Genomic DNA, 144,179 nt, shown 5'->3' with positions numbered 1-144,179 from the left:
TCACATGGAGAGACCCATGGCTCCAGATGCATATGCAGCAAAGAATAGCATTCTTTGGCATCAATGGGAAAGGCCTTTGGTCCATGAAGGCTCATTTTCCCAGTGTAGGGGAAATGCCAAGGTGCTGGGGTGGGAGGAGGTGGTCGGGAGAGGGATTGCCTTCATGGAGGCAATGGGAGGGGGAAGGGGATGGGATTGAGGGAAGAGGTTAACATCTGAAATGTAAACGCAGAGAATATCTAATAAAAAAAAAGAGTAATGGTATCAGTAATGCCACCATTTCAGTTATGGCACTGGGGCCATAATGTAAGAAACAGGCATGTACGTACCAGGCATGCTGTCATAAGCTGGCAATAATCAGAGGCTTTCTGCCATCACCTATGGTTTACTGATATCAAAGGGGGACAAACACAGCAAGAAACATTTGTGACTCATAGGAATGAAATGATCTCAGCTCCACTCATTCCTAATCATGGATAAGGACATCCCAATCACAATTCTAAACCTTTACCGCCCCAGCTACAAGCAGTCAGTCAAGAAGAACCCAGCAAAGACAGAAGATAAGGTGTCTGCAAAGATAAGCTGCCAATGAAAGGGCATCTGTGTAAGGAAAAGCTGGGGTTGGCATGACGGTGAACATTGATGTTCACTCTCGGTGGAGACTTGAAGAAGTTGAGAGGTGCAGCTCGAAGTTTTTCATTGATTTCCGGCAGAAGGATTACGAAAGTGACAGTTGGTGCCTGACAATCTAGAGTTTAAAAAGGATGACTTCATTATGTTCTTGGAAACTACATAGAAAATAGGAAACAACAGGACTAAAAGGAGTCTGAAAAGTACTGATCTAGAGTAAGGATGGCAGTGTGTGTGTATGTGTGTGTGTGTGTGTGTGTGTATGTGTGTGTGTGTGTGTGTGTGTGTGTGTGTGTGTGTGTGTGTGTGTGTGTGTGTCTGCTCTTGGGAGTCCAGAGCAGACAGTAAAGTTGGCAAACAAGGAGATCCACATAGAGTTAAATGTAACTGTCCATGCCTGTCTTCATAAATATTTCTAATAGAATCAACTTAGCCTCATTATGTTTCATCACCTTGAGTATATTGTGTAGTGTACTCCCCATTCTGAGATGAACACAGACAGTTCAAAGAGAATGACAATTGGTCTAGTTTCCAAATGTTTAAGAAACTCTCTAGCATTCCCTCTCCCCATTAAGTCAATAGCTCAGTTTTAAAAGGGCTCCTCCCACACATAGAGGAAAGAGTTGTGTCACACAGGACTCAGAAATCTTGACTCCTTGGCACTGTGCTGCACCAGGCTTCAGGGTAGATAATGAAAAGGCTAATTGAAAGTTGCCTCTTATTAACGTTACTGTTGGGTAGTAAGCAATAGATTCACCCATCTACCTTTACCCAGGTTACTCCATTCTTTCTTAACACATTTTCTGCATCCTATTGAGAATCCAATGTTTATATTTTGCCTATTCTTTTCTCTCATTTAAAAAAAATTCTTTGTTGTAGATAGAGTCTCCCATAACTCAGTCTGACCTCAAGTTCACTAAGGAGCTTAGGAGAACATTTCAGTCCTGATTTCCCTGCTTCCACCTATGTGCTGGGGCCACAAGCATGTCCTACTATATGTGCTTTATGTGGTATTGAGGGTCAGACTCAAGGCTTCATGGATGGTGAGCAAGTGCTCTAAGTATTGATCTGTACACGCCAATTGATCTCAATTTAGAATCTCTTACTGGGTTGTTGTGCACTGTGCAGTATACTTGCTGATTTTGTAAGAACTGCTTCTTCCTTACCCTCTGGTCAACCATTTGCATTGGGATTAGAAGCAGGAAGCACTTATTGAAGCTAATAATTTGAAGTTGACTCTTATTCTAAGTGAAACCTCACTGTAGGAAAATGGAACAACCACTACAAAAATCTTAAAGGTCACTCACAACTCTAACCCATCCCTGCAAACTGTGACTGGGAGAAGTATTAGTGATAAGCCTAAGATTATCATGGTCTCAGAAGGAGTGTGGTCACCATGCTATATCAAAAACATCTTTCAAAAATGCCATAACTTATTGAATAACAATAAATCCACAAGATATAATGGTTGAATTGGAAGCAATTTGCCAACTATTACTGCTTGCCTTGATATCCCAATCCTTACTCAGCCCAGTATATCTGATAAGTTATTGGGTCTGAATTTTCTGACATTATATAATATCCTAATGTGCTCTGATAGTCCCAATTTTACATGGATAAATGTATAGAGTGGCTCCCTTTTTACTTTTAGGAATATATTGCTTTTTAGTCTGAACCAAAGGGATATTGCTGGACAGAAGTTATTCATGTGTCCATCAGGGTTCAGAGTTATCACCCACCCTCGAAATGAAGTCAAATGCTACTTGCAAATCTCAGGACAAAGTAGAGCCTCAAAACTGCTGTTTTCTAACATACAAAGTAACTTGTAGCAGAGCAGGGGCTGGTGGCTGTCCTAAGAAAAATTCAGAAGCACCGTGTCTTTACCATCTGACATTCTTGTACCAGGTTGCTCTTTATGGACAGGAGAAGGTCTTTTCCAGCAACCTAGCCAACTATCAAGGCATAGTGAAGACATCCATCTTGGAGAAGAACCTAAAGCCGTACAATCCATAACTGTATTCTAAATATTTATCCTCACACCCACAGATAAGTGTAGTCATCACCCTTCATCGAGGAAACTTCTTTCTTTCTACAAATGGAAACCACTAAATAAAATGACAACCAATCAAAAAATGCAGAGGTTTAGAGCACAGTAGATACATCTACAACATACTGCCATACACAAGGCTAAGGGATCATTGAAGAAGTGGGAAAAGTGTGATAAGAGACAAAGGATTGGGGGGCTTGCTATGAGCCTGGGTCTCATAGTAATTCAACAAGCAACACCAAGATGATTGTGTAAACATAGGCTGAACAAGGACCATAGACATGTCATAGAAGAGATGGGAATGACCTCAAGCCCGCTGAAAATAGGAGAAATAGTCTTCCCCAAAGAAATGCAGAGGTTTTGCTTATTAAGCACATACATACAATTACATGATCAAAACTGAGCAAACTGTATTTAGGAAACACACTCACATGCATGCACACACACATGCATGCACACACACACATGCATGCACATATACATGTATTCACACACATTTTTTTATCAACAGTTAATGAAACAAACCATACATTTTAAACAGACCAAGAAGTGTGTGTATGGAAGGGTTTGCAGAGAGGAAATGTAAGAAAGAAATGCTGTAATTGGGTTATAACCTAAAAAATAAAATCTGGAACTGGAATCATACCTGGTTCTAAGCAGCCATGAAGGTGCTGGGAATGCAGGGCATCCAGCGTTCTCAGCTACAGAGCCATCTCTCAGTGCACTGAGTTTCTGGAGCTTTTACAGGGGATGAAAAACAGAAGTAAATGTGACTTGGATCATTCTTGCATACAATAGAACAGCCTCATGGTGACAAATTAGCACTCTTTTCCAAAAAAAAAAAAAAAAATGTGGAGAAATTTCCCAAGGGACTGTGGGTAATAGGAAAAAGATGAACTACTACTTAAACAAATGCAACCTTCTAAGCAATACTTCACAATGGGCTAACAGTGCTCAGAATTGGAGGAAAACTGAATAAGTCAATTTATAGGGCGAAAAAAAAAAAAAAAAAAAATCACACACAGTAATTCCCAGAGAACACCGAACCTACTCTACAATGTTGTATTTTCATTCTCACCCCTATTATTTATAGGACTTGCAGTTGTTTAAGAGTAAAAGAGCTCTCCCTACCGAAATCTAATTCCTTTAGTGCAGTTGAAAATGATTTGCATGTTGCAATTTAATCAAACCCTGCGGGGGTCCTCGGTGGCCAAGCAATCAATGGGTTAAGTTAGATCACTGACATGTGTTCCCTGACCCCAGGATGCTTCATCAAATGTACTCATTACTGACGGAACGAGAGAATGAACAGTTCTGAGTTCCAGCTCAAGCACTGATGGGATTGTGTATAAGCACGAATGTGGTAGAGGTATTTAAATTTTGATTTTTGTAATGGGCTTTGACATGTTTCATTTCCTCTGAGGGAACACTTGAGACCTCTGAAAGTAAATGTTGCTAAAAAGTCATCAAGGCAGAATATTAAAATGCCATCAAAGGGAATTTCACTAATGCAATCCAGCTTCAGCACCAGGTAGTGAAGCGAAAAGGGGAGGGTCAAAGGTCCCGGTTCTTTTAGCGAAACATGATTTGTTCCTCTTCACTGGATGTTTCTCCAAATAAATTATTTAAAGTCTTATTTCTTCTCTCTCCTGAGCCTCTTAAAGTTCAAATGTACTGAGAGGTGGTGGAAAAGTGAGAAGAGGGAGGGACAGGAGGCAGGGCAGTAGGAAAACAGTGGGTAGCATGCAAGGGGACTTCACCTTGGCAGCTGCTTTCTGTCATTCTCCAGGACCTGTCCAGTTGTGTGGTCAGGGGAGAGGTTCAGTTATCACCCAGGGGCTGAAATCATGCTGAAGGGACAGATATCTGGCTGGCGTAGCAGCCTTAGATGTGCAAGGCTGGCACTGAACACTCAGCTGCTAATGTGCGAAGAGCATCAGGATTTGAGAGAAGACACCGTTACAGCATCGAGACGTTTTTCTCATTTGCTATAATAATTTGAGATTTGAGTAACCTTTATACCAATGCAGTTGGAGAAAAAGGAAATCAAAATAGAACTCTTCAAATCTGTTCGTTATGTAATGTAAGTTGTAGGTGAGCAGGCTTGTCAAATGGACAATTCACCAGGGAATTTATCTGCTCATATTTTCTTGATGAGCATTGTATGAACAATGAATTTCTTGCAATTAAGGATTATTTTAAATATGCATTTGTTTAAAAAAATTCTTCTAATAGAGAAAGGTAGATGTCTCTGTACTTCATCACTGACAGTGATTCTTCCTGGTTTATGGAACTCTATATACTTATGACTGAGCAAAGATTCTACTGAGTTCAATGTCTTAATTTCTCCAGTGTCTCTCAACTTTTGGAACTGTCGTTTTTAGTTTTGAATTTTGTATGGACTCATCTTGACATGTATAGTTATTTCTAGCTCTCTCTCTCTCTCTCTCTCTCTCTCTCTCGATATAGATATAGATATAGATATAGATATAGATATAGATATAGATATAGATATAGATATAGATATAGATATAGATATAGATATAGATATAGATATAGATATAGATATAGATAAAACTATTGTATGAGATAGCAAGTATCCCACTAGGAATGACATATATTGGGATAATGAGACTAATCTAATTTTATTTAAAGTTTCTATGATTAGAACACAGAGCTACAGCCTTGAGTAGCATCACAAGATGCAGGAATGGTTTGAAAGATGTCCTCCACTCTCTCAAGCAGTTGAATACTTTTGAATAGTTGGTCCCTGCTGGTGGTGCAGTTTAGGAGGTGTGACCTTGCTAAAGGAAGCAATCATTGTGTTCAGGCTTTTAGAGATCAAATCTCAGGCCATGCACAGTTTGCTCTACTTTCCTTTTAAAAATGGATATGTTCTTTACTTACATTTCAAAATTTCTGTGTTCTCCTTTGGAATTCCCCTAACCCGTTCCCCTGCCCTAGCCTCTATGAGAGGTTTTTCCAACCCACCCACTCCCTCCCATCTGCCTGCCCTGGAATTCAGGTACACTGGGGTATTGAGCCTTCACGGGGCAACTAACCTTTCTTCTCCTTGATGCCTGATAAAGCCTTCCTCTACTACATATGTTTCTGGAGCCATGGGTCCCTCCATGTGTACTCTTTGGTTAGTGGTTTAGTCTCTGGGAGCTCTGGGGTGTCTGATTGGTTGATATTGTTTTGTTTTGTTTTTTTTCCTGTGGGGTTGCAAATGCCTTCAGCTCCTTCAGTATTTTTTCTTACTCCTCCATTGGGGACCCCATTCTCAGACCAATGTTTGGTTGAGAGCATCTGACTCAGTGTTTCTCAGACTCTGGCAGTGCCTCTCAGGACACAGCCATACCAGGTACCTGTCAGAATGTACTTCTTGGCATCCAAGATATTGTCTGTGTTTGGTGACTCTCATCTATGAGAGGGTACTTGCCTTCCCTACCCTGGGTATTCCTCTACCCTAGGGCATCACATCTTTACAGGATACAGTTGATTTTTAAACAACTCTGGCATTAGTGACATATATCTTCCATATAATTAGAAATCCATTTAAAACATGAGATTTTTCAAAATAAATAAAAGATAGAAATGAAATAATTACAATTATAATGAACATTCTACAGGTGAATAATTTTATGCACTAAGACTAATTATAACTTTTCATGTTTTTACATTTATCTCATCTGCAAATGATGACATGTATGGTCTATATATATATAAGTTTTAACAAATCTGAATTTTTGTTGTAGTTTCTTTATATGGTATTCAATTTTAAAATATACTATCAACTGCATAATTTTATAATTTGTCACATATTCAACATTATGAATTTTATTTGCATTAATCTTAAATTGGTATAGTTTGCAAAACAAAGCACATATCATTAGACCTGTGCAGCTCAAATTTGAATAATACAAAAGGTAAAGGCAATTTTTCATATAAAATCTTCAAGGCCACCTTTCAATAAGCCTTCGAATAAGGACTAAGGTAATTTATGCCATGTCTGAAAGACAGCCTACTACAAGGAAAGTTCCCAAAATCTCAGAGTTCTAGGTCAGGACCTCAACTTGGGGCCAGAGGAATTACTTAGCAGTACAGGCACTGGAGTTCAATCCTCAGGACTCACAGGGTGAAAGAAGACAATATATTGCTACAAATTGTTCTCTGATCTGCACATGCTTGTCATGTCATGAGTACACCACTGTATACACACATGCACATGAAAACAAACAAATTAAGTAAGTAAATAATTAATTGATAGATGAATGAAAAATGTTTTTTTTTTTTTTTTAAATTGTGGGTCAAACACTGGCATCAGGCTTGAGGCTCTTTTCTGCCTTCACTGTATGTTGACACAGTATAACTAAGATGTCCATGGAGGCCTTGAACTCACAGTTTAACGAAGACTGGCCTTTACCTGGTGATCCTCTTGCCTCAGCCTCTTGGGAAGCTGGGACTACAGCCCGAGCTTCAACTAAACTTTTAAGAATCCCATACTGTCTTTTGTAGAAAAAAAAAAGAAAGAAAGAAAGCTATTTCCAAGAAAATCTTTGGATATTCAAAATATATTGAAAATATCATCAGATGTACTGTGAGAATAAAGAAGTTGTGAGGTGCTGTTTTCATTATTATGCAGATGGCTCATCACCACACTCAACTTTTTATTTGTTTCTATATATTGAGAGATAATAGGTCACCTGATTGGCACCTTTCTGGCTCTTTAGATAATGAAATTTTATCTTTACGAAAATTCTGACGCAATGTAGGCTACAAAGGGTAAGTTATATTAAACAGAAAACACGGTCTTTTAAACTTGCTTAAACTTTCTCTACTCATTATTTATTGCATATACAGACCATGAGGATGTGTTACCTGTATATATTATCCTAGTACATATTGCAACAACATGTCTAAGACATACTACATAAATGTTTAACTTATTCTAATCTTATGGCAGAACGTAAGATTTTTTATTTTATTTTTTATTAATTTATTTATTTTATAAAATATTATTATAGCACACAAAATTTGTTACATAATAATGTGTGATGAATACACAATTTTTCCCCTTTTTTTTTTCCTAAGAAGGACTGAGGTTTCCACATTTTGGCCTTCTTTTTGAGCTTATTATGGTCTGTGAGTTGTTTCTTGGGTATTCAGAACTTTCTGGGGTTAGCATCCCACTATCAGTGACTGCATATTATGTGTGTTCTTTTGTGACTGGGTAACCTCACTCAGGATGATATTCTCTAGTTACATCCACATGCCTAGGAATTTTGTAAACTCTTTGTTTCTAATAGCAGAATATTACTCCATTATCTAAATGTACCACAATTTCTGTATCCAACCCTCTACTGAAGGGCACCTGGATTCTTTCCAGCTTCTAGCTATTATAAATAAGGCTGCTATGAACATGATGGAGCATGTGTCCTTATTATATGTTTGAGCATTTTTGGGGTATATGCCCAGAAGTGGAATAACTGGGTCTTCAGGTAGAACTATGTCCAATTTTCTGAGGAACCACCAGACTTATTTCCAGAGTGGTTGTACCAGCTTGCAACGTCACCAACAGTGGAGGGGTAGAACATAAAGATTTTAAGTTATTTAATTTTTATGGCATTGTGCATAACTCTATATTATCTTAATTCAAGATAATTCCTTGTTCAAAATGAATGAGGCATAAGAATGGACTAAAGCAGCAGGTATGAATTTTCTAGTCTCTTCTATGACATGGTCAGACACTATCTGAGACAATGAATGCTTTCTTACCACTTACTATTAATTCTCTGGTGTTAAATAAGGTACTTTGCAAGGATAGGCAATAGTAAGTAAGTTCTAACTGAAGACTCTGAACATATTCAGCTCTCCATGAGGGCTGAACTGTTAGTTAGAATTAGCTTACCTGAAGAAAAACTCCTATAAAGGTTTCTGGTAGGCCCAAAGACAAGCTGGAGAAGTAATCACTAGATATATCCTGCAGGTAAATAGTGAGGGGGTGTCCAGACTCTGCAGACAAAGTCAACACAGTGAAATTAGAATGAAAATCACATCACAAGAAACCACCGAATATTACCAGATAACTACCCTAGTTTTAACAAATATCTGCATGGTTACAAACGTTCTGTGTACATATGCTTATTAATATAAAATGTTTCAATCAGGTATAGTATTTATGAGAATTTAACAAGTTGACAACCAATTTGACTGATTGCCGTCCACATGTTATACATTTATTTGACATGGTTTAATGTCTTGGAATATATTTACCTCTCAGTCAGCTAAGAAAATTGAATTACATGTTAATCTAGGTAGCCATTAAAATACTAGGACTCCTTATAAACTGTTATGTATCTCAAACGATATTTTTTTTATCATTTGAAGTGCACAATACGAGCACTCCCAAACACCATCTGCATATTGAAAATCTTCTGTAAAGGTTAAAAGTAACTTTACTGTTTTGTTAATTTTATTGGCCATGAGAAGTTGAGCGGCTAATCACATTGCATAATTATATATAATGTGATATATCTATACATTATTGCATGAATTGAATGACCTAAGAATTCACCCAGATTTATGATATTTTGGTTGCTTTTGAAAACCAAAGGCAAACTGTTTTTAGAACAATATCTTGGATGAATGTAGCCTATGAATATTGGCTAAGCTGGGTATGAGCAATGCTTTACTTACACCAAGAAGAAAGTTCACAGAAACCCCAAAAGAAATGAGAAAAGATTATTTTAGCTTGCATTAAACCTTGTTTTCTTTGACAGAGAGTCTGCTATGCTGGCTCTTGATAGCTCCCTAAGACTCCACCAGGTTTCTTAGAACTGAAGTGCATGCTGACTTATTTATTTAGTGTGCAGTTTTGGTCTTCAGTGGTTTCCCTAACAAGTAGAACTGGGGCTGTCTAGGTTTCTATTTCCTGACATTGGATCCCCTTCCTGTTACTTGGACTGCCTAGTTAGGACTCAATGAAATAAGATTTTTGCCTAGACCGGCTGAGACTAGATGTCCCATGGTAGGGTGGTACCCTGGGGGCTTCCTTTCTCTGAGGAGGAGGGGAGGGGAAAATAGGAGGAGAGATTTGCAGGGGTGTGACTGGGAGGGGAGGAAGCAAGCAGGCTAGGATCCTGTGATCTGGACATAAAGTAATGTAAAGAAAAAAAGACATTTAAGTATCTGATCATGGAGGTATCTGTTTTACTGGTAGAAAGAACATGGTCCTGAATCAGCATTGACAAAGTAGATGACTAGTTAAAAAATGGAAACTGAAGAGGCAGATGAACTGCAGTTCATAGGTCTGGTTTTCCCTCCAAAGTTCAAATTATTATCAGAATGACTCCAGCGTGACTTTTGGTATGGGAAATAGTGGGTTCTCTGTCTTGCTTTATTCTGGGAAGTGTTCCTGTTGTGTTCTGACACCACAATCTAGCTGTATTCAGACTAAGCAAGTGTGATCTCAAATTAGAGCTGGAGAATATTTTTTTCAGATTACTATGCATATTGAATAAAGACAGGCTTAGATTTTAACAAACCAGCTCATCTTCCTTTAATGCCAAGCATCTCATTCCCAAATACAACAAATATACTTTTCCCCCATACTTTGCCTCATACTTAATCTATAACTTTCCCAGATGCTTATAAATATTTGCATTTTCCAAATATTTTAGAGGCTCTTAAAATTCTGTAGTACATACATTTACGATTTATCTATTATTGACATATATATATATGTATAATAAAAGTTTGTTCACTGAAATACAATTTTGCACAATTTATGCACATTGCACAAAGCAATATTCTAGATAAAGTTTGAACTGGAAGCAAGTGGCCTCCAAAACCTTATCAATCTATCTAAATGATGTCAAGAAAATCTTAAATAGCACAACACCGTCATTCTTAGGAATAGTGCATTTTGGTGTATTACATGAGTTCATTAGTCTACCATACCTGCCTTTCCTATAATCTTACAAAAAATATGTGGCCAGACAGATCTCTAAATTGTCAATTGATTGGTATGGTCAGCATGAGTTAAGCCACTGCTTCTCAAGTCTGTTCTGTCTTCTTGTCTTTAGACAGGAGTCTTCTACCTAACAGACAGGAGTAAGCACTTGGGCTATTTCTCAGGCTCCTACGTGGCTCTATGGAAGCATGGGATTACAGTTTGTAACAATTTTGTTAAGGGTCTCTTGATGTTCCTTTTACCATTTTGTAGGATTGTATTAATGGAGTGTAATCTACATATAAAATATTTGTTCTTATAAAGCGAATGGTTCTGTGAACGATGAAATCACATTGCATTGTGGAGCTGCGGAAACACTGAGAATCCATCATGCCGAAAACCCTCCTATTACCCTCTTTAGGCAAACTTTTCCCTTCATCCCTGGCTTCCAGAAACCAGTGATTTCCTTTCCACTGGAGCTTAGATGCCATGCAGGTGGATGTGCACTATAAAGTCAAGATAGCAGGGTAATTCCGAAGGACCTGAGTGCATCCTTTGCTTTGTGGATCAGCCCACCATGTTACTATGCCTCATTTTTTTTATGCATTTTGATCTTCAGATTTACTTTAGAGATTTCCACTTTGAAGATATTGAGAATAAAGATTCTTCGTACCTAAACTTTCATGTAGACCTATATCTCATTGTCCTTGAAGAATTATCATCATGTCATAATGTTGCGACTGTCAGAGGTACATATTTAACTTTCACGAATCTCTAAATTTGCTTTTCAAAGAGCCTGTACCACTTCACACCCACATAATGATGCCGTTCCAGGTTTGTCGCATCACAATCTTACTAATTATTTTCAGAGTCATTTAAAGACATTCTATTATGTATAAGTGAAGAAATCGTAGTGTTGTTATTTTAAATTGTATTTTATTAATGTTTAATGATGCTGAGAGTTGTGCATGTGTAATTATTTGCCTTGTGTTTGCTAAAAGCTCAGTTCTAATCCATCTGTCTTCACCTCCCTTTCTTCCACTTCTGCGTTTTTCCTGCAAATGTAGCACTCAGTAATTTCCTGAGAAATTTTATTTTACCATCTGAAAGAAAATATTTTCTATGATATGAAAGTGACAAAATTGTGCTCTCATATATTAGTAAGATTGGTGGATCCAATCCATGGACATGGTTTATCTCTTTTTCATCTTATATTTCTATTATTTGGCTCATTAACAATTAGTGGTAATCATCAAGTAAATATTAAATACATTTTAGATATGTGTGTATTTGATAATTTTGATGCTATTTAAAATCATTGAAATAGTATTCATTGATAACAAAAAGAAATATTACTAATTTTTAAATATTATAATTCCTATAGCCTTGCAAAATCTCAAAGTTTAACTTTGTTGTTTTTCCTATAGCTTCTTTAGGTTTTTCTATATTAGTGATAGTGATAACATAAAAAATCAATAGTTTTCCCTTTTTTTCTAATCTAAAGGCTTCTATTTTCCATCCTTATTGTGTTTCACTGTCTATTACCTCCAACATGATTCTGAATACCAGCAAGAAGTACTGACAAGAAACTGCAAGAATTTCTGCCCTTTAGCTTAATAATAGCACTTTATAATTTGTGGTAATAACTTTATATGCCCAATATAAAGTTGAGGAAACTTCCTAACTACTAATAATTTTTATACTGGTCTACTTAATCTTATTTTCTAATTTTTAAAACTTAAATGACTGTACTGTTTTTCTTTTTTATCATATGTTTTGGTCATTTTGTTATGTTGAAATATTTGATTTACAAGAATTTTATATACACACATACACAACCACACACACTACACACACACACACACACACACACACACACACACACATATATCAGTGACTTGGAATGGTTCAGCTTTCTGGTAGAATCTCTATGGTTTAGGTTTAAAATAATTCTCATCTTATATATGGATTTGAAAAAAACCTTTCTCCTAATTCTATAAAACTATTCACATAGAACAAGGTATGTCTGAAAATATTCAAATTAAAATTGTTCTTCAACATTATTGGACATATATAAAATACTCTTTCACCATCTCTCTGTCTCTCTGTTTCTGTCTCTCTCTATGTCTTTCTCTGTATGTGTCTGTCTGTCTCTCTCATGCTTGCAGACGTGTGCATGTGTGTTGTCTTCTGACCCACTGCTATTAACCAGAGCTGTTTGTATGAATAAGTGTATGAACAATCAATCCTCTGGAGCCTAGTAAGTTCAGTAGTAAATATACACACATACAACTAAAGAAGGTGAGTCCCTTTTCCTGAGTCTATCACCATCCAGTAATTCAGAAGGAAGTATTGGATCTTAAAAGCCCTTCTTACTTCCTTGGTTGTTGTTATATCTCATACTCATTTTTGATCCTGCTGAACTGCATGCTCTGAAAGTTTGGGGATACCCCCATTTCATAAAACAAAATACCCAAGGCACATTGGTTTGCAATAATGCTCCTCATTCATTTCATGTGGCAATTTGTTAATTCAATGTCTTATCAGGGACATTTCTCTGATTTCTGTCATGTTGATACTTTGTGTCTTTCATGGAATTGTCCATTTCTTCCATTTTTACTTTTTTCTTTGTTGTTGTTGCTGTTGCTCTTTGTGTTTGAAGATAGTTCTCATCATATAGCTTAGGCTATCCTAAAACTCAGGTGGAATTTAGACATTTTCTATGGAATAAAACATGTTTTTATTGCTATTTAAATATTGCCTTATGAAAATTTAAATATCCATATGTCTCTAATGTCTTTAATATTAACTCTGATATTAGCATTTACAACCTTTTTGTTTGTCTTACAAACCTTGGATAGAAATTTTTATTTAATTCAGTTAATTTTTACTTTAGCTTTTCATTTGTTATTTTTAATTGATTTTTTAAGGAAGGATTACATATTGCTAATTGAGAATCATTTAACATTTTCTATTATAGGTATTTAATGACATAATTTTTCCTCAGAAACTTAGTATAGTGTGTTTTTGTTTCATAATATTTTCTGAATTTATTGTAATATTATTTGCGATTCCTGATCAAGTGACCAATGTCTTAATTGCCACCTTTGTGAAGCCTAGTGGGGCCCTTTTATGGTTTTAGTTTCTAACATTCTCCCACTGAAGTCACAGGATACACTTGAATTTCATTCTATTCTTAGGTGGTACAGTTTGCTCTCTGGCTAGGATATGACCTCAGTCTTCCAGTATAGTGCACATGTCCTTGAAATAACATTTGTTAGGTGATTGGAGAGGGGTATGTTCTATGAGAGGGTAGAAGGTCATGATGGGAAGAGTGATCTTAGTTCCTTTACTCTGTGGCTTTCTTCCTACTGCTCTGTCAATTACTAAGACAATCCTATGTTTTATAATTATAAATTATAATTGTCGATTTCTCTCTTTGTGTTCCATCCACTTGTTCTTCAGATTTTTTTGATATTTTTATGAAGTGTATAAGAAATTAGAGTCATGGTGTATATTATACGGACTGCATGCTTTATCATTTTTACAAATCTTTCTATGAGTTTTGATGAAAAATGATTTTCACATACATTTCTCTGCTCTGAAATGACCTAAGGAATTTAAGTTCAATGTAGGAGCATCAAATCAAACTAACCTATCATCACACCAGATATTCAACATTATTTTTGTGAACAGAATGTTAGCATCTAAACTTTGCTCTCTAACCCCTCATCTTCTATCATCTGGTATTAATATAGCTACTTGAGTTTTCTTTTGATTAGTGTTTGAATGACAAATCTTTTCATCGTATGATTTTAACCTATCTATTCTTTTATGACTAGGGTGGCCACTTTGGTATTGAATTAGGATAAAAGGTTTTGTTTTTCGGCGGGGGTGTCTTCGCTCTTTATCTTCAGTAGAGATCCCGATACAGTTTTTCTGACTTGCTAACTGTTTTAGAGTTTACCTGTGTGCTCTTTGTTTCTGACTTCCTCAGCTTCCTCTGGGGTGGCATATTCTGTTGTTATTTGCTTGGTCTCAATCAAGATGCTATACAGTTTTACAAATCTCTTGATAATTTTTCTATTTTTAAGAAAATAAAATGAAAATATATTACTATTGCTTTTACACTAAATAGAACAATGTCTTTTAGAAAAACTTTGAAGCAAATAGGTAAATAAACAAACACCTCACCCTTTTTTTCAGAAAACCTAATTTACAGTGGTCTGACATGTGGTCTTCCAAATTTATGGTGATATAAAACTATTCAATATTAATATTTTTTGGTTTTTGTTTGGCTTGTTTTAGTTTATTTTCTCTCAAAAAATTTTTATTGTGTATTGTTTGCATTTATATTTCAGATGTTATCCCTTTCCACAATCCCATCCCCCTTCTTCCTCACATTGCTTCCATGAAGGTGCTCCCTCAACCAAACACCCTCTCCCACCTCAGCATTTTGGCATTCCCCTACACTGGGAAAACTACCCTTCACTAGACCAAAGGCCTCACCTTCAATTGATGCCAGAAAATGATATCCTCTGCTGCATATGCATCTGGGGCTATGGGTCTTCCCATGCAAACACTGTGGTTGGTGCTTTAGTCCCTGGCAGTTGTGGTGGGTTTGGTTCCTTGATAATTTTGTTCTTCCATAGGGTTGCAGACCCTGCCAGCTCCTTTAGTCCTTTTTCTAGCTCCTTAATTGGGGTCCTTGTGTTCAATCTGATGGGTAGCTGCAAGCATCCTCCTCTGTAGCCTCCGGCAGAGTCTCTGAGGAAGCATCCACACCAAGTTCTAGCCTGTCAGCACTACATGGCATCAGCAATAATGCTTGGGTTTATTGGATGCATATGGGGACATATTCACAAGTGAGGCAGTTTCTGGATATTGTTTCTGCAAGCCCTGCTCCTCTATTTGTTCCTTTCTTTTCTCCTATGAACATTTTGTTCTTCCTTCTATCAAAAACCAAGGTATCTACTTTCTGGCCTTTCTTCTCTTTGAGTTTCCTGAGTTCTGTGGATGGTTTCTTGGGTATTCCATGTTTTTTGGGTTAATATCCACTTATAAGTGAGTACATACCATGAGTGTTTTTTTGTGACTGAGTTACCTCACTCAGGATGATAGCTTCATGTTCCATCCATTTACTTAAGAATTTCATGAAGTCACTGTTTTTGATATAACTCCATTATATATATATATATATATATATATATATATATATATATATATATATATATACCAAAATTTCTGTATCCATTTCTCTGTTGAAGGAAATCTTGGTTATGTCCACCTTCTGGCTATTGTAAACAAGGCTGCTATGAACATGGTTGAGCATGTGTCCTTGTTAAATGTAGGGGCTTTCTTTGCTTATATGACCAGGAGTGGTATAGCTGGGTCCTTAGGTAGTACTCTGTCCAATTTTCTGAGGAACCACCAGTCTGATTATCAGAGTGATTGTACCAGCTTACAATCCCACCAACAGTAGAGGAGTGTTTCTCTTTCTCCACATCATTGCCAGCATGTGCTGTCACCTGAGTTTTTGATCTCAGCCATTCTGACTGGTGTAAGGTAGAATGTTAGAGTTGTTTTGATTTGCATTTCCCTGATGATTAGGGATTTTGAGCATTCTTTTAGTTGCTTCTCAGTCAATCAATATTCATCAGATGAAAATTCTTTGTTTAGCTCTGTACCCCATCTTTAAAATAGGATTATTTGATTCTCTAGAGTCTAACTTCTTGAGTTCTTACTATATATTGGATACTAACCCAATATCAGATGCAGAACTGGTAAAGATCTTTTCACAATCTGTTGTTTGATGTTTTGTTCTTTTGACAGTGTTCTTTGCCTTATAGAAGATTTGCAGTTTTATTAGGTCCCATTTGTTGATTCTTATTCTTTGAGCAGAAGTCATTGGTGTTCTGTTCAGGAAAATTTCCCCTGTGCTTATGTGTTCTAAGATCTTCCTCACATTCTGTTCTATTAGTTTCAGTGTACCTGGTTTTACATTCACTTGGACTTGAGCTTTGTACAAAGAAATAAGAAAGGATTGATTTGCATTCTGCATGCTGACTGCCAGTTTAATCAGCACCATTTGTTGAAGAGGCTGTCCTTTTACTATTGAATGTTTTTAGCTGCTTTGTCTAAGTTCAAGTGACCATAGGTCTGTGTGTTCATTTCTAGGTCTTCGATTTTATTTCATTGATCCACTTGCCTGTCTCTGTACGAATATCATGCAGTTTTTATCACAATTGATCTGTAATACAGCTTGAGGTCAGAGATAGTAATTTCTCTGGAACTTTTTTATTGTTGAGAATGGTTTTTGTTATCCAAATGAATTTGCACATTGCTCTTTCTAACTCTATAAAGAATTGAGTTGAAATTTTGATGGAGATTGCATTGAATTTTTAGATAGCCTTAGGCAAATAGGCCATTTTTACTATGTTGATCCTTCCAATCCGTGAGCATGAGAGATCTTTCCATCTTCTGAAGTCTTCTTTAGTTTTCTTCTTTGGAAGCTTGAAGTTCTTATCATACAGATCCTTCTCTTGCTTGGTTAGGGTCACATCAAGGTGTTTTATATTCTTTGTGTGTGTTGTGAAGAATGTCCATTCTCTAATTTTTCTCAGTCTGTTTGTCCTTAGAGTAGAGAAAGGCTACTGATATGTTTGAATTAATTTTTTATACAGACACATGGCTGAAGTTGTTTATCAGCTATGGAAGTTCTCTGGTGGAATTTTTGGGGTGATTTAAGTATACTATTATATCATCTGCAAATAGTGATATTTTGAATTCTTCCCTTCCAAGTTGTATTCCATTGACCTCTTTTTTGCTGTCTGATTGCTCTGGCTAGTACTATATTAAATAGGTAAGGAGAGAGTGGGCAGCCTTGTCTAGTCACTGATTTTAGTAAGATTGCTTCAAGTTTTTCACCATTTGGTTTGATGTTGGATACTGGTTAGCTGTATACTGCTTTTACTATGTTTAAGTATGACCCTTGAATTTATGACCTTTCTAATTTTAACAGGAAGAGAAGGAGTGTTGGATGTTTTCAAATGATTTCTTAGCATGTAGAGGAATGACCATGTATTTTTTTATTTAGTTTGTTTATATAGTGGATGACACTGAAAGATTTTCATATATTGAACCATTTTGCATCACTGGAATGAAGCCTGCTTGATCATGGTGAATGGTTGTTTTGATGTGTTCTTGAATTCTGTTTGCAAGAATTTTATTGAGTATTTTTGTATCAATGTTCATGAGAGAAATTGGTCTAAAGTTCCCTTTCTGTGTAGAGTTTTGGTATGATTTAGGAATAAGAATAATTTTGGCTTCGAAGAATGATTTGGGTAGTATTTCTTTCTTCTGTTTCTACTTTGTGGAATAGTTAGGAAAGTGTTGGTATTAGATCTTCTATGAAGGTCTAACAGAATTCTGGACTAAACCCACCAGATCCTCAGCTTTTTTTTGGGGGGGGGGCTTTTGATGACTGCTTCTATTTCTTTAGGAGTTATGGGAAGGTTTAGATGGTTTATCTGATCCTGATTTAATTTTGGTACCTGATATCTGTCTAAAAAATTGTCCATTTCCTCTAGATTTTCCAGTTTTTTTGAGTATAAGCTTTTGTAGTGGGATCTGATGATCTCTTTAATTTCCTCAGCTTCTGTTGCTATGTCTCCACTTTCATTTCTGATTTTGCTAATTTGGATACTCTCTCTGTGCCATCTAATTAGTTTGGCTACATGATTATAAATCTTGTTGATTTTCTCAGAGAACGTGATCTTGATTTTTTTTTATTTTTTATATATTTCTTTTTGTCTCTATTTGGTTGATTTCAACTCTAAGTTTGATTATTTCCTGCTGTCTTCTCCACTTGGGTGTATCTGCTTCTTTTTGTTCTAGAGCTTTCAGGTGTGCTGTCAAGCTGTTAGTGTATGCTCTCTCTAGTTTCTTTTTGGAAGCACTCAGAGCTATGAGTTTTTCTCTTAACAGTGTTTTCAATGTATTCCATAAGTTTGGGTAAGTTGTACCTTTCTTTTTTAAAATTCTACAAAATCTTTGATTTCTTTTCTTATTTCTTTCTTGACCAAGCTATCATTGACTAGAGCATTGTTTAGCTTCCATGTGTATGAGGGCTTTTTGTTGTATTTGTTGTTATTGAATATCAGCCTTAACCATGGTGATTTAATAGGATGCAAGAGATCATTTCAGTGTTCTTGTATCTGTTGGGGCTTGTTTTGTGACTTACTCTATGATCAATTTTGGAGAAGGTGCAGTGAGGTGCTAAAAAAAGGTATATTCTTTGATTTTAGGATGAAATATTCTATAGATGTTTGTTAAATTCATTTGGTTCATAACTTCTGTTAGTTTTGCAGTGTCTCTTTTCATTTTCTGCTTCCACAATCCATCTATTGATTAGAGTGGGGTGTTGAAGTCTCTCATTATTATTGTGTGTGGTGCAATATATGCTTTCAGTTTAAGTAGAGTTTCATTTATAAATGTGGGCGTTCTTTAATTTGGAACATAGATATTCAGGAATGAGAGTTCATCTTGGTAGATATTTTCTTTTGATGAGCAAAAAGTGACTTTTCTTGTCTTTTTTGATGACTTTTGGTTGAAAATCTATTTTATTCGATATTAAAATGGCTATTCTAGCTTGTTTCTTAGAACCATTTGCTTGAAGAGTTTTTTTTTTCCAACTATTTACTCTGAGGTAGTGCCTGTCTTTGTTGCTGAGATGATTTTGTGGTATGCAACAAAATGCTGCATCCTGTTTACTTATGATAGTCTATGTCTTTTTATTGGGGGAATCGAGTCCATTGATGTTAAGAGATATTAAAAATAGTGATTGTTGTTTTCTGTTGTTTTTGTTGTTAGAGGTGGAATTATGTTTGTATGCTCTTCTTCTTTGATGTTTGTTGCAAGAAGATTAGTTTCTAGATTTTTCTAGGGTGAAGTTTACCTTTCTATGGTAGAATTTTTCCTCTATCATTCTTTGCAGTGCTGGATTTATGGACAGGTGTATGTGTAAATTTGCTTTTATCCTGGAATAACTTGGTTTCTACAACTATGTTAATTATGAGTTTTGCTGGATATATTAACCTGGGCTGGCATTTGTTTTCTCTTAGGGTTTGTATTACATCGGTCCAGGATGCTCTAGCTTTTAGAAGCTCTGTTGAAAAGTCTGATATAATTCTGATTGGTCTGCTGTTATATGTTACCTGTCTTTTTTAAAATCCTTACAACTTTTAGTCTTCTTTCTTTGTTTTAAGCGTTTGTTGTTCTTACTATTATGCCCAATCTCTTTGGGGGTTCTGTAGGCTTCTTGTATGTTCATGGTTATCTTTTTCTTTAGGTTAGGGAAGTTTTCTTCTATAATTTTGTTGATGATATTTACTGGATCTTTTATATGGGAGTCTCTGCTCTCTTCTACTATTATCCTCAAGTTTGTTCTTCTCATTGTATCCTAAATTTTCTAGATATTTTGGGTTAGAAGCTTTTGGATTATTGCATTTTCTCTGACAGTTGTGTCAATGATTTTCTATGTTATCTTCTGCTCTAGAGATTCTCTCTTACATCTCTTGTATTCTGCTGGTCATGATTTCATGTATGACTCCTGATATCTTGCCTATATTTTTAGCTTTAGGGTTGTCTCCTTTTGTGATTTCTCCATTGTTTATATTTCTATTTTCAGTTCCTTCACCTGTTTCTTTGTGCTTTTCTTTAGCTCTTTAAGTGATTTGTGTTTTTTGTGTTTCCTCTTTAAGGGCTTTAACTTAAAAAGTGTGTTCTACTGGGTTTTCTGTACTTCTTTACCTACGTTATTTATGTGCTTCTCGAGGATCTCCATCATCATTGTGAAGTACAATTTTAAGTCTAAATCTTCTTTTTTTGTGGTGAGTTGGAATATCCACTATTTGCTGTATTGGGAGAACTGGTTTCTGGTGTTGCCAGGTTTTCTTCATTTCCGTTTCTTAGAGTCTTGAGCTTGCCTCTTGCCATCTTGTTATAGATGATGCTAGGTGATCTTGTTGTCTCTTACTAGAGATTGTCTCTCCTGTGGATCTGTGGGTCCATGGTCTTCAGAGGGAGACTGTTCCTGGGTGTTCAGCTCTCTGGTTAGGCTGTGAGTTGAATGGTAGTGCCCAGTCCTGATGCAACTGGGCTAGGTCTGGCCTCTGGCTGGAAGTGCCTGTTCCAAGGCAGCAACTCCACCTGCGCCCTGAGATTTTTCAGGAGGCCTCTTCCAGGATAATCGGTGGGGAGAGAACATGGATACACTCCCGTGCTCAGGAGTGAGGACTGTCCTGTTGCTCTTCTGAGAGACCAGTAACCTGAGGGCAGGCCTCCAGTCTTGATGAAACTGTGAAGAAATTTTAAAAGCCTAATATTTGTGGATAAAATTACCTATTAAGACACACTCCCTTGATGTTAGGCACTAGCAGTGAGCTGAACACACACTCAGCCACACAGTTACCAGGGAGAGCAAGAGCATGCTTGAGTATTCTGGGTACATGTAATATCCACACTAACATTTGGAGAATTTGATTACTGTAAACCTTAACTTGGGCTAAAGGAAAATTTGTGCTCCCTGGTGATTTCTGGAGGCTGTGTCTTTTTATGTTGTTCTGAGGTTTGTGTTGTTATTGTTGTTTTGTTTTGTTTATTCCTTTTGGCATTCCCTTTACTCCTTTCTTCAGAGTAGCCTTAAAGTTCACTGTACCATGAAAAATAGAAAAGAAAAAATTCTGTTTCTTCATTCTGTTACAAGTTATTATTACTAAGTGTATTGTTTTGAGTTGACAGATTTTTTTCTCTTTCTAGTCTTCTAGCTGATCTCTACTAAATATTGATCATGAGGATGGAGAAACAGGTTAGTTGGTTTGGATCCCAGTACCTACATAGCAGCCGATTTCAATTATAACTCTTAATTTCTGGGTATCTGAAAGCCCTTTCTGGTTTCCATGGGTAGCAGGCACATACCTGGTACACAGCCATACATATAGACAAAACCAGATAAATATAATTTTAAAAATTAAAATTACTTCTAATTTCCCATTTCCAACCCAATATACAAAGAACTTCCCAATCATTTTTTTAGTGTTAAAAGAAAATGTTGGCCTAAATTACAACATATGACTTTTCTTAAACTCATGTCTCAAAGAACCCATGTTACAAAGTAATCCATCATTGTAATATCTAGAGAGATTGGTTAAAAAAAAAAAAAAAAAAAGACTCTAACCTCCACCAACATCACTATAGGTATAGATAGGAAGTCAAAGTTAGATGTTTGTTTTCATAAACTGTTGGAGGCTAAGTGGGAAGTAAATAAGAAACTCCTGGGGTATAGCCTTAGGGTAAGACTGGGATCTTAAACTTTCATGGAGCTTTGTTTCAAGCATATCTACAGACTTTGCAACATGAAGAATCAGAAAAGATTTACCTTTACTCCCTACATTTAAAACAGAGTCATTACAAATATATTCTCAGGAAATTTTCAAAAAATTAAAAATGTGAGAAGCTTTGCCAGATTCTGGCAAAAGACTGGTAAAAAGAAATTTCTCCCCTCCCACCTTACAAATAAAGCCAACGATGAGAAAATTGAGGCATCTTTAATAGCCACAGTGGAATTTGAGGAGTTGTATTTATATTGAAGCTGCTATTATAATTGCAATTGTTCCGGTTTCTAACTTGAAATGTGTAGGTTTTATGTAGCATTCCAGCTGCCACTCATTTACACTTTTGTCTGTAGCAGAAACAGGATTGAATATACAACTCAGTTAAGTGGTCAGAGCATTGCTTGGAAATTTGGTTACTTAAAATTATTGATAATTTTGAAAGCCATAACATCTATCCTTTCTACAGGAGAAGGGATTATAGAAGCTAGTGAATCTGAGGCCTGTAGTTGGCAAGTTAAAGCTGAGAATTGCCTGAATGAAGTGCTAAGTGTCTGTCATTACTAACCAGAACTATTGGCATAGATCTCAGCCTCAACTCAGTCCTGGGACCAAAACGGAGATGATTTTATCATTTGGCATAGGAATCAGAAAAATATCAACACCCTTGCTTAAATCAGTCTAGGATGTAGATTTCTGTCTTGCCCAGTCTTTATGTAGGACACAGGTGATGAATGGATGTGAGAAAGCCAGGTCATGTTGAGCAGGAAGACAATCTTCGAAGTCAGTATCAGTTGACCCAGAAATTCCTTCTTAGATACACCCAGAATAAAATCCCACCAAAAGTCACGACACTTCCTGTTCTAGTCAGGTTAACAGAATTTATCAGCAGAGGCAGGCAACTTGTCTATATGATCTCTTTTTATTTTCAGAGACCCTAAATGGGTTGCATTCAAATCCAACTAATTATTTCGATTATTCTTTTAAACTATCACAAATTGCTTATTAAACTCTAGTCACTTGAAACACTCAATAAAATAAAACTTCTGATAATTTTGAAACCTAAAATCATTTTAAAGAACATAAGACTGTTCTCTTTTTTGTTATTTCCTGTAAAGTTTGTTAACTTTTACATATACTGTCCTTTTCCCTTATCTATTTGGAAATTGTAAATTATTAAGTTCATGTTTTACTGGATACAACTTATAAGTTTTTAATAGACACAATTAAAACCTTGCTCTTCTCTCTCTCTAGGAACCTGTTCTCCCAACCCCCACACAGCTAGCGGGCATGTTACTACTTCATAATTGTTACAGCCATTTTTTGGCCTCCAGGCTCTGGAAACATGGGTGAAATAAAGCACACAGATTGTGAATGTTTCTAGAACAATCCTTGTGCTTAGACAGTCTCTGAGAAAACCATCTCAGTCTTCACCTGCCTCAGTTTCAATGCAGTAACCACTGTTCCTCTGTATAAATCAGTCTCTGACTCAAAAAGTTCTCTACTTGCACACTGCCCTCGTCTGCTATTTCATGGAGTAGTAAACATAAGTAGAGAAAGTTGGGGAGGTATGTGTTTGTTATCACATTACACCATATCATCATGAAAGGAAGTCAAGGCAGGAACTAAATCAAGAATATGAGTTGAAACAGAAAACAATGCTCCCTGACTTACTCTTTGTTATTTTCACAGCTTGATGTCTTATACAACTGAGGACAATTTTAACAAAACTTCGTGCTTGAAATGAAGATGGCTTGGACCACGGTAGAGTAATGGAGAGAGAGAATGAAGGAAGGATAAAGGGTAAGCTTTGACATAGGTTCTGCAAGGATGTGGTGATAGATTAAATAAATGCTAGAAGGGAGAAGAGGGCTCAAAAATAAAGTGAGTGTTTTCTTTGAGTAAAAATTGTTGGTGGAGATTTAGGTTCTTTGAATTATAAGATCATGTTGTCTACAAATAAGAACAAGTTAACTTCTTCCTGGGCTCTTTGTATAATTTAAATATCATTCTCTACTCTGATGTTCTAGCTATGATGTTAAGCACTATACTGAATATGAGTAGAGAAAGAGGTCCCCAGATTTCTAAGAATCTGGTTAACATTGTCTCCATTTAGTACAATGTTGGTAAAATAAGTTGTAGATAATTATATCCCTTCTGTTCCTAGTCTCTTTAGTGTTTTCTTAAGTCAATTAACAATGTTGGTCTGTGTTAAGGACCACAATCAATGGAAGTGATCACGTGATACATATATAAAATCTATTTTCTGATGCATGATATTCATTAATCTGCTATCAATAATGAACCAATTATATAATCCCTGAAGTGAAACCAACCTTGTTTCAATATGTGATTTCTTAAAGTGTTACTTAATTTAGTTAGCAAAATATTAATTGAGAAGTTTTCAGCTTATATTCAACAGCAAAATTGTGCCATATTTCCTTTCTGGTACTGGCCTTGTCAAGCTTACTATCAGGGTAATTTTGACATTGTTTAAAAGTTTGAGGAACATTACAGTTAGCTCTTCTCTAAGGGTCTGGTAGCATTTGAGTCTGAACCTTTCCTAGCCTGGGCTTGGAGATCTGAGTCATACTTTATTTTCTTTTTATTTTTGTTTGAATGTATCATTTCACCAACTTTTTCCTCCATTCTTGATATTCTCTCTTCTGGTTGGTCAAATAAGTTATAGATAATTTCTAGTATGTTGTTATTTGATTCAGTAATTATTTTCATTTCTGATATTTTTAGTTTTTGAAATCTCTATTTTGTTGCTGAATTTTTTATTCTATAGCATTTGTTATTCATCAACACTGATGACTTTTTTATTTACTATCTTCTGGGTTTTTCTTCTAGGTTGCTGATTTTTCTACACAGGATCTGGATTAAATTAATTTTCTTGTTTGTGTCATCTTAGGTAAGTGATCATGATTACTAGTAAACATCACGAATCTTTATCTGACTGTAATTATCTCTGTACCTTTCAGGTTGGTAGTTGAGAAATATTTTAGGTAGTATTTCACTTGCTGTGATATGTTGTTCTGACCAATAGCAACTTGGGGGAAAAAAGATGTGTTTCTTTTTATAGCTCTCAGACTACACTCTATCACTGAGGGAAATCAGAGTAAGAATTCAAGACAGAATCCAAAAAACAAAAACCAAAGTAGAAGCCATGGAGAAGACATTGCTTATTTTCTCTTTTCCCATGGTTTGAGGAACTAGATTTATTTTAGCATTCAGGATCACGGGTCCAGAAATGATATAACCAATGGTTTTCTGGGCCCACTTTTATGAGTTATCTATCAAGACAATATACCACAGGCTTGCCCACAGAGTATTCTAGTGAAGAAATTTTCTCAGTCCAGTTATGCTCTTCCAAAAGTGACTCTGGCTAGTGTCAAATTGACATAAAAATAGGCAACATCTAGCGTTATGATGTTTTGGGAAATTCATGCATCCTTATTTTTATGCCTCTTATATCTCTGAATCCCTATCTGCCTACCTGTTGCTTTATATGTCTGTGATAGTTTATTTGAGGCCCTTCTTTCCCAGCAACCTACTATTCAAACTCAACTACAGTACAGTAAGTAAAATAGAACAATAATGACATCAAAAGTTCATGAAATAAATAATGCTGAGGGGAAATTGGTTCTCTGAAGAGTACTTGTAGTAACTCCTTCAACAAAAAAGAAGCATTTTGTATAGTACTACAAGATTTTGTGTAATCAAGAAGTTCTTTGTTTTAGTACCCTCTTGAAAGCAGGTGGATTTTACATTGCTAGGATAGAAACTTCAAGAGGACTGGTAACTCAAGCACCTGGTCTGCAATTGAACATTCTCTATAGTTCTGCAGGAGAGCTTCTAAGTCTGCAGGAGATGTAAGGGGCCCCTTGGCTATTTTAGACTCACCTCTGTTTTTAATGAATTATTTTTGAATGGTCATATATATAAGCTTATAAGAGGCAATACAATATTTTGATTGTATACACATTTATAAACTGATAGTTCTGTTAGTATATTTGTAAACAGAAAAATTTAAACATCACTTTATGATTTATGTGCTGAAACGCATCTCTTTTGATTATTTTAGATTATTTTGCCTGTACCCTTCTACAATAAATTTATTCATAAGGGATATTTGGAGTTGAACAACAGGAACATTTAAAATATTCCCACTAAGTTAAAATATTAAGAGCCCTTTGAGAGAAATACATTACTTAATATTGACTGAATAACCAGGATGTCTCTATAGTTTGACCAGTGCTATGCTTAATTATTTGGCAGCTGGGAAAAATATTTGGTGAACACCTAGTACATGTTAGACATTTAGCTTTTATTGGATACTCAGAACTGTAAGAACCTACCTACTGTGTGACATAAAAACAGTCTTTTCCATTCTCTCTGACTGGACAAATGATTAGATAAACCATTAAAATGCATGGTTTGAACCATGTATTCAGGGTCGTGCTTAGACAAGTGAGATGTATTGAGGGCATAGATTGTGACAGAACAATTGGAAAGGAAATAGAAGAGTGAAAGTGTTTCCTTGTAGATGTCGAACTTCTCTTGATTTAGTAATTAAAACAGGTCTGAAGAAGGGGAAATGGAAATTGTGTCAGATTTACTTCTCTATAATAAATAATAGGCCCAAGCAAGCAACTCAAGGGAAGAACTTATTTTGCTTAATTTGTCCGAGGTATTAATCTACAGTCATTTGGCTGTTTATGTCATAGGGGAAGAAAAGAGGGAAAGAGACAGAAGACATACACATAGACAGACAGACAGACAGACAGGCAGACAAACAGAGAGAGAGAGAGAGAGAGAGAGAGAGAGAGAGACCCCAGGGACACACCCTCATAACTGATTCCTTCAGCTGGATATGGATTGCATAAAATCTTTAGAACATCTCTGGAGAGTCTCATCAGCTAGGGATAACCATTTGCCTATTGGTGGAAGGAGTGTCATATCAAAAAGATGATTCAGTGTGAAGGTTCTGGCTTCTCTTCATTCATAGAAATTACAGGTGGAAGTAGTGGGAATAAGGAGAATGATATTAGAACCTTGAGCTGAGGTTGAGATACATGACATTGGAGGCACTATCTAGCATGCAGTTGTATATAGCTTGATGGTTTTTCTAAGTTAAATAAAGGCATTATAGTGTCAATACATATTGAGAACTTCAACAACTCTGCTATCCTTTTATTTTATTAAGGTAATACAGAGACAATAGGTATTCCCAGGAAACTTCTTTAATAATTGTGGTTTCGGTAGTTTTATTTTGTCAAATGAGAAATGGATCTAGAGTACTAACAATGAATTCAAACAAATCATTGGCTTCAGGGAGTGTTGCTTTAGGAAATAGATTTCTTAAAGACTTAGATGTTGTTGTTGTTGTTGCTACTGCTGTTATTGCTGTTGGACAAATAGGATGATTATCCTCAAAGTTCTTTTATGAATCTTATCTTGTTCAAAAATAAAACTATTTTTGAAATTTGCCTAAATATTTACCTATCGATACACCCATAGTTTGTAATAATGACTTATTTGAATTTCTACAGAAATTTTGTCTATTTTGAAATTATCACATAAATCAATATTATTAATTAAGGATTTTATTTTTATTTTGTAATTATGTGCAGGAATATGTGTACATTTGAGTGAAGTATCTGCAGAAACTAGACAAGAGCATTGGATATCCTGGAACTAAAGTTGCAAGTAATTATGAGCCACCTGGTATGGGTGATAGGAACAAAACTTCAGGTACACTATGGGCTCTTAACTACTGAGCCATCTTTCCAGCCCTTTCTATCACCGTCTATAAGTTTGAAGTCACTCTGGACTCTGATTACTTCTGTTGGTTGGAGTTGTCTAACTCTACTTGCATCCCTTACATTCTCCAGAATGTCACCAAAATGTTTTCTGTGTCTTTTATTTTTCTAAGGTCTGAAGGGCCATCTTTCAAAGAAACAAGAGAGAAAACCAGGTTCTAGATCTCAGGAAGTTCAGTCTTTCCCAATTTAGGAACCAACCAGCAATGGGCAATTTACCAGTGAAAAGTTTCCATGTAAATCAGACCTCCTAAAACATCTGGAAGTACAATTCATTTGGTAATTGACATAGCTGAATGATCAGAAGTCAGACAAAAGAAGGAAAGCTGCATGGACCATCTGCCTCAAAGTCTGCTGGGAAATTTTTGAGAAATTAAACATAATCACAGATTATATTTGAGACAGGATTAAGCAGAGAACATTAATTTTAGGTCATAACATACCTTGCAGGCATGTATAACACAACTTTATCATAGTGATTATTACAGAATAATAGAAAAAATGAAATATTTCTTTAAGATTAAAACACAGAAAAATACTAATGTAAGCTAGTATGATCATTTCCTGTTATAAATATGCTGAGTATTCATGCAGTATAGATTCTTTCAATTAAAGGACTTAATTATGTATAAGGTGGTGATCTACAACTGGTGTGTTTCACAATCATGTGACAGACACCAGAGGTCTAATAAATGTGAACAGAATTGCCCAAAGTATCTTCATCTCCCTGGCTGCATTTGCTCTAAACAGTCCAGGGATATTTGTAGTGCTGTTATTGTTGTTGTTTACCTAATTACTCATAGAGTGAATACTCCCATTTCTGAAATTTGAGAGAACAATACACAGTTACTTTAATGAATGAAAATACTGTATTATCAGAGGTTCACTCATCTGTACATTGCTGTATTGACAAACATAGGAATAAAACTAAATATTAGCTATTTTTCTGAGGATATAATATTTATTTTTCTCCATATAATTTGCAAATTGGAATAGACTTTCTTGAAAATAAATTAAAGTAGTTAAGCATATTAACAGCCAACAAAGTAACTTGATGGGTGGACCAGAATTTTCAAGACATGCAAACCAAAATATACAATCATCTCTGGGGGAAAGTGGAGAGATGGAGAAGGACCTTGGGAACTATGTTTAATTTTCATAGTTGAAAGCTCTGCACTGCACTCAGGTGTGATCTTTATTAATTGTAATGTTTTGTTTTAAACTTGAATTTATAATTGGGTCTTAAAAACAAATGAGATGTCTGTCATTACAGACCCATCAGCTGATTTCAAAATAAAAGGCATATCCAGATGCTGTCAAAAGCCACTTGAATGAGATGAGTCCTTCTCAGGCCCCATAGATGTTTTCAAAGGCTGTTGAATCATATTTTCTATTTTAGTAGAAAAAATTTACAAAAGTTACTAAGAAAAATTCTCCAAAGCTTTCCATCTCCTCTCTAGAGTAAATCACTTGAAAGATGTGTGTTCAACTCAAATTTTCCTCCACTGTTCATAACACAAATTTGGTATTTGCCTGGACTGCCAAGGATCAGTAGTAACATTTGTGGCAGGGGACAGTGAAGAGACTCAGTTCCTGTCTATAACATACACTGTGTGAGGTGTTTAAGAATAGTTTGGGGAATCTTAATTTTCAGTTTAATGTCTGGATATGACTACCAAAAGTAAAGGTGAGGATATCCTCAGAATTGATGTTGATTGTGCTTAATACAGAGCATCTCATTTTATAGAAATCATTTTATTTTGTCCTCTGAATTACATTGTTACTTCTGAGCTATTCAGCAAATTATACATGCACATGTGCTCATACACACACACACACACACACACACACACACACACACACACACACTTATTTCAATCCTGCTTTCCTCTGTTTGTTATAAATACTGTTGCATTACTTACTACTTACTACTATGTTTCTGTGTATGGTGAGTTGAAAAAAAAAATAGCTTCCATTAGCTCCTATACTGGAATGTTTAGTCCAAACTTGGTGGAATCCTTTAGAGAGAATTTGAAGGCATGGTCTGATCACAGATTTGTCACTAGAGTGGGCCTTGAGATTTCAGAAACCTACTCCATTCTCAGTTAACTCTCTCTTGTTCTACATTATGCTTTTGAATCAAATATAATCGTCTAGCTAAAGATCCAATGCCATACCTGTCTATACGCAATCATGTGCTCAAACATAGTGGTCAGGGACTCTCTAACGCTCTGAAACTTTGAGCCCTAGTGTATACTTTTTCTGATAAATTGCCTTGGTATCCCTTTACAACAATATAAAAGAAACTAAGACGATACACAAACACATATATACATGCAGACACAAAACCTATTCGGTTTCCTGAGAGAAATAACGCCCAAAGCAAACATATTCCTGGACCATGTGATAATTGATAATTTGTCTTTATTTCATTTTAATTCAAATTTAATACAGTGGTTTTAGACCATCAGTCTTGGTAGAGGGCTATCACATCTATGTTTCTGAGACCAGTGGGGTTTGCAGTGGGGCCATCTGAAACGAGGTTTCTGAAACAAGAGGCTTAGGAGAAGAGCCTGTTTATCTTCCGGGGTGGGCTGGGCATTGCCTTGACTCTTTTGACCTGCAGGCTTTGTGTACCTATTAGAAGACATGGATTCTAACAGCTTAAATCCATCGCAGGCACGGAGCTTTCCAATCCTTAAATCTCGCCCATTCCTGACTCACACTGTAAAATTCAGAAATGATTCCCTCGAAGAGATTTCTGTTTCAGGGGATGGACTTTCTGCATATCACACGAAATATAAAGGGGACCATTTTCCCCTTGTCTGTGCCATTTTCTACACTCTTTGGTCCACTTGTCGTGTGTGTGGTGATGCGTCATTCTAAGACTAGATGTCTAAACAAAGAATGTGGGGGATTTCTTTTATATTTTTTAGAAATAAATCTATGGCTAACAATTTTAGCCCTTTTTACTGGGACTCTAATGGTGTATCTGAAGAAAAAGTAATAAATGGGCTATAGTCCATTAGGCAAGAATAAATTTCCCTCCGTAATTTTATCTTTGTTTAATTGAATATTTAATTGGTATAAATATAAAACTAATTTTTGAGTGTGTTCAGTACATTTAGCAGGGAGGTTTGATGCAGGCCTATCTGGAGAGGGGTGTCTGTAGATAGGGACAGCCACCATGCCCTATGTGTCCCCTTCATGGTGCTGACAGACATGAGTGGGTCACTTGGCATTAGCAAAGGAGTAAGTTAGCATTTGCGCTGAGCTGCCTCTTGCCAGGCTGTGCATATTGGAACCTGCAGACAGAGCCTGCTTTCACGGTGATGAATGGGTTTTTTCAAGCGTTCTGCTCCCTAGTTATGAGAAGGGTGACCCGGTCAGGAGACGACTTTATGAAGCTATAAAAAATGTATGTCACTTCGGACTCTCTAATGTCACGGGGAAGGGAGAAAAAAAAAAAGCTTCGCAAAAATGGCAGGGTAATAAGGCTGTTTTCAATGCTTGAAATAGCTTTCTGTCTACAGTCATATGTAGCCCTGAAACCAGGGCCAGAGAAGGTGCTCGCCATTCATTGTTGTTGGATGGATTAGAAAAAAAGTCTGGGGAGGGGGCTTTGTCTGACTTTGCTTGCCATCACAGAAATGCTTATGGGGACAACGACAATAAGACATTTCAAAATGCAGGGCTGGTAGCTCTGGGTTGAAATTGCAGAGGGTGCAATGTCTTTTTAAAAGCAAGCAACCTGCTCAAGGTGGTGACTTTTCAGTATGCAAAAAGCCAGGAAGGGAGTCAGCACAAAGCAAGCACTCTATGAAAGCCATCTTTTCATCTAATATTTTATAAAGTCTTCCCTCTGTATCACAAAGAATTTTTTTTTTATGATAGAAAAGAAAAGGAAGGCTTCCTGGATACACCTGCCCCCGTGAATACCCTGGAGTTTACAGATAGGGACATGCGTTTCTCACAAAGGCAGCCCTCTGCAGACTGATAATTTAACATTCATTGAATTCTCACATTCCTCTCATCAATATGCAGATTCCACCACGCCAAGTGCTTTCCTTTTTGATATGTCGGACATTTCATAACTCATGTTTAAATGTTCATTTACATAAGATAGGAGACCCAGAGGACCAAGGTCAGGGGTTGTGCCTTTATTAGGGCTTCAATTAGTCACAGGTGAGCTTCAAAAATGCCTTGGCTGGATTCAAACATTCACGGTCATGATTGATTGCATGTGCATGGAACAGCCCAGTCCGAACTCAAGATTCTTTTGGCATTTCTGTTCTAAGACTTGTAAACCTCTTCCATCAACACTTTCAAAGGGAAAAAAAATAATGACATGAAAGGTCATGGTCTTAATACCCTAATTACAGCTACTATTAGTAGGCTCATGGCTAATACTGAAAAGAGAGGAAGAGACTTGAGTTTCTACCCCTAGAAATCTCCCATGATGATATGCCCCTTTTCATCATGAAGGTGTCCAGATACATGATATAATTCCTTGGAGAGATAGGAAAAAACAATCAAAGCCATCGTGGAGAACAGACACAACTACTATTATTGCCGTGGACCAAAGCACCATAACATGGTAACATTTTTTTTTTCACAAGTCCAGAGACCTAGTTCACTGGCTGCCGCTCCCACATCCCATGAAGTATAAACTCTAATTCTCTCTGATGTCTGCTGTTTCCCTTGGATGGCCTGAGCAGAAATCCATATGCTGAAAATAGGCCTTATTATTCTAAAATGAATGTTTAAATATTACTTTTAGAAAGCATTGCAAATCAAGGTAATAGGCAAATATTTGTGTTTTGATCATTTAAAAGATTATAGTGAATTCATGCTCCCTGGAGGTTTCTGATATAGCATTTTGTGAACATGGGTCATTTCCTTTTAGAACCTGGAAAATGAAAACCATGCAAAGGAGTTGACTTTTCTAAGTATAAATTTAATCCTTGTGCTGCTGCTGTTCTTAGTTTCAGGAGTTCTTCACTGATAAGAGAATCTTTCTTTATCTGCAGAAGGGACTTTGACTAAAGAAAGCCTTGTAAGATAATAAATACATTGCAACCCAGGATGTTCAAGATGACAGGAGACAAGAGCTGGCCTATGAGAACAGCAATGACTATAGTGTTGGAGGAAGGGCCAGGTATTGTTTCAGCCTCTGATCTTGCTTTATTGTCATATTCCTAGGTTGTACCTTCTAAGGGCAGAGAAATTGCTCTAAAATAGACTAAAAAGGAAGTATAAATGCTGGTCAGTGAACAATTTTAAAACAATAATCACACTGATTAAATAATTGGCATTTAATATTCACCTCCCCTTCATTGTTATCTACACTAAGGAGTGCATGTCTTAATAACAAAGAACCAGAAAGTCCAGAAAAAGAAAACATGCTATTTCCCAGGTTTAACAATCACAGCACATAACCCCCAGAGGCTTCCCTCCTGAGACAGATATTAAGGTCTGTCATAATTTCTCAGAGTTCCCATGTTCTCTAAGTGTTAGACCTTATTGGCTTAAAACAGATATTTTTCTCAAGAAAAATTTCACATCACTTAAGAATTTATTAACAATTTACATAATTGCTTAAGTAATCTATGTAATTGACAGAAAGTTGAATTTGACCCCAGTTCAACTGAAACACTTATGGTTTTAAATTGAAAGTGGTATAATTCATTTATGAGAGTAATTAAGCCCCACTGTCTAACAAATACATAGGCTGCCTGGGGCCTCCAAGGCTAGAACATGCTATTAGAATGTTTTATTTAAATATGTCAGATCAGTTCTTCATGACACTCACCTCTGTTTAACCAGAGCAAATGGCTCCTGTGACCTTGACCTCCATGCTTCTGAAATGAAGGCAATTTGAAGCACACAGTTCAACTCTTGCTAGAAGAAACCATAACTTTAATGATGAGTGAAACCACACATACATTTTTTTCTTCTGGAAAATATACATAGTTTATTACATGATCATCCCAGAAATTCTTCAACATATTTTTGAAAGAAGGGGAAAAATGTAATGCCTTGTAATAAATTTTCAGGTTATGTTTAAATGGCTGATACCTAAAGAAGTGTGGGAAGTGGAGAATTTGCCCAGCATCTAATAAATACATATTTACCTGCTTAAGTACATAAGGAATCCCTACCCCCACTGAAGGAAGGTTTGTCCACACAGTAAACAATTGCACTAGAAAGCCCCCAAGTAGAAGTGAGGCAGGGTAGAGATAAATATGTCCAGGGTCTGGCAGGCATCTCTTGGGTTGGAAAACACAGGATCTCCTCCAGTCTTCACTTTGTCATTGCCACCTGTTCAAACTTAGCAACTAGAAAGCACACATGTAGGTCACTTTCAAGTGGCATGGTGATGGAGACAAAGTCTCTCCTGGGCACATTCAAGATCCAGCCTTTGGCAGGATTCTCATGAGTACTCTAAAGGGCACTATGTATAAGTGACCACCAGTTGGCATTAAGAGTAGGTCCTTAACTAGGGGTAGAATTTCATGAGCACCAGCCTACCTATGTTGTAACTTTGACTGGCTTGATCTTAATGTAGGCAACCACAGGAGCTGAAGGTTCATAAGGACAGTGCCCATGTCACGTTCTAATTTCTCAGTACTCCTCTTCATACTCTAACACTTATCACATTTCTATACTTGATTCTATAATGTACACTGAAGCCTTGGGGGCAAAGGTAGTCAATATAGATGTCCCCTTTAGGACCAACCATTCATAATCACTTCCTTGCCTCAATTTGATAAGCTAGGAATCTATACACTAACCACTACATAGTACAAAAAATAAATAAGTAAGTAAATAAATAAATAAATAATAAATAAATAAATAAATAAATAAATAAATAAATAAATAAGAAGAAGCTTCTCTGGACAAGATGAGAGTAGCCCAGGTCTACATATATAAACGAATATTTAGACAGGAGTTTGACAGTGTGATTACTTAGCAAAAGAATAGGTTTGCTCAGGGTCTGGGACCTTCCTATCTGTGGGTTTTGACCAGGTTAGCAGAACCAGGCATGGATTTTCAGCTGTGGAGCTGGCCTCAATGCCATGAGAAAGTTGTTGGCTACTGAATGACAGTAGCATGCTATTTCATGAGCGTGGGTATATCTTTCTTTAAAAATTGGAAGTATAGCTGGGTAAGACCGCTGATGTCTCTCCCGCATCCCCCAGCAACCTTCAGAGCACCTTCTAGAACTATGAAACTCAGCCAGAAAAGAGAAAGCTTCATCTCAGTTCCAGCTTGATTTTTTCCTGCCCTGCATCCAGTACATGGTGTGTCTTCAGCAGTAGAAACTCATCTACCCGTTATGAAGGAACACCAACCTAGAAAGAGCTTGTTTTTACTTTTCATGGACCTCTAGTTTCTCCCTCACTGATAACTCATAGGGAGGTATCTCATGCTTGACTCTGCCATTTTTATTAAATAACCATGTAGTCTAGAAGCACCTTCATTCAAACTCCTTTGAAAATCTGTAAGTTTCTATTAATGTTGAGTATTTTATAGATGAACTTATATAGGGATGTATGTTGATGATAGTCAGCCCCCAATCTCTCTCCTGACTCCTCCTGGGCTCACCTCCTGTTTTCCCACCTGCTCCCAACTTCATACATTCAAATATATCCCTCTGAATGTGGTTTGTGATGCACTTATTCTCATGGGTGTGTTGCCATCCACTGAAGCATAGTTGACCCACCAAAGACCCCACCTTTAAGGAGCACAGGGATCTCACTCTACCAGAAACCATCAACTGCAAGTGGTTCAAATTTCACAGTAGGTGGAGTTTGTTAAGATTTAATTGTGTTTTTTAAATGTTAGTGGTATGTAATAGTCATCCACAGCTTCTAGATTAGTTGGTATTACAGAATCTTTATGACTTATATTTTATGCTTCTTGCTCCAAATCTGGATCCAGGCAACTCTTTTCTCAGTGGGTGTTATAAACTGAGCAGTGTCCACACAATGTTCATAAGTAAGCTTTAGTCTCAGTGTGACACTGTTAATGAGCAGGATGCTTGAAAAGCAGCTAAGTTCAAATAAGGTCTTTAGGGTGGGGTCCCTGACATAACACATAATAAATTCAATAGGAAGGGCATCCTTAACATAAAAGGGGTCAGACACAAGAGGTCTCTTTTTCTGGAAGCCCCTGTGAGGGTAGAGTGTGAATGTTGACTGTTAGCAAGCAAGAAGAGGCTCTCCCCAGAAAACAATTCTGCTGCTACTTTATCCTAGCCCGTCTAGTTCACAGATCTCTGATAGAATACATTTCTATTTTTAAATCCCCAGTTTGTGATTATTTGACTTAGGAAACTAAGCAGAAAAGCATAGTGAAAATAGATGTACCCATGCACTAGAAAGAAATACCAAGTAAAGAATGGTCAACTCTTTTCAGTCGATAGAAGTAGGCAAGCTGGATGCATGAGGATGGGGCAGGTATTGGGTTAACTTTACACAAAGTGACTTCTTAGTTCCTATTGATAATATCAAGCAGTATTCAACACTGCAAAGCTTTCCCTTTTTGCATTTATACTATCCCATTTCCCTTTCTCTGCATTTACATAACTGAAGCAGTCAAGCCTCAAAAGTGTGATCTTCCTGCCTCAGCTTCTCAAGTACTGGAATTATGGGCTTGCATACTTAGCTTCTCTTTTAACCTATTCTCAATTACATCTTGCTTGTCTTTGTTTCATGCCACAAACTTTGGATCTCAAGGGCACACACCAAGCTGGAATTGGAATATCTCATACCAGCTCACTGGTTTTATCCTGTACTGTACAAACAGTTCTCTCAGAACAATAACACTAAATTTGCCAGCATGCATACCCCCCCAACCTACACACACATTATTCTTTACATATGATTCCCATAGGGGTAACATTCTTAGAACAGACAGTCATGGCATAGCACACTTCCTGCCTTTACATTCAACCCCTTCTGGCCAAGAGTTTCTAAGTTCAATCCACCTCATGATGGATTTTCAATCCTCTCAACTTGATAACTCTAACCTTAATAACTATTAATTGACACAATTCTAGTATCAAATAATATCATTGCTGTATGTTGGGAGTACTAATTTTTGGTGTAGCAATATAAGTCCCATGTCATCACACCCCCTGTGGCCATAGTGACCCACATGAAGCCAATGGAAATGTTCTTTATTTCGCATACCCTCCCATTCCCTCTCACCGGACAGACCTACTCAGTAGTGTTTGTTGTCTCTGATCTCCTTAATTAAGAACTAGTTTGACACCTTGTAATTTTCAAATGTGAAAAACATCCTCTAATCTAAGGTTTGAGAACTATTTCTTCAGAAATCAATGTGGTTGTTTAGACATTGGGTGTGAGCATCAGTCTCCCTTTCATTCCACAGCTTGAGTGATCTCACAGCAAACTGTTGACAGGAAGATGATCACAGTTGTTCCATCTTCACATAGATTTCTCTTTTTTTCAACTGCTGATCAAGAGCTATGGTTTTTTTCCATAAAGACAGGGTGCAATTTGACCTTTATTTTCTCTAGTCATCGCAGGCATTTTGACTTAAAGTTTTGGGTTATGAGGAGTCATCAAACCAATTCTTTCTTTTTGGGGCCCACTTGCAATTCTCCTGTCAGCCTCTACTTTACCAGTCTGTATGGCACATTGATGTCTTACAACAGAAACTGATACATTTCTACCCAGGTATTCACTTAACTACTTACTAGCTACTTTGCTGTATTTAATACTGGGTCATTATTTGCTGCAGAAAATTCATCTGGGAAAATTTAACTTCTCTCTAGAATGGCACTCTGTCTACACATGGTTCCATCTAAGATGAAAAGACAAGTTCACACATCCTTTCCCTTCATGGATGTATGTATATCAAATTCTCAAATAGATATACTCTTCCCTCTTCAACCAGTGAATAATACTATATTGTTTATGTTTTCTACTTAAGATTTATTCTGTTCATTTACATATATAAACCATTATGTTGCACTCCAAACTTACAAACTTCAAAAAATGACAGTGGTAATGTTTGTGGTAGCTGAAGGGGGCAGGTGGCTTTAAATCAGGCTTTATACACATTGTTCCCAAATCCTGATTCAGAGCCTTACTTTTTGTCTCAGAATTTGGGCATGGTGGGTCTTGCTATTTGGAAAAGGGGGCTCAGAATAAGCTGAGACATAAATAATCCTGTCTGAGTACCCCTTACATACCATATATGAAAGAGAAGTGCTTGGCAAAGCTGATTATCACTGGAAACCTGGATATGCACAACTTTAATTAGCTATTGATCATTTAGCAAAAGGTGAAGTAAGATTAGAAAAGTCACATTGGATCAAAAGAGACAGTCACAGGCTCTATTGCACAGTGGAGATGTTGCTGTTAGGTAAAGAGCATTTTGAGAAACAATGAGGAGCAATTTGCCTCATTGGAGATTCACCATGAAAGGTCCTGTGCAGGTCTCCTATTGGAGATTTTGAGGTGAATCTCTCTTTTATAAGCAATAATTTGTATTGATTATTTGAGAATCTTATACATGAAATTTTTATATATTCTTTCCATCCCTGCTGCTCCTACAAATTGCCTCTCCTTGCTCCCACTGCTTCCCATAAAACTAAGAAATGTTTCCAAAGCTAGCCAGTAGAGATGAAATCTCCAAGTCACTACCAGATGGATATATTTATGTCCTGTGACCAAAATATATGGTATCTTTAGCAATAAGTTCTTGTCATCCAGTTCTGGATGAAATTCTAGTGTATTGTTAGTAGCTTTTAAAGTTTGGATGGCTATGTGACCCCCATTAACAACAAACTCAAATGCAGTTAACTCATGTATGGTGGTTAGAATAGGAAAAACTCCCACAGATTTATGTGTTTGAATATTTGGTCATAGAAAGTGGCAATATTAGGAGGCATGGCTTTGTTTAAGTAGGTGCGGCCTTGATGGAGCAAATATGTCACTGTGGAGGTAGACTCTAAAATCTTATAAGCTCATGTCTGGCCAGTGTGTTACAATCTTCTTCTGATGCCTGAAGATTAAGATATAGAACTCTCAGCTATTCCAACCCCATATATTACTATACACTTTCATACTTGCTGCCTTGATGATAATGGACTAAACATTTGAAACTCTAAGAAAACCCAGTGAAATATTTTTCTTTACAAGAGTTGCTGTAGTCATGGTAGCTCTTCATAGCAATAAAACCCAAGCTATGATAGAAGTTCCTGCCAGGAATGGGATATTTTGTGACAGGCCTGAGTATGCTTTTGTTGGGAAAAATGTACATTTGTGGATTTTGGATTAGGAACTCAATGAAATGCTTTAAGTAGGACTTAATGGTCTATCTTAGTAGAAACATGGAAGACATTAGTGTTGAAGGTCATTTAAAATTGGATAAAATTTCAATATGTGTTATAGAAGCTATTCTTGTAATATTTTGTCAAAGAATGTGTCTACTTTTTGCTTTTGTCTGATTTTACTTTGAAGAGTTTTGAATTAACCGCATTGGCAAAGAAATCTCAAAGCAGCCTAGTATAGACTCTATTGTGTGATTACTACTGTTTACTCTTATGAAGAACATTTGATAAAAAGGGACAAACAAGCAAGGGAAATTTTAAAAAAATGTATAATTAAAAGAGAAAGAGGGCACCAATAAGTAGAACTGTCTTCAAGGAGATAAACAGATTAAAGATATTAAATAGAATAAAGGAAGTGGTGACTTCAGGACAAGACCCCACTCAGTTAAGAATCCATTTTTTGAAAAAGAATTAAAGGATTAAAGAAAAGCTCAGAGCTGGGTGTGTTGGCATATATTTTTAATCTTCACTCTGTAAGCAGAGGCAGAAGGATCCCTGAGTTCAAGGTAAGCCTGATCTACAAAGTAAGTTCCTGGACAACCCTAGACAGTGAAGAAAATATTGAAAAACAGAAGGCTGTTGAAGATATAACTAAAAAAAAGAGACCATGTTCCATCTCAGCAAGCTGTAGAACTTGGCAGTTTTGTCCACCATGTTTCTGGCTTTAGAGTTAATTATAGAATTTCCACAACTAAGGAAATCTGGTAAGACCAGGTATATATATATATATATATATTCCAGAGGTGTCGTCCATCCTTGCAGGCCTAACAAGGCCATTAAGTTAAGCTGAGAAGGTAAAGCCTGGATTACCTTGGAGTCTTCAAGATGTTTTAGTTGAGATATTGTCCTACTACACAGTAACTCTACCAAGTCTTTTTTTATATATGTATATGTGTTTTGGTAAGCTAAGAAGCTTCTGTTTTGGTAGGTTTCTATTTGACTTTCTCAAAAAAAAATTAGTATTAGTTATACATCTCCATATTTCATCCTTTCCCCCTCCTAAACCCCTGCAATTTAATCTTTCCTATGCTGCTCTTTTTCTTTAATTCTTTAGAACACTGGACCTTACTAAATTCGTGACATGTATAGGTATTCAAAATAGAACACACATATTTAAAAATTCAATAAAAACATTCAAAAACAAGATAAAACATACAATTTGTATCTCATTGTGATTGAGTTGCTCATTTTAGTTTTGTTGACTGCAATACCATTCTTTCTTTGGAACTAGTTCCACTCCCTGCTAGCATCTTTTCTTGGCAGGTATCCCATGCCTCTGGCATCTCTTACATGTTGTGGTCTCTAAGCCAATCCTCAAAAAGCCACCATGAGTGAGCTATACTATTCCTGAACATACCCCAATGGACTGTTCATTTTCTTATAGAGATACCTACTCATCATTTTATTATAGAGATACCTACTAATCCACATTGACTGCTATCCTATTCTGTGCACAGCTAGCCAGAAGATAGGAACAACTTAAGTATATGATGTCACCTGATAGAGAGTGATAATGTACTATATTTATAAAATGTAACAATATTTAAGTAATGAGAAAACACTCTAAAACTAAAAACACACATTCAGATATGTAGTGGAGGACTGTAAACAATTATTCTGAACCTATTTTTTAGCCATTTTGAAAAAAAAAAAAAAGAGTATGTTAATGAAGCCAATAACCAGCTTTCCATGGAAACAAACAAATCCATGTACATACATGAAATGTTTTCTCCTAGTCTTATTAACTGAGAAATATATAAAAACTACTTTTTAATGACATTTTTAATATGAGAAAGGACTTGTGATTTTTAAAAATTGTGCGTTCATATGATATGATTTTATTATCTTGAATAGCCTAAACCTAATTATAAAATACATATATGATTGTTAATTTTGAGATATATTAGTTAGAGTCTTTGAAGAAAATATGACATTCTTCATTTTAAATAGATTGTACCAATGATGTATTAATTGGGGCATTAGAAGAAAATAGTGTTAAGTTTTGTACCTCACACAAAAATGTATATTCTAGAGATATATGCAGCCAATAAAATATTAAAAGTCCAACACAAAGTCTGAAGAATGACTCAATTGATAGAGAGCTTGCCACCCAAGCCTTGGATCCCAATTTCAGATTCCATGAACCAAGGCAAAAGACAGGCCTATTAATATGGGAGTATAATACCAGCATAGGGAGGCAGAGAGACTGGGTCCCTTGAGGCTGGCTGACCAGTCATTCAAGTCCAACTAACCAAAAAGAATAGAGGAAAACATTCAATGTTGACCTCTAGTCTCCAAATTCATTTGCATATATGTACACATGTACACACATACACGCATGCATATATGCATGCATATGTGTGTGTACACACAGAGATGGAGGTAAAGACAGACAGACAGACACATACACATCTACTCAGAGACAGAGAGAGGCAGAGAGAGAGAGAGAGAGAGAGAGAGAGAGAGAGAGAGAGAACTACCACAATACCTTCTTTTTATATTTGAACATCATGTGCTGAAGTCTTCCATAAGAAATATCCTTCTGATTCAGTGTGTGTAAGAAACTAGAGTATCTGGAACTGACAGATGTAGTGAAGGCTACAGATATTCTGAGAGTCCATAGGTATGACAATGTATCTTTTAATTCTGGAGAAAGATTAAAACGGAAGGGCAAAGCAATGAGCCAAGGAGGCGAGAGTGGAGCAAGCAACATTGAATAAATGAAAATCTTCTGTAACTGTAAGTCACGCCTTACATCCAAGGTAAGTCCTACATACGGAATTTTATTTAGCATATACATTATTATACATTTTATTTTAGATAGCTGTCTTGGGTTTGTAGTCCTCATTGTCAGTTGCGTCTTTGTTTACAAGAGCATCTTTCTGGCACATCAGCTGCACCATTCCATCCTCTCTTCCTTCAGACCTCCTTCAACAAGAGGCAGGAAGACTCCATCCCTTCTACCAGAGAGCACTCATACATTTTATCTCCCATCTTTTGAAAAGCCCGTGTCATAAACAGTATGTACATACAGTTGTTTAGGTAACAAGATGGAGATGTTGAGACAAGTGTGATGGTAATGCGCAGTGTGATCTCAGCCACTGGTAGTCTAAGTCGGGAAGATTTCTGAAGGTTGGAGAACAGCTCGAACTACATAGTGCAGGACTAAAAGCAACAAGTCATTTTTGATATTACCCAGCTACCAACCCTGAGACCTAGAACAGCCACCTGCCTGCAATATATGTTGGCTCAGTATTGGCACTAATTCTATGGGAGTAAACAAGAACTATTTGACTTGATTGAAGACCTGCTCTGTAAGATGAAACCCATAGCTGGTACTGCTAAAGCATCCAGGAACTTAAAACTAGAGACTTTATGGGCCCGGGAATAAAACCTATCATTCTTATAAAATGAATAGCAATCAAATGGCTCCTAATAATATATTGCTATGGCCATATGTTAGTGTTTTATCTAATCTTCATCCAATAATCTTCTTGCAATAGATGATCATTAGCATAGAGACCCAAAACTGGACAATATGCAGAGAGTGAGAGAATCTGGAACACTCAGACGTAAGTATGATGATATCATCAAATCTCTTTCTCTAAGACTCAGGGATCTAATTAAAGAAAAGGCAGAAAGGCTGTAAAAGCCAGAAGTAATAGATAACTTCAAAAAAATAGCATCTTCAGGATACAACAGAGTTGACGAACATGACTTTATAAGGATTTTAATGGCATTCATTAGACACTCACAAATCCACACACACAAAAAAATGGAGCACAGGAGAGTGATTCTCAGTTTCTAGGTTGATCACAGTAGTAAAGAATTCAGAAGTAACCTGCGTGAAAGAACACAGGAATCAGTCTCTGGAATTTTCTATCAAGTTTTAGTGCACGTGCACTATGATGAGAAAAAGAGTTGAAATAATCAGAAGTTCTAATCTGAGCTGGAAATGTGAAAATCTGACATATTTGTAGACATAGTTCAAGAAACTAAATGGAATAAAAGTAAAATATGTGGGCTTGGGGTAGTAAAGAAGTAGTCGGGTAGCTGGGAATCCATGACAAGACTGTGTTCTCATCTGGAAACTTGTGTTCTGTTCACAGGCATCCTATAAAGTCATGGAGAGAGTATGCTCCTGATGACTTAACTTAATGGAGTTACCATTCCCAACTACCCCATATGACTTCCAAAGCATACCTACACAAATCATCATTTTGAGTGAATTGAGTACAGGAAAGCTGGCCCTGGAGTGAAAACATTTCAGAATTGCTTTATTTTGTTCTAAACAGAAATCACAAATGTGGTATTGGAGACATACCAATGCAGCAATTTGTTATTGATGTGACCTTTTTTTTAAATCTCTAAATGCTGAATAGAAATTTAAACATGGAAGTCAATGTATTCTGTATATTTATGAATACTGAAAAATGCTTTTAAACTCTTTAAACTGTATAATAAAGTACTGTACAATTACATAAATACTTTGAATGTAAAAAGCAGAGGAGATCATGAGGTAATATAATAGTCTCTTGATACATTTGTATTAAATTAGTTTTGAGCAAAATTGATAACCATCACATATCACAAATATCTCTAACTGCAGGGAAGGCCACTAAGGGGAAAAAGTAGTCTCTAACATGATTCTTTTAGGATATTTTCTTATTTTCTAAGTCCATAAAGTTTGCAAAGTGCTGATAACATTATCTAAACAAGAACATTAAAAGAAAGGCACACTGCTACATAATGATAAAAAATAAACAAATATTAGAACACTAGAAATTTCTTCTGTGTTCAAAATTTTTATACCAAGTAATACTTTCTATCAAGTCTCCACCAAAACTTGTAATTTAAGGTAGACATTTTCTTTACTGAGTGACCCAAAAGGCCTACTTGATATCAGTTCAACAGAGGGTAAAGTTAGAAAATATTTGCAAAAACTCTCTGGATTCTGCTGCAGTGTGGTTTTCCTCAGCCAAGTAAGAGCCTTTGCAATCAAAAGCAACAAGCATGGAGTGGAATTAAGAATGGCTTTCTGGACACACCCTTTGTGCACTGAAGTGGTACAAGTTAATCCTTGTTGCTTTCTCTCCTAGTGGCTCCTTGTGAAACAAACTCATTTCACTTGGACATTCTGAGACTAGAAAAAAAACAAGAGAAATCATATGCGAGATCCAGGCTATGTGGATGTCTCTAGAATTTTCTGTAAAACCTTATTTTTAAACTGTTATAATGGTACAGGAAACCAGGAGTGAAGGAGTGGCTGCCTCTGGTTGACCAAAAGATTATTCTCATAACCAACCTTGATTCTGTGGCTGAAATCTAATAAGTTGTAAGTATCAGATTTCCCTTTAGAATTTCAATCTATCCATAACAACATATTGCTCAGATTTTTAAAATTATATATATATATATATATATATATATAGTCTTTGTATGGAATTCTCATTACTGATCTGGGTATTTGTTCTGCTCAATGCTAGGGCACCTAGTGGGGGGATGACAATCCATAATATTATGGAATATAAAAATTTGAGTCAGTGGTCAGGGTTGTGGCTCCATGTATCAAGTGCTGGTCTAGCCAGGGGTCAGCTTTTCTTGCTAGTATGTCATTCCTATCACCAAAAAAAAAAAAAGTTGCATTACTACACATCGCTTATTTTAGCACTAGGAAGGTGGAGCAGTGAGATTAAGAGTTCAAGGACATTCTCTGTTACTTAGCAAGGTTGGAGCTAGCCCAGGCTCCATGAGACCCTGGCTGAAAAATAACATCAGTTTAAGGGAAAAGTACACTAATGTATTTGGATTACCCAAATATATGTCAGAACAGGTGTACAACTCAAAGGCTCTACAGAGTTGCCATTGTCTTCAAGGAAGCACTACCTATCACTAAAGCTGAAAACAATACAATGGCTGTTAGTCTACCAAGAAAGAGAAAGATTCAGCAGCTCATCTCACATCAGGAGCTTAAGTGCAACTGAATCCTTCTCAGCTTCTTCCAGTAGCTCCAACCAGGGAATAAATTTGCATCTCGGCACCATTTGATGGCCTGGAGTTCTTAATTATGGAACAAATGGAAAGTTGTTGCCTCATGCTGATGGCTCCTTTGTGTATCATTCTTCTCAGAACATGAATGATTAATGGAATTTTCCCAAATACAGACAAACTTGTTTACTGATGAAATTAGAGCTGAGGTTGGCATGGTGTTAGTGGAAAGACTTCTGCTATCAAGGCACAGACCTGCCAAGCTCTCTGATGAAGAATAGGAACAGTTTGTGATCGTTTAAAGTGGTTTCGGATACTCTCAGGGATTGGTCCCCAGTGGAAATTATTTTCATTTAGATGCTGTGTTAGGAGCAAGGACTTCCATTCAGTTCCTGGTTGAGAACATTGGTGTCAGGTTCTTTGTCCTCATACAAGCCATTTGGGAAGGTGTATGGCCTCAATGCCTTTTGGCATCTGCCCAAAGCCTGAGTCAGCAAGAATGACAGAAATATGGACCTTTTCCAAGCAAGCTACTTCTCTGGAAGTCCCCAACAAGTCTCAGCAGAAGCTCAAGGCTGGCTGTCATACCATCAGGAAGGGGAGTATTAGTGCTGTTTCCTGAAGACTGTGATTCTGGTGATAGAATGTTTTTGGAGACTTAAAACATAAATAATTAAAATAAGAAAGAGTTAGGCTCCATCCGCAAGCAAAAGAAGCCAGGCATAATCTAGACCAGAAAGTCTGTAACTTTCCTTTGTGTACATGCCTTCCATTCTGCACTGCATGACACTGTTCCACATCCCTGCAAGCTAATGCTGACCCATTTCTCCCATGACCTTCCCATGTTTCTCTGTCTTACCTTCATAAGGAAAACCATGGTTGGCTTTTATTTATACTACCTGAGCTTGCAAGCATTCTTCCATCTTTAACTAATTTCCAAATTGACAGCAACCTTTGTAGCATGGTGGGAAATAACAAATTAAAAGGCCAGTATTGGCTGTAGTTATGCAGATGGTAGGGGTGGGTAGCCAGCAGAGCCAGAAATCTACCTCATTATTTGGAAATGGCAGGTGAATTTATGGCAACTATTTTCGAGATATAGAACTCATCCCACCAATATACCTAGAGTTGACATCACTTTTGGTCATTAATCAGTGCTGCTATTTCACAGTAAAGGAAGCAAGTGCTGGCAGTATGTGCAGCCTCTTAATCACCATGCAGATGATAGTTGCTGATGCCTGTTATTGGTTTTAATTGGGTGTTATTGGCTGTCCAAATTGCAAGTTTTGGCATCTCTCTTCCAAATCAATGTGTAGTGTTATATGTGAGGTTTGTAAGTTGTCATTTCCTCCGCATATAATTTGATCTAATGATATAATTAGTTTTCGTCATTCTTTTCTAGAAACATAGTCTTACATATCCTAGGCTATCCTCAAACTCAAAAAAGTTTGCATAGAATGGCCATGAACTTCTCACCCTCTTGCCTCTACAGCTTATGATCTGGTATTATAGATGAATATTCATCACTATGCCAGACATATGTAGGACAAGGTATAAAGTCAATTGGTCAAGCTTGACCAATATGCATTCTCCCAACTGAGTTACATTTAAGCAATTATAGCTTCTTAATGATGAGTTCCCATATTGTCTGTCTAGGCATTAAGATGGACCACCATGTAAAAGGCTGAAGCTGTATATTCAGTGAATTAGTTACAGTCAATCTCTTTAGGTTTCCCCAAGAAGGGTTACTGAATGAACAGATCTCTGAAGGACTTACACTGCAGTGACTTCCCTGCTAACATAAATAATAAGTCTCCATTCGCTGATAAAATGCTCTGTCATTGTGGTGTGAAGCCTTGGACAAGAAAGTAAAAAGATGCATGGAAGATAATAGCTAATTTGAATATAATAACAGCCACCAGTGTCAGGTAAGACTCACGCTAGGTGCAGGTTACTGATGGGGGTGGCGATGCAAATTACAGGATATCTGAGTTGCTTTCCTTCTGGTTGGCACTAACTCCTGACAAGCACAGTGAATCCTGTTCTGTGCTGTTTCCTGTTCTGTGATCATTCCAGTCATAAAGAAGCAAATAAAGCACAAAAAGACTTTTGATTTTATTCTATGAGCGCTCTCTGAGAGTTCTACAGTCCATTCTTTGGAGGCATCCCCATCTTCTTGCAACATGATACATTTTCACAACTTCACTTATTCCACCCAAAGTGATGCACAGATGCACATAAGTCAGGGTCATAGCCACAAAGCCATGCAAATTAGTAGAGGCTGTTCAAAGCCTGGAGAAGGAGGGATGAGCTTTTCCTATCTATTTCCAAATCTTTTGGAGATTTACCGCCTTCCCTTGGGAAAGCAACAAGAAAATAGACTGATTGCCCAGAGACTCAAATCACCTGCTGGGGGCCATTTGATAACCCTCATGGGCTTCTTTTTCTGTGTTCTATTATTAATGGTTTAGGCACATCACAAGGCACTCCAAAATTTCAGAGAGGACAGGCTTTACATTGCCTGATTCTAATAAGCGGATGATTCTCTTTAGCCTTTTAAACATGGCTCCTGCCTGGAATGAGGTGAGTCCTCTCAAAATACCGAGCATAAACGGAGGCACCATGGAACATGACTTCTTTTTCCCCTTGATTTCTAAATGTGTGTGTGTGAGCATTTGCAGGAAAGAGGGTAAGAATGGGAAGGCAGCCAACAGTGCAAAGAATGCTCACACAGTCATTATTTAATTAGATATTTTCTTTATTTACATTTCAAATTTTATCTTCTCCCCTAGTTTCCCCTCTGGAATCCCCCTATCAAATCCCCCTGTTTTACTGCCTCTATAAGGGTGCTCCCCGACCCACCCACTCACCCACTCTCTTTCGCCTTCTGCCTGGCATTCTACCACACTGGGGCATAGAGCCTTCACAGGACCAAAGGCCTCTCCTCTCATGGATGCCCAATAAGGCCATTCTCTGCTACATAAACAGCTGGAACCATGGGTTGCTCCATGTGTATGCTTTGGTTGGTGGTTTTCATCTCTGGGAGCTCTGGGATGTCTAGTTGGTTGATATTGTTGTTCTTCCTATGGGGTTGGAAACCACTTTAGCTCCTTCAGTCCTTTCTCTAACTCCCCACAGTCATTCTTAAGGTAAGTTCCACAGACAACATTCTGACCTTTGCTCTGAATTAAACCAGAATCTCGAGATAGCATATGAGAATCCAGGAGAACTGAATGTAGCCTGGGCATTCCCTGTGAGATGTGGAGATGACATTTGGCTCTTTGGTACTCTACTTGGTCAAATGAAATCACAATAGTTGGTACACATCTGTGATAGGAATTTAAGGAGATATTCTCTGTAGAGCAAAGCAAAGTGGACGCTAGGGAATTACTCAACTATCTGCAAGTGTTGTCAGTGCTCCCAAACCTCAGTGTTACTGTGGCATGCAAACGTTGAGTTGTTAATAAATATTCCGTAGTGAATGTCCCGGGATTCCTTTTGGATATAAGTGACCAAATTGACTTGACTTTGTGCTACAAGAGTCTGTCTGTGTGTGTGTGTGTGTGTGTGTGTGTGTGTGTGTGAGAGAGAGAGAGAGAGAGAGAGAGAGAGAGAGAGAGAGAGAGAGAAAGAGAGAGAGAGAAAGAGAGAGAGAGGTGGGAAGAGAAGTCTAATATATATACTTCTATGCAGAATTGAGCACTAATTATGGTTCAGTAAACTTGATGATAGAAATGTGAGTCTCTAGAATTAAAAGCCATGTGTTTCTTGTACCTAGAGATTCTGTAATTTCATAAGTCAAAGAGAAGGGGACCTGGGACATCCTTGCTATTCCCTGAGATAATTAGCTACCACAACTCCTCTATCTTACTCTTTCCACCAAACCAGGTCCTCTCTGATGTTCTTACAATGTGCTTTTTCTGTCTTGGATATACATTTGCCCATTTATTAGCAAATCTTAAAATATATGAGAATAACAACAAGGAGAAAGAGAACATGTGATTACCAATTCTGAAAACTCACATCAAAGTTTAGCAATCTGTCAAGCATCTGCAAACTAGTGTGTTTCTGTAAGGAAATGGGAAAGAGACTTGCAGAAACACACACTCTATGAAGCCTGGTGATAAGACAATGAAGAGATTGTCTCAACATGTTGGAAAAGAGTTTATGCCTGAAGTTTGTCCTATGACAGAACCCTACATGTCATAAAACTCATGTATGTGTACCTTCCAACATGCAAACACATCAGTTACTTACACACACACACACACACACACACACACACACACACACATCAAAATTTGTACTCATGTTTTTGTAGACACACACACATACGTACATATACAAAATACAAATGCAGCTATGTGCACACACCTATAAAAACTTTCCAAAATTTTCTCTGGAGGTATAAGAACCTCCAGAGAAAAGAAATTTTAGGGATAAGTGTTTTTACCTTTGCGTCTCTGAACTCCAAACTTCAGGTCAAAGAGCTAGTCTTGTGGTGGGAACACTTGCTAATCTTGCAGAGAACCTGGCTTCAGTTCATGCACCTACCTAATAGTTTACAACCAGTTCCTAGAGAAATAATACTCTGTCCTGGTCTTCATGAGTATGCACATAGTATGGTGATATACATTCAGGCACTCATACCAGTAAAATTAGATAGATAGATAGATAGATAGATAGATAGATAGATAGATAGATAGATAGATTAATAAATAAAGGAATTCCAAGAGTCTTTTATGGTAGCTTCAGCCCTGGAGTGCTTACTTAACCTGTTTGTACTCTTGTATTCTTGGGAAGTAGTTAATTGAGATTTATGTTCAGTCATTGCCCATGAGACTCAGCTCTGTTTTGATTCTGGCTTCTTTAGAGGTTAGACTTGTGGAGTTTCCCAAGCACAGCATGATGTGCCAGATTTTCATTTTATAAGTTATAAAGAAACTGATTAAGAAACTAAAGCAGTTAATCAAGGCTAATGTCTCTTTTTGGCTTCACTTCCTTAGACAATCCCGTTCTAAACTCCCAGACTTGGTTCACAGGCCTACTAATGGTCATACTGTGATAGATAACAGCACCGACAAGATAAGAAGCCCAGAACAATCTCAATACAACAAAAGTACCAACATCTTGGTTGGTAAAAGTCAAAAAGTAGGTTCAAAGTGGAGGAAAGAAAAATTAGAGGCAGAGAACAAATTCAGTGCCTACCAGAATATCTTTGTTTGTAATACCAGAAAGTTGATCCTGACTCCCAGAACATTTTCTTCTTACATTAAACATGTAGGAAAAACTGCATAAACACACATGACTGAGAACCTAAACACACATTACTTCCAAACAGTCACCATTGTGAACCTGACTGCTCTGTTATGTTTACATTTGATAAAAGTCTGAGTGAAAGGAGAAAAAAATAGACTAAGGAGAAAAATGACAAGTGAACTAATACCTACTGCAACCCTAGCAGCCTCAGGATAGGAAACCCTTGCCACCTCATAACAATGCCTATTTTTGACTCCCAAATGGTGACAGTTAAATGCAATCTTATATGAGCTGATAACCTTAAAAAATGAAATTATTGGTATATATTGCTTTTGCATAGTATTGGGTTTCAGAAAGACTATTTTTTTTTGATTGATTGTGTGTTTTGAAAAAACTACTCATACCTTCTTGTTTTTCCTGATTGCATGGTGGATGGTGGACTCCCTTTTCTATGGAGTCACTGTGTTGCTTTCCTATTTCATATAAACATACATACATATGTATGTTTGTGTGTGTGTGTGTGTGTGTGTGTGTGTGTGTGTGATGTTAAGAAGTCTACTAAAAAAGTAAGGTCCAAGGGCCTAGAGGTGGATTGGTAGGTAAAGTTCTGGCTACATGCAAGTATGAGGGCACAAGATTGGATCTCAAGCTCCCACAGAAAAAGCCAACTCTGGTTCTACTCCCTTGTAATCCCACTGTATATATCAATATATAAAAACATAAAGACATAGACACACACACACACACACACACACACACAAACACACATTGAATATAGCCCAGAGTGTGACACTATTAGGAAGTGTGGCTTTATTGGAGTAGGTGTGGTTGTTAGAGGAAGCCTGTCACTGTGGAGGTGAGCTTTGAGATCTTCCTCCTGGCTGCTTGGAAGAGACAGTCTTATTTTGTTTGCCTTCAGAACAAGATGTGAGAGACCCTAAAGGCTTTTAGTCCTATGTCCTCTTTATAGCTTCCCCTTCTCACTGAAGTTCTTACATCTCCTTTCTCCTACTCCATCAAGGAATGCTTCAACCTTATCTTGGCAGCCCCTGAAATGTAGAGCAAGGTCCTTGATATATGACCCATGCATTAAGCACCACTTCTTCCCAGGGAATAGTGTCTTATCTGGGTGGCCCCTGGAATTTAGGGCACAGGTCCTGAGATGCAACCTATGTTTGCAGCAGCCAATTGACTTAAAAGTTAACCAAACCTACCAATGGTTTCATGCCTAATCACCATCAATGTAGCCCACCTGTTACTAAGTGTATAACAACTATACTGACAGGGGGCTCAGGTTACCTCTCCTCTGAATGTAGGCCACTCCAGTGGACTAGACTAATGAACCTCCTGCTTTTGTATCAATCTCCATTCTCTTGTTTTATTCATGGGAATCTCCAAACACATAAGACTCAATGTGGGGCCTTACAGATGTAGAAATCTCAACTTCTCCAATACTATGCCTTCTTGGACATGCCACAATAATAATGGACTGAACCTCAAAACCTGTAAGCCAGACCCAATTGAATGTTTTCCTTTGTAAGAATTGCCTTGGTCATGGTGACTCTTCACAGCAATAGAAACCTTAACAAAGACAGAAGTTGTTACCAGGGACTGGGGTATTGCTGTGATAGGCCTGACTATGCTTTTGTTTGGAGGAATGTGGATCTTGGGACTTTGCAAAGTAGAATAGTACTTTAAGTGGGGCTTAATGGGCCATCATAGTAGGAATATGGAAGACATTGGGGTTAAAGGTCATTTGAACTCTGGGAGCCAGGGTAAACAGGTTTCAGGACCAAAAAAAAATGTTACTATGTGGCCTAAAGACAGTTTTGTGATATTTTGGTGAATAATGTGGTTGGTTCTTACTCTTATCTGACGAGTGTTTCAGAGGCTAAGTCTAAGGTAAAGCGAATCAGATTAATTGCAATGACAAACAACATCTCAGAAAAGCCAAGCATAGACATTGTCCTCTGGCTTACAGTCATGAAGAACATGTTGAGGAAGCAAAGCAAGCTTAGGAAGAAAAACCATAAAATACATGTTTCAAAGACTAAAGGATCACCAGGAAGTGAATGGAGCTGAATCCTATGTTCAAGGAGATCAACAGATTAAGGAGGTGACGACCTCAAGGCAAGATTTCATCCTACTGAACTTGTTGTTACAGCTTTGGCAGTTGAATAAGGCCTTAGTTATTGTTTTCATTTGTAATTTTAATCTGAAATGAACTACAATCCAGAAATGGAGATGACAACTCTGACCAGATCTTGAGGCAGGAAGACACAGGATTTTGATAATGATTTTGAGAAATGGTGGAGCTGAAATGCTGAGGCCCAGGCATGGTGGTATATACCTTTAATACCAGGAGACAGAGGCAAGCAGATATCTGAGAGCAAGTTTCAGAACAGCCAAGCTTAGTCAGTGAAGGAACTGGAAAACAGAAAGCTGACAATCATGTACTAGGAAAAGATGACCATGTTCTAGTTCTAGTAAGCAGCAGAACTTAGCAGCTTTGGCCATGTGGCTCTGGCTTTAGAGTGAAGAATAGAAGGAACAAACGTGTCCATTGGTGCTGATTACCTAGAGCTAAGAAATTAGCAGTGATTAAAAAAAGACCAGCATCACTGGGAGGAAATCTTCTGGTCAGTGTTTTTTGAGAACACAAAGACACTGTGTTCCAGAAATAGCAAAGGTTGTGCCTCATACTTCAGCTAGACTTGGTAATTTGTCAGAGTCACTCAGATTGTACTGTTTTTTAAGGCACCAAGGGGTCATGGAGAGTAGCTGAGGGTTGTACTATGAGAGGACAAGAAAGAAGTTGGTGAAAGTGCAGCTTCAATTTCAGTTGAAGGCCAAGGACTGAAGAGACCATGAAAAGAAGTTGAGGCTTAGCATAATAAAGTAAGCCCATGAGAGACTATTGGTGAATCCTTGTAGCAATGAGAAAACCCTGCATGTAAGAGATACCAGTCCCATAGGATGACCACCAGGAATAGGAACAGTAGAGCTGACTCAACCAGATCCTGGAGATCTACACACAGCAAAGCTGGAGATGTGAGCCAAGCCCATTGGAGGAGTCCAGAAGATCATATGTGGATCCCTAACATTGGAATAAGAAGCAGTAATGTAGAAGTTTCTTTGGAGACCCCATGAGAGCCACAGAATACCTGCTGAGGAAGGGTGCTAACATGAAGGCAATGGAACCATCCAAAGACAATTGTGTTGCAGTCATCAAAGCAGAAAGAAATTTGACATCAGACATGGAGATGCAGAATTTGGAGATTGCACAGTTGGCTTTTGGTCTTTCTTTATTCCAGAATTTCCTCTCTATGTTGTTTTGCAATAGCAAATGCATATCCTGTGATGTTCAAAGTATGTAATTTGTTGGGTTTTTTTATTTTGTTTCATAGCATATTACAGTTAAGCGATTGGATGAATTTCAGAAGAGACTTTGAACTTCTGACTTTTTAACATTGTTGTGGCTGGCATGGACTATGGAGACTTTTAGAGTTAAACTAAATGTATTTTGTACTATGCTTTGACTAGGTATGGCCCCATAGGTTCATGTGTGTGAACAAGCCTTTGTGGGCTAGGAAGTGAAATTCAGTGATTTGAATATGCTTGGGCCCAGGAAGTGACACTATTATGAGCTATGATCTTTTTGGAGTAGATGTGGGCTAATTGGAGGAGGTATATCACTGGAGGGATGGGATTTGAGACACTCTTCCTAGCTGCCTGAAAGAGCCAGTATACTCCTGTCTGCCTTTAGAACAAGCTGTAGAAATCTCAGCTCTTCTGCCACCATGCTTGTCTAGACCCAGCATGCTTCTCACCATAATATTAATGAACTGAACCTCAGAACCTGTAAGCCAGCCCCAAATAAATGCTGTTTTTGTACAAATTGCCTTGGTCATGGTATCTATTCACAGCAATGAAACCCCTAAGACAATAATGCTATATAAGAATATAGAAAGATGCCTCTATAACTATATAGAATAGAAATCTACACATGCAATATGATTCCTGGTTAGGTGTTGTTTAATAATATCTAGAATGTCCTAACCTTTATAAGATAAATAATTTAGTACTGAATGATTTATAGGTATTCTTTTTAAAAGTTAATATGAGCAAAAATAAAATCGTGGAAAAATATTTGCAGTTGTTTAACTTTAGTAAATTATGTATATGCATTTATTAGGATTTCATATTACCTTAATAAACATGATAGCTTCAAAATAAAATTTAAAATAAAAAAGAACGTGAAATAGTGGTATATTTTAAAATTATCCAATAGGTTAGAAGAATTCAAAATATAGAAATGGAGCTTTCTATACTTTATTGTGTTGACAATTTTAAAAAACCAAATAATTAAAGTGCTTAGAAACTGTCCGACACTGATGAGTCTTATTGTCAGCTCATGCCTAAATAATCATTCCATATGTAGGTATGTGCATTATCAACTTAGTTATGGGGTGCTAACCCATAGGCAAGTGGCACCGCAAGTCATAACAATCAAAATGGCCAAGCAAAGCCGTTTCCCAAGAACTGAACAATGAACAAGAGTAAAATATTTATACTGACTTAGCAGCAATTAAAACCCAAGGACAACTCAATCTGACACTAATGAGGCCCGATAACAAAGCCTGCTTCCTGGAAACTGTGGGAATTCCAACCATCTGCTTGCCTACCTAAATGGTAGAAGCATCATGGCATTGCTAAGGCTTTTGTAGCAGCCAGACGTCCTGGCACCATACTGGAGGAAGCACTGAAGCAAAGTCCCTTAGCATGCTAATTTTAGTTCATCAATATCTCATGTTAGTAACTCTTTGGAGCTCATTTAATAGCAACCAACATTCCGTGGGCTTTTGCATTATTTGCACAAGACAATTCAGAAGGAATCCAAAGAGTGGCATATATTTTTGATTCTTTCAGAGAATTTTCACACCCACCAAAGGATTAGACATGGTTTTAATAGACACAAGCATAGAGTGAAACCTTTACAAGCGAATAATGTGTTACTTCCTACATCCACTAAGCTATGGCCTCAGTAAACTTTCTTTGTAGAACAAATCTAGTTACATGCATTTGAGTGGCATGTAAACTCCCCTCTCTTCTGAAATGTTCTTTCAGTGTATAAATCTACCCCCACATGCATATTTTCTTTTCTTTGTCTCCCCCACATATCCTAAATCTCCAAAGCCTAAAGGCCACCACTTCAGAGTAAATATAGAAATGATCCAAACAGAGGAATTCCTTTGTCTAGAAACAGAAGTTTGCTTAATTTAGCCTTCTAGGCAGGATGCAACTGGACATAAGTAGTGTCAACTTCTTTGACACATTTTACTAGGCATTTAGGAATTGTCACATCACCTTAATGAGATCCCATGAGGCTTTTTCTCTAAGGAAATACAGCCTTAAAGATTGGGAATTTTTGTTCTGCAAACAAAGTTTCTACCAGTGCCTCCCCCTCAATTCCTTGCCAAGTTTTTTTTTTTTCCCCCTTTAAAGCACAGCCTTGCTACAGTTGAGTGATTATAACAGACTCAAAGCCTCTGAAAGTAATGGGGTTACTCCAGCATCACAGTTCACTGGCCAGCCTCATTTTGGAAAATTCATCTCCCTTAAAGTTGTTATAGTAAGGTGAGGCAGCCCTCACCTGCAAGGTGTGAGCTCTGATGTTTTCAAAGCAAAGGCCCGAAATACGAAACAAACAAACAAAACGAGGCAGGATGCGTCTGAATAATGTTGGTGAGGCAAATAAGTAAAAATTACTTAGACCACCCAATCTCTCACCAGGCCCAGACGATTGGATTTTTGCTGTTAATTGGCATATTTGTTGGAGACATAAAGAAAAGCTAGATTAGGCACAAGAATGGGCACTACTGGGGTACAGATATTCAAAACAGCCAAACTCCCGCATGCTCAACAGGGAACCTAGGACAATGTTTTCTTTAGAAATGCTTTGTTCACCAACCATTTCTGTCTCATCTTCCATGTAGCAGCAGTTGCACTAGATCATAGTTGTCCTGGATTCTAACCTTCCCCAGATTCTAACCTTCAGTTCATTGAGTAATACGGAGAAAACCTGAGCAAATGTCAAAAATCAGTGCTCATCTAGTACCCATCGCATACTCTACAGAGCACAGCATGGGAAGGGAAAGAGTAAAAGGATAGTCTAATGTCCCAAGGCAAGGGGAGAAACTGAGCAAAGTTTTCTGCCTTGATATAAGGCTGCAATGGATTTCTGAAAGACCAACATTCCGGTAGAGGGGAGATGCAGAAAACTGTGGTACTGTCATGGATCCCGTGGCATTCTAGAAAGGTCCAGATGCTGCAGATCCCAGAGGTGAGTAACGAGTAATGGATGAGGAAGGTGAAGAAGCAGAGCAAGGGCTACAGAGCAGATGAGAATTGTAGGCGCATCTGTGAGGAAACAGTGTGATCCTGAGGAGGGAAAAAGGATAGAGGACCAAGTAAGAATTTGTTAATTACAACGAGGCAACCCTGAAAATGATCTAAAACTACCAAATAAAAAACAGAGGTTGACATAGTCTTGAACTAGGTCCAAAGAAAAGTGAGCATGTTAGGCTCAACTCTTAGCTACTTTTATCTCTGACAGCATGGAGGGAGAAGCGAAGGGGCTGTGCGTACTAGCTGTGTTGATGTTTAACAGCCACAGATAAAGGGTAAAATTTGCAATGTCAGTGTCTCCAACTTGTACACTTATTAGTGACAACTTCCTTTACACTGTCTTCTATCAACCTTAAGCAGCTTTTGACAGACAATAAATTAATTCCTGGAAGACGCATCTTTTAAAACTTTTGTAGAGTCAAAGGCTTTGAGGTCACAGGCTATAAGGAGTTCTGTATGTAATTACAAAAACACTGAACTTTATGTAATTAGGTTCAGGCATGTAAGGGAGCCACTGCATTAGCATGTGTTACTGATTGGTATAATTTGAATATCAGTCTATACAATTATATCCTATAGAAGACTGAGCCACATTTTTTTGAAAAAGCTGCAAATAAAACTATTGCATTTGTAACATGAAAGTTAGATATTCTGATTGCACTTATGCACTACAACACATTCAGCGCTACAAGGTTCTGATACTGACACTGAGACTCTCCAGACAAATGACATAAAACAGAAATAAAAGGAGCTAATTTGTATGGTTTTAAAAAAACACTGTGGGAAAATTTTCTATGGAAAGCTATATCATTTATAGACATCTGAACAAAGATAGTAACTTAATCTTAATAGATGAAAGAGTAAAATAATTAAAGAATGGAAATTTATATCCATCAAAAGAAGGTGTTTAAATAAATCATGGTACATGTATGTTAAAATAGCATAGGGCTGAGATAAAGTGGTTACCTGGTGCACATGAGACCTGGGTTCCTTCTCTGTTACTGATAAGGAAAAAAAAAAGAAAGAAACGAGGAGGGGTTTGGGGAAATAGAAGCACATACAACTGCTTAAAGAAATATCATGAAAATGCAATTGTGAAATGAGAAAAAAATTCTTAAGATTTTTGCTCACAAAAAAGTGATACCACAATCTGTGTGTTGAATATAAGAGGGAATTTTTTTCCACAGACCTGGGCTGAGTAAGGCAAGTCCCCCTACCATGATCACTTGGAAAGTAGCTAGTCAAATTAGAGGATGAGATTTTAGTGTCATTTCCTCTGAAATTGTTTTAAAGCGAACATGTGTAATTATTATCATAAACGATCATTATAGTTAAAAATAAACAAATGAACAGAAAGTCCCTAAATCTCTGAATACATTTTTCCATATGCTACTCAAGTCATACCTCATGGAGAATGGGAGAGTAGATGAAGCCACAGAGTTTATCTATGCTCACAAACATAGACAAATGAGTCAATGGAGAACATGGAAATTCTTCTCTGGTAAAAAGTGCCAACCACAAATATGGTATTTCCCTAACAGTTGTCCTTGACTCATATTGATTTCCTGATATGAAGCTTTGTCTTAGATTTTTAGCCTAATGTGCTAAACAAGGCAAACAATGCCTGGAACTTTGGTGGGATACTCCAATGTTGGAAGATATTTTCTCCAGTGACCTGGACATCCAGTTCCTGAAAAGCTTTTGGATTACAGAGATAAACTGCAATCAGTAAGTGTGGCCCTGAAGCTACTTTGACTTTATGAGTGAGATAATTTGGTTCAGCACCAGAAAAGTCCACGTGTAGTGTTCAGTCTTTGAAGTGGTAAGCTTGTTATTTATTGCTATGGCTTCAAAAGGTCACAAGTCATGTGTGTGTGTGTGTGTGTGTGTGTGTGTGTGTGTGTGTGTCTGTGTGTGTGTATTTGTGTGTGTGTGTGTTTGTGTGTGTTTGTTTGTGTGTGTGTGTTTGTGTGTGTGTGTGTGTTTGTGTGTGTGTTTGTGTTTTATGAGATTAGTGGACATATCCAAAAAACAAAGAAAGAAAGAAAGAAAGAAAGAAAGAAAGAAAGAAAGAAAGAAAGAAAGAAAGAAAGAGAGCCTGGGTTCCGACAGTGGTCATATCTAACCTAACCATGCTGGCTACCTTGAGTTAAGTGGATATTCAAGAAATTTTGATGCCACAATGGGAAGTTTTTGGAATCTAGAGATTTTTGATAAAGCTTTCAAATATTTCTCTATAAGACTGTAAAAATCAATGTACATGGCCAGTTGGTACAGCAAAATGCCCTGATTGTAAAATACAATATCATTCAAGTTGTGCTTGTGTGTGTACACATGTTTGTGTATATGTGTGTGTGAATGTGTGTGTGGCACTTGGCAGCAAATACCAGTTCAGAGATGCTAAATAAATGTCTTCCCACTGAGAAGTATATCTGATATGACTTAACAGCTTCATAGTCAAAACAATGAAAGTAAGAAAAATCAAGAGCATCTTTACTCTTCCCGTGTTGTGTGAATGCACATCTGCATTGCTGTTGTAGGTATGTGTGTAGGTGAGATTGAGAGACATGAGTGTGAAACCCAGGTTGAAGTCTTGGATCTTTCTTTTTTTTTTCCCTACATTATTCAGAGTCTTTCCATTGAGACAGCAGCTCAATGATATTGGGAAGACTACCTAGCCAACTTGCTCTGAGGATCTGACCTCTGCCTCAGAGTGCTGGAGTTACAGACAGGCCACCACAAGCACCAGCATTTTATACAGAAAGTGGGGGGTCTGAATTCAATCCTTATCTTCTTGCATATATGCCTCCTCTCTGTTGAGCCTGCTCCTCTCCAAGTGTTACTTTCCTCTGGGTAAAATAAATACACCGTGAGCCACCTCATATCATATAAGAAGAAAATGTGACAAGTTTATTGCAAATGTTACGATGACCTAACCCTTACTGTCTACCATCACCAGAGCACCCAGAGATCTCATGAGTTCTATATGAGAGGAGATAATGGGAGACAAATAGTCTTTAACACTAGCTGTAGGATTCATTTTAAGGGGAAAATAAGTTTGCATGTGATGATACAATTTTGATTTGTTTGACATATTGTGGTATAATATTTGAAATGGCTAATAAGTCTCTAAATGCTGCACACAGGAACACAAATTAAGTCTGCCTATTGTAAAGAGATTGCAGCACTATAAGAGATGTGAACACACAGAATGCTTCTCTTTAAGTAGTCTTTAAAAGTGGTCCTTTAGGAATATATGATAAAGAATGGGACATTCACAGGGGCATTTTAGCCTCAGTAAAGCCATTTATATTTGCCAATGCCATGCTGAGTAGGCTCTGGAGAAGGGCCTATTTAAAAGTCAGCTCACATCTACCAATAAGAATGACTCACAAGGCTGACAACTCCTGATCTACCATCGTAGTTACTGGGGAAAATAAACCTCTTCCGCACACATTAGACCTTAGAGAACACTCACATTACAAATTATTGTCAAGGTAAGTCACTGTTTGTATAATTGATCAATTTAGTGTGTTTGAAATGTTAGTTATGTTAAAGAAGGAAATCTTCAGGAACTTAAGAGTTGGGAAGACGTTTTAGAAACCTCACATGTCATCAAACATTCAAATGATGCATTGAGTATGAATCCCAGTTAACTTGAATGACATCATGGCCCATGTAAGAGAGCTGAAATTAATCATGGTAATTCTGTTGTATGACCTACTTTGGCATTTTCATATGACAGAGCCAGGAAATGGGCTGGCTAATAGTCCATTTTGGAGTATTCGAAGATCGTAGCAATTCTGTATTTAAGGAGGTTAATAGGATACTAATTGGGGCCTAGGTGAAGAGTTCACAAGAAAAATGAACTCACCTGGACATGGAGGGCCAGAGCAGCCTGGTTGCCCCCACGCATTACAACTGCTCTTCCAAATGGCTTCACCTTGCAACTTAGAGGGAAGGAAATCTTGCACCAGTGGAGACTTGAACAGCCACCATTCTGTCTCCTGTTCTCTGAAAAACAATGGCTGGCCAAAGGCCAGGGTCACAGACCAGTAGCAAGGTCAGCATACGGCCTCTTAGGAAACAGAAGGAAAGGCAAAATCCCAAGGGCTGAACATGCATGCTGAAATCAAGCCCATTTCAGAATTGTGGATTTCAGTAGAAGTGTGTTTTGTTAAAACTTCAGAAAGAGATAACATCTGAACTGTAAATACAGAGAATATCCAATGAAAAAAATTTGAGGGAAAAACATTTCAGAAGTTATGGTTTCATATATATATATACGTTTCTATATATAGATATATAGATATAGATATATAGATATAGATATATAGATATATTCCCTCCTATTTTCCATCTCTGTAAATGGCATGTATGTTTGTTTAGTAAAGAAAGTTCTGAGAATCTCCAGTTTGGTTCAGTGTTACTATACCAACCAGCCAGTGCTTCCACACACCAGCCCTAAAATGCAAAAAAGAATAATAGTCCGCTGTTCCCTCCCCTGTAAATAACACAATAACTCCTCACATGTCTCTTAAATATTTCAGGCTTCTCTGCCCTCTGCCACACCTGGCAATGACTATCCAACAGTACCTTTGTATTATCATTTCTCACTTTTTTCCTGTGAGAGTGGACCCACAGATTACCCAGTGTCCTTTCCCTGATATTCCCCCAGGCTTTTATGTACGAAAAGAGCTAAGAATCTTTCTTTCATAAAGGCACATGGCATGTCTTTCTGTCTTCCTGTCTGTGTGCAATCAATCTTGTAAGTTTCCAGGAGCGACTGGGATTTTTAAAAAACAGCTGTAATCTGCAGCCATTGATGGTGGAGTAGATTGTTTGCCAAACTATTACCATAACTGTCAAACAAAATCAGAAAAATAATCTCATTGTGCTGGACAGATGCGTTTCCTGCATTATTGATATAGTCACTCCAGAGTAATAGCGAAATATAAAGCATTGTTCTATTTACAAGAGGAGATTGGCCAAGTCCTTGAAAGTAAGCACGAGGGACAGGCACTCACAGGAAGTGAGATATAGGGAGCTCAGGAAAAGTTATGTGCCAGGGTCACATGACCCTACAGTCAGCCAGAGAGTCTGCTTGCAGGTGGTTTTCTCTGGGTCTGAAAGACCTGTTCAAACAGCTGGGATAGCGTGGTGGAATTTGTCACTTATTTTTTATTGCATACTCCAACAGCTCTCCCAAGTATGTCCATGGTTCTAATGTGTCCCCTACTTTGCTCTGGGTAGTGAGTGGCCCTCTCTCCACCAATGTGTCATAGGAGAGTTGAGCTGTTTCTCTCACGCAATGAGCCTGCGCCGTAATGAGTTGGATATAACTCACGTTGAGGAGGGTCAGCAGTTGTTGCTGCTCCACAGCTGTCCTACCACAATTTGAGCTCTGAACAATGCCAAGTGATGCCATTTGTTGAGCATATATACTGGGAAATAGCAGGCACTTCATATTCATTATCTCTAATCCATTCATCACCCTGTCCAAGGTGGAGGTGGCCTTTTATTATTTCTTCGTGTTACTATTTACAAGCTGTTCGAGGAAGGTCTATAGAGTGTGGAATGACAGAAATCTTAAATAGGCAACCTAATACGTCAAGCTATATTAGCCTCTAATGTTCATTTGTATATCATCTTCCGGTTTTTATAGATTCATGGGCAAATATGTATAATTCATTATAATAGTCATCTATCTAAAGTGCATCCTCCTAATTCATATGATAGCACAAAGCAGAGTCCCCCCCCCCTCTTTCTGACACAAATGAAGTACAGTGACACTTTGATCTTTACCTACCTTGAAGGACATTTTCTCCACCCTCAGGAAGATGGGTCACATAGCACCTCCACACACAGTGCACAAGAAATACTCACAGAGGCCATTCATTGACTTTGAGCTATAAAAGCTGGCTCTAGATGTTTCATGCCTGAAGTTCATAATTTCTGATAGCTTTGTTACCAACTCAAGGCAAGGAGCCCAGAGGCTTTACTTCAAACCTAAGGAAGGTGTCTTATCATCCTTTTTTAATATAAAAAATGCACAAACCCAACATATATATTAAACATAAGGGGTAAAATTAAGGAGATCCTAAGAACAGAAGGACAGCGAGTACTGAAGTGGTACAGAAAAAAATCCCTGAGGGGGCTCTTGTTGGAGGGGCAGGTACCTGTGTGTCTTCCCTGGATGGGTAAATGTAAATAGGAATTGGGTATATGCGGACCTTATTTTAGGAATGGGTGGGCTGTGGCATAGGAACAAACCTTGAAGCCTGTTTTCTGTACACAGGACTCTGAACCTTCAGTTGACTTTAGTGTTCTGTGCACTATCTCTCTACTGCTGGTTTCTAATGGAGGAAATACAGTTCACTGTTTCATCTTGTAAAGCCACAGAGGTCAACTGGGTTCCCAGCTAGAACATCTTCAAAGCTCATACATGCATGTCGATGTATGGTTAGAATCCTTTATCTCGGAATGAATAGGTTGAAATAGCTGAGCATCATGACCATCTCCAGATCTGAGATATGATTATTTTCTTCTCCTTTTAAAAAATATCGATGTAGGATCTGGGATATCTTTTATTGAATCACCCATCTTTTTTCAGTTTTCCCTTGCCTTACTATAAGGAGTCCTTAACTGTGAGTCACACTGCCTGATCCTCATATATAAAATCCCAAACCTATGTCCAGAAACACCTGAGGAAGTAACTACAACACTGAGCTGGAACCATTGTACCATTGTGGAATGACCCACGTCCAAAAGTCTAAGCCACAGGTCTCTGAAGCAGATAAGTTTGACCTGATCTGACTGTTTGCTTCTTTGAACTTCAAAAAAAATTGCATTTCAGAATGAGAAATAAATTTCTATAGAAAAATAAATGAATTTCTAAGCATTTCCTTGCCTAAGATCACATGCTTCCCCTTAACCAGAATAGATTTAATGATACAAATATAGCTAAGGGCACCTTGAGTTGAAAGTGGAGCCACATCTATACTGAAAGGCTGTTCTGCCACCAGCTGAGCTCCAAGACTTTATCTCCTGCCCAAGCACCATGTGCCTTGTAAGATATGACACCTAGGAAGAACAGTGACAGATCACAATGAAGACAGATGGACCCCTCCTCCAGGGAGTGGGGAGTGAATTGCTCCGTTTATAGACACCATAAATTATGGCTTCCTTCATTTTCTGATAACCTGTGGTCAAGGTAAGAATGTCCATCTCATTGATAAAAGTTGGCTTGTTCACCCAGAGACACAGCATCCTGTTTATATGCACATCTAACTGAGCACTAAGGTTAGAGAATTTCCTACTTTTTTGCTGGATGGACTAGAGGAAAGACCAAACACTTCAAAGCATCTTCTTCCCTTCAGCTGAAAAACAATAGACTCTCAAAAGGTAGCTCACATTTCAATGGAGCATTAAAAGTTTCCTTTGAAGAGTTATGATAGGAAATTTCTTCTCATATAACTGCTTTTGAAATGTGTAAGGAGAATCAAAGAAGTTACCAAAACTATTATGAATTGATTCAATTAACCTTGGCATCTTAGGTCTGACCCAGTCACTGTAACAGCCTCAAACTCTGGAGTACCCTTAGCTCACAGTATACGTTTGTTTTCTTCTTACTACATCACACACACACACACACACACACACACACACACACACACACACAGGGCATTCATGCACACACCCAAGCACATTCTCTCTTACACAGATATACCAACTGTAATAGCATTTTTAATTGAAAGGCATAAATTTGGACTGCTAAATCTATTAACGATTTGTTTTAATTAGGAACCCAGCTGCTTCCTGAGATTTTGCAGTCTGGGGTTCAGAACTTCTGCCATACTGAGAATGAGTCTCAAGTGGGTTGCTTCAGTCTTCCAGATCAGCATTTTTAAAGACTTGTTGGAAGGAGGAACTGCATAAGCTCCAGTGCTATAAAACCCCAGCTGCATTTGTCCTTGGGTGGGGATGGGATTGGTTTGTTAGTATAGCCAGAGACCCAGCCATGACCTCTGCTTTGGCCCTGTTAGATCCATCAGGCAGCCTGATCTTTAGATCACTCTACTTGAGTTCTTGCCAACTAGATGCAGAGATGAGCAATTGTGGATTATGGTTGATTGTGTGGTTCAAACATATACTGCCATCAGGAGAGGAAGCTGCTATTTAATTGAAGTTCAAAGCACCTAATAGAGCTGGTCATTTTGTTTTGTTTTAACATAGAAGAGATTTAGATGGTATTTCAATACAAATACACTCAGTAGAGTTTGAAGGACAGAATGTTCTTTGGGAAACAGTTTTCTTATGCCAAGGCCAACATTTAAGAAAAGTACATAATATTTTGCTCATCAGTAAGTAAATTCATTATTTTGTTTACTCACTTTTTTGTCCATGTTTAATTCAATCTTCACTCATAGTCTTCAAGGTCAAATACGTGGTACTAGAAACATGAAGAATACTGAGGCATTCCTTTGTTTAGGGAGTTAGAGTTTAATGAAAGAAACCTAGAAAATGAAAGGATTAATATAGAATGGAGTGGGCACTGGTCCAGGTGTACACAGAATACAAGAATAATGGTGTTTGTGGTAGAGCCATTGTCTGGGGACTGACTCTACAGTTGGATAAATATGACTAAGTGAAGGATGGGTGGATTAATGAAAGGGCGGACATTGCGGTAATTATCTGAGGAAGGAAGGAAGAAAGAATGTCTTTTACAAAGTCCTGTGAAGAAAGGCTTTAATAAAAATTGCATGATGAAATTGGAACAAAGAGAAGCTGGGCATGGGGAGATCAGGGAACTATGGAAAGAAGGTAAAAACACAGCCATATCCATTCCATATGCAGCCACCAAACCCGGTCACTATTGCTGATGCCAAAAAATGCTTACTGGTATGGATGCCTCCTCTGGAGCATCTTCATGGAAGCAAGAGGAGGGCGAGGGGGGGTGGGAGTGAGAGGAAAGGGGATAACATTTGAAATTTAAATACAGAGAATATCCAATAAAAACTGATATGGATGCCTCCTCTGAGGCTTTACCACAGCCATACTGATAGAGAGGAGGACGTTTGCAGATAACCATTGGGCTGAATAAGATCACCCCAATGGAGGAGTTAGAGAAAGGACTGAAGGAGCTGAAAGACTTTGCAACTGCATAGGAAGACACCAATATCAATCAACCAAACCCTCCAGAGCCCCCAGAGACAGAAACACCAGCCACGGAGTACACATAGAGAAACCCATGGCTCCAGTTGCATATATAGCAGAGGGTAGGATGGTCTGGCATCAATGAAAGGAGAGGCCTTTGGTCTAGTGAAAGCTCATTTTCCCAGTGTAGGGGAATTCCACATGCTGATGTGGGAGTGTGTGGTTTGGAATGGGAGCATCTTCGTGGAAGCAAGGGGAGGGTGAGGGAGGATGGGAGTGAGAGGAAAGGGGATAACATTTGAAATTTAAATACAGAGAATATCCAGTAAAAATGATCAAAATGAAAGTAAACCTTAAAAAAAGAGGTGAGGCTATCTATGGGAGGTAAGACGCTTAGACTTTATTATCAACAAGCCACTGGACTAAGGACAAGGAAATGTCAGTTCAACTGGACAGGAAGTTCATTTGAAGAATTATTTACCCGATGGTGTAGATATATAAACAAACACAGAAAAATACACTTGAAGAGACTGTTATTAAGGAAAGGTCTCTGAGAAGCCAAACTTATGACAGATTAGAAAGAAAGTTAGGAAAGGGTATATCAGGCCGAAGATGCTCACAGCTGTGTAGGACTAGCAAAGATTGAAGAAAGAATAATGGGTATGGTGCTCCTGAGGAGGTGAAGCCATGTTACACTGGGACAAAGTGAGTCCTTGCAAACTGATGAATGAAGATGGCTTATAAAGGGTTATTTGCTTGATAACTAAAAAAGTCGCCCATATGTCTCTACAGAGAACATAACACAGAACATAAAAGATTGGACTAGAACAGGCCAAAATTTGTACAAATTCAATCACAGATTAGAAAGTTTCAAAATAATGTATTTGACTTTGAATTGAATCAAATGGGCTTCACTGATTCATTAATATATTATCAATTAATTTATTGAGAAATTTTTTTAACATTTAATATAATAAGAAATAACCATGTATCAGGAAGTGATGTATGGTGGCCTAAAGGGGGAAAGAAGCACCCGCAGATGCCCACAGTTTATAAATAACGTTTTTGAAAATCTTATTAGAACACACATCTGTATTGGTTCAGTTAAACATCACCTGTAGCAATTTTCATGTTCAGTGGCTCAGATGAGAAGGTAATGGCAAAGATTGTCTGATTTACAAAGCGATGTTGTAGGACAGCAGAAGAAGCTCACTCTAACCATCGAAGAAAATGGGAACACCAATAGAAATATATTTACTTTGGAAAATTGGGCGTGGTACCCTCCTGTTGTTCCTGTGTCATTGAAACAACTTGAAGAAGGGATGTTTAAAACTGTTAGGAGGACATTTATTCATTCGATCTATCTGTTGTTGGTAGATGAAGGTAGACGTTTTATGAGTGACAAGGAGCAGTCAGTATAGGAGTATGGATGGACTAGATAAAGGGTCACTGGGACCCTGAAACCTAAAGCAAGGTCTAGGAACCCCAGAGAGCAGCCACAGGAGGGCAGCAAAGTCACATGATGTTAAAAATAGCTCCCTGAGAGCAAGAGGGGCCAGCAGTGTGCCTATTTAAAGCATCATCTGGAATCCACTGTAATGGACATGAAGACCCAATGGGATTTGCTTTAAGTATGACTAATAGTTTCCCTTGGATCAAATCAAGAAGTGTTCAGAAATTAAATTTTGTATTTGAGAGAATCTAAATATTGGAAAAGAGAGAAGGTCGATGATCAGATGATGTGCCAGTTAGTTCCTGGAGAAGATGAGTGCATGTTCACCTAAGTAATCAGTGTTCCTGTTGCACATGAGTCTTCCACAGGAAAGTAGCATGAGCACACTACCACTGTAGACCTTCAGAGAAAAGAATCTTCTTATGTTTATTTCTCAGCAGCAAGGAACATCAAAAAAGACTTGTTTGCTGTTGTCTGTCTGTCTGCCTACATAACTGACTGTCTTTCTCCCCTTCACTATATATATTTATTTTGGGCTGTGCTCATGCCAACTGTTGGATTTGAGAAGGGGGATCTCGCACAAGATTTAAAAAAGAGTGATGGTTTGTTTTGATTTGCATTGACCTGATGGCTAAGGATGTCGAGAACTTCCTTATATGCTTCTCAACCATTCGATATTCCTCAATTGAGAACATTTTATTTAGCTCTGTACCTCATTTTTTAATAGGGTTGTTTGTTTTCTTGACAGTGTCCTTAGCCTTATAGAAACTTTGCAACCTCATTAAGTCCCATTTGTCAATCTTTGACCTTAGAGCACAAGCCATTGGTATTCTGTTCAGGAAATTTTCTCCTGTGCCTATGTGTTCTAAGGTTTTCCCTACTTTCTCATCTAATAGTTTCAGTGTACCTGGTTTAATGTGGAGATCTTTGATCCACTTACACTTGAGCTTTGTACAAGGAGATAAGAAAGGGTCTATTTTCATTCTTCTGCATGCTGAGTGCCAGTGGGACCAACACCATTTGTTTAAGAGGCTGTCCTTTTTCCATTGAATGCTTACAGCTCCTTTGTTAAAAATCAAGTGACCATATATGTGAGGGCTCATTTCTGGATCTTCTATTCTATTCTATTGATCCACGTGCCTATGTATGAACTAGTACCATGCAGTTTTTAACACAATTACCTTGCAATATAGCTTGAGATCAGGGATGGTGATTCCCACAGATGTATTTTTGTTGAGGATAAATTTTGCTATTCTAGGTCTTTTGTTATTCCAGATGAAATTGTGCATTGCTTTCTAACTCTATGAAGAATTAGGTGGGAATTTTGATGGGGATTGCATTGAATCTGTAGATTGCTTTTGGTGAGATGGCCATTTTAACAATTTTGATCCTTCCCATCCATGAGCATGGGAGATCTTTCCATTTTCTGAGATCTTCCTTGATTTCCTTGTTTAGAGGATTGAAGTTCTTCTCATACAGGTCCTTCACTTGCATAGTTAGAATCACACCAAGGTATTTCATATTGTTTGTGACTATTGTGAAGGGTATCTTTTCCCTAATTTCTTTCTCCACATGTTTGTCCTTTGACTAGAGGAAGGCTACTGATTTGTTTGAGTTAATTTTATATCCAGCCACTTTGCTGAACTTGTTTCTCAGCTGTAGAAGTTCTCTGATGGAATTTTTGGGGTCACTTACGGACACTATTATGTCATCTGCAAACAGTGATATTTTTCCTTCTAACTTTTCAATTTGTATTTCTTTTGATTTCCTTTTGCTGTCTAATTGCTCTGGCCAGGACTTCTAGTACTATGTTGAATAGGTAGGGGGAGAGTGGGCAGCCTTGTCTAGTCCCTGATTTTATTGGGATTGCTTCAAGATTATCACTGTTAAGTTTGATGTTGGCTATTGGTTTGCTGTATATTGCTTTTATTATGTTTAGGTATGGGCCTTGGATTCCTGTTCTTTCCACGATTTTAACATGAATTTTAAATTGAATTTTGTTAAATGCTTTCTCAGCATCTAGTGTTATGACCATGTGGTGTTTTTTTTTTTTTTTTTTTTTTTTTTGAGTTTGTTTATATGATGGATTACGTTGATGGATTTTCATATATTAACCCATTCCTATATCCCAAGGATGAAGCCTACTTCATCATGGTAAATGATAGTTTTGAAGTGTTCTTGGATTCAGTTTGCTAGGATTTTGTTAAGTAATTTGGCATCAATGTTCATAATTGAGATTGATCTGATTTCCTCTTTCCTTGTAGGGTCATTGTGTGGTTTAGGAATGAGGGTTATTGTAGCCTCAAAAAAATGAGTTAGGTAGTATTCCCTCTGATTTTATTTTGTGGAATAGTTTGGAAAGTATTGGTATTAGATCTTCAATAAATGTCTGATAAAATTCTGCACTGAACACATCTGGAACTGGGCTTTTTTTTGGTTGGGGGGCTTTTGATGACTGTTTCTATTTCTTTAGGTGTTATGGGATTATTTAGATAGCTTACCTGGTCCTGGTTTAACTTTAGTATCTGGTATCTGTCTAGCAATTCATCCATTTCTTCCAGATTTTCCAGCTTTGTTGAGTATAGGCTTTTGTAGTAGTATATGATGATTTCTTGAGTTTCCTCAGTTTCAGTTGTTATGTCTTTACTTTCCTTTCTGATTTTGTTAATTTGGATACTCTCTCTTTGCCCTCTAGTTAGTCTGGGTAAGGATTTATCATATCTTGTTAATTTTCTCAAAGAACCAGCTCTTGGTTTTGTTGATTCATTGAATGATTCTTTTTGTTTCTCTTTGGTCAATTTCTGCTCTGAGTTTGATTATTTCTTGGTGCCTACTCTTCTTGGGTGTACCTACTTCCTTTTGTTCTAGAGCTTTCAACTGTGCTGTCAAGTTGCTAGTGTATGCTCTCTCCAGTTTCTTTTTGGAAGCACTCAGAGCTATGAGTTTTCCTCTCAGTACTGCTTTCATTGCATCCCATAGGTTTGGGTATATTGTTTTTTCATTTTCATTAAATTCAAGAAAATCCTTAATGTCTTTCTTTATTTCTTCTTTGACCATGCTACCTTTTAATAGAGCATTGGTCAGTTTCCATTTGTATATGGGCTTTTTGTTGTATTTGTTGTTATTGAAGACCAGCCTTAGATCATAGTGATCTGATAGGATGCACGGGAGAATTTCAATCTTCTTATATCTGTTGAGGCTTGTATTGTGACCGATTATGTGGTCAATTTTGGAGAAGGTGCCGTGACGGTGCTAAGAAGGTGTATTCCTTTGTTTTAGGATGAAATGTTCTGTAGATGTCTATTAATTCCAATTTGTTCATAACCTCTGCTAGTTTCATTGTGTCCTTCTTCAGTTTATGTTTCCATGATCTGTCCATAGATAAGAGTAGGGTGTTGAGGTCTCCCCCTATTATTGTGTGGGGTACAATGTGTTTTTTGAGTTTTAGTTGGGTTTCTTTTATGAATTTGGGTGCTCTTGTAATGTTAAGGATTGAAAGTTCCTCCTGACAAATTTTCCCTGTAATGAGTAAAAAGTGTCCTTCCTTATCTTCTTTTATAACTTTTGGTTGAAAATCTGTTTTATTTGATATTAGAATGGCCACTCCAGCTTGCTTCTTGGGTCCATTTGCTTGGAAGGATTTTTCCCAACCTTCTACTCTGAGATAGTGTCTGTCTTTGTCTCTGAGATGAGTTTCCTATATGCAGTGAAATGCTGGATTCTGTTTATGTATCCAGTCTGATAGCCTATATCTTTTTATTGGAGAATTGAGTCCATTTATATTAACAGATATTAAGGAATAGTGGTTGCTGTTTCCTGCTATTTTTGCTTTTAGAGGTAGAATTTTTTTGTTTTTACTAAGATGTAGTTTCCCTCCTTGTATTGGGTTTTCTACCTATAATTCGTTGTAGTGCTGGGTTTGTGGTCAGATGTTGTGTAAATTTAGTTTTGTCCTGGAATATCTTGGTATCTCCATCAATGTGATTGACAGTTTTGCTGGGTATAGCAGCTTGGGCTGACACTTGTGTTCTCTTAGGGTCTGCATGATGTCTGTCCAGGATCTTCTAGCTTTCATAGTCTCTGTTGAGAAGTTGTGTGTGATTCTGTTTGGTCTGCCTTTATATGCTACATAACCTTATTCCCTTAAGTGCTTTTAGTATTCTTTCATTGCTTTGGGCACTTGGTGTTTTGACTATAATGTGTCGGGAGGAAATTCTTTTCTGGTCCACTCTATTTGGATTTCTGTAGGCTTCTTTTATGCTCATGTTCATCTCATTCTTAAGTGTAGGGAAGTTTTTTCTACAATTTGTTGAAGATATTTACTGTGCCTCTTAGTTGATATTCTTCGACCTCTTCCTATTATCCTTAGGTATAGTCTTCTCATTGTGTCCAGGATCTCCTGGATATTTTGGGTTAGGAGCTTTTTGGATTTTGCATTTTCTCTGACTGTTTTATCTATGTTTTCCCTGTTTTCTTTGGCCCCTGAGATTTTCTCTTCCATCTTTTGTAGTCTGTTGGAAATGCTTGCAGCTATGACTACTGATTTCTTTTTTAGGTTTTCTACCTCCAGGGTTGTCTCTTTTAGTGTTTTCTTTATTGTTTCCATTCCCATTTTAAATTCCTTTTTCAATTCCTTCATCTCTTTGGTTCTGTTTTCCTCTAGTTCTTTGATTTCTTTAAGTGTTTTTCTTGTTTCCTCTTCAAAAGCTTCTATTTTTTTTTTTTTATGTTTTTCCTCCCGTTCTTATATAAGGATCTCTATCATCATCTTGAGGTATGATTTCAGGTCTGAGTCTTCTTTTTCTACAGTGTTTGGCATTCCACTATTTGCTGTGATGGGAGAGCTAGTTTCTGGTGTTGCCAGGTTGTCTTGCGTTCCATTGGGTAAGTTCTTTCGCCTTCCTCTTGCTATCTTGTTGTCTGTGATTATAAGAGGTCTGTTGCCAGTGATTGGTTCTAGTCTCTCCCGAGTACCTTGCCTGTGTCCCTGGATTTCCACTGTTCCCGGTGACAGATGGCCTGAACGTTTGGTCCGCATGCATGGGCTCTCTGGATGGAAACCAAGTCCCTATGGCAGAGTTCCTTCTCCCCTGAACCAATCGGGTGGGGAGCCTGCTTTCCACTCACTCAGCACAGACCTCTCTGCACATTGACTACTCGCAGAGCAGTCTCACCAGGCCTGTGTCCCTAGATCTCCGCTGTGCCCTGTGGCAGATGGCTTGAGAGTTTGGTCTGCACACATGGGCCCTCTGGGTGGAAACTGAGTCTCTATGGCAGAGTTCCTGCTCCCCTGAACCAATGGGGGGAGGACCTCTCTGTGCCCCAGCTACTAGCAGAGCATTCTCTCTAAGCCTGCCTCCCTGGATTTCTGCTGTTCCCGGTGGCAGATGGCCTGATTTCAAAATGTAGACAGTCATCTAAAATCATTGACTTTGAAGGGCTGAAGGTCAAAATTTTAATGCAGACCAATAAACTTACTTAGTTTGTTAGACTTTATTTTAAGTTGTTATTTTTAAAAACTGAGCTGATAATCAATGGCTATGACCTGATTCGTAGAAATTACATAGCCCTCAAAATTAACATTGGTCTAAGAGATAACAAACCAGTTCTTGACAGAGACATGCCCACCATTCAAACTTCCTTGACGCACTCTCATCCCTGGTGATAGTTTTTTGTTGGCTCATCATGGTGAAGTGTCTAGCAAATATTTGCTTACTAATTATTGTTTGAAAACGCTTGGTATTTGGGAGGAAATTGATGACTGTCTAAAACTTTTTAAGTCAGGATCTATATTGACCAGATCTTTCTCCCTGAGAAGAAGCAATTACAAAATAATTATAGCAATTATACAATTTTTTCTTTGATTATCACAACATTTAAATGCTTACACATTGGGAATTAAAAGAAACTTTAGTTAAAAAAGTAATTAACTTTGTAGACCTATGGGGGTGTATGTATGTGAGAAAAGGAGAAGGCACAGATAGACAGACTGTAGAAAGCAAGGAAAGGGATGAGACAGATGGCACCCCAGCAAGTTTTGAAGCAGCAATTGAAAGATGTATACATGCATGTACAGCTTTAATAATTTGTATACATTTTTTTGACTTACAGAGAATCCACTAGGCTCTGCCTAACAGATACATAGCTAGCACTACAGTCTGCTAGCTGTGAGCCAGGCATATAAGAAGACCACTGTCTACCTCACTCTCTCTACCCCCTCTCCACTATGTGATCCTGGCCCATCTTTGGTTGTATTCCTTTCTTTTGGTCTTCCTCTCTCCCTGCCCTTCTCTCCATTTTACTCTCCCTCCACCACCACCCCCTCATAATAAATCTTCTTTATATAATCTTTGTCCTATGGTGTTATTCCTCACATGAGACATCTCTGCAATTATACCCAAATATACCTCATTATAACACATACCTGTCTTTATAAAAATGTAAATAAGTCTCTAGCACATTTGAACTCTAAATACAATTCCCCCTACTTTCTTCACTTTAAACAACCACTCCTGTCCTATGAGGCTTCTTTAACCCCAATTCTCTGACGTTTGCTTCCTGGTTTGTGGATGGTGAAGGATGAATTTTCCACATAAGATCTCTAAACACGTATTTGTATTTCCCCTGGATATATATATATATATATATATATATATATATATATATATATATATATATATATATCCATTTTTGACATTTTCAACCATGCTTTTGATTAGTTAACTTCATTGCCATGGTGCTTTAGTTCTTGTACCTGGGTAAAATGTTGCATTTTATGCTGTTTGGTCACACTAAGTTATATTCTCTTAGAAACATATCTTCCTTCTCAAATGAAATTGTATGAATGATATAAAAACAGGTAGAAAGTGTAAGAAAGAAATCAACGATAACAACAGAAGACCAAAAGTGTAACATAATTGAAACCAAGCTTCAGACCTCTTTGGAGGATTATGTGATGGTCCATCCTCACTGCCAACTTGAATGAATGAGAATCACTTAGAGACATATATTAAGTCTGTCTGTGAAAGCATTTACAGAGGGGGATAAGAAACAGGGAAGACCCACCTGAATACAGGAAGCAACAGTGCAAGGACTGGACCCAAAATGGATTAAAAATGGAGAAAGATTCTGAGCACCAAATTTCTGTCTCAGCTTCTGGACTGTGGGGGCATTATGACAGGCTGCCTCAAGCTCCTGCCCTACTTCCTGTAATTATAAGGCCAGAGTTTAGCTTTGAGTCCTACCTACATTGTCTTGTGACAGAGCTTAAGTTACACTTAGATGTTTCTGAAAATTTCTCTTTTTTTCTCTACCTAATACTCTTTCAGTTGGTGTTTTCCTGTGTCTCTTTTTATTAGAAAAAAAGTGACTATATTTGAAGGCATGTCTCTAATAAGGAATAAATTTATAGAATAATGAGACTAAAGGGAATATAAGGTATTATAAGGTAGATCATGTGAAGATTCAGCTCTCCAGACTCTATGGATGTCAGCATTCTTTGGAATCCAGGGCTGGATTCCATGGATATATATATATATCACATGAGTGGGAGATAAATGTGTTTCTCTCCAAAATGCATTATAACAACTCACTGCCATTTGGGGAAGATAATATACTATGGCTGTACCTCTCTTCCTATGCCACTAAAAAAAATTACTAGAAGGTTCAAAAGTGAAATCATACAATAAAGAAAATATTATTGGGTTTTATAATAAGCCAAATCATTGGTATATTTAAACATAGCCCATGGAAGAAAAGAAGAAATATAAATAACATAAGCACATAAAATTTAGAAATCTCTGATGGCAAAATATCAGAAAGAAAGTAAAAATACAAATAGCTGACTGAAATATATTATGACAGATGGAAGACTAATTTCATTAATGTACAAGGATATTTTACAAACATCTCATAGAAATGGGCAGAGATCTCAAGATGGCAATCCTTGGGAAAATAAAAACAGAAGAGAGAATGCCAGGCGAATTCATTGGGAGCAAATGCAAAGTACAGTAGGGCTGTGCAGCCTTTGTCTAGGGTATGAGTGTCTATGGCTTATGAGCTTGTTCAGACAGTCAAGAGGGAAATCAGAGTAAGTATGCAGAAGAATAAAGAGAAATCAAATTTTGATAATGTCTTGACACAGTGTAGTATGATCACAAATACAGCATTCTACTGAGAGATTCCAGTCCCGTAATTGGTTAATCACACAAAATATGTAGGAGCTGGAAAGGTGGCTGAAGTAGTTAAGAGTGTTTGCTACTTTACCCGAGGACCCAAGATCATTCTCAGCACCTCTATCAGGTGTCTCACGACTGCCCAATAACTCCAATTCCAAAAGATCTGGCGACTTCTTCTGGCACCTACACACACACACACACACACAAACACACACACACACACACACACACACACACACACATACACACACACTCACATACAACAATATGATGTAAAATTTAAATAAATCTTCAAAAAATGATCTACATACAAACTTCTCTTGGCCAATTTTATCCCAAGATTAAAGTTTAAAAGATCATTTTGTATTGGTATGTGTGGCCAGTTAATAAAACCCTAAAGGTGCTGGAATAAGGCTCAGAGGTTACTGTGGCTGCTGTGAAATCATGAAGACCTGAGTTCAGAAGCCAGTATGCATACACAGTTGTCCTCCCTTGCAGTGCACATCTCTAACCAGTCAGCGAAAGAGACTTTGTTTCCAAAAACAAGGCAGAGAGGAGCATGGGAAAACACCAAACATCTATGTCTACACACTCCACATACACATGTACATGTGCATATACTTACATAAAACATACATAATAAACCACACAAATCAACAAAGAACTGTTTTGTAGAAAAGGGTGCTTTTAATTAAAACTTGATATGTGCATGTACACTGTTTTATAATGGTACCCAGGATATATTGAGAAGATGAAAGAGTTTGGAGGTTGGTTGCATTAGTGTGATCTTCATTGTTCTCTGTTCCTGTTGTGGTAGCGATTACACAGATCTCCATGGTTATAAAATTTATAGAGCTGATGTCTGCAAAATAAAAGAGGTAGAAAGAGCCAGCTCTTGTTCTCACAAAAAAATGAGAAATAATCAACGAGAAATTAATTTAACTTTATTGAGGCTCTGGAAAGCATTAAAACAACCAATGGGGGAAATCTCACATTGGAAAGATGGTAGATCCCTTACCCAGTCACCCACTTCCACCGAGCATTCCCCTTGGTTGGGACATTGAGCTTTTATAGCCACGGGCCTCCCCTCCCATTGATGCCAGATAAAGCCATTCTCTCCTACATATGCAGCTGAAACCATTGATCTCTCCATCTAGTTTAGACCTTGGAAGGTCTGGGGTATCTGGTTGGTTGATATTGTTGTTCTTCCTGTGGGGTTGCAAACCCCTTCAGCTTCTTCAATCCTACTCCTAACTCCTTCTTTTGGATCCCTGTGCTCAGTCCTATGGTTGAATTCAAGCATTCACATCTGTATTGGTCAGACTCAGGCAGAGCCTCTGAGGATATAGCTATATCAGGCTCCTGTCAGCAAAGACTTCTTGGCATCAGCAATAGTGTTTGGGTTTGGTGGGTGGGTGGGTGGGTGGGGGAGTACCCTCATAGAAGCAGGGGATGGGGCAGAGAATAGGAGGTTTGCAGAGGGGAAACAAGGAAAGTGTAGGTTTATGTGATCTTGACACAAACAAGAGTAATCAGGGAAGGGAGCCTCAACTAAGCAAATACCTCTTAAAATTGGGCTATAAGTAAACCTGAAAAGCATTTTCTTATTAGTGATTGATAAGTGAGTGACCAGCTCATAACAGATGCTCACATTTCTGGGCTAGTGGTCCCAGATATATAAGAATGCAAGCTATGCGAACTTCGAGGAGGAAGCCAGTAAGCAGTACTCCTCCATGGTCCCTACATCAGCTCTTATCTCCAGGTTACTGACCTGCTTGACTTTCTATCCTGATTTCCTTTGAGTATAAACTATGATAAGGAAGCATAGGCCAAATTATTTTTTTCTCTATAAATTTTTAATTACAGTGTTTCATTATAGCAACAGTTGCCCTAACTAAGACATGCAGTGTGGTCAACTATAGATTCCTTGAGCCCAAAAGTAAATCCAGAGAACAACAGAGGACTTACAAAGAAGTAGAACTGTTCCTTAAAATGCTGGGTCATACAAGTAGTCATCAATACTAAGTTTCGCATTGAAGTGGTTGCGAAACATCAACAGCATAAATATACAAGGGAATGACAAGAAAATTGAGACACAAGGGTGTAAATGTGCATTCTGATGTGAGTAGCCTGCTCTGTTACCTGATGCTATAGTGAAGTCTAAGCCCAGGCTGGCACTGAGCACCATGCCTGAACATCTGGCCTTGCAGCAGCAGGGGTCTGTGTAGATGTCCAAGGCTCATATTTACCACTACAGGCCATAAAGAAGTCCCTTCACTGAGCTAAAGCCTGGGACCATGTTAATGTTAAGTGACTGGGCAGAGCTGGCCCTGCCCTTCACTAGCTGTGGCACTGGGTGAGCTAACTGGGACAGTGATGAATAGCTCACCTAGGTGGTAAGGATACCACTCAGCTACCACCCAGGAAGAGCTTTGAGTTGGTCCACCCCCCACATCTACCTCATCTAAGAGCTGCTGGAATTCCTGAAGTGGATAGTCCTACAGATCCAAAGCAGCAGGATGGCCATAACACAGAGCAACAACAGGAGAGCAAAGAGAGAATCCAGTATTTACAGTGTTGCAGAAGCTGAAGGTCTCATATTAGACAAATGACCCACTGTAGCGAGCATTTGCAAGTAGACACGTATGGACAAAGGGGTATACTATATGATTCACTGTGAGGCAGTACGGTGCTTCTCTGATGAGATGCTTCTGTTTTGTTTGTTTTTTCTACTTTCTTTTAGCTGGGAGGTTGAAAGGGTAGAGGACAGATACAAAGATGAGAGATGGGAGTGAAAGTGTCGCATGCATTGGGGTGCATGACATGAAATTCACAGAAACATCAATACAACCTTTTTTAAAAGATGAAGGAATACTCCTCTTCTTTCTGTTTTGTTAAAAAAAAAAGCCAGATTTGTTTGATGGTAAGCTCCAAAGTTAAATGGTCATTTCACTATTAGAAGAAGACAGACCTTAGATCCAAGAGAGGAAACGCAGTAACTGGGATGTGGTAGTGAATGAAACAAAACCAATGAAATGAAAATTAAACGTATCTGAGGAACTAAATGCTGAAGAAATAACAAATAAATTCTAATTATGTTCAGCCTATTTCTGACTTTTAAACCATCCACTTTTTCCTCCACCTCTTAAAAACATGAAGTCATAAACCATGGGTTACTGTCTAGATTCCAGCTGCTGGGAGTCAGCAGAGCATCCCAACACCCTAGAAACAAGTGCAGACAGAGATCTGATTAGTGGAAGGCTTCATACTTACTTCCCTTGGCAGATAATTCCAAGGTTAATCCACAGCTCTTTCTCACACCAACCCAGCCTGTGATATTGACACTTAAGAAAGGCCAGGCTGTTTATATTTTGGTAGAGAGCTCATAGTATCAATTTGCACATTAGTGAGCCCAGTGACTGCTCTGTTCTATCAGAGTGTATTGAGTCGTGGCTAGAGAGATAGCTGCTGCTCAGAGAGGGAAAATACTTAGCTGTCTGATGAAATGTTTTAAATGCATAGGGTTCACCTTGGGGTGCTCTGCTGTTCAGATTTTATCCATTATTAGCACACAGGGCTGCCTCTGTACTCTCTGGGGTTGATAGGAAAAACAGTGTCACTTACAGCTCTTTGCCTGGCCTGAGAGAGGAGATTCCAAATGCAGGATGTGGAGGCACACACACACACACACACACACACACACACATGCACAAACACACAAACATACACATACTCAACGTACATTAACACATATAGAAACCTAGTTCATGTGTGTGATATGGGACTTCTGATTCTTTTTAAATGAAGTGACATAGGGGACATGTCCATTGAATAATATTTGGCAAATACGTGTGTAATGTGAGATCCTAAACCAATACCATTTTCTCTGACACATATACTCAGAGAGCTATAAAGTGCCACTACTGAATTTGAAGGACTTGTTATCACGGGTGAAAATGTAAAGGCAAACAAGACCATCCAACTCTGATTTTGTCCTATTCTGTTTTAATCCAGCCAGAGTAGATAAAATAGCCAATAAAATAAATATAACACCTTGACTTCTTAGCTAGCATTTGTGTCTAAGAAAGTGGTCCTGACCCCCCCCTCGATGTAAGACATGTAAGACTTTTCAACAAAGATCCCCTAACAAATTAGTTTTCTACAACAGGTTGATCTGCAGATGCAACCTACTAAGCAAAAATCAGAATCATTTTCTTCACAGAGCTTCCATGCGAGTATCTGAACATTGATTCTGGACATGTTTGAAATGTGTAACAAATAGCCTTCTGCCATGAAGAAGGGTATATTAAGTGTTGCTTAGGGTATGAATTTCTGTGTGTAGAAATCAAAAGGAATGCTTATATAAAGGGGTTTTGTAATGGCTCATACTGTGAAATTTATATTTCTTAGAAGTATGGTGCTGCATTTAGACAAATGAGAAGTAATGTTATTTCCTTAATCTTTGTCTTGGGGTTTTACTGCTGTGAAAAGACACCATGACCAAGGCAAGTCTTATAAAGGACAACATTTAATTGGGCTGACTTACAGGCTCAGAGGTTCAGTGCATCATCATCAAGGTGGGAGCTGGGGCAGCATCTAGGTAGGCATGGTGTAGGGAGAGCTAAGAGTTCTACATCTTCATCTGAAGGTGGCTAGTGAAAGATTGATTTCCAAGAAGCTATGGTGAGGGTCTTAAGCCCACACCAACAGTGACACACGTACTCCAAAAGGTCACACCTCCAATAGTGCCACTCTCTGGGCCAAGAATATTCAAAACATGACAGTCCAGTGGATGTATAACTTCAGACATTAGGTCTTGACTTCTACATTATTTGCACGGGCTCTTTGTGCTGTGTTTCTCATGGAAAAGGATTCAAATCACAGAAGCATTAAAGAATGCCAGAAAATAACCAAGAGAACAGAAAATAAAAGATCAGAGGGAAAAAACATTAAAGCTAGAAGAGAAATAGTAATCTTGAAGAAAAGCAATACTGTGGAACTAAATTAATGTTTCAAATTATAAGTCAAGAAAAAAATTTCAATCAAAATAAAAACAAAGGCTATGGAAGTCACTGAAATGACGCCATATGTATCTGAATTATTTAATATAATTTTTGCAGCCTTGGTTTCTAGAGAGCCTGTTTCTTGCGTATATGTAATTACTCATATAATTTGATATTTTTATCTAGAAACTTAGGGACTTGTATTCTTATCCTTATAGTTCCATATTTTTTACAAGAAATGGTTGACTTGGGGACTTTGTTAATTCACAGTTCTTAATAGAAGAGAAAAGTATAAACTGGAAATGTGTATCTAAAACCACAGCAGAATTTAATAAAATTGTTGCTTATCAGAATCATGGTGTGCATTTGAATCAATGATCAGAATAGTTGTCCCTTCCTCTACTGCAGGGTTGACTAAAAAGCCCAGATTTTCTGATGGAATTTCTAGTGTAAAGGGAAAAAAATGTCCCTCCTTATTTATAGCAGGCTTGAAGTGAGAAATTTCTTTAAGAATACTTTGCCAGGAAAAAAAATTCATTATTTCCCTAAGTATCCTAGAAAGCTTTCTCTTTCATTCCCACAGTGAGGACTATCTAAATTACCATGCCATGCTTTTTACTCTGGACAAAATCAGACTCAATTCTGATTTTGTGGAAAAGTGAGTATTAGTATAAATGGGGAGATTATATTTTTCTTTTCTCAATTTTTACATATATTATTGTATTGAATACAGTGGACTTATTATGGCAAATCAATGAAATCGAGCAGATGCTCATGAGACACATAGTATATAGTGAAAGGCTAAGCTTTAGAAATGACTTTTGCAATGGCTAATTAGGCATTTCTCATATAGTTTGGCAAACAAAAGGCATAAAGTCAAATCGGCACCATCTAGATAACATCCTTAACTTGCTAAACAGTAACCAAGCCCCCTGCTACATTCGCCGCCATCTTGGCTCTGGCCATTACAATTTCCCCTGCCATGGGTAAGTCACACCCTCAAGAATTATCTGATTTTGTAGCTGAAGACCCAAGCAACTCAGATAAGGAAACACTTAAGAAAGCTATCTCTGCTCTGAATATCTAGTCATTTTAATTTCTTATTTTCCATACCACATGGTGCCATAATAATTTGTAAAAGTGTAGCAATCTGGATAGAGACAGATTAAAGCCTAGGGAGGAAAGGCACAGGTCCTATGCAAATGGTATGTTCATGTTACACACTGGACTTGAACACAGGCACATCTGGTATACTTGGGCTTTCTAGAGGGTACCTTGTAGATACAAAGAGAGTCCCAGCTGATTTTTAATTGTGCATAGGGATGGATAGATGTCTACAGTGTACAAGGAAACCATGAAGAAAGTACTGATCTCCTTGAGTTGGAGTTACAGATAGGTACTCAGAACCGATCCTTGGCCTTCTGCAAGAGAACTATGCAAACAGCAGAGTTCTCCAGCCCCTCTACCCCCCTGGTTGCCCTTTTATATAAACTTTCTAATAACCTTTGAAAGATTATCTTGAATAGTTAATGAAATATATTTGAAGCTAAACTATTTTGATGGGCAAGATGACCCAAGAGGTATAGTGGCTTACTGACCAAGCCTGATGACCTGAGTTTGATCCAAAGAACTCATAGGATAGAAAGACACAACTCACTCCTGCAAATTATCCTTTGACCTCCATACTCACAATGTGGCAATGAGTGAAACACACACACATGCACAACACATAATAAATAACAACAATAACGTTATATTATTATGATGATGATGATGTTGATGATGATGACCATAATCTTATTATCATTATTATTCCAAAGATATAATTAGTTTTATTTAAAAATTAAGATATGTAACATATGTATTACCCAAAATACAAAATGTATCCCTTTGTGTTTTCATCCCTGTCTATTCCTCTCTTGGTCATCATGACATCTACTTTATATTTAGTGAACCAGAAGGAACACTATCTTGCTAAAGCATGGTTCTATGTTTGGAGGCAAAAGAAAGGAGAAAAGAAGCAACCATGTCTGAGGGCCTGGTAACTTAGAGACAGAGAATGGCATTTGGAAGTATACTTCCTACTTTTGCTTTACAAACTCCTAGTGCTGTATTTTGTCTTTCTTCATCACTGAAGTGTGATTTGGTTTATCAGTTACTGGTTTCGGTGTACTTAGAGTATCACATAGCATACTCAGCTTCCAAAGCAAGGAGGCCAGAGGCCAGCCCTGGGAAGGGCTGCCAAACCTAGAATTGATAAATAGTGCTGGAACATCAAAGGTACAAAGGTCAATTCTCCTTTCTACAGAAACACAGTGAGCCAGGACTCCAGCACTTGTATGGGTACTTTCTTCATGTTTAGAAAGTGAACATGTTGAAGGAGACATCCTTACTTGGAAACAATAAAGAGACTTGCTAGCATTTGATGTATATGGGTTATGAGACATGTCTGTAGGATTTGCCCCTTAAGTCTATAAAGCAAGAGGAAGCTGTGTGGATGTCCACTGTTGTCAACAGAATTGAGCCTCAGTCTGTCCCTTGACTATATGGGGCATTGGCACTTGTTTCCTCCGTCTATCTTTATTCACAAGACAGGAACTAGGGCATCAGAGTCACAAGGTGCTGAGGTGATGACAAACAAGAGAAGAAACCTGAAATCACCACATAACAGGTAAGGGAGACAGGTGCTGTGAGCAGGGAAGGGAAGATGTCAGTTACCTACAAGTATGGACCTTGGGGATACCTAGGGCCCTAGCAGACTGGCATGAGTCATCAGAACAATTAAACAGTTATGTTTATATAGCAGTTGGGTAAGGGACTGGAATCTCTGTCCTGAGTAGATAGCTCCCAGTCTAGTTGGACAAGTCAAGCTCCTAGTCTAGTTGGACAAATCAAGCTCCCAGTCTAGTTGGGCAGATCCATCATCAGATTAAAAGACTACCACTCAGGAAGGCAGATCTACCTTAAACCATGTTAATGAGTCTAGAAGAAAAGTGTACTTGTCTTTTCTCTCCCCACCCCCGTTCCTCTTTTTAAAGCATGCCTTTCCTAACACTTTTGGCTATACTCTTTTAAAGACCCCCTTCCTGCCAAGGGGCTGACCTTCATGTTGGCTTAACTCAAATAACATGGCTTCTTTGCTTTCTCTTCTCCACCTTCCACCTCAAGGCAGCTGCTGAGATTTACAGCTTGTCTGCCCAGGGGTTTTCTTTTAAACTCTAATAAAATTGTCCTCCGCTCCTGTTGAGTCTGTTCCTAGGCTGTTTTATTAATGAAACCAAGAACCCCAAGAGAATGCCTATACTCTAGCAACACGTGGCTACTCTGGTAAGATTTCCCAATTTCTGGTAACATTTCCATTATTTTCTAAGGCTTGGGAAAGGCTTGGCTCCCATCCTGGCAAATAAATAGGAAAGAATGACTATATAGAAAAAAAAAAAAAAAAACCAGAAGGGCCAGAGACGTAAGGATCAGAATAAAAGGGTAGTTACTAGACAAGAAGGCAAAATAAGCAGCAAGGGCTGGCCACACATTATCTAAGATCACATGAATGACAGATGTCCTCTTTTCTAATCTCTCAACAAACTCAATGCCTCTGCATAGTCACCCAAAATACCAAAATACTAGCTTGTTTAATAACCGTTTTAGTTAGAAAAACATTGACATTTTATGGGATGACACAATCCTGAATTGGCCCAGAGGACTGTTTGAATAACTTCAGCAGAGCCTCGTGTTGACAAATTCAGAATGGCCATAACCACATCCTTATTACCTTTGCTCAGTGGTTAGGATGCTCTTAAGAGTACACTCTTTTCTTTTTAAGAATAAAAAGCCAAATTTCTTTGGCAGAAATAGAATTTTGAAGTGTTTAAGCAATGAAACAAGCACTCTTCATGGTGAAAATCTAAAGTTTGCTTTTCCTCTCTTTAAACATTACAAGGATATGTTGGTTAGTTTCAGAATAAAGGAATGTTAAAATTCAACTCCTCTGAAATCTATAGTGAAGAAAAAAGGAGAGAAATGTGAATTATCAGCAAATGAATCTGATGATCTGCAGAGTACTTGTGCTGTCAAATAGGGGCTTCAGGATTTAAAACAAACAAACAAAAAACCCACATGTTACTGATTTCATAACCCTTGGCACCTCATAAATAGCCTACATAGATCCACACCTGAAAAATGCCAAGAGCAGCAAAATTGAGCCCAAGTTTCTAGGAAGTTAAGCAAGCAAAGCAGAGAAAAGAAATGTGGTTAGATTGCATGTAAAAACCTAAGGACCCTGAAAACCAACCTTCAGCTTATTTACCAACAGATAAATTTCCTACAGTGGTGTAGAGAATTGTCCTGTTTACAAGTCAGTGAGCAGTTAGAGATGGATGCATGAAAATTTATGGGATATGGAGAATGGGTGTGCTAGGTGGGGCTACGGAGGAGGAGAAGGTAAGTGGAAAGAATTCTATGGAAGAATGGACATTCCTTGTCATTAAAGCTTCCTGCCTAGAGAAGGCATTGAGGTGACCCCGGGCCTGCTTTTCTAATGAATCACCTTCCTTTCTATCTTTCCCATTGAGAAATCACCCATTCCTAAGATGTCAGCATTAATTAATTATTACTTCTCATTAGACTTAAAATTATCCACCCGAGATTGTGTTTCCAACAAACGCATATGTATCTCAGAATCATTTAATATTAAAAGTTCAGAATTCAGTTACACTAACCATTTTCATTAAAATACAATCCCATTTCTTTACCTAAACTATTGATCCAGGATACTGACTGCTCGTATATTGTATATCAAAATAACCAATTCAGATACGTGTGAAATTTGACTATTCTGCCAGCCTCATATTGTCAGGCCCTGCATAGTTTGGTTGTTAGGCTGAGTTTGTGGAAGGTATGGAAAAAAAAGACAAACAGACAATTGTTTGGTGTAGTTGTTTGTGTTTTATTTATTTTTTTATCTATGAGGCCTTTTAACTAAATTACTCACTGAACTTTAGAGACCTATATTTGGACACATACGCAGATATTGTTCTGTCTCTTCTGTGGAGGTATGCATTGGTAGCTATGATTTACACACATACACACACACACACACACACACACACACACACACACACACACATACACACACACCATCTTGTAAGCTCACATAAGCTTGAAATGTTTAAAGATAAGAATTATAACATAAAACTGGTCACTTGCAATTGCTCACACTTTAATGGCTGGTGGTGATTATATTATATAGCTGTGTAACTTCTTATGCTCATTCATTGATATTGTTCTCCACATTTCTTGCTCGGTACCTTCTGCAACAAATGCAAACATTTTTTTTCCCAGTCAGTTGATCTGTGCCAATGCTATTGATCGATCCAGAACATTGTATGCACAAAGGAATATCGATTAAATCAGAAAACACTGCAGAATGACCTGTCAAGAAATCAAAACAACTTGCATTCAACCTGGCAGTGTTGGGGACAGCTGGCTTCCTTAGCAAGTAACTGATGTGGACAGACTCAATGTTCGAGTCTTTGACCATTCTCATAGGAAGAAAAATGTGATCCTCTTTTAATTCGATTTTAAATATTCTTGAGTATACTGCCACTGTATAGATTTTGTTATGCTGATGTGTGTGTGTATGTTGGGGTGCATGCATGAAGTAACACAGCTGTAGAGATCAGATGACATCACATGGGAGTGGGTTCTCTCTTTCCAGTACCTTGGTTCTTCGGCCTCCATGCAAACACCCTCAGACACCAAGACATTTTATTTGGCCTTATTTTCTTTTCTCATGTTCAAATGAAAAGTATAGTCCATGTATTTTAATTCTTTCTACTTCCTTTGTCATTAAACTCTATTTTAATTGTCCCTCGCTGACTCATCAGGATGCCAATGGTCTAAGCTGAAGTCTGAACTGACATTCATGTCCGTGGTTCATGTACACATCTAGGACCATGATAATATAAGTGTCCTGGACTGAGGCTATGGTGATGTCTTGATCTGTGCTGCCACCAGAGGCCACACCTAGATCCCTGGTCCTACTTTATTTAGAGTCTGTGTTGATGTCCATGGCCCATGTTACCATAGAAGGCCATGCAAATAATATCCATGGACCGGGCTGCCATATAATGCCATGTTGATGTCTGTGGGCTGTGCTTCTGCAAGGGAAACGGGGTGGGGGTGGTGAGATACTAATGTGAATGGCCTGCTCTGAGGCCCTTTTCATGTCCATGTGTGCTTTGTCTGGATCCCGGGATCCATGGCCCTACTGCATCTGCTCTGCAGCACAGCCAGAAACTGGATGGAGGCCCGTGGACATGATCTGTGAAGACCAAGGCGGCATGGAGGCTTCTCTTGCTCTGATATTGTTGGCTATAGGCACACAGTTAAGAGGGAAAGACATGGAAGGACTGGAAAGTGACTGTGTTTGAGGCTCATGATGTGAAATTCCCACAGAATCAGTAAAAAATGTTATGTTAAAAAAAGAATATTTTTTTAAAAAAAGGTTAAAATTAAAAGTTGTTGAATTTTTTAATTAGATCATGTTCTTTGGGGGATTTCTTATAATGAGGGCTAAATAGACAAAGAAGGCAAAACCAAAGATTTAGCAAGGATACTGAGAGCATGTTAGTTACAGATTTAAAGCCACACACTGCCCTTTCATATGCCCATTCCAGTGAAAGTTGGCAAGAGTGAGCCTGGCCAGGTAGCAATGAGGCCAAGAGATGCCTCAGGCTGCTGCAGACCAGCAGATGGGGACAAGGCTGTTCTGAGTGACAGGGGAGCTACAGCTCTACATAAGCCAAGGGCACTTGCTGGAGAGGCTTGGCAGGGACTCTTGGCTTCACTTCTGAGCAGCCTCTCCTGCCCATCCAGACATCCCCTCTACTCTGGAACTGTTCTACTTAATGTTGTAGCTTCTTGTAGTCCCTCCCAAGTCTGATGTCCAGGATCATTCCTTTGATTCACAGGCCTAAGTCCTTTTTCCTGCCCCCTAATTGCTCAGATATCCCCTCAGGAGCAGGCAGTCACTTTTCCAAGTGACATCTCATGTCCTAGCTATTTTATACTTGGTGTGATTTTTATTAGTTCTTAGCCCAGTGCTATGTCAAATCAGCCAATCTTTGCAAGTAAGATTGGATACATGGTTTGAAATCATTCTGTCCTCGCAGAGTACAGGATAAAAACACTATTTTCCTCAAATAAAGCTACCACCCTAGACAGTGGTTTATAGAACGAGAATTCCAGTGTCTTCCTTGGTGGCAATTTCAGTGTCCACTGGCTCACCCTAGTGGGTGGGATGCCTGCTTAGTGTCTTTCCTGAACAAGGTCTGAACCTCATATTCATATAGATCAGGGGTTGCTTTGTTTTGGGGTTTTATTTTTCTTTCCTCCTTTATTTGACAGATGAGAACCACCTTTCTTTTCTGCATTCAGTATGTAGATGCCAGAAAAGTACCCATAATCCCCTGCTGTGAGTAGCTTGTTACACAACTCCTTAACTCAAAATTTGATGTGAAAATTAGTTCCTTTGAAATTTTTATTTGTGTGGAGTGTTTTTATTTTTTGGCAGACTTTGGGAAAGGCCCATTTCCTGGCACTAAAAGTAGCCATTCTTGGCGTGAACAGTCCCTGACAATCCCCAACATATGGTAAGAGAAGACGCTTGCCCACCCATCAGGTAAATGCCATCTTTCTGACTGAAGCTATGATAGATATCATGTTTGAAGAGCTGGGATTACTGGGAAAACTGCCAAGTAGCCCACTGGCCAAAACTAGTGGGCAGGTCAGGGTGTCCCAGGCCCCTGGGTGAGGATGACCCCCGTTCATGACTAACCAGAGCCCACATACTGAGCAGATGCCCATCTGGAGATGTTCTGCCTTTGACGGCTGAGGGGAATATTATTAGTGCTTTGCTAAAGTAGCTGCGGGGGTTTCTGGGGGAGCTGGGGAAAGGTAATGTGTTTAAATAGGCTGAGAGCATGGGCTCCATCTTTTAGGCTAGAACCCCATAAGTCTGTCCTGTTATGTAGGAAACGAACGCAGCTTGCTCAAAGAGGATGGCTCTAACAGTGTGCTTACAACCCAGCTTGCTAAAGCATTCTACCTAGAGGGCTAACTGCCAATGTCAGTCATCTGCCTGTTCGGATTCTCTGGAAACCACTCTGTAGTTTGTTCCGATGTGCATGAACCTTGTACAAAAATCTCAGATGCTTCAAGACCTACCAAAAATAAAGATAAAATAAAAGTTATTCAAATGCCAACACCAAAACAAATACAGTAAGTGATATTTGAAGAGTAATCTGACAGAACTCTCTGAATAGTATTATGTGATCTGGGCTTGCCTGTAATTTTCAATTTTTATAAATAGTATTATTGATATAATAGTATATGAATAATAAAATAATAATGGATACAATAATATAAAATAATAATATTATTTTTAAAAACATACAGAAATATTCTCTTAAGCCATTCTCCATGGATGACATCTTACCCTCAATTTCCTAAAACCGTAACTATTCTCCTGGTTATATCTTCTGGTACTTTAGGATAATGATTATGTTCTCTGTAATTCATATCATGAAACTCCCCCAATGAGTAATTTACAAACTTTCATACCCTTACGGACAATGAGTTTATAACAGGACATTATACAATGTCCTGATCATTCATTAGTTGTTTTGTGTTTTGACAAAAGACAGAGCCTCTACTTTTTATCATCTATATACAAAGGTACATGCTGAGGAGGACAGAAGAGATGTGGTTGAAGATATTGCTGGGGCCATGATGAACCGGCTGAAGTCTCTGCTAAAGTTTTTAGGTGATAAAAACACACCCACTTCAAAATGAGCAACCTCAGTCGCATGTACACACCCCAAAGCCAATAACCCATCCTTGTTGCTTGTCCCCTCAACCCCTTCCCTTCCACTCCTGCTCTCCCTCCACACACTCTCTTGCTTCTCTTTCCCTCCTCCTTTACATCAGCAGAGAGCTATGCTTAAAAAGGTGTCAAAGTAAAATAGTAAAATGTCTTAGGGTTTTACTGCTGTGAACAGACACCATGACCAAGGCAACTCTTATAAGGACAACATTTAATTGGGCTGGTTTACATGTTTAGTCCATTATTATCAAGATGGGAACATGGAAGCATCAAGGTAGGCATAGTGCAGGAGGAGCTGAGAGTACTACATCTTCATCTGCAGGCTGTTAGCAGAATACTCATTTCCAGGCAGCTATGATGAGGGTCTGAAATCCCATACCCACAGTGACACACCTACTTTAACAAGGTCACACTCACTGTAAAGTGTCATACCTTCTAATAGTGCCACTCTCTGGGCCCAGCATATACAAACCATAGTAAGTGAATACCAGAATTGTACTTCTTTCTTTCTATTCAAAATTTCAGCAACAGCCAGTGTGATAGCTTTTCATGCATGGCCTGCCTTGTTTGGGTTTAATATCATGAATTCATTCATCTGCAACAATGCTGGGATGTAAGTCAGAGTGCACTGATATTAATATGAATGGTTTGATATCCTACCTAAGAACACTTTTCTCTCTGAGTTCCTGGAGATTTCTCAGCTCAGTGTTTTCCACCAGGTCCAAAATACCCATTCTTACCCTGGAGATATTTGACATTATCTGTAGAATGGAGAGGGTGACTATTGACATCGAATAGGGAGAGAAAGATAACACAGAAATCTCTTACAGTGCACAGAAGGAACTCTTACAACTACTCTCTGGTCTCAGATACCAATTGTGCTGAAAGGCATTGAGCCAGCCAACTTTATAGTTCAGTTTTACAGGTGAGAACTGACTGCCCAAGCTTGAATCCTGTCCCATTTGGTTGCAGAGTCAGCTGACAGGGTAGCAAGAAGAAGAGAAAGACTGGATTGGCATAAAGTAAATGGAAAACCTGTTAGCACAAAAGAGAAGTCAACTGAGTATGATGGAAGAGAGCAGGAAGATGAGCAATGATTATAATGACTCCTGCCTTAACTAGTGATGGATATGGGGGCTCTTTATTGGGGGCAGGGATACTTGACAGTTGGGATAAGTCTATAGGTTTACTGTTTTCTGAATGGAATTCATACTTTGCCAAGCAGTGAGGTTGAGATTGGTAGTGGAGAGTTTCAGGTTAGCATGAGCTGCTGTGTGTGTATATACTTTATAGTTCTGCAACCTCTGCCATACCACTAGGAGTCTTGAAAACCAAGGCAGTGTTGGCTGGGCAAAACTGGGTGTTGCTCAGAGGTTTGAACCACAGGGTGCTGCATACTTCAATTAGGGTAGAGTTTTCTAAGCAAGGCTAGCAGATGGGTTTCCTGGGTCAAGGTTGTGAAAATTCCTACTGGAGACAGGCTTTGCTTTCTATAACTCATGCATCACCTGCCCCCCCATGCTGACCACTTACCAAGAGTAAGTTTGATACACTAAAGCTATGTCTCAACCACGAAAGCTTTTTGTTCAAATTCTCCAATGCACAATGTTTCTTTGTACATCTCTGGAATTATTTTTCTCTCCCTCTCTTTTCTGACTTGACCTACTTCTCATTTTCTTTTTATGTTTGAGGTTTAAACAGCATTTCTTGTGAGGAAACTTCCCTCTCTTTATGTGTATGTGTGTATGTGTGTGTTTGTGTGTGTATGTATGTATGTGTGTGTATGTGTATGTGTGTGTATGTGTGTTTGTGTATGTTTGTGTGTTTGTATGTGTGTATGTATATGTGTGTATATGTGTGTTTGTGTGTATGTGTGTGTTTGTGTTTGTGTGTTTGTGTGTGTATGTATGTGTGTGTATGTGTGTGTGTTACATATGGCTGTAATGCTATGTATGGTTTTTATGTATGTTCTGGGGATTTGGCATCATTTCCTCACATTTGTATAAAAAACACTGTACATCTTGTGCCATCTTCTTCAGCCACTGTTCCCTTTGAATTATCAACTTTGCTCAGAACATTTACATTCTCTGCTTCTCCTGTGGAGGATTTATTATACAATAATGCCAAACAAAATTGTGTATATTTGGTGAAGTGATTATGGTCAATATCCATGTTGTCTCCCATGCCTACTCTATCAAGGAAGGAGTATGTGGCAAAGTGATCAGTTTTATGGTGATTAAACAGATTAGGCCCAGCATCTTAAATACCATAAGGAAGTCTGTGATGGAAAGACATCTACAGAAATTCTTAGATTGTATGTTCTGCCTGAAGTCTGCCTGGAAATGCCCTTACTTTTCTCCCTGTATCTCCATCTCTACCTTTTATACTGTGTGGAGGGAATGTGTGCTTGGGGCAGAGGATTTAGCTTGGTGATGATGATCTTGGCTGTCATGTAAAAGTCTACGGTTTCTTTGCTCAATAGGGAGGGAGGTAAGGTGCAAAAGAGGAAGGTGATAGGGTGAGGATAGGGCTGAAGGAATCACAAGCTACTTTATCACCTAATGGTGATGGGTCCATTTCTGAAAACCCTGTGGCTAAAATATGCAGAAGGCAGAACATGCAGGACTGGAGTGTCCAGAGCCCCTTCTCCCCAGGAACTCACACACCTTGTTGCCATAGGGGACCTCAGTTGGCAGGAGAATGGAATGTGTTCTGAAGGCCCCATTCCAGTTCCTTAAGCCCTCATCAGCACAGACAGCAATTAGGGGTCATTATGAAGGTGTTTGGAGTTGTTAATTCACCCTGTTTTCCTGATGTGGATAACAGGCCTGGAAAGAGAGGGCCAAGGAAATAATGTGATTTAGGACAGGATTCTTTGCTTGGGAGACAGCTGCTTTCCAGACACCGGAGCAGGCTACTGTGGGCCTTAATGAGGCAGAGAGCACACAGACCTGGCTGCAGAGACAGAGGTGGGGTTTAGGAGAGCACACAGGGCCTCATTGGGCCTCAATGGGCCTCAATGGGCCTCAGTAACATGAAGCCTCTGTGTACTCAAGAGCGTCTGCCACAGATCACTGTCACTTCATAGCAACTCCAGGCCCTACCGTATCCAAGGTAAGACGCACTTGATGGTAGTTGTAAAGCTGGGGTGGGTACAGCTTGCTGAAGCATTTATTCTTTGGGGACCACTGGAGGCTAAGGTCTGAGCAGTTTCCTAAACATGGTCTCCCTTCTGTATTACAAGTCATTAGGGAGTATAAATGTGAGGCACTGCACTGGAAAAAGGAGTATGGGGAAGGGGGCTTGGAGGACATATTCTGGATGCATATTCTCTGCTTCCTCAGTTCTGGTCTTTAGCGTAATAAGCCATAGTTTTCCTTATATGATTTCAGATTCTTTATTTGTAATTAGTATGATTTTACTGTGGGTTAGAGAGGGAGGGGGAAGGAGAGGGACACAGAGAGAGAGGGTGGGGAGAGAGAGAAAGAGAGAGAGAGAGAGAGAGAGAATGTCCAAACAATACAAGATTTGCAGCTAGAAGATGTGATTTCTGCCTGAGCTATTCAGTTCTTAGCTGGGTGACCTTGGGCTGATCAGCTTTGGTCTCCAGACTCAGTTCAGCAAGGCAGTAATACCTGTCTTGTTTATATTATTTGTACATAGCCAGTGAGGTATATTTTTGTGAGATAAGATTGTGCTATGTATCCAAGATGTCTTCAAGCTCATGATCCCCATGTCCCCACTTACTGTGACTACAAGTGTGCACCACCAGTTCCCACTTCCAGCTGCCAAAAGGGTATTTATTCTGTGTGAAAAACTCCAAGTCCTCCCATAGCACTACAAATAGGAGGCTCAGTGAAAGGACAGTCAGCTAGTTTACTGCTGAAGTCTGCTTTATAAAAACAAGTGGTACTCTGTTACCCAAAGTACAAAACAAAAGAGATTACCATCCCTCAAGGATACAGATGCTAAAATTTTTAACAGAATGTTAGCTGTCACACAGTCTTCATGGGACAGACTACAGTATAAGTGTCTATAGCTTGTTAGAACTATCAGTGGCAGATTGGTGAGTCTCCTCTATGATGAAGGAAAGAGGGACTTAGGGACACAGCTAAGCTGAGAGAAAGGAAGAGAGGAGGAAAAGAGGAGGAAGTGAAAAGGTAGGGAGAAAGGAAGAAGAATTGAAATTCATGAGAAAATACTCCCCCAATATAATCTATCTGCAGAACAAGAACCAGCAGTGTGCAGGCTCTGACTCAAACCAACCTTTGTTATTAATCCCTCAGTTTAGAATTATTATCTATCTCTAGATCCTTTTAATTTTTCATACACTTATACATTCAAATGCAGCTACATTTGTTCAGTCCATGTTGTGGTAGTTGCTTTAGTGAACACCCCAATATGCAAACCAACCTCTGCTGCGGAGAGTTATGTCAGCCTAACTGGATGTTGCACACCTGGAAACCCAGCACTGCTTGTGAAATAGAAGTTCAAGACCCTCTTTAATTGCACAGTTGAGTTGAAGGTCAGTTTAACCTATACAAGACCCAACCTCAAAATATGCAAAGAGGAAATAGTATGTTATATAATAGAGAATAACAAAGAAATTGGGATATGGAGTGTTTTATAGAGTATCAAAGGAGAAGGAATATCACCATACATGGTACACAGGAATTTCCAATCTGTTCTTGCATGTTTGACTTTGGCTCTGGTCAGTGGGGACAGAATAATACATTGGTCCCTGGTAGAGAGAGCAGCATTTTATGATGTAAATTCCAGGTGGGGATTCCAATCAGACATTCATCTCTTATCAACAAGTCTTCTCAGGTCACAGGGAAACATCATCTTCTCCCCAAAGCTTTTACATCTTCAGAAGAAAGCCATCGTGTCCTGAGGGCAGCCTTCTGGGGTGGTCTGGAAAATGTGATGCTGCCTCATTCTTTTCACTGCTGTGGGGTAACTGAAGGCCAGGTGTTTTCACTTCAGATGCTCCAATGGTCAGGACATGTTCAGCACTTGGAAGGTAACAAATTTGCTGTGTCACAATTGATAATCAACTCTAGTAAAAGAATGTCCAAATCAATTGAGCTTTAGCAAGGGCAAATGGGCTGAATGCAGGCGGGCTCCCAGCTCAGGCTGCCTGGGCTTGATAAATTTGCCCTTATTATGGCTATCGATGTTTAAATTTCTTCAGGGATGTTGTTACATGGGTGCCTGGTGGTGACAGAGGTACAGTGACCTCCTTCGATCCTTAATCTACACCTGTTAGTTGGCTCCCCGGTTGCCTCGAGTATACTCAGGCTTAAAGGTTAACAAAAGAAAAACAGGCCAAGTTTACGGCACGGCAGCCACAGATCAATGTGAGTAAATAACCTTCCCTGTCTTATTTCCCCAAGCATTATCGATCTATGTTCTCTGTTCTTTGTCATGTTTCTGTCTTCTTTTCCCAGGGGACACTCAACGATCAGCTCGCACTGGACACGTTAACTGGCACATTATGACAGCTACCATTTTGTCACACAATGCAGCCATATATATATGAGAGAGAGTGTGTGTGTGTGTGAACTCTACTTTTTTATGTTGGAGTAGAGTAGGTTGTATATCTCCAGCATAAACTTCCTTTGCTTGAGTTTCTTTCTGTACCACAGAATTCCCTGAACTTGGACCTGAATGGAGTGACTTATTTGTTTTAAATATCTATCAGAAGAAAGAATGATCTGATGTGTAAATCTCCAAGGTGAAAACATAAGCCTGTTAGCCTCAAGATTTACATGTCTTTGGAAGCAGGATCATTTACTACTCTACTACAGGTTTGAAAACAGGAGTCAGCCTTCTCTAGTTTTCTCGGTGAAACGGGAAAAAGTAAGGAGTTATTACTCTGGCCCCTAAAACATCATCTTTTCCAGCAGGCTCTCCTGGTAGCCTAGCAAGATTTGTGCTCAGGGTGATAAACGGTGCTCAGGGAAACACGTCTGGATTTCTCATGATATCTGGCCCATTCAAAAAGTAAATAATATATCCATATTCATGGTAAAATAGAACAGAATTTTAAATCCACAATTTAATGAACAATAAATCTTCCATGGAGGTTAAAAAAAACTCTTCTTAAATCTATTATACTAAAAGGCATATTTGTGTGGTTGAAAGGAAAAAAAGTACTCTATCAACTAAAATAATCAATCTGGTGAGGGAAGCATGTTGAAATGACTCAGTAGTTAGGAGAGATGGCTCTTCTTGCAGCCCACCCAGGTCTGCCCCCAGCATCTATGTCAGGTAGCTCATAATCACATGTGTTCCAACTTTGAAGGTATCTGATATCCTCTTCTAGGTTCTACAACCCCATCACACATGTGGTACATTCTTACACAGATACATATGTATACAAAGAAAAGTTAACATAAACTAAGTAAAGCTAAAAGAATGGCAATTCCCTGAAAGTGCATGTAGAATGATTTTCTTTGAATTTTTATCAAGTTGGGTGGATGGTTCAGTACTGAAAAGAATAACTTGGAGAAATTAAAGAATAGTTTCAAGTATGTTTGTACCTATTGCCTTAAGAAGCACGAATGATATTTTATAAATTACAAATGGACTTAAATGGGATAAATAAAATCCAGTGTCTGTAGTTACTGCTGTTGGATGCAATATGCATTTGTCAAACAAACAAAGAGAACACTAGTTTTACAAAAAACAAAACAAAACAAACAAACAAACAAACAAAACTATGGTCTAACAACTGGCTGATATTAACTCTTAGTCAATGGACACAATAAATGTAACATTAGCAAACAGAAAGTTACTATTCAGCTCCTTTAAGCTTAAATATACTCAAGCCTAACTTTTCAAATTATTTGACCAAACAGCCTTCACTGACTTTGGGCCATTTGTCAATCTTCAACATGCTGGTAAAAACCATGAATAGGGCTGTGAACTTGCTTCTTTTCCAGTTCCCAGTCTCAAATTCTGTTGAATCCACTCCCTGAAGACTAACCTTCCAGGGAACCTGGAATGTGACACCTAAGCTTAGTTCTACCATCTCTCTCTTTTCAGAAACCACTGAAAGCCCTACTAGACAAGTTGAAACAGCCATAATGGAGGTTTGAGCTGGTGTGGTGCCACTTTTTTGCATTGCAAACTCTCATTAGTGAATCCTCATATGACACCTTCATCCAGTGGGGCTGTTAAGGTGAACAGATCGGGATACCTGGCCTTGGGTGAGTTATTGGACCTAGCTATTTCAACGTACTAGGAGAGTAGGTCACAATCTCAGAATGATTGCATTAGCTGTTTTTCTCAGTATTATGTTTGACATAAAAACATTTAGAAAAGCAACTTGAGCAAGTGAAGGTTTGATTTTGACCCTCATTTTTAGGATACAGCCCATCATGGCGGGAATGTCATGGCAAGCATCATGTAGCACATGGTGACGGATGCTTCTCTTCTATTTGCATCCTGTTTTAAAAATACTGCCTAGGATGTCAGCTCAGTGGATGAGGCCACATTGGTGAGCAGATCCTTCTATTTCAATCAACCTAATTAGAGAGTCCTCACTAGAGATCCATCTTCCTGGTGATCTTATGGAGTTGACAGTGGAGACTATGACATCAAAGCACAGTGCTAGGAGCCTGAGAAAGGTGGTCACACTGTATCCACAGTCAGGAAGCAGGGAAATGAATGCAGGTGCTCAGCTCTTTTTTCTTTGTTATTTAGTTTAGGCCTGTGTCTACTGGATGGGGCTACCCACATTGAGAGTAAGTCCTTTCCCCTTAATTCTCTCACTTAGAAAATCCATCATGGATACGCCCAGTGGTTTGTTTCCATGGTGATTGTGTTCTTTGGTTTGCATGGGCTATGCTGGGTGCTTTCTGAGGCAGCAAATGTGTTTTCTTCTCACCCTAGATCACCCTTCTCATCCTTTATCCATTTATGTTGTGTCATCTCTCTGTTTGCATATTAATAAAAAACAACATTGAAAATATTTTGTTTATACATGCTATTCAAAACATTACACCATATGTTGCAAGCATAATTTTAGAATTATTAGCCTTTATTTCTATTTTTAAAAATTTCCAACTATTGGCCCCTCTCAAAAAGGTCAGTGCAGTTTTTTTTTTTTTTTTTTAAAGAAAACATGTTCAAAGTGAACAGAAATAAAAATGGAGTCAACTGAAAATATATCAACCTTTGGATTTCTACCAAATAACCTCTTCTTTTCTATCCCCCAAGCCATCGTTGAAAGTCAAAAGAGACTAAAGGGCTATTTTTGAAGCCTTAAATCTATTTGGCTTTATAGGAAAAGTCTTTTGGGGAATTGTTTATCCCTCAAGTAAGAATCCTTTCGTATATTGCCATACTTTAACAGCCAAGAATTTTCCAGAACCTGTATTCAAAGACAACTTTAGTACAGACATTGAGAACACAATCATTACCCCCTTGTGGAATGGCTACAAGGTTCCTACTTGATCCCTTCCAGCTTTACAAGATACTACTTTCTAACTTTTTATTGTTACAAATAACCTTGGGAGGTGTTTGGATCTGTCCAGGGCTTGGCCCCATCAACAGAAGTACCTCAGCTGCTTTACCACTTGGAATATTTTTCACACACAAAAATTTCCCCAGATTTTGGCACAATTTTCAGTTAGCTTACCTGTGCTTCAATGGGGCCTGCTCATCAAATGAATCTCTCTAGACCATCCAACAGAGGCGAGACCCCTCTGAATTCCTGACACAGGGTTTTCTGTGAGTAGCTACCACAAAGCCAAAAATGTGCTGGGTGCAAGTAGATCATAGTCAACAATTAACTTTGCTCTCTCCCAGAGAAAGTGACTCTAGAGAGGCTGATGTTTGTTGACTGGAGCCACATGGTGATGCAATTCATCTGGATAAGATGATTATTGGAAGATAATTAGTGTTAACAGTCCCACTGAGCATGACTGTATTATCAGCATACATCATTGATTGTTGTCCTTTTTTTTTATGACTTAAAGGCACACATGAGCTCACTTATTTAGCTGTGCATACCCAACAAGACCCCAAGATTAAAACATGAAGTTCTTGAGACCAGAGCGTGGGTCTGTCGTACTTTGGAGGAGGACAGTCTACTCACAGGGGATGTTTAATAAAATTACTAAAATTACAGTAAATGGAAACTACTCTTTAAAGCCTGCAGATTGAACGTTCAAAACGTGTTACTAACTGATGAGTTGCTGACAATGCTGACTGGAATAATAAGAATAAACTAAGTTAGGGGCAAGGTTAGAAGAAAAACTCTACAAAAACCAACACCTCATTCTTTGACAATGCTCCAGGTATGTTTGGGGGTGAAGCAGATCCTCAGTGATGAGGTCACATCAGATTGATCATGGCTCAGCTAGAGCCCAAACTTAGTTCTACTTGCTACAGTAGACTTCCTGGATTCTGAATCTGCGGGTGTATGGGCAGGCTTCTGTTTCTATAATTCTAATAAATTCTTTTGCAATATGATGATTATAGACTAAAGAACACATCTAAATAACAAGGGTGCAATAGATAGCTCTGAACTTTAGAGACATGTTGCATTCCTGGCTGTATAATATCCAAAACTGGGCTTTGTGGTAAATTCAATGCTTCACAGAATCACACTTTTCTCACCTGCTTCACAAAGAGGCAATCCTAATTTTACTGGCTGGTTTTGTGTCAACTTGAGACAAGCTGGAGTTATCACACAGAAAGGAGCCTCAGTTGAGGAAATGCCTCCATGAGATCCAGCTGCAGGGCATCTTCTCAACTCCCAAGTAATCAAGGGAAGAGGCCTCAGCCCCTTGTGGGTGTTGCCATCCCTGGGCTGGTAGACCTGGGTTCTATAAAAAAACAGGCTGAGCAAGCCAGGGGAAGCAAGCCAGTAAGCAACATCCCTCCATGGCCTCTGCATCAGCTCCTGCTTCTTGACCTGCTTGAGTTCCAGTCCTGACTTCCTTTGGTGATGAACAGCGATATGGAAGTGTAAGCTGAATAAACCCTTTTCCTTCCCAACTTGTTTACTGGTCATGATGCTTTGTGAAGGAATAGAAACCCTGACTAAGACACTAATCCTCCAAATCAGGTAGGTAGCAGGTCCGTAGGATTCTTTTCTCTTGAAGGTTCAAAGTGAAACTCTCTTGCTTCTATGAGGAAGTTATAAATCTGACTTGAGAACACCCTGGGAACCTCTCTAAGGTCAGCTGTTTTCATCTGTAGAATGAATTTATGTGTTCATGTTCTGAATTACCAACATAACAAATCAAGGGCCATTCATGTCATGAGCATTCATGGGCTTCAGAGAAAGCTGAGTCCTTCAGAGCTCCTGCCCTCTTGCAAAAAACCCAGGCTCAGTGCTTAGCACCCAGGTTAGGAAGCTTGTAACTCCAACTTTAAAATGGTGATTAGTTGGACCTCTATGGCAATGGCCCTCATTTACGCATACCTACTAATAAACACACACACGTATATGGAATAAAAATAATAAAAATATGTGTTAAAACTAATTATTCCAAGAAAACAGAATTGCAAGGAATAGTACTGTTTCCCTTATGAGTACATGTAATAAAACCACTGCATATGTGAACTATCACTGTTGAATAATATCCTTCCTTCCTCATAGAGGCATTTTTGTACACAAACCAGGCCCTAGAATCATCTTAAGTATCATGGTAAAGCAAACATTGTGTTGAACTCTTCCTTCTAAAATGTACTATACAGGTGTTTAGTGCTTGAAATTACTGATCTTGTTCCTAGTTTAAAATGTTGCATTTTATTTTGCAACAAGGAAGCAGCCCTGCTTAAGTAAACATATGCTCTAATTCTCTACTTACTCTTTGCAGATGATTGACCTGTTGCATTGATTAACTGTTTCTACTCACAACTTATATATAAAATACCATTGGTCAGAACAATTTGTCTAATGTTTCTTGCGGTAACGCATCATTCTAAATACATACCTATCATTTTAATGTATGTTTAGTGTGTGTGTGTGTGTGTGTGTGTGTGTGTGTGTGTGTGTGTGTGTGTGTAGAGATGGATTAGGGATAAACAGCCAATGCCGTTTTTTTGCAGAGGATCTGTATTTGGTTCCAGGCACTGACATGACAAATCACAACCATCTAAGGAATCTATTGCCCTTCTCTGACTCTGAAGGCTTCAGAAACACACAGAGACATAATATAAACAAACAGAAAGACACCCATAAACGCACAGGAAAAATAAGTTTTGAAAAATAAGAAACTTAGTACTCTCATGTATTACTCACCTTACAAAATCATATGTCATTGTGAATAAATCCATAAGCATATGCCCAGTTAATTTTGGTGGAAACGATCCTTTAGCCTGCCTGGCAAAGTTATCTCTCCTCCCCAACCAGAGATGGAAGAAGGTCATGCTTTTTCTTTCTTGATCTAAGTACCACAGCCAGCCAAAATGCCCTGGGGGTTTCCTCCTGTCCAGGCTTTGATGAATGACAGAGATAGGAGATTAATATCCTTCCGTGCATTATATGTATATGATATGTATATTATATGTATATGTGTAAGGATATTCTTTGTGGCTTTCCCAGGCAAGGATTTGAATTTTGAGTAGACAAACTTGTTGAATAGCCAGATGCCCCATCATTGCTTAGGCGATCAGAGGCTGACATTAAAGTAACAGTAGCATGCTTCACATCTGTTCAAGTTTGCTTCTTTTGGTGTTGATGGACTTGGCCCTGCACCTTCCAGACAGAGCATAGAATATTTCCTTCTACCTCTGTCTTCTCAGTGGCTTCCACTCAACAAGCTTGCTTAGGTCCTGATATATACAACATCAACATATGAGGGTCTTACCAACATCAGAACTTTTGGTTCAAGTTGGAATGTTACTAAACTACTTTAATTTTGAGAGTGACTTCCTGTGGTCCTCAACACATGATAACATGCCTTTGGTTAATTTTATAGATTTTACATTTATTCTGTCAACTACTTTATTACACTAATAGCTGATTAAGTCATTTAAAATAAAGACAGTAATGGAGGATTCTAAGTCTTAAGGTGATGAGATTATTTGCTGTGGATATTCTAGGTATGTTTTTTGGTGTTTGACAGCATAGCTTGTATCTGCATCTCTAAATGAAGCTATTCCAAGTGAAAAACAGAAGTCTTGGTTGTAAACCATTAATATCATCATTTTTACTTAAACATTTTAAGGTAATTACTTTAATATCATGATCTGAAAATATTATAATGGTCATCTATACTTTTCTAAGAACATGAGATACGGCCCATGAATAGAATGTTTTCTAACAAATCCAAAATGTATGTCTCCTGATAAACCAAATATCATTAACACAAAATAATGAACTAGTGGAATTATAAATTAGAAAATTCTAAGAGTTAGGAAGAGGAGATAGATGATGATAGAAATAGAGTAAACGCTAAAAAGATTTCAAAATGGAAGGTATAATGGATATACTTTAAAATCATGTAAGTTTTCATCTCATAGCCAGAGCATGTATACATGTATTGTGCTAAGTGTTAGCAAACTGTTTGTTTTATTTAATACTTTACATGGTACCATGAGGTCTTAATGAGATTATTTCCTCCCTGTTGGGACTGTTTTTTTCTAGGTAATGAAGAATGGCGCATCTTGCTCCAATTGTCATGAGATTCAAATGAAGAAGTCTAAATTAATGAGGTTTTAGAACACTTGGCACATGGTAAGAACCAAGATCAGATAATCTTAAGATTCTGAACCAATAGCAATTCAACTTCCATCTTCAGAGGTGCCAACCTGATTTAACAGTGGGCCAGGTTTATTAAGAATACCCCTCAAATTCTTAATTAATTTGAGATACTATCAAGTCCTGTGGTGCACTTTAGAAAGCTGTGATAAACACACTTTTACCCTTCTAATTTCATTACAACCTCCAGGGTTCCTGAATGGGAGATTGTTCAAGTTAAGGTAAATTCAGAAGGGAGAAATTTATACATGGGTTCCTTCATTCAAATTAATTTCTAATTCCTTTATAACTGTTTATTCACTGCCTAATTGTACAAATAAATTGCAAAATACATGGGTTCTTTCATGTCTCTTCCATCTGAGGTTGATGTAAAGAGTTTTTTGTAAGTGGATATGTGTTTTGAATCACTCTAAACATATCTGATCCCTAGTTTTAAAATGATGTCTTCAAATAAATGTTTTCAGCTGAGTAGGATGATACCTATGGATAACCACAGCACCTCTGGAATAGAACCAGAAGAATCATCAGTTCCAGGACAGTGCAAAATATATAGTATAATAAGACTGTGCCTCAAAGCATAACACAATTTCAAAAAAACAGAACCTCCTACACATAGTACAGTTTTACATGAATGTATGTCAGTGATACCTGAAAGAAAATGCTGTGAAGGGCTCAATGCAGATTTGAATGTGAGAATTCAAGAACATTTTAAATGTTATTTCTTTATATTTTCTTACCTGACTCATTACATCCCACTATCCTCAAGCTAATTCTTAAAATATTCTTGTCATTTTTTAACAATCAGGACACTTTTACTGTATACTATTACCACAACAGGCCATAAAAATTTTAATCTACTCACAATATCTCCAAATAACTATTTGGGAATAAAATACTATTCAGGGTATTTGAAGACACTCTGTACCATAACCTCACAGTAATTTCTCCTCATACTCCTATTAATAAATTACATTTAAACAAACAAAGACATTTTTGTATGTTAGCATGGAAGAATAGAATGTAGCTATTCTTCCACACTCCAACATCCTATTTTATTCTTCTGTTTTCTGTAAATTTATTATTGGCCTGCACTTGTATTGCTTTATTCTATGATTACTATGTTTAAAAAATAGCAAGGATAGACATGATTCCTTCAGGAAATTTTACATTTATCTAGGAATAACCCATGAAGAAGCAAGTGATAACACTAGTATATAAGAGTATATTAATAAAATGAATTTTCAATGGATGTGACACTAACTTAAGTTACTCTTGCTAAATACATATGGTTTAAAATTAGGTATAAAATATTCATACTTACAAATCTTCTGAACTAGAATTTTAGGCAGATTCATAAATGAAATGCATACAGAATTGTAAAGCCAGTGCAATTCAATAAGATGTTTAAGATGATAGCTGATTCTGTTTTACTAAAACACACTGAAGCTTCCCATGAATCTTGAGATAGGACTGCCTATCTTGGGCCAAGCTTCTCCTTCAAAGTTAATGCTGACCTTTGAAGTTTTAAGATGCTTGAGAACTGAAACTCTTACCAAGTTACTCTGTGACAGACTTTAATTACCCAGGTTGAAGAAGGAGAGATGGACCTTGAATCTTCAGATGAGGGCAGCAAAAGTTGGCTACCTCTCTCTCCAACCTGGTGTCATAAAGCCAGATCTCATACCATCAACTCAAGAAAGAATTACTTACCCTGACAATTATGAGGCTTCACTCCTTTGACCTTAAAGGTCTCCTCTACACCCTATAGCCCTTGAAGATACAAGTAAAGTGTCTTCTAACACCCCTGCCCTGTCCATGGTACATGGTCACAAAATCCCCACCCCAACTCTCCCAGACCCTAGTCACCTCCCAGGGGCATGAATACTCCCCTTGCTCCCCCAAACCCTGAATAAACCAAGCCAGTTCTCTAAAGCTGTTCCCTGGTGTGTGTGTGTGTGTGTGTGTGTGTGTGTGTGTGTGTGTGTGTTTGCCCACATACTCATCCATGACCAAGATCCTGCACCCCATTGAGCTTCACTCCATCTAGCTGAGCTTAATGCTCAACAGGCCTGGCTACCACAACACAGAACTACACACAAGCAGCAACAGAAGTGCCATTTCAATAAACAGCTTAAGTCTGGGATCACAGAACAGGATCCCTGGCTAAAAGAGTGAGTTTGTCTTGCTTGTTTCTGACTCTTGCTTGCTTACTTCCAGCATATTTTGAGGTAAGGGAAAGTTCTTCACCAGACACACTTACCGTGATCCTGTACTTTGTATCCTGTGCCACCATATGTCCAAGTCAGCTTTTATTCTGCATATGAAGCCCAGGCTGTGATGTCCATTTATAACAGCAGGAAAGTGAACTAAGGGATTCTACCAACAATCAGTTCTTAAATTGAGCATCAGTATTATTTTACAGATTCTTTTTGTTTTCTTTTTTTTTTTTTTTTGGATATTCTATTTATTTACATTTAAATGTTATCCCCATTCCCAGATTCTCAGCCAAAAACTCCCTATCACATCCTCCCTCCCACTGCTTTTGTGAGGTTGCTCCTCCCACCCACCTACCCACTCCCATCTCCCTGTCCTGACAATCCGTTACACTGGGGCATTGAGCCTTCATAGAACCAAGGGCCCCTCTTCCCATCCTACAAAGCTACATGTGCATCTGGAGCCATTTGTTGCTTCATGTTTTCTCTTTGGTTGGTGGTTTAGTCCCTGGGAGTTCTTGGGGGCTCTGGCTGTTTGACATTGTTCTTCCTTTGGGGTTGCAAACCCTTTCAGCTCCTTCCGTCCTTTATGTAACTCCTCCATTGGGGACCCAGTGCTCAGTACAATGTTTGGCTGCAAGCATCTGTCTCTGTATTTGTCAGGCACTGGCAGAGCCTCTCAGGAGACACCTATATCAGGCTCTAGCCAGCAAGTATTTCTTGGCATCTGCAATAGTGTCTGGGTTTGGTGTCTGTATATGGGATGGATCTCCAGGTGGGGCAGTCTCTGGATGGCCTTTCCTTTAGTCTATGCTCCATACTTTGACTCTATATTTCTTCCTATGTGTATTTTGTTCCCCCTTCTAAGAAAGACTGAAGCATTCACACTTTGGTTTTCCTTCTTCGTGAGCTTCACGTGCTCTGTGAATTGTATCTTGGGTATTCCAAGCTTTTAGGCTAATATCCACTTATCAATGAGTGCATGCCAAATGTGTTCTATTGTGAATGGGCTAACTCACTCAGGGTGGAATTTTCTACTTCCATCCATTTGCCTGCGAATTTCATATAGTTGTTGTTTTTAAATAGCTGAGTAGTACTCCACTGTGTAAATGTACCACATATTCTGTATCCATTCCTATGTTGAATGGCATCTGGGTTCTTTCCAGCTTCTGGCTATTATAAATAAGGCTTCTATAAACATAGTGAGCATGTGTCCTTGTTAAATGTTGGAGCATCTTTTGGATACATGCTCAGGGGTGCTATAGCTGGGTCTTTGATTAGTACTATGTTCAATTTTCTGAGGAACCGCCAGATTGATTTCTAGAGTGTTTGTACCAGCTTGCAATCCCCACAGCGGAGGAGTGTTCCCCTTTTTCCACATCCTCACCAACATCTGCAGTTATCTGAGTTCTTGATCTTAGCCATTCTGACTGGTGTGAGGTGGAATCTCAGTGTTGTTTTGATTTGCATTTTCCTGATGACTAAGAATGTCAAACATTTCTTCAGGTGCTTCCCAGCCATTTGATATTCCTCAGTTGAGAATTCTTTGCTCATCTCTGAATGTAGCATAAGGATGCCTGCACTACACAAGCCAACTGTTTTGACTCTTATCACTATTAGGAATCACCAACCTCATAGCTTACCGTCACTCTGTGCTGAATCAGTCTCCAAGGCCCAGTTGTAATGGTCCACTTGATGCATCTGGAAGGCTTCCTTGTTCACTTGAATACAATGTTGTTACCATATTATTGACAAATGTGTTAAATGTACATCTAATTCAAAGGCTTCTGAAGCTCTAAAAGGAAAAATGCTTCAGTGTCTTTTCAGCATGACATGTACTACTGACAAAACAGCACATGGAAGCAGTGAGCTTGGGATGTCTGTCTCCATGGTGACCACACTGTTCAACACATTCTTGCTTATACAATGAACTTAGGTAACGCTTCATAGTGCATAAAGAAGTGGAAATTACAGAACTGAGACTGGGCTCTGGAACTTAATTTCCAAAATATACTTTGTCAGTTTGTTCATAAAACAATTTAAGAAAAACTTAAAAGACTTAATTGTTGAGGACCGTAGTAAATAGGTAATAGGTTTATCGAATAATCTCACATTGAAAAATCCTACATTAGTGAGAAGTTTGCATTTGAAACCTGGTTTTTCATTTTTAACCATCAAATAAAATTTTGTACCTATTGCCTCTAGTATGCTATGAGGTAGCATGTTGTCATATGGATGACACAGACTGACACCCAGACTGCCTTAACTCAGAATAAAATGAGTATAGACAGCAATGGAGTCGCAGACAAAATTCCCCGGTGCCACTAACTATACATTTGGATAAGCTGTCCCTTTGTTCTCTAGACCTCAGCTTGCTGAACTATAAGATGCTAGCACTACCTCCATTCACCATCAGAAGCTAGTGGCTTAGAGCTTTAAAGTACTGGATGAAAAGAAACCATTAGCGGCTACCTTCACTCATGCCAAGTCAAATCACACTCAACTTAATGACTGCTAAAGCCATTTCCAAACTAGTTCAACTATCATCACAGTACAACCATTATAGTTGGCAATACCAATGACTTTACAGTCACAATTTCCATCAAAAGTAGCCTGTTTGAGTCAAAATCACACTTCCAGTGGCATAGTTGTGTCCACTATTGGAATCAGGCATGTCTGGAGTGTGACATGGCATCTGTCTTGCAGCTGTCCGAGGCACTACAAATAGATGGGGCCCCTGCTAGAAAAGCAACTTCTTCAGCTGAAGTTTCAAGTAAATGTTCAAGAGAAGTAGCACATGGCTTCCTGGCTTGGAACACTGCCAGGATCATTAGTGTTAATGACCGTCCTGCAGTGGTGGACCATGCCGTGGGTACCTTAACGATCATCCTGACTTCCCATCTGAAAGACGTCATCTCTGACAGCTGAGGGTCTGCTGCGCGCAGCCCAGCACATGAGGAATTTGCAGTGTGGTAAATCATTGCAGTGCTGTGGGCTCTCTGCAAGGGTGGCTGTGATCCTTCTGGTGTGGAAGAACAAAGACCTTGATCTGCTAATGCCCCCAACTTAGTTTTATGCCAAAACCATTTCCACGCTCTCAGTAAATCTGTGCTTAGGGAGTGCTTGCTAAGTTTAATATTGGCTTAAAAACAGCATAATTAGAAAGGTAAATCTGCTGAGGAGGTAATCAAGTCCTATCTTCCACATGTGGGTCTCTGTGTGTGTCAGCTCTAACTTTATACTTCCCATTATGTGCATTTGTTCAGCACAATGACACCCATCCAGTTGTGTGACATTGAGTAACTCAGGAGTCTATCCTATGTTCAACACATTAGAAAGATAGTGTTTATGCATACCCCAAACTTGTTCTAGATAAAAATAATACCTTATTCCTAAACATACATACTTACAAATGTATACATATATACTTACACATACATTACTTTCCATGACCTTATTAGTAATGTATGTTATTGAAGAAAAGTAAAACATATAGAAAAATTCATACTTAAGTGGGCTGATAGCTATCAGCAATTGTCCATGAATAGCATTATAGAGCTAGGATTTTGATACATTCCCCTGTCTTTTCTGTGCATGACGACAAGTTAATTTACTTTTATATTAAACAATTTAATTGAATGTGTGTGCAGTGTGTGTAATTTAAATCACACATGTGTTTGTAGTAATATTACAATGTTGTCTTTTATTGCGCTTGTGGTCTTGCTTCCTGGTGCTACCAAAATTGGAGTCTCTTTTTTCCTGAGGAATAGGGGAAATATTTTCTAGAACAAATCCAGTACGTACATTAAATTAAATTAAATGTTTAATATAAAAGCTAATTAGCAGGCTGTATCTTTAAGAAAACTCCACTAAACCAATTTAGTCTTGGGTCAACACAATTTATCAAGAAGGGGCCTAGTGGACTAAAACTGCTATAAAATGCTTTGTTCTCCTTAGTAAAGAATGTCCCTGCTTGGTCAATATCACTCTTCTGTGCTTGCAGCATAAAGCAGATATGCCTGGAAACCTTATTTAAAACTTTAGGAAGGGAAGTGAGGAAAAGTATGATGATATTAATGTGTTTCATTAATTGCAGGGGTTGTAACCTCATTTGCTCATTGGCCCTAGGGAATACAGTTACAGCTTTCCATGGAGAGAGAGAGTGGTAAATTGGGAAGCAAGAGCCTTTATGTTGAAAGCAGAAGTTGGAGTCAGAGGTGGAAAGTCATGTTCCAAAGAAAACCAAGGCTCTGCTTTGCCCATTTAAAGCTGCACTAAAGGCAGTACAAGGGAGGAACGCTAGGCAACGGGAAACAGCTGGAAAGTCCTGGGAAAAAAGAGGCCAAGTTAAAATGGAATCTCTGATAACCACATCAGCATTATCTTTCCCAGGGGTAATGGCCAAACTCTGTTTGTTTATGGTTACTTGAAGATAAAGAAGAAACTTTGGACTGAGGGAGAAAGACTCCAAGTCCCTGAGAAATGAAAGTGTTTAGGATTCTCTTGGAAAGCTTGGAATGCATGTCAGACAAGCCTGTCTAGGGGGTATTTCCTGCCTGATTTTGCAGTCCACCACAAGCATGAATATGAAATTGTGCTATTCATTGGCAACACTTCTTTCTGAGTTTTGACTTGGGGTTGTCACTCAGAAATGAAAGTGGTTGAAGGAGAATCCATGATCACTGCATCTTCGAAATGAAGTGGTGGTCTTCAGGGCAAGTGTCTCCAGACCAGCCTGGTAGCTTTGGCAAAACATCGACGGCACCTGGTTTATGAGCTTGTAGCTCATTCCCTTGTGAGTCATAAAGTTTCCAGAACTTTCTGTTGTATTATTTTATAGAGTTCCACAAAGAAAAAAATAACGACAAACTCATGTTTGTGGTATATGGGATTTTCCATCTTCTGGCTATTGCTACAAACCCTTGCTGTTCTTTCCCCAAGCCTGTCTAATGAAGCAACCATTCTAACTTGGGGCTGGTGGTATGGGGACATTAGTGGTGGTGGTAGTGACCATGTTGTGAGCTGTTACCGAACTTTGTGTTGTGAGGTGCACAGACAACACAAATCCTGTAACTCCCTAACAGAGCACAGCTGTTGTAGCATCTCCACTCAGACCCACAGTGGAAAACAAGTACTTGTCAAGGACATAACCAGCTCACAGGGATCAAAATGGTCTCCTTCCTTTCCTTCCTTTGAAAATGTCACATAGTACCTGATTCACTTTCATTGAGGATATGTGTAGACAGATGGATTTTTCTACTTTTGACTTTCAATGAAAAAGGATCAGAAAGATGTGGAAATTTGCCTTGGGTATGTAGGTGAGCTTCACAAATAAGAGAGTCCAGTATTTGTAACCAACTTTTCTTGAAAGTGTTCAATAATAATTAGTAGTAATTATTCTTTTGCATACAGAATGCTAGACAAAATAGAAAAGCTCACATGTAGACTTTTATCAGAGAGATTATGGTAAGTCCTATATAGCTTAGGGGAAAAGTGATTCATTTTTAAGGGTTTCTTGGAAAGCTGTAGAAGTTGGGTTTTGATAGATGAAGACTACAGACAAGAAATTTGGCGTTAAAAAAACTTAGGACCCATGAAAATCTAGATGGGTCACAGAGAATGTGTAGCTAAGGACAGCAGGCTGTAGGAGGGTAGAATGACAAGATTAAGGCTCAAGAAAGAGGAAGTCACTGAGCCATGGTTCTTCTCAAGCATATTTGGAATGCTTCAGTGGTAAACAAATGCTGTGGAAGCTGAACAAGGCAGGACTCATGGATGGACAAAAAGGGAATATTTGCTTTTCCTTTAGCTTTCAGTTCCTGGCTTCTTTCACTCAGCAGAATGTCCTCCAATCTCTCCCTGTAGTTCTAAGTATCAGAATATTTGATTGTGTCTTTAAAGCATGCTTTATCTACCCATCTGCTGGTAAAACTCCACATCTCCTGGGAAATTAAGTGTACTTTGCCAACATGCTGATTTTATTTTGAAACCTTCTGTAAAATGACAATTATAAATTTATCACACATTACTATCAGAGACACAAAATCCCCATCTATGATGTAGTGTCTGCAAAACTCTACTGTACGGCTGTGAGATGAAATACACAATCCTTTAGTGCTGCTGTACAAATATTGTTGATCTCACAAGACCCTGGATTGCATACAGGACTCATACATTCGCTGGACCACAGTATGAGAATCTCTCACAGAAGACAAAAGCTCTAAGAGGAGGAGAAAGAAAAAAGCCTTGCAAGTTAGCCCAAACTAGAGACAATTTTTACTATTTATATAATGAGATGTAGCAATGAGTGTTGCCAAAAGCCTGCTTTGTAGCTTATCCAATATTCCAACAACCTGCCATAAGCGGAGTGCTTGCTACTTTCATTCATATTCTTCAGTCCTTTCCAAACACACAGTCACCAATGTGACAGAAGGGGGATTGTGGGGCCCTTGGGATTTTTGAGAGGAATTGGTGGTCTTCTAAGACATTCCAAAACATGTCCAAGCCTATGCTTTCCCATGAGAACACAAGCAGAGGATGTCTTCTGTGAGCAAGGATGTTAATATCAGATACTAATCCCAATAGTTCTTTCATCCTAGACCCAAGACTGGAAGTCATAACTTTGGGTTGTTTATAAGTCACCAAGTCTTCAGCATTCTGCTATATTAGTCTAACTGGACAATAGCATATGTTTGTAATGTGTGATTGAAGATCTCTATTCTATAGCTGACAGATTATAGTCTTTAAAGTTTTAGATAACTTATTAAGGGATACAGTGCAATCGCTGGCAGATCTAGAATCTGTTCTGGATTTTAAATAGTAAAGATTTTAAATGGTAAAGAGATCTGAGTGACACATGGGCATAAAACATTTTAGAAGATACAAATTGGAAACAGACACAGGTAGGAAGTCCATGTTGGAAGAAGAATGGTAACTGGCTTTCACCACAGGAGGAGGCAGCTCATGGTTTGAAAACAACAGTGACCTCGTTATTTAAAAATCAAAATTGTGTGTGTGTGTGTGTGTGTGTGTGTGTGTGTGTGTGTGTGTGTGGTTGCAAACCCAAGTTTTCTAATTGCTACCCAGCCTCTTATTTCCTCCTTTATATACTCAATTTTACTACAAAGTGGATTTTGCCTTCCTGGTCCTACCAGGAAGAAGAGCTCAGCTTCTGCCTAAAGTGGTAAGACATCATCATGTCATGAAACTGTCCAGGTTTCAGGACAAGACATTAATATTTCCAGGAAGAATGTGCTTAGGCATGAAGCTGGAGCTCAGTGGGAAGGAGGCAAGGAAGTGGGTCCCTTCCTAGTTTATAGGGCCTGCACAAGTAACAAAGCAGAACGAACAGGGGGGATAGGAGTGTGACACTCCTTGGGTGCCATTCAATGATACTTCTGAAGAACTGCACTTTTACATCTGGTAACTTGTTCTCATTTCAGAAACAGTATTTAACTGTTTAAGTCCCTGTACATGCTCACAAGAAACCAGGAATCAGGACAAGTCCAAACTGGGCAGAACACTTTAGGGGTGCAGAAAGCATGGCATACTAAGTGAGTAGAGGCAGGAATCATCTGAAGTCCATCTTTTCCTTAGATGGTATTCATTAATAATTTTCTTACTATGTCCATTAACATCACTGGAGAGTTTTACTTTCTGGCAGTGGTGTGGAAGGAAACTGCCTTTACTCAAACTGCAAAGATCCTAATTACAATATTAAATCCCTGTTTATTTTCTAAGGAACTGGTTCGGTTTGTTCTTTTGTTTTGTTTTCCTCTTAGCTTTGTTTCTGAGTAACTCCTGATAAGGAAAATTTACCACTACTTCTAGATAAAGTGCAGCACTACCTCTAGCTTGTCTTGTAAATTATATGATAAATACAGACAGTAAGAAACAATGGAAAAAGTTGCTGTCTGTAGCCTCTCTAAGTATCAAAATGCCTAGGAGAAAAACTTTGTGTATTTCGTGGGGTGCTAGATCAAGTGCTAATAATATTTTATAAATATTCATTATAATCTCACAAAAAATGACTTTAAGCCCCGAATTCAAGGATCAGCTTGCAGATGACGGTGCATACACCATCAGTGGGGTTCCCAGCTTGTAGAGAAGAAGATGGCCAGAAGTGTGTTACTGTTTTAAACAATTACAAAACACACTGTACTTTTGTGTTTGCTCTGACCATTTCTATATATTTTATTTATATTTAAAGTATTATAAGTGTGTTTTTCTCTCCCTTCATGTGTGTGTGCATGTGTGTGTATATGTGTGTGTTTGTTTTAAGGTTTGCAAATATGGGGGTCAAGGAATACATTTTGGAAATCAGTTCTCTTTTACCTACTGTGAGGTACAAGATTTAACTCAGGTTTGAATGCCAAGGAACTTTTATCTACTCAGCTATCACCTTGACCTAAACCTTTCTATTTCTAGATTTAAGTAAAATTATTTAAATTTGTCTTCATTTTATTTCCTATTGTTGATTCCTCTAGATTTCCCTATAAACTCTAGTACCCTTTAAGTAAAGTGAATTGGAAAAAAGCTTTTCATGATTTTTTTTAGAAAACATTTAAGCAATATATTATCAACATTCAACTTTGGCCTACCTTGGGAACAGGCAGAAGATTCTTTTAGCACAGCTTGCTCTTAAAATCTTCACATATCTATTGCTTCAGAGTCTGATTTATGGACAGGACACTCTGAACTACAGAATAAATGCACATCTGCCTCTACTTAGTACATTACCCTTGCAGCAATGTACTTACCCTTAACATACACAAGCCACTTCTGGGTACCAGCTAATCACACTACACCACTCGGACCAAATATCTATATTAGTTAGTGTTTAGCCTTTCTAATACCAGTTAAAGTAAGTAATTCTAAAACCAGGAATATATATGTGACATCTTACAGCAAACCATGAATGTCATCCAGTGAATGAAGATTAAAAGACAACCAACCCCATCACTAGATGTTAATACATATTTCCTGACCCTCCTTTATGTACAACTAGTTTTCCACAATAGGTGCTGAAGAAAGACTAGAGAATAATCCACTACCCAAGGTCATAACTGCAAAAGACATTCCAACAAGGGTTCATCCTCGAACCTCTGGTGTAGTAAATAAAATTAGAAAAAAGAATAGGATAGTAATCCTAGAGGAAATACAGAGTTAACAATGTTAGAGGATCAGCCAAATGGGGGACAGGCATTCTGGGATGTTCTAGTGAGTGCATCCATTATCAAATAGTGCAGAGAAAGAGCTGAATCTAAGTGACCCTGAAAATCTTCAGTGACCAGAGAGGAAGGGTTGCTTTGGAGAATACTACCAGACATCTGTTTATCAGACCACATGATCAGCATTTGGTATGCATTACCTTGGAAGTCTTGATTTAGAACCCATTAGAATTTACATTCTTTTAATATTCAATAACATAATAAAAGCAAATGTATAAATGCACTATTACTTATCTGAGGGTTATTTAATAAAGACATTAAATAATAACATTAGTCTGTGACTTGGATACAATTTATTACTCTTGTCATCGATGAACCTGTAGTTGACTGTTGAATACTAGTGGCAAATAATCTGAAATTTCAACCATCATTTCTGACTCAACATCCATTGCCAGGAACCATAGGTGAACACAACACAGTAACATATACTTGGAGGGCTCTAGACTGTGTTTATACTTTGCTTAGAGGATGATGAAAATGGAAGGGTTTGGGAACAGGAAATCTGAAAGAAGCAACCCTGAAAGCCCCTTGATCCACTGCCAACTAATGCCATCTCCCTTCTGCTTGTCAGAGACAGTGGATGCTACATTCCTTTCCATTCTGTCTGTGCTCTCGATTAGAGATTCCAACAGTTACCAGATAAAGTTAAAGACTCACGCAGTGATCTTTACACTAATTAGACTAGAATACATAGCCCTGGTCAAGCACAACTTTCCCAGACATCCTCTCTGTAGACAGCAATCAAGCCATTTATAGAAGATGCATTGGCTGTTAGGACCCTAGAGTAACCTTATGCTGCACTGACCTTTTAGCAGAGAACACAATTAATTTTGATACTGAAGGGCAATTAAGTGTGGTTAAAATGAGGATATTTTGGAACACAGAATGTCAGAGATTATAGGGAAAATATTTTTGCTTTGAATATTTCAGAAGCCGACAAGCACGCCCATCTCTTGTTATTTCATGTCTGGTTGCCAAATCTCTGTTCCATTTTACTGAAATGAACGGCTGAGTTAGCCACGTTGCTATTCTAAAACATTGCTTACATCAACTATTTAACCAGCTGTAGTTCTAAAAACACAGGTTGTGTCTGGATACCTGTAACACATTTGCAGAAACACCTACACAGACTTTTTTAAAACACATGTGCCCTGCTGTGAATAAGACACCATGTGTTACAACTTGCTCACGCTAATTTCAGCTTAGTGGAATACTTCCCAGAAAAACAAAAGTGCTTCTGCTTAAACACAGGACATATAATGAGCAGGAGGAAGATGATGCTGTTGCATGCCCTTGAGAGAGAAAGGATAGTGTGACATCATGGTCAGTGAGAGAATAAAGTGGAAGAAGTGAGAAAAGACTGACCACAGACTTGGGGGAAGCCTGCTCAAGTTTCTAAAGTCCATATCTATATAAATTCCTGACAAACAATTAGCCTGTGGTTTTACTGAGTTTATTGGTTACACATTTTTTTTTCAGTGAACTCTGTGGGATCTTCTTGTCAATTTATAGATTAGACATTCTTATTAAACTGATTCTAATATTTTTCTGAATACATGTGTGACAAATACCATTCCACAGACTGTGTATTTCTTAATTAAATCCACGTATGATTAGAATGTGGTGGGTACTGGTGAACACACACCTTGATGTCATCAGTTAGAACTGGATATTGTATATGTTATAACCAGTAATTTCCATGACGTACATTCTCTTCAGTAGTGTTTAAAATAGCAGCTGGTTCTTGTCAAGTGCTTATTATTTTCCCCCAATTCTTCCAAGCTTGGGACTGAAGAGGAGGCTCAATGGGTAAAATGTTTGGTGTGCAAAAATGAGGATCTACGTTTGGATCTCAGGACTCACATAAAACCCAGGAATGGTGACTTGCACTTTTAACAACTACAGACTGGAGCAGAGTCAGGGGGTCACAGGGGACAGAAGGCAGCTGGTCTAGTATGCTCTAGATTTATTGAGCAATTCCATCTTAGCAAACAAGGTGAAACGGTATAGAAGAGAAAGGGAAGAAGGGACCGAAGGGAAGGGGGTGATTTGTTAAAATCCTCATACCAGTGAGCATCCTAATACTTGATGAAGGGCTTCATTGAACACGCCTCCATTGCTTTGGCAAACAGTCTGTCACTGCTACTCTTGATGAAAAATGAAGGTGATGCTCATGAAAAGCATCAAATGCTGCCAGGGATAAAAGAGCATAGAAAATCAGGCAGGAAAAAACAAAGAAAAAAAAAAGGAAAGAAGGAAGGAAGACAGGTTGGTACACATGGCCAAATTTGTGAATGCCATAGCAGTTAGAATGAAAATGACTCTCCTGTGCTCATAGGTTTAGGTTTTTTTACCCAATCTGTGCTACTGTTTGGAATGGATCAAGAGGTGTGACCTTGTTGAGTGAGGTGTGTCACTGCACTGCAAGACAGGTTTTGGGGTTTTAAAGATCTTGGTCATTCCCAGCATTCTCTTTGCTTTCTGCTTGAAAATCAAGATGTGACCTCTCAACAATACCTATGCCTTACCTTACCTCCACCATCATGGAGTGAAATCCTCTGACATTGTAAGCCTAAATAAACACTTTACTTTATTGTATAGGTTACCTTGGCCATGGTATTTTGTCAAAGCAATAAAAACTAACTACAACACTTATGAACATATGCATTATGGGATCTTCTAGAGGAGAGGAGAAACATGGTCCATAAAGAACACAAGAAAATAGAATTTTCCTATAATTCTCAGTATAGGTTACTTAGTTTTTCTAAGTACAATATTTTGCTAGGGAGGTTAATAATGAGGAAAGTTCCGATGTGTAGTGACAAATTATGTGGAACTTTATTTTCCTATCCTGCTATAAACTCAAGTTATTTCTGAAAATTAAAGTTTTTAAGAGACAGAATAGCCACAATTTCTGATATGTATAAAAAAACCTATTAATCTGAGATATTATTGTCTTAGGGTTTAGTTAGAGACCATCTTTATATACAGCTGGAAAAAAAAATGGAGAAAAAGGTATGGGACAGAGATCCATATCTGCATAAGAGAACACTTAAAAATGCTAGACATGGATCTTATCTTCTTCAGCCTGAGTATTTCAAGAAAAAATTTACAATACACATCATATGAATAGAAAGACTACATTTTTTCCATAAATCAAGATCTAGTCAACATTGCACTTGAGTTTCTAACCAGAGTGCTTAGAAAAGAAAATAGATTAAAGGAATCTGGACTACAAATGGACTGGGACTATGTATTGGTAGATTATATCATCTTTATACAGAAACTTCAATGGAACTCAATTACAATAAATAATTACAGTAATATTTATAGGTCAATATAAGATGCACATGGTCAATGGCCAAATATAGTTTTAAATTTTTTTCTACAAATCAAAATTTTAGAAATAAATGTATAAATATAGTGAATGGGGAATCAAATTATTTTTATCAAATGTTGTTGGGATGACTTAGCCTTAAACAAAAGAAAAGTAAAACCTCACAATACTTCCTATATAAAAGTTCTGTGTACAGGGATTGCAGGCCAATATAAGTGCTACTATTCTAGTGTCCTTAGAAGAAGGCAGGAATGAATCGTCATGGCCTTGAGTTCAACCATTTTAGAAATGACAAAAAGCCTTCCCTCGAGTGCACGCACACATACACAAACACACACACACAAAACCAGGAGAACTTTATCGAAATTAAGAATTTTTAAAATTCAAAAGGCAACACTGGGATGTGGGAAAGGCAGTCCATTGTGTAGTAGAACATGTGACAAATTATATGTGTGATCAGTGTTAAGTGTTTAGAGATTTTCAGTACTTTACCACACAACCACAATTTAATCCAAATGTGTAAGTGACAAAATATCTAAACAGCCATTTTCTAGGATTGTATATAAAGGTAGTAATGCATATCTGAAATATTAAGCAGTATGACATGATAAAGAAATGCAAAATAAAAGCCTAAGGAGATATTGCTTTACAATATCAGGATGAAAGAAACAAATTGTCAGCCATAAACTATCATATATTAAAAGATTGTAGTAAAATTAGAACATAATGTTACTGCAGGTGGAAACTTAGTTTGAGGATCAATTTTCTGGTTTATAAAAGTGTTAAACCTAAAGTTACTGAATTATTTATTAAGTTCATAGCAAGAAGGTAAGAATTTCCACATGGACACATTATCGTTTTCCATAAACATTCATCACAATGTTCTTTAGAGCGTCCCATGATAATACTCAACTCTACCCTTTTATGAGTGTGTAAACAAAATGTAGTATATAGAAAAAAATGGAATATTATTCAACCATAAAAAGAAATTATGATATATCATACAGGAAGAAATAAATTTTGAAAACATTAGATTAGTATGATGAATGAAAAAAAATCTACATTTGGGTTTGGCCAAGCACAAATAGATCTGATGACTAAAGATGTGGAGTCAGGAGGGTTATAAATTTAAGACCACCCAGGGCTATTTAATAAAAAGCTATCTCATAAAGCAAAACAATGAAGGAAGAAGAAGTGCAGGAGCAGTTGAGATGGAGTAGCAGGAGAAGAAGAAAAGTCAATAGAAGGAGAGGAGGAAGAGTGAACTACCGAACCCTAAAGATTAACACTGAATCCACAAACATGAAATATGTAGAAGAGACAATTCCATAAAGACCAAAGTTATATTCATGTTTTCCATAGATGAATTCAGAAACTTAACCTCTAAGTTTGAAGAAAGTAATAGATAGTTTTAATAGTTCATGAATCTTAGGATAGAACAAACTTTATGGATATGCTAGAAATATAATAACTGGAAATTACACATGAATATGTTAAACCAGTAGGGACGTATCTGCATAAGCACATTAGTATAAAAAATAGAATCAGCAATCTCTCACATTGTGTTAAGATGATTGTTTATGCTATTATTGGTCAAATTAACAGAAAAATCATTAAAACTCTTTGCAACTTTCTGTTTGAAATTTATAGCCACAGGTAGACACCTTGTGTTTACTCACAGATAATGCACACGGCAAGCACACATTAGAAGTCTTTCCCTTGTTATCTCTTTTATATAGGAAAATTCCACACCAGAGGTAAAGACAGACTCCAAAATTCATGGAAATTTTCATAGGCATAATGATCTTAGGATAAGAAAGAATCTTGCCTCTGAGTTTGGAATGAGAACAATCTATGTGTGATACTCTAGGTCTCTTGGATCTGTGATTAAAAGCTTCCAGGAGAAGACAGTCTGGGATTCAAAGCCTCATTCCTCACACACCAGGAGGTCTGCTGCAAGGGCTGTTTCTCATCAGAAAGCTGATGAGATTCATCACAGTGCAGATTCAACAGACCACGCGCTCATCAGTCTGATTACCATCTCAGCCCAATGTTTTTGATCTTGGACTTGCTGTCACCAAAACCATTAACACAAACAGATTCATGGATGCCTATCTCTAAGTGAGTCTTGTTCATGTTCAAAAAAGATTCTACTATTAATCCTCTCTTCTGACTAGCTTACAAGATAAAATAAATGCATCTTTATCAAGATAACAGGAAGTTGGGCTGGCTGAAAACATCCTTGCTGTGGAGGTCCTCTGTATTTTGAATAAGAAAGGATATATCTTGCACATGAAAGAACTGACATTACAAGATGCAGGTGGCGTGCATACATGTCTAATCCTGGTCGATTCTAGAATGGAGTTTTCAGGTGGAATACACATGCCTAATTCTCATAATCTCAAAAACAACCTTTCCTTCTTCTAAATGAATGTTCCAGAAAATAAAATAATGGCAGGAACTCTCATTAGAAACTTTGTTGGTGATGTTTGTGTTTGTGAGGAGGCAGCTTTGTTTGTTTGTTTTGCAAAAAAAAATGCAGAATTCTGACAACTATAATCATGAGAAATTAAATATTTAAATCATTCACTTTGAGGTAATTACTGGATGAACCATATAGAAGTTGTACACTTAGTGAAGGGCCAATAAGCAGACTCTTCTATGTATGATCTTTCTACCATATGGTATCATCATCAACAGTAAGATGAACAGGGTATATTTGGGAGACCTGAATGGGTATCCTTGCCAAGTGTCCACCTATGCTGCTAGGTGGCTATGTCTGCATCTTTTTGGATCTATTTTACTTCTACACATCTATAAGGCTCAGTATTTACTGCTTAGAGCTCTGGATGTCAAATGATAAAGCCCTTGTGCTCCTTAAATGATAGTGGCTAAGTCAGCACTATATGGAAAAACTGACTGAAGGATATTTTAATTCATTAATCTAGATCCCTCATGCCTTTGATTATCTGCAAAAGAGGTGTGTTACTAGAAATGTAGTCAGTGTTAACTCTGTGAATTTTGTGTAGTTTTTTTTTTTTTCCTTAGTTTGGAAGCCATGTCTTTCAATAGTATTATTACGTGAAGTGAAAATGCAAAACTATACTCATGTTCACTGAACAACATGAACATGATTCAGGAAATGATGAAAGCAATAGGGTAGAAAATACTTAGACCTGTAGCCCAGTTTTGTGTTAACACTGTGAACTATTGGGTACTTGCTGCTTATTACTGCATAGCACACTTTCTAAAGACTCAACACAAGTACAGTGGTTTAACCAGCACTGTCACACAAAGTTGCTATGTCTTGCAACAGATACAAATGATCAGGATGTGAGACTTTTAGGCTCTATTCTCAATCTTCAGAACATTACTGCATGGGATATCCATTGCTAATGGAAAAGATGACTGATTGAACATATTTAGAACTCATGTGGGCTTCTCTCACCAGTACATGATGTTCAACCTAGGAGATAAATTTAAATTATTGAGAACAAAAGTGAAAAATAGTGTAGAATAAGAACCTGTAGAGAGGAAAGGGAATGTAAAAATACAAGGGGACAGAAAAGAAAGCAGAATGAGGTCATGGGAATTTATTATGTTTATGTACAGAATTGTCAAAAACCACATGTGACCAAGAGACAGGTTTAAATAATGAACAATAACAACAAAAGATCAATTGCAAAATCAAAACGTTGTGATATCTGGACACCATCACTACTCAGTTGCTTGATTCTGTCCTAGAAACCAGTTTAGATCTCAAGCACAAATTGGACCATATTTTTTTTACCCTACCTGTGAATTCTTTCCAGTATTCTCTGTAAGGACATGATTTACTTTAGCCTTTTAGAGCAAAAAAGGGTTTTTGTTTGTTTGTTTTGTTTTTCTTTTTCAACTATGGTAGATAGTTTTGCTGGGTATACTAGTCTTGGTTTGCATCCATGGTCCAGTAGATCTTAAAGCATATTATTCCAGGATTTTCTGAATTTTAAAGTTTCTGCTGAGAAAAAAAATGATTATTCTGATGGGTTTTCTTTACATGTGACTTTTGTTAGATCTCTTGTAGCTGTGGGTATTATTTCTTTGTTCTGTACACTTAGTATTAAAATTAGAATATGCGTAGGGGGTTTTAGTTTTCAATAATGTTCTAGATGTTTCAAACTTTTAAATTATGTATGAATATTATTAAAATAGTTGTCAGTATTGCATCTGGCCAGTACCTTCCAAATCATGCAGTATGATAAATTGTGACTTCTCTCTACAGTAGCCTCATCCACCAAAGGAATCACTGTCACCAAATTCCAATTGGACCAAAAGATTGTGAGGATTTAGGGATGCTCCATGGAATGGGGCTGCCCAGCTTTAGGCTCGCTTATCTTTTGAAAATGGGTTCTATTTTTTCTCTCTGTCTCAGAGAACTATGTGACTCAGTTTGACTAACTTCTCTGCATTAAGTGTCTTTTTCCTTTCTTTGCTCTTACCTTGTCTGCTACTTTCATGAGTTCTTCAAGATCTGCTTCCATTATTATGAGAACTAATGTTTATTTTTTTTTTCCTTATTCTCTGTCTCTTCTTCACTGACATACACTTGGGGGGGGGCAGACTATGCAGTGAAGAACTTTAGTTATAAGGAGGACTGTAGGTTTTAGACTGTCTCTAGGCCAGTTTTTCTGTCAACATCAACTGACCTTTTCCTTAAGATTTTATCTGCTTCTTATTCCAGTTAGGCTTCTGGGGTTTGTAAGTTTGCATATCTAGGTAAGAACCATTAATAGGTCTTATGAGATCTCTTATATTGGAAGACATCCCTCTGAGGGGCTATCTCTAATAGTATCATAAGGTGCTATTCAAATTGCTAAGAGAGAAAAATCATTCTATAGTCCTTCCCAGTAAGGTATAAAGTACCCAGACATTCAGAGTCTGTATACAGGTATGAAAGGCAAAAGAATCATAGATCAGATCAGTTCTCACTCCGGGCATGGCATTTAGACATGGACTTGCATACATGAAAGCACATAAAGGAGAAGCAGATAGGTGTATGCCTACACGTGGATAGTGACCATTAGTACAGATAGAAGTAATCTTTGAAAACAAGACTAGGTATATATAGAAACTGCAGACCTCAATACATGTCTCACAACAAACCAATGCCTTGCCCATTATAAGGCATAGTCTTTTCCTGAACACCAATCAGACTTCAACTAAAAGAATTATGATATAAGCAAAAACAAAATAAAGTCCCACTCAAAAAAGTAGTTTATATTCATAGGTCTCAAAAAAAAAAAAAAAAAACAAAAGCAGCAAGAAAAACACTTAAGACCTGTAAAAAGTACTAGTATGATACTACGAGTAGTGTTGTCCAATTAAAATGACCTGGAAGCACTTCCAGACCAAAACCAAACAAAACTCAAAATAGTAAAATAGTGATTTTCTCTATGTGTGAACAACTCAAAGAAGATATGGATGTAATCCAAGATAACAAAAACAAAGTACTGAATGCAATGAAAAAGCCAATCCAGAATATGAAAATAGAACCTAATAAAGAGAAAAAACTGTTGAAAAAATTTATATTATAATGATACAGGGAATGAAAAAGTTAAAACTTCTGTGGGACTCACTCCTCACAAACAGAATATATTATGTGAAAAACAGTGTTATGGCTAGAAGACAAAGAAATAGAATTGGTTCACAAGAAAATTATTAAAAATTTATTAAAATTTTTTAATAAAAATTATTTTTAAAAATGTGAATAGAATATAAGAGAGCTTTGGGAAAACATGAGAAGATGTAATTACTGAGGTCTAGGAATACGAAAACAAAGAGAAGGGTATTTCAAAGGAATACAGAATATTTTCAGCATACTTATAAAAGAAAAATGTCACAAACCCAAAGACATTAGCATACATACTTAAGAGTTCTACAGAATATCTAATAGATCAGAGAAAAAAGTAAACTGCTCAAACATTATAGGAAAAACGTATAAACAAAGAATAAATAAAAGCTATTCAAAGTTACAAGAAGAAAATGTCAAGTACCTTATAAAAGCATGTCTAGCAAAAAAAAAATCTGATTATTCAATAGAATAACTAATACTAGAAAACCTGGAAAGTTATATGTAATGAATAACTCCACTATTATATCCAGCAGAACTATCTATTAAAGTTGAAGGAGAAAAAAAATCTTTCAATAATAAAAGCACATTAAAGATTTTATGGACAGTAGTCCAGTTCTTCAGTAGGCATTATGGGAAATTTATCATATCAAAGAAAAGAATATAAATACTCATGAGGCCACTAGAGATAAATCAACAATACCAGAACAATTCCTCCAAATATGTCTAAGAGAACACTACAAAATGAACAAAATGACAGGAATCATGGTACAATACTTGGCAATAACTCTGAATATTAATGATATCACTTCTGCAATGAAGGACATAGACTAGAATGATGGATTTGAAAGCAGTCTCCATCTTGCTTCTACCTCTAAGAATCACATCTCCCTATCAAGTATAGCCACGATAGAGTAAAAGGATGCAAAGCAATTGTTTAAGAAATGGAACTAGGAAACAAGCAGATGTAGGTTGTTTTGTTTTTTTTGTTTGTTTGTTTTTTTGTTTTTAATATCTAACAAAATAGACTTGAAGCAAAAAATAGTTAGAAAGAATAAAGAAAGTTACTACAATAAAACAAAAGAATATTATACTTCTAAACATGTACACACTAAACATGCATACACTCGATTTCATAAAATGAGTATTACTGTATAGTAAATTATGGCTTTGTAGAACAAACAAAAGTATAAGACATCGATATAACATTTCATTTAAACAATAAAGAATATGTGACCTTTTTAGCTGCCTGTGGAGCTTTCTCCAAATCTGACCACACATTAAGATAAAAAGAAATCTCAACAAATTCAGAAAAAATGGAAATGATTTTCTTAATTCTATTGGGTTACCATAGAATAAAGCTAACTACATAGTTTAATAGAAACCATGTAATGTATACAAACTCATGTAGAACAATCTATAATATTTAATGATTGCTGACTCACTAATGGAAAATATAAATGAGAAAACAAACAAGGAAAGATAGAAAATAAAAATATTTCTAGAATGAATGTAAAGGGGGAAAAACAAAACAAAACCAAAATTTTTGAGAAACAATGGAAGGAGTCCTAAGAGGAAAGTTTTCATTAAGTGCCGGCATAACAAATGAAGATGCAGAAAGCTAGTGATTCAATGATAATGATGCACATACACAAACTAGATCCAAAAGCAGTAGATAGAAAAAAAAATCAAAAATCATGGTAGAAGTCAATAAAATAAAATAAATTAAAACAATACAAAGAATCATAAGAACATAATTAAAAAGAATTATTCCACTAAACTGGAAAATCGCAAAGTGGTTCAATTTATAGATACATACAATATTTCAAAATTAAAATAAGAATAAAAATGACTTAAATATTAAAAGAGTGACAAGATTGTATTCATAATAAAAGTGTCTTAACTATTAAGTGCATAGGGTTATATGGATTTATTTCCAAAATTTAGTAGAACATCAAAGACATATTAACACCAATATTACTCAAATTATTCTGAAATTTAGAAAAATAAAGAAGGCTGTCAAAGTCTTTAAGTTAGGCAGTAATATACTGTTACCAAAATCATGTAAAGTCGTGTTTTTTTTAAGACAAAGGAAAGAAAAGGAAATTACAGATTCAGATTCCTTATGAAGAACAAGATTCAAAAACAATTAAAATTCTGTCAAACTGAATTCAAGATCACATGTAAAAGAGTATCAGTAATGGTCAAGTGGATTCATTACAGACATGCAGGGAAATTTCAACATATATGTCAATAGACCCATCACAAAAATTGATTCAGAACTATCAATATATGCAGAAAAAGCCTTTAAGAAAAACTCAACGTTCTTTCAGAACAAAAGTCATGGAGAGACTAGAATGAATACACCTTAACATAAAATACTATACAATAACCCTATAACCAATATTATGCCAAGAAAGTATGCCTCTACTAGAGCCCAGCTATCTCATCAGAGCTTTGAATATTCCAACACAGCCCCTGAATATTCCACTACAACTGAAGCATAAGAAAAAAACCTTAAAACAAACTACATGATAAAGATAGAGGTCCTAAAGGAGAAATAAATAAACCTTTAAAATCATTCAGCAATAGAAGAAAGGAATGGGATAACTAATGGAGAAGAAATGAGGTAGGGTTATATGGATATGGTTAATGCAAATGGAAAATATTATAAAGTTACCTTTATTTATGTGTGTGTTTGTGTGCATATGTGTGTGGGTACCTTGAGAGGCCAGAAGAAGGTACTGTCTCCTCTGGAGATGAAGGTGTGAGAGTTACAGGGAGCTGTGAGCTGTCAGACATGAGTGCTAGAAACAAATTCCAAGTTGTAGAAGAGTAACTAGTATTTCTGCTATCTCCCCAGTTGCCCCATCCCCAAATATCCTTTAAAAGACAATAGTTTTACTTGGTTGTTTTCTACTTAAAAGTGTTTGGGGCCAGACCTGCTTTGAATTTTTAAAATATTTGCATACACATAAAAGCTCTCTTGTTCATAAAGCCCAATTTTAAACATAAACCATTTCTGTTTCATATACAATTTATGCATATATCCTGAGGTCATTTTACACACTAGTTTAGCATGTTATATTTTAATGACAACTCATAGCGATGGAAAAGTTTGAGGTTTGGGGAACATTTTGTATTCTGGAATCTTGATATTCTTTCTACCTGTCTGGTGTTTCTGGATGCAGCACTGAATGCTTCAAGATTTTCGCTGTGCAGTGATGGCTTCTCTCTAATGAATTGCTGTAAATTCTCACCAAATTCACCTGACGAATAGCTGCTCTTCTCAATTCACTGCATTTTTTTTTCTTGAGTGGAAGTGGCCATTAACTTTTTGTGGGTTTCTTTTCATATGACAAGTGGAAAATGGCTTTGCATCCGGTTGAAGGTGCTTTAGTGTTTCTTTGTTAACCGTTCTTTCTCCTTTTTGAATTACGCCAAACTTTTCCTCTTTATTTTATATGACAGAACCATATTTTCCTATGTTCCAATTTCTTAGACTCCTGATAAAAACAAATTCCTCACATACTTCCAATCTTACTATAGAGAATGTTTTCTCACTAGCAGAACAAGGAGGGAACCCCGATGTTCCAGTCTCCAGCAGGCTTGGATTCCCATCCTTGTATGCCTCAGAGTTTCTCTTTTTATAAGTTTAGTCACTGCTTCTAATTTGTAGAATTGTGCAAAGCTTCTGTGTGCAGTATGGGAAACCACTCACTGGTGTTAGGTTTGCACAGTTGGTAGTTTTCATAAATGTTTCTTTCAGGAGCACATCCCTGGGAAATCCCTGCAAGGCATGCAAGGCACAAGCCTTTGTAGTAACTACCAGGATATGCTAGTTCCCAGGGTCGGTGTTATTGCTCCCAGGAATTGATGCTATTTCTGAACTGTTAACCAGTGTAACTGCAGACTGCAGTGTGCTCTGAGATTTCACTTACAAAAGGGATGTGGCAAGAACAGAAGGCAGGATTCCAGAGAAAATGTGAACTAACCCAATACCATGCAAATGAAACACATGGCCTCATCTAGTGTGAGAGTTCTTTATACAGACTAAGGAAAATGGAGCCCCAGGGCTAATATCTACACTCTGTAACAAGAATAGATTATTGTCCACATATGCAGAGAGTTGAGGCAAAATTATTGCTTATGCCTATAAAACCAGAAACAGCTTCTCTTCCTCAACTCTTACATTTGCACAACTGAGAGTTCGGGTCTGTTTAGAAGAATTCAGTGGTACAATGTGCAGAGTCCCAGGCTGGGATACTCTCAGTGTTCTTGCTAATCAGCTGAACAACTAGGAATGATCCTTCCGTGACTTCGGTCACTTTGACTGTGGGTGACGACAGCGTTCCACACTGAGTCTCTGACATTTCTCTTCATTTTTCTTTTTTTTTTTTTTAATTAATTATTCCATTCGTTTTAATCTCAAATGATATCCCACTTCCTGGTTATCCCTCTGCAAATCCCTCATCCCACATCAACCCTCTCCTCCATCACCTTTGACTCTATGAGGATGCTCCCCCACTTACACACCCTCTCCTACCCCACAGCTCCATTGTCCCCATATGCTGGGGCATCAAACCTCCATAAAGATAAAGGCCTCCCCTCTCATTGATATCAGACAAGACTATCCTCTGCTACACTTGCATCTGGAGCCATGAATCCCTTCCTGTACCCTCCTTGGTTGGTAATCTCCTCCCTGCCAGCACTGGTGGTCCTGCCAGCTAATGTTGTTCTTCCTATGGGGTTACAATCCCCCTCTGATCCTCCATTTCTTCTGCTAGCTCCCTAACTGGGGACTCTAAGCTCAATCTGGTGGTTGGCTACAAGCCTTCACATCTGCATTGGTCATTTGCTGGCCTAACTTCCCAAAAAACAGCTATACCAGGTTCCTGTCAGCAAGCTCCTCTTGGCAACAACAGTGATCTGGTTTGGTGTCTGTAGACAGAATGGATCCCCTGGTGGCGCAGTTGCCTGATGGCCCTTCCTTTAGTCTCTTCTAGGTTTTGTCCCTGTTCTTCCTTTAGATGGGAACATTTCTGGGTTAAAAATTTTGAGATGGGTGGGCAGCCCCATCCCTTGACCTGGAGTTGTGTTTGTCTACTAGAGGTGGTCTCCACAGGTTGTATCTCCCCTTCTCTGTGCAGTTCAGCTGAAGGCATACCCATTGGTTCCTGGAAGCCTCCCATTTCCCTGCCATCTTAGATCCTCCCATGGCTATCCCCAATCCTCATCCTCCAGGGCTACATTTTTTAAATATGATTTTCTGACCCTCTTTACCTCTCTCCCGTCCCCTCCAGCACCTGATTCCACTCCTTTATTTCGTCCCCCTCCTATCTCCCTCCCAGGACACCCTCCCTCAATCAGCCTATTTTCCCCTCAATGCAGGACTGAAGCGTCTACAACCTGGTCTTCCTACTAAGCTCCATACTGTCTGTAGGTTGTAGCGAACAACCATACCATATGTGCAGAGGATCTAGTGCAGAGCCATGCAGCCTCCAGGATTGCCACTTCATTCTCTGTGAGCACATGTGTCATATATAATATTCATATTGGGGTTGCTACACCTCTTGTCTTTAAATATCTATTAGGGGCTTCTACCCTACCTCCAGACACTTTGTTCCTTGGTAAAAGACATAATTCCCTTTAGATTTGTAAGTGTAAAAGCACTAGAGCTGGTCATATACCAACCCTCTGTGCTACTTCCTTGTGGTGATCCCCTAAAACTTTCCATGTTCCACATAGACTCCTTCTACTCCATTAGGCCATCACTCATGGCCTTTCTTCCACCTACCCCAGGATGACTTCTTTTCTTTTTCCTCTTTTTCCCTACCTGAGACCCCCTTAAGTCCAGCAACCAAAGCTCCATCTACTTCTCTTCTGCCTAGTGGGAAGCATTCTACCCTTTTCATTCAGTAATCAGGGATAAGGTGGGAGGGGGCAAGGTTTAAGCCAGAAAAGATTATGTACAGGTGAATTCCCTTGTCTTGAAGCCACCAGGTCTTGGGATACAGTATTTGGCATTTGAATGCATAGCTGCACCAGATCAACTTCTTACACCCATGTGAGCCCTTCTTAGTTAATTCTGTGGCCCACAGTGAGAACAACAACTGAGTTGTTCTCTCAGTGTCCTCAACCTTTCCAGCTCCCAGTGAGAACAACAACTGAGTTGTTCTCTCAGTGTCCTCAACCTTTCCAGCTCCCCCGGTACTTCCTCTTCTTCTTTCTCAGGGTTCCTAAAGCTTCAGTGGGAGGGACCTGATGGTAATCTTCAATTTGGGTTCTTTTGCTGCCTAATGTTTAGCTGTGGGTCTTTGCATCTGTTTTTCTTTGTTTTGTTTGTTTAAATAAAAATTTGACACGTACAAAGATCAATTTCTTTGTGATGAAAATGTTACAATTAAAATTAAATTGTATATTTGTGTGAAAAAACATGCTAACTGCTTTATACATCAGTGTACTTATTTGGTGTGTTTATGTATTACACATGTATGTTTATCTTCTTTGGGAGGACTGTAGCTTAGTTTGTCTTTTTGTTTTGAGTTTTTTCCTTCAGAACACTATGTAGATCATTTATGTAGCAACTTTCTCCCAGAAATTTAACCAGAGAAAATATTCATGTTATAGTTAGAAATACATATATTTCCATGTAAAATATGGCAGGAAAAATTAACGAAAGCAATTTTGTACATGAAACCTAGACTGTCTCATGCTATTCAGCTATATCCGCAAAACAGATCAAACATTAAAAGGAATGTCTAAGAACATTTATGGAAAACATTTTCTTATATGGAATATGAAGAAGATTATTGAAGCAAGAAAGCCATGACAATGCCCACTTTGAATGCTTTCCTGGTCCTGACTGTGTTACAAGTGTGCTAATTGAACAGAAATCCACCCAGTTTTAAGCCATATTATTGCAGCTAGTAAAGACTGTAGTTGGCTGGCTTCTTTCAAGGTCTTCTTCCTTTTTTCTCTTAGGGAGTTGATCTCATCCTCAGCCAAGTCGTTCTTTTCAGGGCTGGATGAGAAGCCGTTGAGCTTCCTCCAACATGCAACCTTGAAACCTAATTCTCTTTCATTACATTTACAATGCTCTTTTTTCAAAAAAAAAAAAAAAAATCTGAAAATTCCAATAATTAAGTCCCATGTAGATATTGTTAAGTATTATACAACAATCTATCTCAAAGAGTTTTGTGATCACAGTCTGCAGAGGATTTGTACTACAATGCTTTATAAAATATACAAAATTGTATATGTAATTTAACTTTGAAAAGTATCAAATGAGGAAATTTGGCAAGAATTACAAAAACCATTTATTTTATTCTTGTGCTTCATCAGGGTTTCAAACCTAAGGTCCCTACTTATAACCAGATAGTCTACAAATAAGGCTAAATTGGCATTCAACAGTATTAGTATCCAGCTAAGACATTTGAGTGTATTTGACAGAGGGTTATTTGATTGACAAGTATTATCAGCATGTGAGCCTTATAACATAAATGTAAAAGTTCTCTGGAATTTTCTTGGAAACTTACTGACAGACAGACAGACAGACAGACAGACAGACAGACACACACACACACACACACACACACACACACATTTCTGAAGTGAAGTCCCACTTCAAACTCAACATCCTCTCCATGTAACTACTTTGCTGGTCACCACACCTGCCCTAAGACTGCCTCATAGCTAGAGGCTGAACTAGGACCAACTCCAAGTACAACCCATCTTCAAATAATCTAGTGAAATACTCCAAAATTTGGGCATGCTAAAATTAAGAGTTGGTGCTGGACTATGGTGGCTCATGTCTGCCATCACAGAACTCAGGACGCAGAGGCAGGCAGATCTCTGAATTGGAGGCCAGTGGCATCTACAGAATGAATTCCAGGACAGCCAGTGATACACAGGCCTACAGATACCCTGTCTCTAAAAACCAAAAGAAACAACACAAATGGGGGGAAGGCTTTTATTTTATACTTTTATGTCTGTTGGTGTCCTCATTTTATTTCATTTTAGGAAGAAAACAAAATCTTAAGGATGAACCCCAGAAAGGAGACAGGATAGAACAAAGAGATTCTGATAGTGGAGAGCTATTAAAGAACTTAGCTTTAGGTGTCAGAGAATTTGATAGCACTACAGAGGAGTGTGGTGTAATGTTTCCCTCTCCATTCTTAAGGTACTCCTACTTGAATTCCTTCATGCTGTTCTCAGACTTGAAGATGGAGCCTTCAGACTACAGTGTGAGCAGTCTCTCAGAGCATTCTTCTGAAGTTGCCTGCTCTATGGCTGCAGGAAGAAACATTTCCACATCTGCTTGGTTTGCTAACTCAAATGCCCAAGGCACCCTTTGTAACCTCAGATGTGGCCTGTGGCAAGGTCCACCAGAGGAAAATAGAAGCTCAGGTACTGCCCTCCCACTCATGCTACCTCATTATTATCCTGGATGAATACTTTCACCCTGTGCCACAAGCAAGGGATGACTTTCGACATTAACAGAAAAAAAAAAAAAAAAAAAAAGAGTGCCACAATCTCACTAAGACTTCAGCATCTTTTTCCTTTTTCCAATTACCACCCCTTCTCCTTTCCTCTTTCCTCCCCACTTTATGCTTTCTTCCCCATTTTTCTAGTTAACCCCTGCCATCCAACCTCTCTGTTAGCTGTTGGACACTTCCAGTGCTTCCAGTGAAGGACTGTTCCTCTGACCTGCCGCCAGCACTGGGCCTGCTTATGACATCCCACAAAGTCTAATTTCTGTCTCTGCACTGCGCATGTGCAGAGAGCACTCCTTTCTGAAGGAAAAAAAAAATTGCCTTTGATGTGTCATTCCATTAGTTCCGACACTTACAAAGTGCTAATAAATCAAAGGCTTTGTGTTCCCATTAATCTACTCCTGCACTTTCAAAGCATCCCCTCAATTATTTTGAGAAGCAAAGGCGCTCTGTTTAAAGACCCTGTTTAACAGGCCTTGTCCCCACACCACATCAAGCATGGCACTCAAGAGTGTTGGACCTTGTTAGAGCTGTTTCTACCTGCTATATGACTCTAAGGCCCCATCTGTAATCACCATAAACTGGAAGAAAAGAGTCATAAGGCTACCATCAGCCCTGCAGAAACAGCGGAGCAGAAGAGTCTAATTATGGAAATTAGGGTCTGGAAGAGCCATTGGTTGCAAGAGGACGATGCTCAGGCGACTTGAGAGTCATCGTGCAAGTGTCTCTGGATTGGAAGAAGAGAAATGCACTCACATTAATTAGCCTGCTATACCAGAAGAGAATAATTTCAATGTAAAAGATAATCTCACTGCACTTTGATTGGGGGCAAAGTTGTCGTAGAGTCAAAGATTAGATTCCGTGTGGGAGGGGTTGGGGCATGTGCTCAAATGTTAAGAGCAACGAGGGAAGTTGGAAGAACATGACTGGACATCCATGTTGAATGGTAAATCTGATGTTTGCCGCTCTTCTTCAGATCTCTACATTCAGTTTTCTTATGGAAAACGGGATGAAATAATTTTTATTTTAATGAGACACCAGGAGGATTGAATATAAGGATTGTTGGTCTGGGGACTGATGAAAGTTGCAGGAATGTTATCTCAGAAAGAGTGAAGTGCCTGCCACATCCAGACACATGAACACAGGTATTCTCTTACCAAGTGTTTTTCATCTTGGCCTTGCCATTTAGCCAACTCTGTGGACTGCTATTAAAAGCTTCTCAGCACAATAGCAACGGACCATCAACAAAGGAAAGCACACACTTCAGAGACAGCCATTGAGACAGATGGGCCGCCCAGCCCCCAACCCTGACCTCAAAAATCAGCTCAGTTACTTGTGACTTCTTCATTTCCCCTTCCTGTGTCCACAGTGAGGGGAAGTTGGTTACAACCTTTTGCAGATAATGTGACACATGGGGCACACAAGAACGGAAGGGAGAAAAGTATTTCAACAAAAGCCTAGAGCTTGGGTTGAGGTAAATTCAGGAAAGAGAGGGAGAGGAAATGACAGTTAGCTTGTGATGGACTAAAAGAAGAAAAGTTCTGACCACGGCCCCCTAGAAAATGCTAGGTCACTTATAATAAGAGAAAAAAGAAAAAAAAAAAAACCCTTTTAGTTCAAAATGAAAGCTTCACAGACACAAAGAAGTTTATCATGGCAACCTTTGAAAGCAGTTAAGGAATCAATGTGCCTTTCTAAAGGAAGTCCTCAGACAAAAGAGAATTCCTCTGCAGCCTGGGCCGAGGTCCAGTGGCAGTTACTCCGCTAGCTCATAAGTCAAACTTCAGTGCTAAATTTTCTTACTTACACAAAACAGTGGAGAAATGGAATTTTAAAAATGAAATGGAGACCAAACACCTTTCCTCAATTAAATGGCTTTAATTGGTGGCTTCTACTTTTTCCTCTTTTTTTTTCCCTATTTTTTTTCTACTAAAATTTTCCTATTGGTGATGGCCACTGACAGAATATAGTACTTGGCACCCATAGGTGAACAAGTTCACATCTGAAATGAGAAAAATATATTACCTACACTATACATTTTGCTCTATTTCAGCAGTACCCAATCAATAGGCTATGAATATTTTGGGGATCTATGGACACTTGGTCCAGGGGACACATATCATGTATCCTGTGTATCAAATTTTTACATTACAATGCATAACTATAGCAAAATTACAGTTATGAAGTAGAACAAAATATTTTTATGACTGAGGGTCACCACAACATGAGGAACCGTATTAAAGAGGCTCAGTATTAGGAAGGTTCTGAACTACTGCTTAGAATTTTAAAATGATAGGGTCAACTAAAAAGATGAGTGCTAATGTTTTTATAAGCAGAAATATTAGCTCTGGTGACATTAGAATGCTAAGCTTATAGATACGATGCTACTCTGAGGTCAGTCCTATATCCTAGCAGGTAAGAGGCTACCACACATGTTCCAAGCCAGAAGTGGTTGTATGACCCTGCTCAAATAGAGTAAATATCTACATCCCCTCAAAGTCATGTGTGGGACAACAATTTCCACAGCAATGGCACTAAGACATTGGGCTGTGACAACAGTGTCCTGGACAAAAGTGACTCTCAGAGAAAAAAATTTTTTTGCTATTTCATTCCTTTCTTCCCATAAGGATATATAAATGTAAAGCCTAAAATGCACAAAAAAGACCTCACGAAAAGGTGGCCATGTTTTTGGGTATCTAGCATTTTAAGAAAGTAGGTTGTTGCTTAAAAATCACCCAAGGTATTTTTGGTTTCTATAGTAGCTTCAGCTAAGATGCTCACCATGAAGTCTGTTTCTAACTCATTATACTTATAACTATATATTAACTTAATTGTTTTTTTTATTGACCATTCCAGACATCTGGTGGAATTCATGCTTAGTCTAGGCCAGTGCTTTTTAACCTTCCAAATGCTACAATACAGTTCCTCATCTTGTGGTGACACCCCCAACCAAAAAATTATTTTTGTTGCTACTTTATAACTGTAACTTTGCTACTGGTATGAATCATAATGTAAATTTTTATTTTCTGACGATCTTGGACAATCCTGGTGAGAGGGTCATTCAATCCCCAAAAGAATCACAACCCACAGTTTGAGAACCACTGGTTTAGACAATGACCTGACTTCTACTTGAGCACAGGAAGTGCCAGCTTCTTAATAACAAATTCTTTTTTGCAAGAAGTACCAAAGTAACATACTATAAATTAGCATGAATCATTCTTGGTTAATGTGCTAGAGGAGGAAAGATTTGTCCTTTCAGTCATTTACTTAGGTAAAGCAAGTGTGAATATTTTTTACTTTATCTTAGTAAACAGTAGATTATCCTCTCCTGCTGTTGGAAAGGATAACCACTGGTCACTGGCCAACTGTTCACAGACCTACCACATGACATTGCTTTGAGAAAGTTGCAGGCAGCATTTCTGTTGACTTCAAGCCTCCTGGCTTACAGTTAGAAGTTCACACCTAGAATTTCCGGGTGGTCAGGTTCTCCAATTCTTTGTCTTCTTTCTGTGGCTTATGGAAATTCATTAAATCTGAATTTCAAAGGCATAACCCCAGTGATCAAGAGGCTGAGGCAAGAGGATCATGTGTTTAATGTCCCCAGGATGTGATAGACACTAACCTGTTTTTTAGGGAGACCATGTCACAAAAGAAAGGAGATGGAAGGCAGGCAGGCAGGAAGGAAGGAAGGAAGGAAGGAAGGAAGGAAGGAAAGAAGGAAGGAAGGAAGGAAGGAAAGAAAGAAGGAAAGAAGGAAGGAAGGAAAAAAGAAAAAAGGAAGGAAGGAAGAAAGGAAAAAAGAAAAAAGGAAGGAAGGTAGGAAAGCAAATTTCATACAAGCCAATGTCAATACTACAATGTCAATAATTCATGACATATTCTTTCGATTACATTTGAAAGTTTGGTAAATAAGTGACTAAATAAATAAATACATAAATATCAATCATCAAAGTAGGCTGTCATGACTGGGTAAATGACACATGACAAATGTTTTATCTGTATGGGTTTGAATTGGTCTTTAATTAAACGTTGTGGTGGAAATGGCAGGCAGTCGTTGTTAAACACATTTATAAATGAGACAGGTATCGATCCACAGAAAGTGCAGAGATTTGTCCAACTTTACTTCTCCAGTCAGTGACAAGGAAGTATAGTTTTGGTGCATGGGCACTTGTGCCATACTAACATCTGGATTTACACTGGCCTGGCTTGTATGCTACAAACTTCCCTCAAACCATATGACTGTCTCTTAATTGAGGGAGCAACACAATTATGCATAATGACAATGACCAACTTATTGTCAGAGATGTTGGTCATGATTTTGCCTCAAAGTTGATCTACACAAATTTTGTCTGTGCATAGAACAGTAAAGAAATGTACCCCTGTTCAGACGGACTGTCTCACAATTATTTCCCAGTATGTAAGCACCTTTGTGCTCCCTATCTATACATCTACCTGATTTGGTCTAACATTCTCCTGACTTCTGGAACAACTTTGGAGTTGGTGAAAAGCTAGACATGGGGAGGAAAAGACAACTTTATATTTGGAGGTTTCTTGAGCTTTGTTTTTTTGGGGTATGTGTGAAAAATAACCCCCCCCAAAAAAAAGTCAACTCAAAACTATGAAGCAACTGAGGCCAAACATGGTTGTAGACTTAACTGCTGTGTTTAGATGTCTTTGGTTAATTATTTAGAATTCTGTGTTTGCCATAAAAACCCAGGTAGGATTTCTCTGCATAGTCAAGATTACTTATAATTACACAGAATGATGTTCAGGAGCTGATTTGATAGTTAATAAGCTAAAATCAAATTACATCCACCAAGCTCAAGTAGTTTGAATACAGTCTTCTTGTTTCCCCCCACATCCTGACTTTATATTCTTTGCAACCTAAGTGCTTTTAAAGCTAAGTATATTACCTTTTATTATAGCTTATTATTACACAAGAGTTTGACCATTCCAGCCAAGCTCATGCCACACATGACATACTGTCAGTCAACAATCAGATCATTTCTCTTGGGAATTGACTAGCATCCAGGCAAACGAGATGAAACAAAGGGTTAAGTTTACTTCTAATATTAGTGGATGATTCGGAAATAAATGTCCAGGTTAAAAAGTCCAGATGGTAATTCAACTGTATCCTCACTATAAACATGATTTGATTTATGTGAACTACTAATGGTATCTCGGTTTAGATCCAGTCGGCTTTGCTTTTTCTCATCTGAGTTTTAAATTCATCAGATTCTTCAACTCCCACTATCAATCTTTCACTACAAAGAGACGCTCTTGGTCAAGAATTTGGGAGTATTTTAAAATGCATAAATTGATGAATGCTAACAAGCTAAATCCATGCAAATTACTGTCTGCTGTCCTTATTTATAGCCTGGTGGGCAGTTCTTTCTCAAGCGCTCCTCAGAGAGCACTGACACATCCCAGAACCAACAGTGAATCATCTCTTGCTCTTTCCCTCTTTTCTATGAGATCACACATAAAATCAGTTTTCACTTTTTTTCTTTGCCTGACATGGGAACTATTAGCTCTCTTGTCTTTGCAAGAGGGGGAAAAAAAGAATCGCAAATGTTTATCTCCTGGGCAAATCTCAAGGAAATAACATGTTTATCTTGTCAAGGGGCTGCAATACAGAGGCAGCCCAGAGCCCACAAGCTTAACAGAATAGAAAGGAAAGGAGAAAGCCACTACATAATTGGACATCAGTGGTACAATAATCTTCTGCCAAGAGTCTTCCGGTATCCCTAGACTGTCTTTGTTCTCTGACCTTTGCTGATAAGATGTTTAGGCTGAAATAATACTAATACAATCTCTTATTTCCTTCCTACAGCATTTATTTTATCACGTACTGTCCTGAAGAATGAATGGCCTTCAACTCTCTTTCTGTGTATCTCTCTTTTTGTCTCTCTGTCTCTTTCTATCTCTCTCTGTCTCTCCATCTCCCTCTCCCCCTCCCCTGCTCCTCCCCCTCCCTCCCTCCCAGTACGATAAGTAAAGAGTTTTTTGACATTTTGAACAATCCTGATTAACATCAAATTTGAATATCACACCAGTAAAGAGAAATGTGTGACTCACAGGGTTGCAGCAATAAAGAACAAACTTCCATTTTTCATCTCATGGATAAACTTTTATTTGTCTTATGTTACAGAGTTAATCCTAGCTGAGGTCTTCTATGACTGGCCTATTCCTTCATCTTGATAATGAAACTTTTAGTCGTCCATAAAGGTGAATTTACTGTCCTATACCTGATGTTCCAAGTGATATTTTTGTACATCATTGTTTCATTCAATAACCATCATAACTCTTTAAGTTATAGGAACTGTCAAAGCTTGGAAAATATTAGGGGAAGAGCAATACATACTCTCTGTATTCAAGTGAATAGTTGGCTGCAATAAACATTTCCATATCACATGATGCTTAGGATATCACATGAACATGCAAAAAGCCTTTTTCCCCTTGGTGGGCCTGAGATCTTAATCCTCCAAGTTTCAGAAGAGCAGACTGGTGCATAGTGACCAGGAGAAGAGGGATATTTAACGCATGCCCTTTCATATGCAAAGATTATCTTTATGAGGAAGCATAAGTAGAATAAATATGTTAAAATACATAATTTAATGCCAGATGTGTGTGTGTGTGTGTGTGTGTGTGTGTGTGTGTGTGTGTGTGTGTGTGTGTGTGGTGGATAATTAAAGAGAGGTCAGTTTCTGAGTGCTAAAATTTTATATTTAACACAAGAACTAAAGAGCCCAAGGTTGACAGGCAGATGATGGAGTATAACCAGTGAGTGGTTGTGGGAGTGGAGGAAGGTACAGAGAATTGTCGACTAGAGATGGATTCAGTAGATCTTCCTAGCCTTGGGTATGAAAAAAGAGGGAGATATACAGAAGCTTCTTGGGTTCTTATCCTGGGAGCCCTGAGGGCAGTGATTCCTTTGGTAGAAAAGGGAAGCTCAGTGGAACTAGCAAACTGAGAAGGAAAACAGTTTGGCTGTTTGAACATCACATTTAAGTAGCTCCTGACACACACATTTAGGATATGGAGTGTGGTAGATATTTCTATGGTAGGGTTAGCTTTAAAAACTTATCACCTAATCTGGATGGAGGCATTTAGTGAGAAGCCATGAAAAAGAAACGTCTACGGTTGTAAAGAAAGGGAGAGAGCTAGGTGTGGCAAATAGAAATCCCATTCCTATCTATACAGTGTGTGCCAAGATAAAAGAGGAGCTGTGTGAAAAGAAATTCATCACCACTAAAACTGAGGATAAAGAGCATCTCTAGAGGGAAGTAACAGCAGTGGGTGACACATGTCAAGGGCATGGAACTCAAATCAAGAACTGAAATTTGAAAAGTGAGTGTTTGGTGCATGTCTAGAAGCAATTTGGGAATGAAAGACAAATTTCAGACATAAGAAGAGGGTCGTGGTAGAAAGTGCCAGAGAAAGGGGTGAAGGATGCTAGATGGTGCTTCGAAAACAAACTTCTATTCCAAGGTCTCAAAGCTTCTCTTCATCTCTAACATGTTCTTCTCCCAGCTGCTTAATTCCCCGTGTTGTATAGAGTTTCTGTAGTCAGATGAGATATTAATTTATGTGTAGATTCTCAGTCACTATCGTTACAATCCACAGAAGATTTTTAAATAAATGACTGACTGGGACAGAAATGATAATCACTTTTTTTCATTATTATTTTCCAAGGCCATATGAAGTTTTAGATTGAAACTATTTGGGGGCACTCTAGTACAAATCTATAGAGCACAAGTTGAGACTCCACAAGGCCAGGGCAGAATGTACTTAATTACACCTTCAAGGAAAGCCAATGCTGTTCTCTCTGGTGGAAAACTGACTTTTCAGATAATTAAATGAATTAAGATCCGTCTATGCCAGAATCGTTATAGCAGAAGCAGTCCCACTGCACATGCAGCCATGTCCTGGCAGTACTGGAAGAACTGAAGGAGATGTCAATACTGACAGCTCCTCACTTTCTGCCTGAGGCTCAACTATTCCTGGGGAGTTCACTGTCTCAGTACCACCATCACGAGGTTACAGAAACTTTCCAAGCAACCCCTGGATGGCCTGTGTCTTGGGAATTCATAGCATTTAATGACCCGTTCTATCAAGAATCAATGCTTAAATATTCTCAGTGTTATGAAAACAGTCTTTAAGAATAAAAGAAAGCAGGGAGAGGAATGTAGGGATGATCTGTTTTATGATTTAGAGCATCTGAGGTTCAGAAAGCAAATGGAGGGTAAGAGATCCAGATTGAGATGTGACCAGCACAGAGATGTAAAGCTAAGCAAGGAAGGTCAAGGAGAGAGAATGGAGACATTATTAAGAAAGGACACTATTCATGGTACAGCATCATGAAACCCTGAGCTTGGCTATCACAGTGGAAACAAGAGGGCCCAAAGGAAGAAATGTAGTCAATAAAGCTATAGAATTGTGCATTAGATTGTACAGTACATCTTAAAGAAACAGAAGTCCCATCATCTAAGCATTGTGCATATCTCTGTAAGTATTTAAAAATTCCTTGCTCCCTCAAAATATTTTCTGTTATGTTTATAGTTTGTCGATTCTGGTATGAATTCCAAAACAGAATAATCCATATCACAAAACCAACTGCATACTTATGTACACTTGTCATCCATAAAATGCCCCACCAAGGTAGACAAAGCCTTTAATACCTGATCAACCTTGGATCTGAAACATGTTCCCAAGTCCAAATGTAAAGTTTGGTCACCAGCTGGAATACTATTGGAAAGTTGTTGAACCTTCAGGAAATGGGGTCTTTGGGGGGTGTGACTCAAATATAGATGTTGGAAGCTTGGTTATTTCTTATTTCTGTCTTTGCTTCCTGGGTCATTATGTGGGTCGCCTCTTCTGTCTCACATTTGCACCATAATGTACTGGAGATCCACTGAGCCAAAAAACTGAAAAGGGGGCAGACAAGCAACCATGGGGACTGAAAACCTGAGCCAAAGTAGAATTTTAGATCTTTTCAATGTCTAGTGTCACATATGTTTTAATAGGCACTGAAGGCATCCTAAACTATATAGTCTGTGAGGAAGAGGAGCCAGAATTTGGACCTGTATTTCCTGAATCAGAGGATATTTCTATAATGATTATTAGAGCATTTTAATATATACTAGGTACATACATATTCATACATTTTCTCTGAATTACAGGATTCTCCCTGACCTATAAAACTGGTTACAATGTTACATAGGAACACTGCAACCACTGTAAACAGCACCAGAAACTGAAGGTTCCCCAGAGTTTCTTCTATAGGACCTAAGTGACAAGCAGAGATCAGTTTCTGGCATTGCTCTCTGCATTGTAAATGCAGAAGCAGTTTAAATGATGAAAAACAGAGCACAGCAAAGCTCAAATTAGATAACAGGAAGGAGGGAGGGAGGGAGGGAGGGAGAAAGACAGAGAGACAGAGACAGAGAGAAAGGCAGAGAAAGACAGAGAGACACAGAGAGAGAGAAAGACAGAGAGAGAAAGACAGAGAGATACAAAGAGACAGAGAGAGATAGGGAGAGACACACACAGAGACATAGACAGACAAACAGACAGAGACAGAGAGAGACAGACAGACAGACACAGAGAGAAAGAAAGAGACAGACAGAGACAGACAGAGTGAGAGAGAAACTTGTGATATTATCATGCTTCCAAGCGATCAGAGAGGAAAATTCCTGGTGTTGCCAAGAAAAGCATAGGCAACCGATCAGCTGTTAGCATGCAGCTCTTTGTTCCTCCAGCAACATGTTGGGTAGCAAACACTCAGTGACCTGACGTGGATTTAACAACTGTGGATGTAACACACATTCCGAATGCTTTCAGGGACAAGTACAAAGATGTGTAAATTCAGCGCTGTCACTTTAACATCCTCCTAAACCTCATCTCCAGAAAATACCTTTCTCAGTCTCCCCTCAAAATCATGATGCTCTTAGCTTGTGAATAAAATTACTTTTTCTCTCTTTATATATTGAGCCCCCTCTAGAAGCATGTCTAAGTACATCAGTTGATGTTTGCCTAATTTTAAAATTTATGTAAACTTAGTAATCTTTTGTGTCTGGTCCTATTTATTCATAGTTTGTTTGGAAGTCCCATCACATTCTTGTGTAGAGTGATGTTTACCTACCTTCTTGTATGTCTAGGATTATGTAATCATAAAGTACTTCTTGATGGTCATTCACAAAGCAATGCTCTACATTTTCTGGTCTCAGTCACTCAGTGAATATTTGAACATATTGTGTTGGGCATGTGTCAAGGAAAAGAATTAAGAAATCTCAGAAAGAGAACATCTTCGATGTTGAAAGGCAGAATAACTATGAACTGTTGTCCAAGAAGTTGTAACCAGGTAACATTCTTTCCAACAGTGTGATGAGAGTCCAAGCTGGTCCTTGCCATTGTTGTTTCATTTTTCTATTGTGTTTCATTTTTAGAAATATTAATGCCCATCCTATTCTGTCTACTCCTGGGTCCCCTTTGGTCCCCTTCGTGAGTATTGATATTGTCCTTACAGTATCATCATAAAGTATGCTATGGATTATCCTATTTTTATTCATTCTTTGAAATATTTACTGTGATTTTTTTTTCACCTTCCCTAATACAATATAGAATTTCTGTCAAAAATACCTGACTTGGTGATTGGGTGAAATAAGAATTTCAAATCATTAATTTTAATTTTTATTAAAGTAATAATAACACTCAAATTTTCTACTTATTTTTATATTTGTTTTGTTAAATAGTACGTTTTTAAAGACATACCTATGACCCTGAGATAAGTTATTTCTGTCTCTTAATATATTTGTTGGTAAAATTAACCCACAAAATTACAGTGAATGTATTATAATAATTTTCCTAATAAAACCTTTATCGGGTCATTTTCTCTATTGTATACTTATTTTCTGTTCAATTAGTATTTTTGTTCTTTAAAAACGAAAACTTTTCTGTTCTTACTTTAGTTCATGACTTATACACACACACACACACACACACACACACACACACACACATATATATATATATATATGCAAGTGCAAGTAGCCCTGTAAGGCCAGCTCGGTTGTCTGCAGCAGTTTTTGTTATCATATTTTTCTATGATTACTCAGATACCAATGCAGATTTTATTCCTATTTTGACTGTTTTTTAATCTTGAGCACTATGTTTTTCTACCATCTTCTGGAATACAGCCAGCACATTCACTTTAAATTCTGGATTTGGTGGTTTCAGTAACTCGTGCCTTAGTGATATATGTGATAGCTGATGTTTCTACTACTTTTTATCTTTATGTTTTTTTATCTCTGCTATTATTTTCTTAGAAGCTACTAATGTTTTATTATGCTTTAAATATTACATATTAAAGTGGTTTCTGAAAGTAATATGAGGTCTAAGAGTATGCCTCTCCCTTCTGCAGTTGTTTCTGCCAGCCACTGGCAATGTGAACAATCTGGAATTCTCTTCTCTCAACTTACTGCTTAAGGAGAGTAGAAGCTCAGAGAGAAACCTCTCCACTTCCAAACGCTTGTTTTCACAAGCTGGTCACTCCTCTCTGGTTCAGCTGAAATGGGAGACCCAGCCCTACTACCTTCCAGACTCTACCTTCCAGTTCTAGAGTCGCCTTGGGTCATTGGGAAGACTGATGAGCCCTCAACCTCTTCACTACCTTTCCTCTAATGATGTCTTCTACCAGACGTAAAGTGGCTCCACTGTGATTACATTTCCTAAGCCTCTGTCTTTCTTATGTCCCAAGCCTACTTATTTTTCAGAGTCTGCTTGCTCTGGTAGATCCTTAAAGAGGATATATGTCTGGCTTCCCTGCTTAGCCTCACCAGCCCAAATGGCCTAGTCCATCATTACTAAAGAGCAGAAGGCAAGCCATTGATATGTTTAATACCTAATAGAAAGAAAAAAATCTGTAAGAGTCTCCTTGCTTTAATATGTCAATTTAGCCAGCCAAGGGAAGTTATCAGGCCTAACTTAACTGTCCTAGCTGGTCCTGATGCAATTGGATACTTACTAAATTATACCATTACAGCACATTGCTCTGAGCGACTTTTCCTGTTCGAAGCATATGGTGTTTTTAGTCCTACTGTTTAGTCTTTTCCACTGGACTTGTTTAAAACATGCTCGTTTTCAATTTTGAGCCTGAGCTGTGCATGCATTACATTCTGAAAGGCCCGGCTGGCCTCCTAGGGAGATGAAATTATGAACTGGACACTTAGATTTGCATAATTTTTCCAGGATTTATTTTCAGAATTATCCAGCAACCAGTCATACATGATTTGAGGGATGAAAGTGCACCTGCTTCACCAGACTAGAAATCACAGGCCTTGCTCTCCCATGGGGGTGCTATCATAAAGAAAAGTTTGGGGATTCTTTCTTGAGAAGAGTGAGCTCTAAACATTATGAAACTATACAAAGGTCCTTTTCTGTTCATAGTGACAGCTCACAAGATCATGAGCCTCATGCTTGTGTTCATATCCTAGTAAGAAGGATCACTCAGACGTCCATGAAGCTGACAGAACAAACAAGGGAAAGGTATTAGTTTAAGGAGATAAGAAAAGAGATCCTTACTGCTTTCATTTCTAAAATTTCTATTTCTAGTTATGTGGACCACTGTGTGTATGTGTGTGTGTGTGTGTGTGTGTGTGTGTGTGTGTGTGTGTGTGTGTGTGTCTTCATCTTTAAACCTGTTTCTGCCTCCCTGTCTATCTGTCTCTTGGTCTGTCTGTCTATCTCTGTCTCTCTGTCTCTGTCCCTCTGTCTCTGTCTGTCTGTCTGTCTCTCTGTCTCTCTGTCTCTCTCTCTCTCTCTCTCTCTCTCTCTCTCTCTCTCTCTCTCTGTGTGTGTGTGTGTGTGTGTGTGTGTGTGTGTGTGTGACTGTATGTCTTTCTCTGTATGTGTGTGCCATTCTATGTGTGAGTGCACAAGAAGGTCATATCCACATGGAGTCCAGGAGTCAGCTTCAAGTATTAGTTGTCAGGCACAATCCATTTTGTTTTCTGAGACAGCTCAGCTG

Source organism: Micromys minutus, assembly GCF_963924665.1.
Source record: "Micromys minutus genome assembly, chromosome: 3".
Taxonomy (NCBI): Eukaryota; Metazoa; Chordata; class Mammalia; order Rodentia; family Muridae; genus Micromys; species Micromys minutus.
The sequence above is the reverse complement of the archived record's forward strand: the minus strand, read 5'-3'. Positions refer to the sequence as shown.